Source organism: Notechis scutatus, chromosome 3 (assembly GCF_049901735.1).
Source record: "Notechis scutatus isolate UNSWTSFEM ecotype Mainland chromosome 3, rNotScu1.2, whole genome shotgun sequence".
Taxonomy (NCBI): Eukaryota; Metazoa; Chordata; class Lepidosauria; order Squamata; family Elapidae; genus Notechis; species Notechis scutatus.
The window spans coordinates 195,684,239-195,828,417 of NC_142011.1; the positions used below are offsets into that span (position 1 = coordinate 195,684,239).

Here is a 144,179-nt window from a genome sequence, read left to right on the forward strand (position 1 = left end):
TGAAATTTCTTAAACAGTGGGGTCCACAACATGCTGGCACAGGTGGGGGGGGATGGTTCCTCAGATAGCAAGGATCCTTGCCAGTGGTGGGATTCAAAATTTTTTACTTGGTGGGCGTGGCAGGGGAAGGTTACTGCAAAATCCCCATTCCCTCCCCACCCCACTAACCTGCTTTCCAGCTCTGTGCAGGGCAACAAAAGAAGACCCAGCCAATCAGCTGGGACTTGGGAGGCGGAGAATTAGATGGGGGCGGGGCCAGCCAGAGGCGGTATTTTCTGGTTCTCCGAACTACTCAAAATTTCCGTTACTGGTTCTCCAGAACTGGTGTTGTGGTTTGCCAGCAGCAGGTGTGGATGGCTGAGGTCTCAGAGAGTGAGGACACAGATGTGGGGCCTGCGTGTGATGCAGGGATGGGGCCAGGACCATCAGGGAGTGGAGTGCTGCCTTTGGAGATTGTGGAGGCTGGCAGCAGCGATACAGAGGACCCCGAGGAGCCCATGCCCAGTGTGTGTGTGTGCAGAGCTGCTTGAAGGAAAGAGCAGCTGCAATAGCACAGGTGACTCGGGAGTAAGGTTGCAAGGTAATGGCCCCTCCCTTAAGAGATAAAAGCCAGCTGAGAAACTGGAGTTTTTTGCAGGAAGCAAAGAAATTTTTGCACTCAAGCCTTGTGGATGTTCGGAATATCTTGGTTGGTGTTTGGAGACTCTTTGTGTTTGAAATATTTCTTAGTAACTTTATCTAGTGTTCTTGGCAGCCTTGCACAACCTTGGCAAGGCTCTTTCTTATCAGAGATAATAAATTTGAAACAGCCTTTTAACCGTGAAGGAACGGAATTCATAAAGAATCATTAAAAGGTTTTGCTGTTACCTCTGTTTCGCGTTTGTTTCCTTGGAACAAGGTTTGGGTCAGAACAACTGGTCAGAACCTGCTGAATACCACCTCTGATCCATGCCATGAAGGGCTTTAAAAGTAATTACCAACACATTGAATTGTACCTTGCAGCAAACCAGCAATCAAAGTAGTTTGTGGAACAGCCATGTAACAGGTGCCAACCTAGGGCCCCCAAGAACTATTAGGATCTGAAGAAAAGGCATGTGAAATGTCATGCCTGCACGGCAAAAGGCCTTATATTTCTAGTGGGAAATGTTGGTTGTTCCCTATGTGCTCCTTTTCCTCTTTGTCTAATTGTGCTGATGGTGTTTCAGAAACTCACACTTACTGAGTGCCTTTGGCTAATAGCAAACAAACAGAACTGATAAACTGAATGAAACAAAGGGTGTGACTCGTGTGAGTTATAGCAATAAAATAGACTCGTCTCATCTAAGGCAAGTTATTAACACATTTTCCCTGAGAAGGCTCAACAACAAAAGTGCATGAAATGTTCGCTGGCTTTCTTTGCTCTTCTGAGCCACTTGGGGGTACAAGAGAGTAATTTTGCAAGGGGACAATGAAAAGGCAATAGGGAAATAAATAAAAGCGAATATTTTGTACCTGCTTGCTTAAAGAATGTACTGCTTTCAAGCTCTTGGGTCTTACATTCTCTTGGTATTGCATTCAGTGGTAGGGTTCAGTCAGTTCGCATCAGTTCAGGAGAACTGGTTGTTAACTTTCTGAGCAGTTTGGTGATGAACTGTTTTTTGGAAGAAATCACTAGGACAGAGAACCGGTTGTTAAATTATTTGAATCCCACCACTGATTGCATTAGATTCGAAGATTATAATGGGTGCTGAAATCCACAGTATAAAAATGGCTGGAGAATTCTGGGAGATGAAATCTGCACATCTTAAAGTTGTCAACACTGAGAAACACTGTTCTATGTAGATCATGAAGAACATGATCTACTGTATATAGAGGTTCAGATTTCCCAGGCAGCCTGAGTACCACTTATCAAACATTTAAGTAAATTATTTCTGGGCTTCAATCAAAGGCCAATCTGGATTTACGGTCCTTTATCATCCTGATTTTTTGGTTCTTTCAATTTGCAAGGGGTACCTGATCCGTGTAGAGCAGGCTTGTCCAACCCGCGGCCCACGGGCCGCATGCGGCCAGGTCGCCTCGTAATGCGCCCAACGCCCACCCCAACCTTCATGAAAGATCTAGCGAGGAGGAGGAGGAGAGGCAGGCGCGAGGCGGGCGAGGCGAGCAACAGAAAAGGCGGGCAGCCGCAGCCCAAAAGTCCCGCCCGCCACCTCCTGCTGTTGCCGCCGCCACCGCCACCGCTGCTGCTTCTGCCCCCGCCGCCGCTGCTGCTTCTGCCCCCCCGCCGCCGCCACCTAGCTAAACACTTAGCAAAACAGCTACAGCCCCATACTGAAACAGCAGCTTCACATGTACAAAACTCATACCACTTCTTGGAAATGATCAAATATCTACATGTGGAGCAAGAAGATCTGCTTGTAAGTTTCGATGTGGTTTCACTATTCACTCAAGTCCCGATAAAAGAGACCCTTGAAATCATCAAAAATAAATACCAACCAGCTAAACACCTCATGGAACTAACAGAACACTGCTTAACCAACACATATTTCATATACAAAGGACAAAGATACAAACAAATTGAAGGAGCCCCTATGGGATCACCACTGTCACCCGTCATTGCAAACCTGTCCATGGAAGAATTCGAATCCAGAGCCCTGGCCAATGCCATCCACAAACCCAAACTATGGTTAAGATACATCGATGACACATTTGTGATTTGGCACCATGGAAAAGAAAACCTAAACAATTTCCTAACACACCTAAACAGCACACACCCCAAAATCAAGTTCACCATGGAAATGGAAACAAACAAACAACTACCATTCCTAGATGTACTAATCTACAAAAAAACAGATGGCACACTAGGACACACCGTATACCAGAAGAAAACACACACTAACCGCTACCTCAACGCCCAATCCCACCACCACCCAGCACAGATAAACTCTGTGGCTAAAACACTAATTACCAGAACCAAACGCCTGGCAGACAAGACACACATTAAGACTGAACTATGCACCCTGACTAAAGTACTGACAGCCAACGGCTTCCACAAAAGCAAAATCACCAGCTTGATCCACAAAAACACACTGAAACATAATAGAAACCCAGAAGATGAACAGACCTATGGAACAGCTGTCCTGCCCTACATAAGAGGTACTACAGACAAAATTAGTAAGGTACTACACAGACATCACATCAGGACTGCCTTCAAAACAGACAGAAAAATAGCAGCCATCCTTAGCAACCCCAAAGATAAAATTGACCTGGAAAACCAAGGCATATACGAAGTCCCCTGTGCATCATGCCCAGCCACATACATTGGACAGACCAATAGAAGAATAAGTACCCGCCTGGATGAACACAAAATGCAGTCAAAAAGCTGGAACACACTTCCTCACTAGTCCAACACATGGAAGCCACAGGTCATAGCATCAACTTCAATGGCACCAAAACCCTGGCCACTATGGAAAACCCTAGCCACAGAGTCATCAGAGAAGCCATAGAGATTGAAAAAAGACCAGAAAGCATGAATAGAAGAGATGATTCCACCAGGCTGTCAATCATTTGGAAGCCTGCACTCACAAACAAAAAAATCTCCACACCACAAGCCAGGCAAACACCTGGGCACAAACAGATCCCCTGATACCTCCAGCTCAAACACACCCCAACCAGGCACCCAGATGAAACCCAGCTTCCTAACTAATGATAGCCGTCCATTTACCCGAAGCCAAGCTGCACTAAAGGCCTCCAATAAAGTAACACAATGCTGCCAGCCAATCAAGATACAAAAAGAGCCAAAAACAGACAGAAGATATTAGAGACACCAATCAAGCAGAACACAGCAAACTCCGAGACCAATAAACACAGACCAAGACTCCCAACCAATCAGGATGAAGAAAAACCATTCTGGCACAGCAATAGGCTGCCCCAAATTCAAATCTGAAACCACTGTAAAAGTCTGACCCACAGACGGACACAATACAGAAGCCTGATGATGGCAGATGAGATTCTGCTGAAACGTTGCTACAAAGACTTGTAGAACCACCCATATTGACACAACAGCTCTGTGTGGTGTACAAAAGGAAAAAAATAATAGAAACCCCACAACCATAAAATAAAACCCAATAAAAACTTATGGCATCCCAGGGCAGCAGTGTCCCATACAACCATGCACCACCTTGGTGGGCTCCAGCCTCATCTTACATCAAAGCTTGTGGGAAGAACCACCTTTTCAAGTCCTTCCACAAGATAAAGAGGTTTGGGATCTGCTGGATTCTGTTGAAGAGTCCAGGAAACTGAGGGGAAACAAACCCTTGAGTAAACATGCTATAGATGATAATATTTAAGGAAGCCTGCTTCTCATCTGTTTGATAGGAAGTTTTATGTCCCTTTTGATTTCCTGTTAAATAAGGATGATGAAATCAAAGACATTTAATGGAACAGAATAACAGAATTGAAGGAATCTTGGAAGTCTTCTACTCTAACTCCTTGTTCAACCATTTCAGACAAATGCTTGTCCAATCACTTATTTAAAACTTCCAGTATTGGAGCATTTACAACTTCTGGAGGCAAGTCTATCCACTAATTAGTTGTTCTAACTGTTAGGAAATTTCTCCTTAGTTCTAGGTTGCTTCTCTCCTTGATCGGTTTCCAGCCATTGCTTCTTGTCCTGCCTTCAAGTGCTTTGGAGAATAGCTTGACTACCTCTTCTTATTGACAAACCCTTAGATATTGGAATGCTGCTATCTAGTCCTTCTTTTCATTTTCAAAATATTTGTGCAGTGTGATTTGAAATATCGATAAACCTTTAGCTCTATCTTACCCCCTTGGCTTACTCATCAGTCTATTCACTCAAAAATCAAGAATATTGACATTTCCCCCATTGGATGAGATAAAAACATAGCATTGTCAAGAGATGACTCATTATACAGCACTTGTTTGTTCACAAATTCCTTTTGCCTTCAATTCTTGTCCTTTCACAGCAATGCAGTAGTGCTGATGACAGATGTCCCCTTACAATCAAAAGTGATGACAATGCCAGAGACCAGAAATGCTTCTTTGGTTTAACCTATATTTGATTTAGGGATGGACTGAATTAATCCAGGCTGCGTGGGAACACAAGGCTGTGCCGCTCACATGGCCCACGGGAACACAAGGCTTGCATCACTTGCATTGCGAACACGAGTTAGTGAGGGGAGTGGGGAAGGGACAGAGGGGGAAACTTGCCCCACTCGCCCCATGCACCCAGCCTGGCCACTGGGCTGCTTCTTTCTTCTTCTGCTTTTGGCTGCCCGCAAGGAAAGCAGGAAAAGTTTTTTTTTCTCTTCCCCAAACTCTGCCAGAAATGAGTTGTTGGGACTCTGCAAGGCATCCTGCTCCAAGAGGCTGCACCGACGTGCCAAGCCTCACAAAGACTCATTTCTGGCAGAGTTTGGGGGAGAGAAAGAAAGACTTCTGCTGCTTCTGCTGCTTTCCTTGCATGAAGCCAAAAGTCTCTCTGTGTCTGTCTCTGTCTGTCTCTGTCTCTGTCTCTCTGTCTCTGCCCCTGAGAACAGAGCTGGAGATGGTATCCTGCGATCCCAAATAAAGAATGATCGATCGGTAGGAAAATGGGATGGGGAATTTTCTTGCAGACTTTTTTGGGGATTTTCCCAGGGTCTCTGGTCCGCAAGATTTAAAATTATGAGTTTGGTGATCCCTGAGGTCCAAAAGGTTGGCGACCCCTGCTATAGATCACTAAGGTCCTTAACCCTCTGTGATTCCTTTATATTGCTTCTCTTGAAACTATTTAACACAAACTTTTTTTAAATATAAATTTTATTAATTTTCTATTGTTTACATTTATTAGTGCTTAATAAACATGTTGTCAACATGAACTGACTTGATATGCTTCTATGGATTCACAATAGATGTAGACCTTGTATGGACAAGTATAATGAAATATGGTACTCATTTATAGAAAATACGGCAGGTTAAAGAAGAATGATCGCTCTGTTGAACAAGTAATTCCCACAACATTGTCTATACACTAGGATGTTAAACCACCTTGTAGGGCAATATTACTTAGTAACCTTCTCATCTGTCCTATTACCTATTTCCTTAGATTCTTATGACTGTAACTTGTTGTTGTATCTCATGATTTAGGTTGTTTGCTTTTATTTAGTATCCCATTATGATGGGATTGCTATGACTATTACTGGGTGTTGTATCTATGATTTATGATGGTTATGATTATCACTTGTTGCTTGTATGTACACTGAGAGCTTATGCACTGGAGACAAATTCCTTGTGTGTGTCCAATCACACTTGGCCAATAAAGAATTCTTCTCTTCTCTTCTCTTCTCTTCTCTTCTCTTCTCTTCTCTTCTCTTCTCTTCTCTTCTCTTCTCTTCTCTTCTCTTCTCCTCTCCTCTCCTCTCCTCTCCTCTCCTCTCCTCTCCTCTCCCCTCCCCTCCCCTCCCCTCCCCTCCCCTCTCTCCCCTGCCCTCCCTGCATTCTATTCTATTCTATTCTATTCTATTCTATTCTATTCTATTCTATTCTATTCTATTCTATTCTATATAGAGAGATGCCTGAATAATACTTTTACTTTTTACTTTTTACACATCTCTTCAAGTGAGCAACGTGATTCCAGGTTACAACTTTCATACATAGTCATAATTACATTTCCAACTTTCTTATCTAATTTCATATCAAATCATTATCTCTTCCACTGATCTTTAAATAAGTTCTCACTTCATATTTCAATTCATTAATTCAATATCAAAAACATTTCATGCTCCCATATATTTTCCACTCTTTATCCCCTATTATTTCCATTTTCTATATTAATTTCTTAATCAATAATATCTGCTTTAATAAAAAGTAAAGGGCATTTTTCCAGAAGGCTGTAGTTTAGGCAGACAGGTAAAAGACGTTGCAGAACGATGATGTCAATGCAATCTAGAATTCCTCAGACATTTGTCATTTGAGATTCGTCTTTCGTGGGAGCACCATTTTGTGCGAAAGCTTTTCAATTTCACAGCCCTTGATAAATATCTCATGACTTGTGACTAGGTGGAACCCCCACTTAAATTTATTGTAGCACCTAATGAAACACCTCCTTTGTCAACAAAGAAATTTCTGTTTGACTTCTGTATTCACCTCTCTCGCTCTGCAAAAATGGTGGGGGAGAATATAAAAGAATTGGATGGGATTCACCAGTATTTATTGTGATGAATGGCAGGGATTAATTCATCATTGTACAATTAACTGATTTTTAAAAACATTTGCTAGACCAATACTCGAATACAGCTCATCAATCTGGAACCCACATTATGTATCTGATATTAACACAGTTGAGAAAGTCCAGAAATATTTCACAAGAAGAGTTCTCCACTCCTCTACCCGTTGTAGAATACCTTATGCCACCACACTTGAAATTCTAGACCTAGAAAACCTTGAATTATGCCGTCTTCGGTCTGATCTAAGTATGGTATATAAGATCACATATTGCAATGTCCTACCTGTCAATGAATACTTCAGCTTCAACCATAACAATACAAGAGCACACAATAGATACAAACTCAAGGTAAACTGCACCAAACTTGATTGCAGGAAATACGACTTCAGCAACAGAGTGGTCAATGTCTGGAATACTCTACCTGACTCTGTGGTTTCTTCCAGGGGTGGGATTCCACCAGTTCGCACCTATTCACTAGAACCAGTTGTTAGAAGAAATCACTGGCCTAATCCTGTAAGAAAGGCAGAAAGGAAACATTCTGGTGTTGCTTACAGAAACTGCCTCTCCATTAACCCTTATTACATTCTTGGCAGGACTAGACTTCCTGTCTCAGGAACTTCTCTGGAGTATTTTTGCCCTCCTTTGCTGGTACTTTGCTTGTGTGGAGTGGCCATTCAAAGTTACAATGGCACTGAAAAAAGTAACTTATGACCATTTTCACATTTACGACTGTTGCAGCATCCCCACAGTCATGAGAGGCCAGGCGAGGAGATGTGTGCCTCGATGTGAGTGATATTGAGTTGGCCACACCCAGCCAATAACATGACTACCAAGGCATATCCACCCAGTCACATGACCACCTAAGCCACACCCACCACCTAAACCATGCCCACAGAACCGGCTGTTAAAATTTTTGAATCCCACCCCTGGTTTCTTCCCCAAACCCCAAAAACTTTAACCTTAGACTGTCTACTATTGACCTCACCCCTTTCCTAAGAGGTCTGTAGGGGGTGTGCATAAGTGCACCAACGTGCCTACTGTCCCTGTCCTATTGTTTCCTTTTATTTTCTTATATGTATCCATGTATTCATAACTATGTTTTTACTTATACCTATTATCTTGTAAGCAATTGACAAACCAAATAAAATAAGTAAATAAAAAATGGTTTTTGTCACTGCGTGCCGAAAATTTGTGTGCATGTGCGCACGTGTACCTGCATCCATAATGCAATGCGCACACAACACCCTGCCTCCCTGCTCATGCATGCATGACTCCCCCACACACACTGTGTGCCTCTGTGTATGCGCATGCAATCCCCCATGTGCCACATGCCTCTGCACATGCGCGCAACCCCTGCATGCTGTGCGCCTTTGCACATGCGTGTGCATCTTTCACGCGTGCCCTGCCCCCTATGTATGCGTGGCAGATACCTGACAATCAGCTGGCTGTTGGGAGGTGCGCACGCATGCAAGCACAGTAGCTCTGTTTTGGGCAACGGCTCTGTGTGCCACTTCCGGCATGCATGCCATAGGTTCACCCTCACGGTCCTAAAACATCAAAGATGCAGACAGCCATTGTTTTCTGGATGAAAAGCCTCATTTTGTTAGGAAATTACTCCTTTTCCCCCCAGCCTTCAGATTCCATCTCTCTGCAATTTAAATCCATTATTCTGTGTTTCTCACTGTGGAATGACAGTGAACAGATCTGAATTCATGCCAAGGGTTGTCTGTTCTAATAGACAATGAACAAGGCAAAATAGTCTAGACGCTAACAATCTTTTTTCCAATTTTAAGTCAGTTTTGGACTCCTGGTGACTGCATGGATTAATCCCTGCAGGGTTCTTTTTGCAAGATTTCTGGAGTGGTTTGTCCTTGCCTCCTTCTTAGAGCTGAGAGAGAGTGACTGACTCAAGGTCACCTGGCTGGTTTTGTGCCCAAGGTTGGACTAGAAGTCGCACTCTCTTGGTTTGTAATCTGGCGCCTTAACACCTACAGCAAAGTGGTTCCAGTGGTGGGATTCAATTTTTTTTACTACCGGTTCTGTGGGCGTGGCTTGGTGGACGTGGCAGGGGGGGATACTGTAAAATCTCCAGTCTGAGGTGGCATTTGCTGGTTCTCCAAATCACTCAAAATTTCCGCTTCCGGTTCTCCAGAACTGGTCAGAACCTACTGAATACCACCTCTGAGTGGTTCCCCTTTTGGGATATTGTCTCCCTTGAGTTTCTGGTGATTATAAGGAAAGTAGGTAATTTTCTTGTCATCATGCAAAAGGGTTTTGTCCTTCAACCTTCTTAAGACTGAGAGACAGCAACTGATCCAATGTGATCTTGTCATGCTTCAGGTGGGACAAGAATTCAGCTTCCTGGTTTCTTGTCAATTACATGGGAAAAATCACATTGGGGGAGTAAACCCACATAGGGTTAGGGTTAGGTCCCCTTGATCTCGGCGAGCAAAATGGATGTCGCCATTGAATTCGCAGCACATTCATATGTTTAGGAGGTGGTATAGTTTTTTTTAGCCTACCTTTTCTACCTGTCCATGTCAATTACATGGAAAAATCCCTTTGGGCAGGAAACCCACATAGGGAAACATCCAATGTACTGGGTTTATTCTCCACTGGGATTTTCCCATGTGATTGACATGGACATGTAGAACAGGTGGGCTAAAAACCATGCCCCCTCCTAAACATACCGATGCAATGTGAATTCATTGGCGACATCCATTTTGCTCCATGAGATCAAGGGGACCTAACCCTAACCCTAAGTGGGTTTACCCCCCAATGGGATTTTCCCATATAATGGACATGGACAGGTAGAACAGGTGGGCTAAAAAAAAACCATGCCCCCTCCTAAACATATGAAAGTGCTGCGAATTCAATGTCAACATGCATTTTGCTCTCCGAGTTCAAGGGGACCAAACCCTAACCCTAATCCTAAGTGAATTTAGCGCCTAGAGGGATTTTCCCATGTAATTTACATGGACACGAACCCATGAACCTATTCTACCTGTCTATGTCAATTTCATTGGAAAGATCTCGTGTACTGGGTTTACCCCCCAATGGGATTTTCTCATATAATTGACATGGACATGTAGAACAGATGGGCTAAAAAAACGTGCACCCTTCTGAACATACCAACACGCTGCGAATTCATTGGTGAGATCCATTTTGCTCTCTGAGTTCATGGAGACTTAACCCTAACCCTAAGTGTGTTTACCCTCCACTGGGATTTCCCCATGTAATTGACATGGATATGAACCCATGAACTTGGAGAACAAAATGGACGTTGTCAATGAATTCTCAGTGCGTCGATATGTTTAGGAGGGGGCATGGATTTTTAATTTCATTTTCATCTATAGGGATCTCTTCATTTTTCCATTGTTGTGCAAACATAATTCTAGCTGCTGTTAACACATGTAAAATTAAGTATGTATTGTATTCCCTTTATTTATGTGGGTACCAACACAAATATTTCTGGTTTTAAAATTTAAATCTATATGTTGTTTTACCATTTTTGCTGACCTTGAGACTACATCCTCTTGAATAGCTGTTTGAGTACTAGCAGAGCCCAATACTGAATTCATATATCCCAGTTTTTTAAACTGAGGGATAAATTTCAGAAAAAGAATTCAGTATTGCTCTGTGAATGTGCCTATCAATTCCATTCTTAATCTAACTTCTTAGATTATTTTGTACTATTATCTTTTTTTGTACTATACATATCTTTATAAGGCTGCAAAAAGCTTCAGTACCTTTTTAAGCTGCATTCTAAAAAGATTAGGTGACCAAACATGGCTTCCCCTGGCTTCTCTTTCTCTCTCTCTCTCTGCTATAGAGAGATCAGTCAGTTCAGCAGAGGCAGAAAGGGGCTTCTCGCAGATGAACATAATATGTTCAGAGGGCAGAAGTCACCTTACAGTTTCCAAGATCAGTCTAATTGACTTACCTCTGCAACAATGGGACACTGTTCCTATAGTAAAGAAGTGGTTACGGGCACATCACACAGCTGATGATGCTCGTGTTAAAAAAAAAAATGTAACTCAGGATGCTAATAGAAAAGCAATTTGGCAGTACTTTAAATAAGTTTTATTGTTTTTTGTAAAGTTTTGTTATGTAATAGTTTTTGATTAATATTTTAAAATGTTGTAACGATAGTTTTGTGTACCTTTTTATTATTTAAATATTAAAGACATGACATAATAAACTACCTTTTGTTTTGGTATATCTTTTTTTAATACTTAAAGTCATTAGGGCAAAGAAGTGATGTTGAGTTGGCCATGCCCAGCCGGTCACTTGATCACCAAGCCATGCCCGGCTGGTCACGTGATCACCAAACCACACCCAGCCGGTCACATGATCACCAAACCACACCCAGCCGGTCACATGATCACCAAACCACACCAGCCAGTCACATGGCCACCAAGCCACACCCACAAATTAGGCCACAGAACCAGTTGTTAAGAAATTTGAATCCCACCCCTGCCCCATGAACTCGGAGGGCAAAATGGATGTAGCTAATGAAGTCCAACGGATACCGATCTGCTGCAAGTTCATGGGCAGCTAACCCTAACCCTAAGTGGGTTTACATTCCAATGGATTTTGCCATTCATTTAACATGGACAGGTAGAAAAGTTGGACTAAAAAACTATGCCTCCACGTAAACACACCGATGTGCTATGAATTCATTGGTGGCATCCATTTTGCTCCCCAAATTCATGGGCAGCTAACCCTAACCCTAAGTGGGTTTACACTCCAATGGATTTTGCCATTCATTTAACATGGACAGGTAGAAAAGTTGGACTAAAAAACTATGCCTCCACGTAAACACACCGATGTGCTATGAATTCATTGGTGGCATCCATTTTGCTCCCCAAATTCATGGGCAGCTAACCCTAACCCTAAGTGGGTTTACCCATGGACAGATAGAAAAAAGATGGGCTGAAAATATAATAACGTCCTATCAAATCCAGTACCTGTCAATAGTGGTGTTCCCCAAGGCAGTGTTCTAGGACCAACTCTCTTCATACTCTACATAAACGACCTCTGTGATCATATTAAGAGCAATTGCGTTCTCTTCGCTGATGATGTAAAAGCTGTTCAATACCACAGACAATACTGCTACCCTTCAAAAAGATCTTGACTATGTATCCGAATGGTCAAACAAATGGCAACTTCAAATCTCAACAAATAAATGCTCTGTCTTACATATTGGCAAAAAAATCAGAAAATAAAATACAAGCTGAATAGTCAAGATCTTGTTGATGACCCAAGCTCTGTAAAGGACCTTGGAATACTCACCTCTAATGATCTAAGTGCTAGAGCACACTGCAACTACATAGCCAAAAAGGCATTAAGAGTTGTTAACCTAATCCTACGTAGCTTTTCTCTGGTAATATCACACTACTAACCAGAGCATACAAAACATTTGCTAGACCAATACTCGAATACAGTTCATCAGTCTGGAATCCACACTACGTATCTGATATTAGCACAATTGAGAAAGTCCAGAAATATTTCACAAGAAGAGTTCTCCACTCCTCTACTCGCTGTAGAATACCTTATGCCACCAGACTTGAAATTCTAGAACTAGAAAACCTTGAATTACGCCGTCTTCGGTCTGACTTAAGCATGGTATACAAAATCATACATTGCAATGTCCTACCTGTCAATGAATACTTCAGCTTCAACCATAACAACACAAGAGCACACAATAGATACAAACTCAAAGTAAACCGCACCAAACTTGATTGCAGGAAATACGACTTCAGCAATAGAGTGGTCAATGTCTGGAATACTCTACCCGACTCTGTAGTTTCTTCCCCAAACCCCAAAAACTTTAACCTTAGACTGTCTACTATTGACCTCACCCCTTTCCTAAGAGGTCTGTAGGGGCGTGCATAAGCGCACCAACGTGCCTACCGTCCCTGTCCTATTGTTTCTCCTATTCTTTTATTTTTCTTGTATGTAACCATTTCATGTATTCACAACTATGTATACATTTATACTTATTATCTTGTAAACAATTGGCAAATCAAATAAATAAATAAATAAAAATAAATAAAATAAATAAATAAATAAATAAAATCTCAGCCCCCTCCTATGTGTACTAATGTACACAATGTGCTTCAAATTCTTTTGCGATATCCCTTTTGCTCTCCGAATTTATGAGGCCTCACACTAACCTTTTGTGAGTTTGCCGTCAAATTGGATTTTGCCATGTATTTGACATGGACAGATTGAAAAGTTGGTTTAAAAATCCCAGTCCCCCTCCTAAATATACACATGTGCTACAATTTCATTGGGAACATCCATTTTGCTCTCCAAGTTCCAGGGGACCTATGCTTAAGTCTTAGTGGGTTTACCGTCCAAGGGGATTTTGCCATGTATTTAATACGGAGTGGCAGAAAAGCTGGGCTGAAAATTGTATATTTAATGTTTGAAGAATGAAAACGTCCAGCTGAGCCAACCTGAGGAAGCCTGTTGTTTGCTCAAGAAGCAGGTTAAACTTGTGGGGAGGAGTCCTCGGATCTCAGTAACCTATTACTGAAAGGCAGAACTATCTTCAGATGCAAATATGTATTAATTGTGCCAGATGTAGAAGACAAGGCAAGAAAGACAACCATTCACAAGGAAGATGGAGTCTTCAGGAAACAGCCCCGAACCCCACAGGTAAGTTTGAGAATTATTCAGTGCTTCCTTAGTTATTCTGACTTCTTCATAGCTGTGTGTACCTAATGATGATTACTGGGTAATTATTTAGGACTGAGTAATTATTTAGGACTAAACTTCATCAAATATAGGTAAACTTGTTTCAATTAAGCAGGTGATGAATCTGGATGCTTTTTAATCAAATATTGTCCTTGAGTGGTTTTGGGATGTGGGAATTCAACTGTTGTGGCTTTTAAATTATGATTTATTACTAGCATTTTGGTGAACCGGTAATTGAAATTTACTTAGTAAACTGTGGTTTTAAAAAAGAAGGGTTAACATGTGAGTCCATCCTTACTTACTTTATAAATTTAATAATTCATTTTCTTACTGTATTCCATTCTAGCCATTTTCTTAACTTTTGAGTTGCTCATCAAAATTGGCTTGATTTAATCTACTTATATAGGGATTGGATTTATTTTTATATACAGTATATAGTATATGCAACAAAATATTCTGAATTAGTAAATACAGTAACTGAGCTTTTCAATTTACCTGACCAAGTTACTTGAAAAACATCTTGCTAACATCCCTACATCTTGCTAACATTTATGAAATCTTCAAAATGCATGTTAAGAATGTTAAGGGAGTTATTGACTTTAAATGTTGACTTTAAATGTGTAAATTAGGTATCTAAATATGAACATACATACTCTTAGTCATAAGGAATTTGTTCCTTTTCAAGTGATGATTTAATAATGATTTTTTTTGTATTCAACCTTCAACTTCCTGCAATAAATGGTGGGAATACAAATTAAATAGGGCTGTACGCTACTCAAAGTAAGTTTCAGGATTCTTGATCTGTAGAATTCTGTTTGGAGAAGGAGGACAATGAGAAGAACATCTGGATTGTTTACAAATAAGCTTTGTTCTAATGCAGTGGTTGCCAATTGGTGAGCCATGGACCACTGGTGGTCCATGAGAAAATTTTGGTGGTCCGCAGAGAAATGTCACCCCCTAGGCACCCTCCAAAGCAATTAATCCAGGCTGCGTGGGAACACAAGGCTGCACTGCCCACATGGCCCGTAGGAACACAAGGCTTACGTTGCTTACATTGCGAACAACATGAGGTAGTGAGGGGAGGAGGGGAAGGGTGGAAGTGGGGAACTTGCCCCACTCACCCCATGTGCCTGGCCTGACCACCGGGCTGCTTTTTTCCACTTCTTTCTTCTTCTGCTTTTGGCTGCACACAAGGAAAGCAGCAAAAGTTTTTTTTTTTCTCCCCCAAACTCCACCAGAAATGAGTCTTTGGGACCCTGCAAGGCATCCTGCTCCAAGACACTGTGCTGGTGCAACAAGTCTCACAAAGATTCATTTCTGCCGGAGTGTGGGGGAGAGAAAGAAAGACTTCTGCTGCTTCTGCTGCTTTACTTGCATGAAGCCAAAAGTCTCTCTCTCTCTTTCTCTCCCCCCCTCCCTCCCTCTCTCCCCGAGAACAGAGTTGGAGATGGTATCCTGCAATTCCAAATAAAGAATGATCGATCGGTAGGAAAACAGGGTGGGGAATTTTCCTGTAGACTTTTTGGGGGGATTTTTCCCAGGGTCTCTGCTGCCTCTGCTTTTTCTGCAGAGACCTTGGGAAAATCCAAAAACAGTCTGGCATGACCAAAGGGCCAGTCCTGTGACTACTGCAGCCCTATGGGACTGACTTTCCCACCAACATCAGGAAGCCACCGTCAGTCAAAATTTATATTAGTGGTCCACGGGATTTAAAAGTATGAGTTTGTGGTCCCTGAGGTCCAAAAGGTTGGCAACCCCTGTTCTAATGTAACTAATTTTCCTCACAATGACATGCTTTTGCATTCAACTGTTAATCCTTGGACTACCATTTTGCTTCCTTTTGGAAGCATCCTTAATCCCCGAATGACCACAGGTGGTTCTTGACTTACAACCTTTAATTTAGTGACCGTTCAAAGTTACAACAGCACTGAAAAAAGTGAGATGACCATTTTTTCACACTTATGACCGTTGCAGCATCCCCACAGGTCACATGGCAAAAATTGGAATAGTTGGCAACTGGCATGTACCATATTTGCCGGCGTATAAGACGACTGGGCGTATAAGACGAGCCCCCAACATTTCCACTCAAAATATAGAGTTTGTTATATACTCACCATATAAGACGACCCCCCCACTTGGAGGCATGTTTTTCAGGGCAAAAAAGTCATCTTATACGCCGGCAAATACGGTATTTATGATGGTTGCCGTATCCTGCCATGTGTTCACCTTTTGCGAACTTCTGACAAGCAAAGGTCAGTGGAGAAGTATGATTCATTTAACAACCATGTAACTAATTTAACAATCGCAGTGATTTACGTAACAACTGTGGCAAGAAAGGTCATAAAATGGAGCAAGACTCGCTTAACAATTGTCTCGCTTAGCAATAGAAATTTTGGGATCAACTGTAGTCGTAAGCTGAGGACTACCTGTAATCAATTCACTAGGCCAGGGGTCTTCAACCTTGGCAACTTTAAGACTTGAGGAATTTATTTATTTATTTATTTTATTGATTTGATTTGCCAATTGTTTACAAGATAATAAGTATAAGTGTATACATAGTTGTGAATACATGAAATGGGTACATATAAGAAAAATAAAAGAAGAATAAGAGAAACAATAGGACAGGGACGGTAGGCACGTTGGTGCGCTTATGCACGCCCCCTACAGACCTCTTAGGAAAGGGGTGAGGTCAATAGTAGACAGTCTAAGGTTAAAGTTTTTGGGGTTTGGGGAAGAAACTACAGAGTCGGGTAGAGTATTCCAGACATTGACCACTCTATTGCTGAAGTCGTATTTCCTGCAATCAAGTTTGGTGCGGTTAACTTTGAGTTTGTATCTATTGTGTGCTCTTGTGTTGTTATGGTTGAAGCTGAAGTATTCATTGACAGGTAGGACATTGCAATGTATGATTTTATATACCATGCTTAAATCAGACCGAAGACGGCGTAATTCAAGGTTTTCTAGTTCTAGAATTTCAAGTCTGGTGGCATAAGGTATTCTACAACGAGTAGAGGAGTGGAGAACTCTTCTTGTGAAATATTTCTAGACTTTCTCAATTGTGCTAATATCAGATACGTAATGTGGGTTCCAGACTGATGAACTGTATTCGAGTATTGGTCTAGCAAATGTTTTGTATGCTCTGGTTAGTAGTGTGATATTACCAGAGAAAAAGCTACGTAGGATTAGGTTAACAACTCTTAATGCCTTTTTGGCTATGTAGTTGCAGTGGGCTCTAGCACTTAGATCATTAGAGGTGAGTATTCCAAGGTCCTTTACAGAGCTTGGGTCATCAACAAGATCTTGACTATTCAGCTTGTATTTTATTTTCTGATTTTTTTTGCCAATATGTAAGACAGAGCATTTATTTGTTGAGATTTGAAGTTGCCATTTGTTTGACCATTCTGATACATAGTCAAGATCTTTTTGTAGGGTAGCAGTATTGTCTGTGGTATTGAACAGCTTTACATCATCAGCGAAAAGAACGCAATTGCTCTTAATATGATCACAGAGGTCATTTATGTAGAGTATGAAGAGAGTTGGTCCTAGAACACTGCCTTGGGGGACACCACTATTGACAGGTATTCTGTCAATAAAAATTCTGGGATTTGAACTCTACAAGTCTTAAAGTTGCCAAGGTTGGAGACGGAGACCCCTGCTCTAGTCTAAATTTTTCCAATATACTTTGAATTTGTGAATTCTAGGAACTTTTAAAAAAATAAATGCTACAATTTTCGATGGTCAAAGCAACATTTAACATTACTAAAATTAGGGAAATGCACTTTCCAAGACACAGCAATATATATTTTTCTGCTTGATTTATTTTTCTTTTTATAGTCAGCGAAGCTATGCACTAGTCCTGAAGTATGTAAGTGATGGAATGGATGCAATATTTTTCAGTCACAACAACTTTAAGATATATGGACTTCTTTTATTAATGGCTAGATATGAAAATAGAGAAGTAAATTATGTTATGGAAAGGAATAGTATGATATGTAAGATAATATGATGTAATTATGATATATAATTGAATATAAGGAAATGAATTGTTTGACCCTATTAGAGATTTGCTCAATAAGAAATATATACATTTTTAGTTGGGTCTAACAATGATACAATAATAACACAATATAACATAATATAATAAGTATAGTTGACTTATGTAATATGAATGTATGTTTGGAAGGGAAGACCGTTGATATTGTGACATTGCATGAAAGAAATGTACCAACCGACACACTGTATTTTGGGAGATGGCTTTATGTTGATGTTTTATGTTTGTGTTTGTTAGTGTTTGTTTTTTCAAAAAAATAAAAAACTTTATAAAAAAGATGTATGGACTTCAATTCCATAATTCCCCAGCTAAACATCTTGCTGAGATTGAAAAACACTAGAATAGAGTATTCATCTAAAAGGCACAAGCATTGTCCAGGACTACCAGCAGAAACTCATAATCGGCTGTATTTTCCAGTTGGTGAATCGAATTTTGTTTGTGTTATGTATTAACATACTTACCTGCAATTGGTCAGTCCGTGGCGGTGGGAATTTTGAAGAGCCATCACTGGCCACAGCCACGAGCAGCCCGACTATAACAAGGGCTGCCACGGTTTCTTCGACGCTCAGTCCTATACGGAAGTAAAACAGATTGGAATCATGCTGGTGTCCTGAGTCTCATTCCTGCAACTTTACAGTTTGCAGCATAATAAAACATTTAGAAGAAGTTTTATTCACATTAAAACTTGCTTCCGGTGTACAGTTGGAAGCAATAATGCAAGATATGGCCAGAATAATGAAAACAACTAATATCTGCATGTAGTCATTTAAAGCAGCTTAAAAAAAACAATACCTGGAGATTACAAATTCTCCTTATAGTAGGCTCTTGCAGATATCCCAGCAATATTAATCCATTACTGTTTGCTTGATTTTTTGATTAAATTATGTGACAAATTGAATGAAAACTGGGTTTGAGGTATTTGAGCTTTTTCCTCAGATAAATTAAGAGAAGTGTGAAAAAGTATTTCAAACTCATTCTCCCAAATCCTGGAGTAGGGTGTTGTGAGCTGTATGCTTAAGGTGTATGGTTTTTTTTTCTCCTTCGGTATCTACACAATTGGTTTTTCTATTCTATTATTTCCTCCTTTTTAAAGGCTAAGCTGCCAAGTGTCATCAGTAGTTGGGTGGTGCCTAAATTGTATAAAATAAATGAAAAGAATAAATAGAAACGGAGAGAGAGGGGGATTTTTTGCTTCTGTGCTGCTGCATCTGTTTCAGCTCCTCTATTTTTAATCATCGGGGCGTGTTCTTCATATTTTTACAACATTAGGAAGAACTGCTCAGCCACCGGCTGTTCTAATTCTCGGGAACTGAAATGGTGGGATTGGATGCATATGTTCCAACTGTTTTGCACAAACATGCCATTTGTTCTGCAATTGTGCTTTGAATTGCCCCAAAAGCAAAAGGCTCAGCTGGGTGGGTAGCTCTTACTATAGCTGGGTATCAGCACCTTCTATCAGCAAGATGCTAATTTTTGTCCCCTATGGCTTTTGCTGAGATATTAATGATACAGAAAAGAGCAATAAAGATGATTAGACGACTAGAGGCTAAAACATATAAAGAGCAATTGCTGGAATTTGGTACGTCTAGCCTGATGAAAAGAAGGACTAGGGGAGACCTGATAGCAGTGTTCCAATATCTCGGGGGCTGCCTCAAAGAAGAGGGAGTCAAGCTATTCTTCAAAGCACCAGAAGGCAGGACAAGAAGCACGAATGATACAGAAAAGAGCAACATATATGATTAGATGACTGGAGCCTAATACATATCAAGAGCAATTGCTGGAATTTGGTACGTCTAGTCTGATGAAAAGAAGGACTAGGGGAGACATGATAGCAGTCTTCCAATATCTCAGGGGCTGCCTCAAAGAAGAGCGAGTCAAGCTATTCTTCAAAGCACCTGAGGGCAGGACAAGAAGCAATGGGTGGAAACCAGGGGTGGGATATGACAGGGTTAACTACCGGTTCGGGATTTACGAGCTTCCCTGCACGCTGTGAGCCAGGTGCCTGTAAATCGTCATCAGCATGCTGTGTGCAGAGACGCAGCCTTTGACGCAGTCTTTTCCTGCTTTGGTAATTGCAGCTGTGCCTCCTTTGGCAGCTGAAGTTGAAAAATCAGGAAATAAAGATCAGGTAAGAGCCCAGATGGGCAGGTTGGCAAAAACATCAGCAGACATAGAACCGGTTCTATGTCTGCTGCTCTTCAGAGCTACCAGTTCTACAGAGGTGGACAGAACCGGTAGAAACCCACCCCTGATGGAAACTAATCCAGGAGAGAAGCAACCTAGAACTAAGGAGAAATTTCCCGACAGTTTAGAACAATTAATATGTGGAACAACTTGCCTTCAGAAGTTGTGGGTGCTCCATCATTGGAAGTTTTTAAGAAGAGATTGGACAGCCACTTCTGGAATGGTGTGGTAGGATCTCCTGCTGGAGCAGGGGGTTGGACTAGACGACCTCCAAAGTCCTGTTCAACTCTGTTATTCTTATTTCAATGCTTATTTCCTCCTCCTGCCCCTCCTCCTCATTTATTTATTTATTTGTTTGTTTATTTGCAGAAAAGGATTGTTCGCTGGAATAAAGATGAAAATGAAGAGAAAAGGAGACAAGGGGTTATTTATTGCAAACAAGGGAGCAACAGGTAAGGCTACCTAGTTTGAGAAGATGTCATCCAAATGAAAAGATGATATCTAAATGTTGCAGGGCAGTTGCTTCCTTGAGACATCATATTGTTCTGTGCACAATAAAGAGCATGGTAACATGCTACGTCTGTACTCTGAACTTGGGTCTTTTTTCAAGGGAGGACCTTTCAAGCATCCGTAGAGCAAGATCAACAGACTATTTCTTTTGTGTGTGTTGAGTTACAAAGGTTGTGCCATTTTCCGTGCTGATTCACCATACTCTTGAGCAGGAGATTTGAAAACTCAGAGCCACCATTTATTAATTATTTATATCCAGCTTTTATTACTTTTTTTTATCATTCATTCAAAGTGGCAGACATACAGTATACTGCATTTCTCGCTCCTCCTGTTTTGCCACAACAGCAACCCCGTAAGGTGGGTTGAGCTGAGAGAGCGAGTGACTGGCTCCAAGTCACCCAACCACTTTTCATGGCTAAGGCAGGATTAGAACTCACAACCTTCTGGCTCAGTGGTGGGATTCTGTGGGCATGGCTTGGTGGGCATGGCAGGGAAAGGATACTGCAAAATCCCCATTCTCTCCCCACCCCACTAACCTGCTTTCCAGCTCCGTTCTCCTGTGCAAGGCAACAAAAGAAGACCCAGCCAATCAACTGGGACTCAATGGGAGGCAGAGAATAGATGGGGGCAGGGCCAGTCAGAGGTGGTATTTGCCAGTTCTCCAAACTACTCAAAATTTCCGCTACCGGTTCTCCAGAACTGGTCAGAACCTGCTGAATACCACTTCTGTTCTGGCTTCTAAGTTTGCTGCCTCAGACTAAATTGGTCACTAAACCAGATGGGTACCTAAAACCGGTTCTCAGTTGAGACTCTTCTCAACCATTGAGAAGATCTGCTTAGAGCATTTCTCTAGCGCACAGGTTGGGAACTATGGTCTCTTTGTGAATTGTGGACTTCAACTCCCAGAATACAAAGCATGGCTGGCTCAGGCATCGTGGGAGTTGAAGTCCGCAAGTCATAAAAGGACCATAGTTCTCCACCTCTGCTCTAGTGGCCTAGTGGAGTTTTAGATTAGAGGTGGACAAATATGTGATGGCTTGAGACCAGAGGTGGTATTCAGCAGGTTCTGACCAGTTCTGGAGAACCGGTAGCAGAAATTTTGAGTAGTTCAGAGAACCAGCAAATACCACCTCTGACTGGAGATTTTGCAGTATCCTTCCCCTGCCACGCCCACCAAGCCATTTCCACAAAACCGGTAGTAAAATTTTTTGAATCCCACCACTGCTTGAGACCTCAGTTAACATTCTTGGATGTCCAGGAACCACAATGGTCAATATATGGGTGCAAAACCCAGAAATCTTTAGGCCTTTAAAGGGAAAGAACAAAAGCCTTCGGGTTTTTTGTTAGAATGTTAAACCTATTTTAGGGCCTAAACTATTGAACATTGCTTATCCAAAATGATTAGCTTTGATCAGAGAAGATTCTAATAATTTGAAACAAGGGGTTTCTAGGCAGATATTTACCCTGCTTTAAATTGAATGCTCAAGCTGTCACACACAGATATGCAGTAGTTAGATAATTATTTCTAAAACATCAATAATGGCAGGCAAGCTTCTCTGAAAGTCCTCTTGCTTATCAGAAATGAACTTTCTCAGCCACATACAGCTATAATGGATTATTGCTTTAAAGCTCAAAAGTCCTCCCTGAATTTATCTACATTGGTTTTTTTTTTTCCTTTTGCGATTTGTCTTTTAGGGAGAGGAAGGAGAGAACTGCTGTATAGTTATAAATCTAAACCAAAACTAGCCGTCAAGGGGACTGATTGATTGATTGACTGACTGATTGGCATGTCCACAGAGATGTCACTAAGAAAGTTCCTATTTTCCTTTTAATTATGAGAAGATAAATAACCAAAATGTCATACAGGCTTCATTATTGACATAAGCGTACCAATGTGCCTACCGTTCCTGTCCTATTGTTTCTTTTTATTTTTCTTATATGTATCCATTTCATGTATTCATAACTATGTTTATACTTATACCTATTATCTTGTAAGCAATTGACAAATCAAATAAATAAATAAAATAAATTTAAAACAAAGTAAAATGAGGTAGAATTCATGCCATCCAAGCAACATGATGTCTTTTTCATGTTTTGGACTAGACTTCCAGTCATAACACATATATAGAGGTCACGGTTTGCACACTTTTACCACAAAATCCATGCTTTTAATAATATGTTGACTCAGTGGCTAAGACGTTGAGCTTGTCGATCATAAAGGTTGGCAGCTCAGCAGTTTGAATCCCTAGTGCCGTGTAACGGAGTGAGCTCCCGTTACTTGTCCCAGCTTCTGCCAACCTAGCAGTTCGAATGCATGTAAAAATGCAAGTAGAAAAATAGGGATCATTCTGGTGGGAAGGTAACAGCGCTCCTTCGGGTGTTTAGTTATGCTGGCCACATGACCACAGAGACGTCTTCAGACAGTGCTGGTTCTTCGGCTTTGTAATGGAGATCAACACCACCCCCCAGAGCCGGAAATTACTAGCACGTATATGCGAGAAGAACCTTTACCTTTTTTATAGTAATAATAGTAGCTCGACTCATGACTACAATTGAGAATAAAATTTCTGTTGCTAAGCAACATAGCTGCTAAGTGAGGTTTGTCCCATTTTACAACCTTTCTTGCCACCGTTGTTAAATGAATCACTGCAGTTGTTAAGTTAGTGACATGGTTGTTAAGTGAACCTGGCTTCCCCATTGACTTTGCCTGTCAGAAGCTCGCAAAAGGGGATCACATGACCCCAGAACACTGCAACTATCATAAATACATACCAGTTACCAAGTGTCTGAATTTTGATCATGCAACCATGGGGATGCTGCAACAGTCAGAGTGTGAAAATGGGCCAAAAGTCACTTTTTTCCAGTGCCGTTACATCTTCAAAGAGTTACTATGTCAAGGTTCTGACTAATGAACTCAAGCAAATCAGATAAACCCCATCCCCAAGTATCAAATATCACGTTGGCCAATTAGGTAAATTGGTGGGTTCCCCAGGCACTCCTTCCCTGACCTTAACCGTTGCCAGTAGAGATGACCTTGGTTCTCAAGAGAAAGCTCTCTGTTGTGTCTAGTTCCATTCCAGCCTCCTTCCTCCTTTCCCCCTCTGTGTGGCAACTAAGGAACAAAAAAAAATGGCTGCTGCCAGATTCAATTCGGAGTTGACAGTCGGCTTTCCCTCTAGTGAGTGAGACATATCATTGAGTCGCCTTTGCCCTCATCTTCGTTTGTCATAGGAGTCGGGCTGCCCACTAGTGAGCAAATTTGCTTGGGTTAATTAGTCAGAACCTTGACACACTAAACAACTAAACAAATGTCACTCTAAACAAATAGCACTCTATAAAGCCTTAGTAAGACCACACCTAGAGTACCGCATCCAGTTTTGTTCACCACATTATAAAAAAGATCTAGAAAAAGTACAAAGAAGAGCAACCTGGATGATTAGAGGACCGGAGACTAAAACATATGAAGAATGGTTACAGGAACTGGGCATGGCTAGTCTAGTGAAGAGAAGGACCAGGGGAGACACGATAGCAGTCTTCCAATATTTGAGGGGCTGCCACAGAGAGGAAAGGGTCAAGCTATTTTCTAAAGTGCCTATAGGCCAGAGAAGGAATAATGGATGGAAATTGAACAAGGAGAGATTCAACCTGGAAATAAGGTGAAACTTTCTGACAGTGAGAACAATCAACCAATGGAACAGCTTGCCCTCGGAAGTTGTGGGAGAACCATCACTTGAGACTTTCAAGAAGAGATTGGACTGCCATTTGTCAGAAATGGTGTAGGGTCTCCCTAACTTACAAGGTCCCTTCCAAGTCTGATTATCTGTTATCTGTTAAATGGCTGTAAGTCGAAGACTACCAAATAGATGGCACAATTTGCTCACAACTGCCACAAAATCCTTATGTTTATGAACATATATATACATATATTTCTTCCACAGGGGAGCAGATACCTGAACATTTACAGCATGACGTTGTGAGTCATCAAGATAGCAAATTAGAAGATATGCTGAATGATGAAACTGACCCTATGTGTAGCTCTGGAGTCTCAGCATCTTGGAGTAAAAGGTATATCAATCAAAAAAAATCTCTTCCCTAGCTAAATGCTCCTGTCTCTTGTTGATCTAGCCCAGGGGTGTCAAACTTGATTTCATTGAGGGCCGCATCAGGGTTGGGGGGAGGCTGGAGCGGGGCGTGAGCAGCTCAACATCACTCATCAAGGGTCCATTTTCAGCCACGATGGCCTCCTGCAATCCTCTGCCAGCAAAAATGGAGTTTGAGAAGACTGCGTGCAGCCTGCCCAGGCTCCATTTTCAGCTGCAATGGCTTCCTGCAACACTCTGCCAGTGAAAATAGAGCTCTGGGAGGACAGTAACCCTAACCCTAACCTTAACCTTACTGTCTACTATTGACCTCACCCCTTTCCTAAGAGGTCTGTAGGGGGCGTGCATAAGTGCACCAACGTGCCTACTGTCCCTGTCCTATTGTTTCTTTTTATTTTTCTTATATGTATTCACTTCATGTATTCATAATTATGTTTATTCTTATACCAGTTATCTTATAATCGCTTGACAAATAAATAAATAAATAAATGCACAGCCCTCCTGAGCTCCGTTTTTGCTGGCAGAGGCACTGCGGACCAGTCCTTCGCTGTTTCCAGGGTGGGCCTACGTGCCAGATCTAAGCACACGACAGGCTGGATCTGGCCTGTAGGCCTTGAGTTTGACACCCCTGATCTAGCCAAAGACTGGAAACCAGGAAGTTGTCGCTTTTCTCCATCATCTGGCATTAACTCTTAATAGGTGGAGTGCTTAAGTGTAAAACCAATATGCTCATGGAAGCTCTTAGTGGATGATGGAAGAGGAAAAGGAGGAGGAGGAGGATGTGGAGGAGGAGGAGGCAGAATCTATATGTTGCCATCTGAAGACAAACTTGCCTCAGATGAAAAATTGGAAAGGAACAGATCAACAATTGAGCCTTCGCTGTTGTCTGTAGAAAGAAAGTTGCTGACTTCAGTGCAAATTGAATCCAACCTTCTGTTATAGATCAAGCGACACATACAGCAGTATTTTTCATGTATATATGTGAGATTGATAGCTGTATTATATCATGTAAGAATTCTTGGCAAGCAGGCAACCTCAATGTTCCCGGTTTTGTATCCTGCTCTTTGGGCTGATAACAGTGTGTTTGTGGTTAATATTTAAACACAAAGCAAGTTTGTGAACAGGTGACTATGGCTGTGTCACTGCTACAGACTGAGTTCCAAAAAGGTGCTTTTCGGCATGCATGGGCATGAATGCAGCATCTGCCTGTTTCCCTGGAAAAGATGTGGCTGCTTTAAGGAGCTGGAGTGGCTATGTGTTGTATTCCCATATGCTCTGCCTGAATTACTTCCAACTTATTTCCAAACTATTGCCCAGCTCTGCAGATGTTCTAACAGTAGTCCTTGATGAACAACAGTTTGTTGAGTGACTGTTCAAAGTTACTACGGCACAGAAAAATGTGACTTATATGACTGTTTTTCACACTTAGGACCGTTGCAGCATCCCCATGGTCACATGATCAAAATTCAGATGCTTGGCAACTAGTTCATATTTATGACCATTGCTGTGTCCCAAAGATCCCCTTTTGGGAACTTCTGACAAGTCAAGTCAATGGAAAGCCAGAAACCCTTAACAACCGGGTTACTCATTGATTAATGTGATTCCCTTAACCACTGTGGCAAGGAAGGTCATAAAATGGGGCCAAACTCTCTTAACAAATGTCTCACTTAATAACAGAAATTTTGGGCTCAATTGTGGTCGTAAGGGGAGGACCCACCGTCATTATTGTGACCAATGAATGGGCAAGAATAGGCAGTATTCCCATATCAGCAAAATATTCTCTTCAGAGTAACTGAGCAAACCAGGGATGAATGTTACTTAAAGTTTCTGAGTAAGGCAGATAGTTTATTAATCCATCCATCCATCCATCCATCCATTCATTCATACATTCATTCGACTTAGAACTTAGACTTAGAATAATTTTATTGTTATTGCACGTGCTCATAACCAGCAAACTGGTTGTTAATGTAAGTGCAGCCCACCTCTGTCCAGAAGCCAACACCCAGATAAGCAGGGATCGATACCCAGCAAGCAATCAAGCTGCAAACAATAACCTAATCAAGGAATTACCAAGGAAAAAACCACATCCCCACCAACACTGGGAGGGCAAACTACTCTGTATAAACAGGTTGCAAATCCCATAGTGATGTTACCTAATCGGTTTGGAATTTTTTACTTGGATGGGCTTCATTCAGAATGTCCATAATATTTTCAAAAACTCATCTGTTTTCTATTATTCCATTCACTATTGTGCTGAATGCAAGAATCACTATCCTACTAATTTCTACTTTCATATATATCTACAATTGCACAGATGACACCAATTTATAATTTTTCAATATGCATCTTAGCATTTCTGTTCATAATTAAACCTTTCTGTGTTCCCAGTTGATGAAGGACGGAAGGAAGGAAGGAAGGAAGGAAGGAAGGAAGGAAGGAAGGAAGGAAGGAGGAAGGGAAAGGGAAGGGAAGGGAGAGGAGGAGAGGAGGGGGAAGGAAGGAAGGAAGGAAGGAAGGAAGGAAGGAAGGAAGGAAGGAAGGAGGAAGGGGAAAGGGAAGGGGAAGGGAGAGGAGGAGAGGAGGGGAAGGAAGGAAGGAAGGAAGGAAGGAAGGAAGGAAGGAAGGAAGGAAGGAAGGAAGGAAGGAAGGAAGGAAGGAAGGAAGGAAGGAAGGAAGGAAGGAAGGAAACACTCTTCTAGCTTTCTGTGAAGGTCTGATTTATACAACATTTTAGCCTAGAATAGTATGTTGTGAAAACTCAAGTCATTGCAGACTTCATAGATGAAAATATACTAAACACTCATTCTAAGTAAAATGTTTGGGCTGTCACATTCCAAAAACAGAAATCCTTCCAGCATTTTGCTCCTAGAATGGATGGCTTTATGCTCTTGGGAGAAGATTAACACAGCACTCTCTTGTTTGTCCTCCATATTAAATCATGTTCAGGATGATAGCGCCTTTAATAGAGAAGGTCATCTAGATGCACCATGTATAGTAGTGATTGATCGCATTTTCTCCAATGCTGATTAAAGTTCTCCAACTGACTGAACATAGGACCTTTTGAATGTTGAAACCTGACATTGTTATGAAATGATGGTTTCTCTCCAATGTTGTCTAACATATGAAGCCATCAAACCTCATAATTGCTGGTATTATTTAATGCCCCTTACATCGGGCTCCCAAAGTTTCAGGAAGAGATTGTTTCTAGCTCTTTTGGGAATGAACTTGAAAATATAGTTTTGGCTTTGGCTTGGCGTTTTGAGTGAACAGTTTTGCTATACATGAGCCAGACCAAAGTTGATTCTCCTAAGAGCCATGCTTAGAACAATATATGGGAATCAGGCAGGGCCATAAATGCTTTAATTCTGAAACTTGGATTATTGTCAATGTTGTAAAAGTTCTCTGAATAACTTGCAATTTTAAGTAAGCCCTATGTCTAAGTATGGAAATGGACAAATTATATGATATGAGACTTGTTAACAATGTAAACTGTAGCTTCTGAAGACTGAATGCTGTCTTTATCTTCTGAAATGGAAACAGAGCCAAGCTGCAGTCGAAGATCCATGAAATGGAAATGAGGGCCCAGAATTATCAGGTAAGGTACAAAATGATGGCCGGTGTCTTTGATCAAGGACATGAACATCCCTTTCGATTTTGCAGGAGAAGTAATGGCAGAACCTGGAGGTGGACTGAAACAGAGGGATCAACCTAGAATCTCTATGTAGGCACAAGCAAATTGAGTCTAACCACCTTGAGTGCTGTTGACCTTTAGCTAACTCTTACCAGTTCCTGAGTATTAGTTGAGAAGAGTCCTGTACATAGGCTTGTAGCAATAAAGCAGCTTATTTGAAGCTTCACTGACACCACCATGGTGGTGCAGTGGTTAGAGTGCAGTACTGCGGGCTACTTCTGCTGACTGCCGGCTGATTGCAATTTGGCAGTTCATATCTCACCAAGCTCAAGGTTGACTCAGCCTTCCATCCTTCCGAGGTGGGTAAAATGAGGACAATATAAACCGCTTAGAGAGGGCTGTAAAGCACTGTAAAGTTGTCCAATTCTTTGCACAGCTGACTTCATAGTATAAAATTATAGTGATCTTTCATCCCATAATGATGGAGCAAAGAGTGAGACACCAGCACAGTGCTGGGGTCCAAGCAAGAGTAAAGGAAACTCCCCCAACCCAACCAAGGGTCAGTTCAGTGACCAATCAGGATTACAGATGTGACCACATGACATGAACTACATTTCCCATGATGCATTAACTACATTTACCATGAGGCATTCCCTTAAAGGGACAGCTCCCAATTCTAACTTAACTATCTCAACTCCCAATTACCTATATACTGTCTGGACAGCACACGGTATATAAATCTAAGTGCTATTGCTAAGTGCTATTGCTATTCACACGTGCACCTGGTCTTTCCCGCCTGACAGATTTTGAATCAAATTTGAATTGCGTTCTTGCAGATTGCCATAACCATTATTGAAGCACGGCAGCTGGTTGGTGAGAATATAGATCCGGTGGTGATTATAGAAATTGGGGATGAAAAGAAGCAGACTACAGTCAAAGAAGGAACCAATACACCATTTTATAATGAAGTATGTAAACTGAGCTGAGTGGTTAGAAAACACACAAGGCCAAGCTGGTTTGCTTTTTGCTTTTTTTTTTTTTTTTAGTAAAATTGAATAAAATGGTTTTAAAAGGCCAGCTCTGCCATCTGTTGAAGGGATCTTCTTCCCCATTATATTATATTAGAGTGATCTGGGCGTTAGGGTAGAAAACAGGTAGTCCTCGACTTATGTCTATAATTGAGTCTGGAATTTTGGTTGTAAGTCATGTCAGTCAGTAAACCGGTCACCACGTGACCATCCTTGATTTTATGACTTTTTTTTTTGCAATGGTTGTTATGCAAACACCTTGCTCGTTAAACGAAGGCTGCAGTCCTTAAGTGAATCTATTGTCCGCAATGGGCATTTTTTTTTTTTTGCCAGAAATTAGAATTAAAGACCAGTTTCCAGCAAAAACAGTCAAATCATGTGACCGTGGGGATAGGGAGTAGCGCTCAAAACTTTAAATCTGGGTTTTACAATCTCCTGGGGATTGTAATTTGTAATTTTGAATGACACTAAGCAACCAGTTATAAGTCAAAGACTACCTGCACATTCCAAGATATCTTGCAAATGAACCTGCAGCTTAAACTTGCTAAAAATGTTGCTAGAGTTTCACTAAGCTTCAGTTCCCAGTTTTCTTCCTTTAGGAGAAGGGCTTATCGTTTAATTTAGGGCTCAAGTAAAAAAAATAATCAGAAGTTAGAATCAATTCTGTAATAATTAAGGTGATAACAATAAAGGCTTCCTCTCAGCTGGATGAGGATAAAAGTGATGGAGAAGTTGGATTTATTTTTTCCTTCTGTGTGATTCTCTCATGTTCTCCTATGTGGAAAAATTTAAAGATATGAAATCTAAAGATACTCTTCTGTTATACTTATTTCTTTGGTTTTTTTTTTCCTTCTCAGTATTTTCTATTTGATTTCACTGGGCCCCAAGTTCATCTGTTTGACAAAATTATCAACATCTCTGTAAGTATACACATCTTGGGCAGACGGTTAATTTGTTGTTTGAAAATGGTTGTGTAGGAGAGAGATAGGTTGTACTTATACAAATTAAAAATTGTCTGGACTTTATGTTAATACGCAGCTCAGGTATTTTTAAACATGCCTCTTTAACATTATTTCTGATTGGAACAACCTATTTTCTTCTCCAGTCTATTTTCTGTTGGGTTCCTTTGTTTTGTATTGCACGTTTAAATCAGCATTTAAGTTTGGGCTGTCAAGACCAGGCCTACTTTATAGGAAATAAGACAACATCCAAAATTCATGCCTCTTTTCTGACACTGTTGTAACTTGTTGGAAGAAATGTCCATCTGGGTTCAGTTCCAAGTGGGGAGAAAGACACTGGGGAAAATGGAGGCTGTTTGGAAAAATGGTTTGATGGTGGACAGGACCACATGCCTTGGAGCTCTTGGGTGAAGAAAAAGGGAGGACGATGTTGAGAGTGCCTGGGTTTTATGCCCTATCTGGGCTTTGAACTCCGTGGGGCACGGGAAGAGTATTCTGATTGGTTGCTGTCAGAGGTCATAGCTAGCTTTGTAGGTTGTCTGTGTGCTAAGTATCAGGGCTCCAGTAGCCACCCCCATTTAAATCATGAATCTCTAGCTGGATCTTTCTGAGCTTAAAGAAGATTTATTAGAAGTGAACATGCCAGTGCTACCTGGGTGTAGCCGACTCTGAGACACATCATTCATTTCACCCTTGGTTGAAACTTGGTGGGTGGTGCAATGAAGGGCAATCCAATGGCTCTGCATGAAGGAGGTAGCTCTTTGTTATGTAGAATAGACTGGCCCAGGCCTTAATGGCCCATTACTAAAGGTGGGGGAGGCTGAGTTTCTGCTTCTCTGAGTTTCTACTTCTCTTTTAGGGGAAATGTTCTGCCTTTTTAATATGTCCTAAAATATTTCATTTTTCTAGGAGAGTGGTGTTTGCAAACTCAAAGGGTCTGGAGCTTTTAAAGGATTCACTGATTGATTGATTCTAATGCATTGATAGTAAATATGAACAATCTCATTCCTTTTAGTGGCCCTTGTGACATTACTTATAGAATCAGAGGTAGAATCACTTTTCATGTCTTCCTTCACAGGTTATGCACAACAAACTTCTAAAAAGTTTATTGATTGGCTCCTTCAAAGTAGATTTGGGAACTGTTTACAATGAACCAGGTAAGCAAGATATTTTGAGCAATTTTTTTTTGTTAAATAATTTTTTTCTGCTGAACTTGTTGCACTTCAGGGCTAATTCGCTTAACTTGCAATTAAAACAAAAAGCAAACAAAGCAACTCACTTCTGTATTGTATAGATATTGGTATTCACTGCTCATATTGAATCATCTATGTTAAGGTTGCCCCTGATAGTGGACAGATTTGGATCACAACTTTTGCTATTTTAGAAGTTCGAAAATAGGCACCCAACTTGATGTAAGAAAGGACAATATTCCTAGGCAGAATATTTGAATACATTGCAATTAACTCAAAGGTGATCATAAACCTTCAGAAACAGAATTACAAAGATTGGTTTCTCTGAGCTAAAGTTCACAATGAGATTTAATATCATTTCTTGACTTCTGGGGATTGTCAATTGAAGATGTAAGTGGAGGCGATGACTACAGCAAAGATCAAGCTGTGAATGCTATACACTGGTTCCTTGGAATCTCTCCTGGATAATGGTAAAACAGGAGATCACCCACATGTGGCCCGGTGACTTATCTTGGAGAGAAAACTGCAGGATAGTGGTTTTCCATGGGATTGAGTGCCATGGGGCTGCTTCCTAAACAACCTGAGAACTTATAATTGGACATCGATTAATAACAGGGGAAAAAGAGGAGCTTAATTGCATATTTTTCGCACCACGCTGATAGATAGATAGATAGATAGATAGATAGATAGATAGATAGATAGATAGATAGATAGATAGATAGATAGATAGATAGATAGATAACCTTTATTGTCATATTTTACTGTGGGCACACTGGCACACATTAAAAATGAAATTCTGTTGTCTGCTCTCAAAAATGTACACATACATAACATGCAGGGTACCTGTGCTTCACTACAAAACTATGTGATCAGGCAAATTTTCGGGGAGCATACATTGATATTCATCTGGCTAGCATCCTGTCAGTGTGTGAGAGAGTTCAGGGCTGTTTGGAAACTGAAACAGTATTTGCTGTGTGAGCAAGAAGGAGACAGCAAGGAGCCTGGGCATGGCTTAGCTGAACTGCAGTTGGAAGAGATTTCTTTTCAGGTGGGGAGGGGGAGTAGAATTCCTTAGCATCAGAGCGTTAATAATAATAATAATAATAATATAGGAAATACTAATGCTCTGATGGTCATTTTTGTTAGTGAGCACCTAGAAGCCAAGAGGAACGTACATGCCAAATTTCAAGTGTGTAGACTTTATGGTTCTGGAGATTTTGTAATGATGTGGAGTGGTATTTATAAAACACGTGTGTTATATATGTATATAATATATATGTTATTGTATTGTCGGAAAGAGGAAGCTTGAGAGTTGACAAGGCTGATTATCTAGATCAAAACTGTGACCAAATCTGGATGTTTTGCTTCAGATACTTCCTCCCAGAAGGTAACAAGGTAACAAGGAAAACAGATTCTGCCTTGCTGGAATACTTTTAGCAGGGATCTCAAAACGACTGCTGGGTGCTGTTCTCATGTGTATGTTTTTCCAGGTCATCAGTTCTGTGACAAATGGGCCATTCTCACGAATCCAGCTGACATTAAGACAGGAGTCAAGGGATATCTGAAATGTGACATCAGTGTGGCAGGGAAAGGAGACACGATCCAAGCAGCTCAGAAAGGAAGTAATGCTGAAGAGCAGATAGAAAAGTATGACATCACTTCCCTTCTTCTCTAGCTGACTCTTACCTTCCATATAAAGGAGGCAGCTGCCATGCAAAATAATGGAAATCCTGCAGGAATAACATGGGTCTTAGGTGGTGCTTGACAAAATCTATCTCAGCTATGGTGGCTTGCATTCAATTAAAGAGTACCTTGGAAAACAGCAGTCTTAATTGCTGCAGAATTCTTGGGATTTTATGGAGAGAAACTTTGATGGTTGCATTTGGGTAAAATAAAGATGCATTTCATTTTCAGTCCCATTCTGAGATATTACTGATCATTCCTCACTAGATTGGAGGCATTCAGATTGGCAATTTAAATTTAAATTTAATCAGCAAGCATAAGAGGCAGGATGGATCTGCGCTAAAGGAATTTAAACGCTTTCAAGTCATGGTCATAATTTGAACAGAAGACCCTCTGGATTTCATTAATGCCTGTCCACTGTTACTTATTATATTTTATTTGTTGAATTTATGTTGCTGCCTATTTGCCCATGACAACTTGTGTGAATGGTGACTTTAGCATAGGGTTTCACAACCTTGGCACTTTAAGATGTGTGGACTGCACAGGGCTGACAGGGTAACTCTGGAAGTTGAAGTCTACATATCTTAAATTTGCTATGGTGGCACAGTGGTTAGAATGCAGTATTGCAGGCTAATTCTGCCGATTGCCAGCAGTTCAATTCTCACCGGCTCAATTCTCACTGACTCAGCCTTCCAGTGACAGCAGGAACTTGTACATTCAGATTTGCAAGATTCCATTAATGGAGCCTTACAATAAAGCAGAATTAGCAGACCTTTTGTGTTTCCTAAGCCATAGTGGTACAGTGGTTAGAATGCAGTATTGCAAGCTAATTCTGCTTACTGTCAGGAGCTCAATCCTGACTGGCTCAAGGTTGAATCCGCCTTCCATCCTCCTGAGGTCAGTAAAATGAGGACCCGGTTTGTTGGGAGGAAATATGCTGACTCTGTAAACTGCTTAGAAAGGGCTGTAAAGCACTGTGAAGCGATATATAAATCTAAGTACTATTGCTGTTGCTAAGGTTGAGAAACACTGCTCTGAACAAATAGACACATTTGTTCCAAATTCAACATTCCAACTAGACTTGGCTTTTAAAAATAATAATCAAATTTTGATTTAATGTAGGTTTGAATGTAATAAATGCAATTAAAATTCCATGAAACTACTGAATTAAAGTCACTTGATCGTTCTTTGCCTAGTTAATAATTTTCTCCTATGGATCCATTCATAATTGGCAAATTTGAACAGTTTTGGGCTGCAGCCAAGGGTTCATTAAGCATTGAGTTGCTTGGATATATGCAACCGTTTGTGTGGAATTTCTTTGCTGAGTTTTCTTCACAAGTCAGCTTATCTATTCCTTTTCTTTTCTTCCATTTCCCTCCAGAAACCTCTTGATTCCGAAGGGATTTCCATCAGAAAGACCTTGGGCTAGATTTTATGTGAGAATCTACAAAGCCAAGGAGCTCCCAAAAGTGAACTCCAGCATCATGGCTAATGTCACAAAAGCTTTTGTAGGTGACAGTAAGGATCTGGTGGATCCATTTGTGGTTGTCATGTTTGCAGGTCAAAGGGTAAGTGGGCACGTACAAGGGTTACCTTTCCTGGGTCAGTTGGTCTCTTACAGTCTTTATTTATTTTTTCTTGTTGTCTCCTAACAGCTAAAACTGCATAAAATTTTAATTTAGCTGTCATGAATTTTGAAAGGTTATATTAACAACTTTAGCAATTTATGCCTTTGTTTTACAATGTTTGTTTACTGCCCTAAACCACAAGACTTTGGGTCATACATAGTAAAGGGAAAAAACCACAATGTGGTCAACATTTCCCCAGCGTCGTTCAAATATGTATTTATGTCAGTATTAATCAACATAATAACTAATCTTACTGTAGGCTAAGTGCCCATTCAAATGAGGCTGAATCTCTCAGAAATGTTTTACTAATCTACTTAGATCGGAGGTGGGGAACTATGGCCTCTTTATGACTTGTGGACTTCTACTCCCAGAATTCCTGAGCCAGCTGGGTTGATAAATTGAATCATGATTCCATTCATCGTGAGAATTCATGATTCCATGCTGGCTCAGGAATTCTGGGAGTTGAAGTCCACAAGTCATAAAGGAACCATCGTGCTCCACCAGTGTACTAGATACTGCAGTGAACAAGGGGTTGGATTAGATGAAGTTTTAACACTTCATCTGATTCTATGAAACAAGTGGTTTACAGAATTTCTGGAATTACAGAAGGTTTGGGGCCAAATGAACCTCAACAATGGGGATGGGACCCTCAACAGATCCTACCTAAGTATTCAGACTGGACAGATACAGTCCATGTGACTCCTGATACATCCTGGTGCTCTGCTGTATAGGCTTTATTTGCAATAATAATAATTGGTCCTGGTAGCCTCTTGGCCACAGCTCCAGCAATCTCAGAATGAGTGTCATCTGCTGTATCCTGTTCCAGTTCCAACTTTGACTTGTCTTCAACAGCTGCTCCATCAAGAGCACTTTGCAGTAGTTCAACCATGTGGTGATGAAGGCATTGTCCTGATTGCTTTCCCCTCTTTCTTTTTCACTTTGTTTAATGAAAGTTTAGCAGATAACTCTTGTGAACTTCCTAGAAAACTAAGACATTTGCTTGCACAACAATTATTTCAGGATTCAGTTCTGCAAAAAGAGGGAGAGCATTGCTATAGAATGTAAGGAAGGTTGTACCAAAAATGCCTCTCCTATTTGTACAAAAGCTACAGCTGTCTTCATCTTTCAGGACTTATACCATATTTCCTTCTTCATCACTCTCAGTAGGATCCCGTGTAGATTTCTACCTGTGGGTAGAAGAGCACTGGGGTTTAGTACTATTTCTCATGAATATCAGAAGGAAGGAAGGAAGGAAGGAAGGAAGGAAGGAAGGAAGGAAGGAAGGAAGGAAGGAAGGAAGGAAGGAAGGAAGGAAGGAAGGAAGGAAGGAAGGAAGGAGTTCTATGTTAGAGCAGGGATCCTCAACCCTGGGCTGTGGCCAACTATGGGGCCACGGCTTATTCGGAACCAGGTCACATGAGCAGATGTAATTTGTGAATGGCAGGCCAGTGGGCGTGTACATGCGTGGTGCACAGCTCATCTTACACACATTGATCTGGGCACGTATGAGCCTGCCCACAGCCTGTGTTAGGAATATAAGTCACCTAACAGCTATTTGGGTTAGAAATATATAAACCAGGATAGACATTTTAATACTGCCTCTTTAAGGGAATGCTAAAAACTGCAATTGGGTGTGGTTACTCAAACGGCCATAAGATGGAGCCAGAAACCTGGGTTGTTTTAGTCTTAGTCTCAGAAGAGAGTTTGAGTAAGTCTGTTTCCTTCTGTTGGAGAGTATTGCCGTTCCATTTTTCCTAATTGACTGCTATTTCTGGATTTGATGTAAGTCTGATACTGAACTGATTTTGACACTGGAATTTGTTATTGGATTATCCCTGGACTAAAAACGGACTGCCTTACCTGTGAATGACTTTGGACTGCCTATTTTGAACTTTGCTTAAACCTTTCTGGAAGTAAAAACCTACATTTACTGTACAGTGTATCTGTGTTCTGTGTGTGTATTATTCAAACACTTCTCTCAAATACGTCTCCCTGTATGCGCTCATTCTCCTAACGGGGAATTACTTCAACAGCCTGCCACTTGCCCAAGTTGAGCTGTGTGTACATATGTGCACCGTTCCATTGCTTGCACAGCCTAGTTCCCCTCTACCCCTCGGACAGGCTGCCAAGTCACAAAGATTGGGGACCACTGCATTAGAGAGTATTGTTCCCAGCTAGAGTAGAATGGATGTTTGGTGATGACCTCCTTTAACCTGTCTCTTTTGTTTTAGGGGCGAACCACAGTGCAAAAAAACTGTGCGGATCCTGTGTGGCATGAACAGGTTGTCTTTAAAGAAATGTTTCCCCCATTGTGCCGGAGACTCAAAATCCAAGTATGGGACGAAGGCAGCATGAATGATGTGGCTTTGGCAACTCATATGATAGACCTGAAGAAGATCTCAAATGAGCAGGATGGTGATAAAGGTAAAGGGACAAATACTTCTCTGGTTAAAAAACAAACTCAGGATGTAGAGGTGTGATGAAACTGTGAATAATCTTGGGGAATGAGGGGAAGAGATGCTGCCTAGGAAACAGTCAGAATAAGAGAAACAGGAGCCCCCAGTGGCTTAATGTTTAGAGAAAGAAACTTAAGAGTGGACCTACCATAATAGATCAAGCAGTTAAAAGTGACAGCAGGAAATTTGTACATTCAGATTTTCCAAATTCCATAAATGGAGACTTACAAAAAAAGAGAATTAGCACACCTTAGTTTCAATTGAGAAAATTTCTAGAAGCCTGGGACTCTGACAAATCAGCCATCAAGATCAGCATAGATGAACTCCAAGCTTACATCAGACCAACAATCAAATAAACAATACCCCAATCAAGAAACTGCCAAAGAAACAAACAGCAAACAGAATCCCTAAGATCACCCCACCAACACTGACAGGCAAGCCACTAGAATATAAACTGACAGCAAACTGTCATGCCCCTGTCAGAATCTGATCCAAGGAGGAAGACGAACAGCTGACAGGGAGTGGGAGTGTGGCTCCATTGGCTGGGAAGGAAACTGGGGAAGGGCAAAGTCCGTCTGGGCAGAGCAGGAGAGAAGTAGACCAAGGGAGAGGGAGTTCAGAGGAAGACCCAAGCCCACCCACTCTTCATCCTTGGGCACGCATGGAGGTATGGAGAAGAGAGCAACATGGGTTGCATGGCTTACAGGGGAAGAAAGGACCCTGATTCCCTTCATTAGCCACACCTGGCAATGAGAATTTAAAAGAGATGCAAGCTGAGTGCAGCAGCTGCTGGGAGCAAACTTGAGTTTATCTTGTGTTGACTTTGCTTGTCTGTGTTCTGGCATCCTCCCAACTGTGTTGAGTTATTGTTGTACCTTCACATCTGAAATTCTTGCTCCTGCCCTGTTGGAATAATTACCTCATTCTGCCTTGATTAGACTTATGGTTACAGTTTTTGTTGACCATGTTTTGGACTTGATTCTCTGCAGCCAAAGGCTGTTCCTGAAAGAGTTTTTCTCCAGCCAGAAGGTAACCAGGACATTGGGGGCAAAGTTGTAGCTAATAAAGGGACTCCTATTGATTATCTGTCTGTGTTGCCTTTGTGCCACGCCCTGGGCCACCACAAGCTGCACTCCTTACTAGCACTGATGATGATACCTAGTTTGGGTAATGAAATGTCTGCAAGAAAACAAACAAGTTCAGACAGCACCAAGCACCCCTCCTTTCAACTCTGAGCTACAAAAATTCTCCTTTATTGATAACTTTTGTGTTTCTTGAGCTGTGATGGCGTGGTTGTTAGAATGCAGTATTACAGAATAACTCTGCCCCTGCCAGGAGTTCAAGCCTGACCAGCTCAAGGTTGACTCCGCCTTCCATCCTTCTGAGGTTGGTAAAATGAGGACCCAGATTGTAGTTAAAGAATATATAATTTCTTTTTACAGGATAGATTGGATTGCCCAACACAGTCATACCCTCACTTTTCCACTGGAGGAAAAAAAAGATGGTACCCAAATACAATGCACTTCTTGTCATTTTAGTTCGCTACAGTACCAGAGATGGTATTCAGCAGGTTCTGACCAGTTCTAGAGAACCGGTAGCAGAAATTTTGAGTAGTTTGGAGAACCGGCAAATACCACCTCTGACTGGAGATTTTACAATATCCTTCCCCTGCCATGCCCACCAAGCCATGCCCACAGAACCGGTAGTAAAAAAAATTGAATCCCACCACTGTACAGTACACATATCTAAAATTGTAGAAAAGCTATCCAAGAACTTAGTTTCCAAGCAGACTGCCTTTACTGGAATTTCTTTTCATGGAAATCAAACTGTCTTGTTTTCCTTAATTGGATAAGGCACAAATAAAGCAAGCACGCACCATTCATTTACAATTATATAAAAGTCACCTATAGCTTCTAGTCAAGCCTTTAATTTATTTGTGTAAATTTACTAGCAAATAATGAATTTATGAATTTATAAGACAAGCAGCGAGCCACTGTGCCAACTCAAAAGTTTATTTGGCACGCAACTAAACATGCCTATTTGTGTTGGGAATCTTTGTTTTTCTCATGCTTTATTAGGCTTCATTTTGTGGAACGTCTCTCTCTTTTTTTTTTCAGGTTTTCTGCCTACTTTTGGGCCGGCTTGGATCAATCTTTATGGTGCACCCAGAAACCACAGCTTGATGGATGACTACCAGGAGCTCAACGAAGGTTATGGGGAAGGTGTCTCTTTTAGGGGACGTCTCCTAATTGAGCTTGCAGTGGAAATCCTCTCTGGTGCAGCCCATGAATCAAAGTTCTCAAAGATCATCAAGGATATGAAGCATCCATCAAAGGACAAAGATTCTAAAAGTTCAAAAGGGACTGGAAAAGACAAAGGGGCAGAAGATGGCAAGTCACCTTCCTCTTCAGATAAAACAAATTCAACAGATGCGGAAGTGGAAGCTTTTGATGTGCCCCCTGAGGTAAATAATTAAAATCTGGACCTGCTTTACTAGATGAATCCTGAGAAGTAGGTCTGGCCTTGTTTTAGATAACACAGCTCCTACTGAAAGGTAGTTCTCAGGGACATTTTTTCAGAATTGTCTGTTTCCTCAACACACTACAGTTTCCAGCAGGGTTGGGTAAGAGGTACTTTTGTGTTCAAAAACAATGATCACATAATATGACCTCTTGAGGTTTTATTCTGAGGAAGGATAAGAAAATAGCATAATCATATAGCCCAAATCAGCAATCAAAGACTATTCAAAGTAAAGAATATAATATGACAAAGAAAAACCTTATGACCCTTCTGGCAGGGAATCGCAAGGAGATAATGGCAGGTGAACCCAGGGGTGGGCTTCAAAATTTTTAGCAAAGGGTTGCCCGGTTGCTGGGTAGGCATGGCCGTGGTGGGCATGGCCTAGTCAGCCTCCTGCACCACTGCTTTTTGCCCTCCCCGGGCTCCAGAGGCTTTCCTTGAGCCTCTGGGAGGGCGAAAATTGCCTCCTTGGGCTCCAAAGACTCTCTGGAAACTGGAAATGGGCACATTTCCGGCCTTCCCGAACTTCCAGAAGGCCTGTTTTTCACCCGAGCCTCCATGTGTGCCCTGCACTTACTTGCATCCAAAGCAGGCTGCGTGGGGACGGGTGGGTGGATGGGGCCACCCGGGAGTGGGATTTGGGGGTTCTCCAAACTGCACAGAATCTTAGCTAGGGTCTCTCCCAAACCCCTGTGAACCCCCAGCAGCCCACCCCTGGGTGAACCCCCTCAAAGCTAGCCAACATGGAGCATAGGTTCTGAACCATAATTAAGCACTTATGCTTCTCAATAGTCCCTTTATCAATGACAAGAGAATAAGTATCTATCTTGGAATATGCTGCATTCCTGCCAGGACTAAGACTATCAAATATTGTTGAAGGTGGTGGTGAGACCATATGAAAATTAAGGATTATCTCTTTCTAAGGTTACTGAAGATGAGAAAGATCATCCTACTCTACTAGCCAGAACAAAGGACTAGGTGGAAGAAAGTATAACCCAATGTGACCTTTTAGTGACTAAAACAAATATTTGCTTAATTATGCACCATGTATTCAACCATTGCATGAGAATATCAAGAAAGAGGTCTGTAGCACTATTTAATTCTTCCTCTGTTGGAGCCACCCTCACTACAGAAGGTTCATGTAGAAGTCATATGTTCTTAAATCTCTTTATATTTGTACTGGGCCTGTGTCAACATCTAGGGGCAAGACAAGAAGTCATGGATGGATGATCATTAAAGAGAGATCCAACCTAGTATTAAGGAGAAATTTCTTGACACTGAAAACAATTAATCAGTGGAACATCTTACCTCCAGAAGTTGTGGTGCTCCATCATTGCAAGTTTTCAAGAAGTGACTGGACAGTTGGAATAATATAGAGTCTCCTACTTCAGCAGGGAATTGGGCTAGAAGACCTCCAAGGTCCCTTCCAATTATTCTGTGTTCTGTGTTCTACTTTGAAATAATATGCAGTACCAACCTTGGGATAGTAGGAAGTGTCAGGACCCTGTTATCTCCTTGGTGCTCTTATGTTTATATCTGATCTCTCTGCATATTAAATCAGAGACATTTTTTAAGGAAAAACATCAACAGCCTTTGAGGGCAAATGTTGTGACTAAGGCTCAAGGCAAAAGGATGAGTGAATGGGTAATGAAAAGATGGAACCTGTCTCATGGTTGGTAGACCTGTGTAAAATGCAATGTATTTCATCCACATGATTGGGTTTTCTGTCCTTGCGCCTTGAAGTCTTGTTCTTAAGGATCCTCTGCTTTTTAGAGAAGGTTTTGAAGATGGGAAGGGAGAAGGGCTACAGCGTCAGAGAAAATGACTTCTCCCAGTTCTTACTGATGGACGTAATTTGTTAACTTGTCCAGGGGCTTCTGTACTCTGACCGCTGCACTGTTTATTGTTTAGAGCTGAAGAGTATAATTAAACAGGGTGACATTTTATCCTAACACACACATTAATTAACGTTAATTTCATCCCATATGTGCTTAGGTAGGAATAAAGAAGTCAGTAATTTATGTTGGTAATCAGCCTTGTAGCAGCATTTTTATATATTTCCCATAAAGCCATCTTTTATGGAGTTGCTTGTAAGAAAAAAAATGTTCAGTGCATAATAATCAGGGCAAAGATTGGTGCTTGCTGAGGATTTGTTTTGGTATAAGATGAAATAAGTACTTTTACCATCTGATGCCAGCAGTCATATTCAAATGAAATGCATTTGTAAATTCTGCCTGAATCATTGACAATGATTACTTGAAAATTGAGATTTATGTTCTTATGTAAAGATGGATGAGAACTGAACTGATTTAATTGAGACATGGAAATTTTGAAAACCTATTACAGGCACTTTCATAATGGATTTGGCAAGTAACAAAACATTTGGATTTGCACAGGGCTGTGGTCACCAACTATTTTAATTTCTAAAGAGGCTTTGAAGGGTTAGCGATGGCCAGAGGCATTATTAAAAATAAAGGTTATGCTTGAGGCCAGTAAACTTTTTTTTTTACAAACCTACTAGTTTTCTGCTCCTTTTTCTTTCCGTTAAAGTAAAATAAACAGTGTGGAAATGACTTTCATGTCTGTTTTGCTCAGTTTCATATGTCCCATAGCAAATGTGAAATCAGTAGTGTGCCTAAATTCTCTGTTGAATATCTTGGTGTCTGTTCATGTGTAAGCTATTACAAATTCATTTTAAAGTAAATTTCCTTTGTTATGTTTTTATCAGATTCATGAAGAACAACTTGAGGAATTCATTCTCTTTGGGGCATTTTTTGAAGCAACAATGATTGATAGGAAGGTTGGAGATAAACCAATAAGCTTTGAAGTATCTGTGGGTATGTGTATAAAATTCTATTCCAAATAGAAATTCCCCAGGCTTATGTTGCTGTTAACCATTTGATTTGGCTGTGCTTTGAAATAGCTTTACCTAATTTAGAAAGTGTGTACTAATCCCGCGAAAAAAAACCCACATCTTGCTCTTCCCTCAGGTTGCTTGTTTCAGGGCCAGTATCCAACTTCAGGAGAAAATCCAACATGTCTTTTCATTACAAGAAAAAAAAAAACTTCTTTCATTCAAATTACATCAGTTGTTATCTCAAGATAACAAGCCTATATTATCAGTTTGGGTGTAGAGAAGAAAGCCTTTTAGATAAATAAGTCTAAGTCTAATATTGACCGAAATATGAGGCTTGGGAGAGGCTGAATGTGTCAGAACCTCATGAGTGTATTTGTGTACTGTGGTTAAGAGTTATCCTGTTTCTCCAACTTCTTAAGAAAGATTGAGAGATTTTTCCATTACATGCTAACTAGTACAGATAGTCCTTGACTTATGACCACAACTGAGCCTAGAATTTATATTGCTAAGTGAGAAATTTGTTAAGTGAGATTTACGACTTTTGGGGGGGCAGGGGTGGGATTCAGCTGTTCGGCCCGGTTTGGGCTAACCGGAGGTGAAATTGACATCTGGTTTGCCGAACTGGTAGTTGAATCATCCGGCTGGCCCTGACCGTGCCGCTCCTGCCCTGCCCTCCCAGGAGTCTCCACACAGCCCATTTTGGATGGAAGTAAATGCAGGGTCTGCGTGGAGGCTCTGGGAAGGTGAAAAATGGGCTGAACCGGAAGTTCTGGAAGTCTGGAAACGGGCCTGTTTCTGGCTTCCAGAGGCCCTCCAGAGCCCAGGGAAGGCCATTTTTGCCCTTCCAGAGGCCTGAGGGAAGTGTCGGGCTTCGTTAGGGATGATAGATGATCTGAGCCCATCAACACAATTGCAGGAGCCAGTCGCACCCTGCCGATGATAGATACTCCCGGGTAGTTGCAACAGCTGCAGCATCGGAGAATCATGACGGTGCGAGGGAATCCTCAGTCGTCTGTAACTTGAAAGGAAATCCCTGTCTGTGTTTGGTGGATTGTTGGACTTAATTTAATGATTCTGCCGAAGCTGAAATGAGAGAGATAACAACAGCCTGTGCGGCTGTTGAGTCAACTGTGATGAGGGAACAGGCAATGGGGGAGGGGGAAGTTTAACTATTTAGTTTACTCACAAGGAGATAGGAATCATGAGCGATGGATAGGTGATAGGGAAGGAAATAGTGAACTTATTAGGTAAACCAGATGATGGGAATAAGGGGTGATTAAGGGAATAATTAGGGGCATGGATAGGAGATAGAAGTGTTTAGGTGGGTGTGTTTATACCTTTAAATAACACTGCAAGGCAGAAGCTTCCAGTGCTAACCTAAACCAGTTGGGATATTTTATTTGTTTGTTTGTTTATTTATTTATTTATTTATTTATTTATTTATTTATTTATGTCAATTGCTTGCAAGATAATAGGTATAAGTAAAAACATAGTTATGAATACATGGATACATATAAGAAAAAATTAAAAAGATATAAAAGAAACAATAGGACAGGGACGGCAGGCACGTTGGTGCGCTTATGCACGTCCCCTACAGTCCTCTCAGGAAAGGGGTGAGGTCAATAGTAGACAGTCTAAAGTTAAAGTTTTTGGGGTTTGGCGAAGATACCGTTCTTGTCATATGGAAACCTGCTTCCTGCTCTGCATGGTGGTGTGTGGTTTGTGTGCAAATCTGCAAGTTTTCAAAGACTGGCTGAGAGGAAGCCTCCGGATTCTGGGGAAGGCAAAAAATGGCTGAACTAGAAGTTCCGGAAGTCCGGAAACGGGCCTGTTTCCAGCTTCTGGAGGCCCTCTGGAGCCAGGGGAGGCCATCTGGAGGCCCAAACAAAGCCTCCAGACTCCCAGAGGCCCAAAGGAAGCCTCTGTGGAAGGTGAAAAATGTATTTCCTGGAAATTCCGGTTGGCCATGCCCACCATGGCCATGCCCAACTGGGCAGAGAAACAGTTGCTGGGATTTTTGAATCCTCCTCCTGTTTTGGGGGGCCACATTCATTAAGTGAATCACTGCAGTTGTTATGTTAGTAACAGAGTTGTTAAGTGAATCTGGTTTCCCCATTGACTTTGCTTGTCAGAAGGTCTTAAAAGGTGACCCTGGGACACTTCGACCGTCATAAATATGAGCCAGTTGCCAAGCATCTGAATTTTGATCACAGGATCATGGGGATGCTGCAAAGGTCATAACTATGAAAAATAGTCATGTCACTTTTTTTCAGTGTTGTTGTAGCTTTAAACGGTCACTAAATGAATTCTTGTAAGTCAAGGACTACCTGTACTGCATTTCTCAACTGGGTATTATTTGATAGGATCAAGGAGTTGAAACGATTGTAGTCCAAACTGTCAGGATACCAAGGGGAAAGTTATAGACAGGGATTTTTCCAAGACTGAGGATATAGTGAATCACACAGGTGATTTGTTATAGGGATCCCATATAGCAGGGGTCCCCAACCACCGGTACCGGTCCGTGGAACAAATCCTACCGGGCCGCTGGTTTGCTGGGCGCCGCCATCTTGTTTTGATGAAAAAGTGCTTCCGGTGAGCTTTTCCAGGTAGAAAGCTCACCGGAAGCACTTTTTCACCAAAACAAGATGGCGGCGCCCAGCTGATGCCGGTACCGGGCCGCGGCATAAAAAAGGTTCTGGACCACTGCCATATAGGATCCCTGTCTGAAGCCTGGACTATAGGAGATCTCTCAAGAACTCCCTGAAGGAAGAAGAATTATTGTTGGACCTGCTGCAAAGTTCTCATGTTCCAAGGAATCAAGATTGCTATCTTCATTTATCTTAATAAGATAAAGTAAGACCACACCTAGAGTACTGCCTCCAGTTTTGGTCACCACACTACAAAAAAGATGTTGAGGCTCTAGAAAAAGTGCAGAGAAGAGCAACCAGGATGATGAGGGGACTAGAGACTAAAACATATGAAGAACATTTATAGGAACTGGGCATGGCTAGTCTAGTGAAGAGAAGGACCAGGGGAGACATGATAGCAGCATTCCAATATTTGAGGGGCTGCCACAGAGAGGAAGGGGTCAAGCTACTTTCCAAAGCACCCGAAGGCCAGACAAGGAATAATGGATGGAAAGTGATCAAGGAGAGATTCAACCTAGAAATAAAGAGACATTTTCTGACAGTGAGAACGATCAACCAATGGAACAGAAGTTGCCTTCAGAAGTTGTGGAAGCCTCATCACTGGAAGCTTTCAAGAAGAGATTGTACTGCCAGTTGTCAGAAATGGTGTTTGGTGGAGGGTTGGGCTAGATGACCTACAAGGTCCCTCCCAACTCTGTTAGTCTGTATCATCAAATTCAATAGGTTGTGTTTCGATTGCCACTCTAGCTGTTATAGAGAGACTCCAGAATATCCACTTGAAAACATAGACATGCAAATACAATAAGATTTCTTAAACAACAACAACACTTTTGCTACCTTTTTCTTGAGCTTTTGGGTACCTGAGGGAGTTACACTATTAAGCATTGTCGGAGGGAGATGCTCTGTGAAATCCTGCAGAATTTTAAGAATTTGAAATCTTTAGGATACCTTTTCATTAGCACCAAATGTCTGGTAAGTGAATTTCTGGCTTTTAATTTTAGTCCTAATCCCATTTTAATCTTTCTCGTTTTGCCACCCTGACAAGTAGTTTTGTGTGGGGTTTTTTGTCCCTGTAGGGAACTTTGGAAATGTGATTGATGGAGTGTCATCTGGAGCCAGGGGAAAAAAGAAGACCCATGAAGGAGAAGAGGAAGAAGGTGCCTCTTTGTTGCATGAAGGAGATTCACATGACATTGCAATGCCTCTGATGTCTACCACATCTCCTGAAAAGCCATTAATTACGGAAGGAAACAGGTAGATTCATTCTGCTAAATCTCCATCTCTTACTCTCTTTAACTGGGATTCTTCAAAGAACCAATGGGTTGACATATCATTGAGCCAGTACTAATTAGGTTCTCATATAAACCACTACTAATTAGGTTCTCATATAATATTAACTCCAATGACTTGGATTGGACAAAAAATCAAAACTTGACTGCTCATAAGTCCCCAAATTCCTTAAGGGAGATGTCAACAACTTTTTGGGATGTTCTAAACTTAAACTGTGATGGAATTAGGGGCTAGTGAAATGATTTCCTAGAGGAAAAGTCAAGAATAAAAGTTTAAAAAGTTGGTTGGTCCTGGTCATCCTCTTAACTTTTTTGAACTGTGGACATAACCCATTGCCAAAATGATTTACTGGAACATCTATAAAAAAATTCATGTGCCAGTAATGAAAATGTTGTGGGAACATAGAGTTGGAAAAGCAGAGAAAGTTAGCAAGTTAAGATACTGTAGGATTTCCAAATATGGATTGATAAAAGTCTTGGCTCATAACACATCAGATATAACTGTGATTGAAAAGAAGAAAGTGTGGATAATTGATGTGGTGATACCAGGAAATGGTAGAATAAAAGACAAAAGAATTGGACAAGATCACAAAGTATCAAGTTAAGTTGAAAGGTTTTGGCACAAACCAGCCATGGTAATCCTTGTGGTTATCGACACACTTGGTAGTGATTGACACACTATACCAAAAGGCTTTGGATAGAAAAGCGGCACTTAAAAAAAATAAATAAATGCAGGATTCCTCTAACAAATACCGTATTTGCCGGCGTATAAGACGACTTTTTGCCCTGAAAAACATGCCTCCAAGTGGGGGGTCGCCTTATACGCCGGGAGGACTCCGACTCCCACTTCGAGCTTGAGTTGCAGCCGGGAGGAGGCTGGGGGAGCGGTGTGTGTGTGTGTGTGTGTGTCACTCGCCACGCGCTGCGCAACCTTTCCCCCTCTTCCTTCCTTAGCGTGTGGGGAGGAGAGGATTCGAAGATCCTCACGTGCAGCGTACTTTTCTTTTTCTTTTTTTTTCTTTTTGCACGCAGGTTTTGCATGCAGGCGGCTGTAGGTTAAGGATGGGGAGCCCCGGGTGGGTTATCAGGTTTTACGGTGCTTCCAACATGTGCGAACGGTGGGAGAGCGGAGAAGAGAGCGAGCGAGCGCCCGCTGTGTGAAATCCTGCCGTCAAAGCAACACTGGGGGAGGCAGGGTATAAATTTACCAGGTTAATGTAGCAATGGTGATTAATGCCCAGAACATTGTTTGCGGGTATTGGAGTGTGTGTGTGTGTGTGGTGGTGGTGAGGAGAGGTTGTCCTTTGAATGCGGAAAAGTAGGTGTGACCTTGTGTAGGAAAATAAAGAGATCCTTTTTAGCGTGTTTGGCTTCTTTGCCTCCCCTCCTTCGTTTTGACGTGGAGATAATGGCCTTCGGGCGGAGGGGAAGAAAACGGTAGCTGGATCATTTCAAATTTCACTTACTCTCCTGCCTCACTTCAATATGTCTGAGTGACTCCAGATACTGGAAGACTTTTTTGAATGAAAGTGTTACCTCCATTTTTTTTTTTTAAAGAGGGCCACTTGGGGAAAAAAAAGATTCTAAGGAATTCCTTGTTTCTTGATTAAAGAGAAGGCATTGAATATACTGTTCCTTGGCAGCCTTTTCAGTGTCCGGGTTTTTGTGTGTGTGTGTGTGTGTGTGTGTGTGTGTGTGTGTGAGAGAGAGAGAGAGAGAGAGAGAGAGAGAGAGAGATCAGCTGTATTGAGAAGAGAACGTTTCCTGTGTTCTCATTTTATTTACAACATATTTTACGCTTAATGGTAAGCAATGAAAAATATTTTAAAACTCATTTCTAAACTCCATAGCTACATGCATATTCTTGGTTCAAAATTGGATTAGCTCATTTCAAAATTGTCCAAAGCAGAAAAGTGCGTCAAAAAAAAAAAAGTGCAAAAGTGGAAGGTGTGTGGAAGAGGGGTAGTCTTATACGGCGAGTATATAACAAACTCTATATTTTGAGTGGAAATGTTGGGGGTCGTCTTATACGCCCAGTCGTCTTATACGCCGGCAAATACGGTAACCCCTATCTCCCTGCTTATTATGTAACTGCTCTTTCTGGAAATTTGAGGATTTATCTCTTTGCGCTGTGATGTACCTGATGCATTTTTAATTGGTCAAGGAAGGTCAAGGATTAGCAGCCTAGAAATAGAATTTGAAATAGGGTATTTGAAATAGAAGCATATGCAAGAGAAGCTGTTAGACAGGTGGAAAATGTTACAGCTGAAAAAAAGGCTGCCTTGATAATTTTATTCCCAGAGAATAAGCTGAAAGCACCAGTCTTGGAATGGACTCATCAGTCAGTGTGTCAGAATGATGACAAAGTTCACAGAACTGAACTGCCTACAGTTTATTTTGTGTTTGTAGGGAAGTGCGTTTTTTCTAAGCTCAAATATATTTCTTTTATTCATTCATTTCATTCCATTTAAATGAGCGTCAATTAGACAACAAGGGCTGGATTGATAACATTTGGGGGAACCTGTTGTCAGTCATGGCTGCTTCAATTTCTTTAAAACAACGTATCAAATGACTTGGTACTGGACCATAATGTGTTATGAACATAAGGGCCCAGTCTAATAGTGATATGAGGTTAGCTGATGTGAAAAAACTAAACCAGGGGAGATTTGGCTAAAAATTGGATGTGAGATCCAGATGTAGGCTAGATGAAGAAATAAAAACCAAGCCCATTGTATACAGGTAGTCCTCAACTTAAGACCACAATTGAGCCCAAAATGTATGTTGTTAAGTGAGAAATTTGTTAAGTGAGTTTTGCCCCGTTTTATGGGTATTCTTGCCACATTTCTTAAGTGAATCACTGCAGTTGTTAAATTAGTAACACAATTGTTAAATGCATCTGGTTTCTCCATTGACTTTGCTTGTTAGAAGATTGCAACAGAGCACATGGCCCTGCAATCATCATGAATTTGAGTCAATTGTCAAACATCCGAATGCAAATCATGTGACCACGGGGATGCTATAACTGTCATAAGTGTGAAAAATGGTCATAAGTCACTTGGCCAATAAAGAATTCTATTCTATTCTATTCTATTCTATTCTATTCTATTCTATTCTATTCTATTCTATTCTATTCTTTTTTTTAATAAATTTTTATTGGTTTTTAAAACAAACATACACAAACAAAACATAAAAACATCAGGCCATCTTCTATATATGTACATACAGTGTGCCGGTTGGTTTACAAATTGTTTTGTGCTTCCATTTCGTAGTCTTCAATTACAATTACATTGTATATGATCTCGTATTTTCAATCCAATATTAAATACATTAGTATCATTATTAATCAGTCATTTGACTATACTTTTATTCATTCATGCTTTAGGAAATAATCATATTTTACTTAATTTCATATTATCATCCCAAATCTATCCTAAAATCATTTTGTAGATATAATAAAAAAAGAATACATCTTTATATATTTAGTATTTTCTAAAAGTCTACATATTTAGTTACTATACTTTATTGTCTAACCATTGATAGAAAAGATCCAAAACTTCATAAAATTGTTTATCATCTTGTTCTCTAATTTCAAATGTCAATCTGCTCATTTCAGCACATTCCAATATTTTCTTAATGATTTCCTCCTGTGATGGTATTTTCTCATTTTTCCAGTTTTTAGCAAATACAATCCTAGCCGCTGTTAATACATTTACAATCAAGTATTTCAAATCTATATATTTCAGGTAGAATTCCCAATAAAAGTATCTCTGGTTTCAAATCTATATGTTTTTTTGCCATTTTTTCCAACCACGTGTGGATTTTAGTCCAATATCTTTTAGCATCCGCACAAGTCCACCACATATGGTAATATGAGCCAGGTGTCTGATGACATTTCCAACATTTTTCGGATTTATTCTTGAACATTCTTGCTATTCTTGTCGGGGGGAAATGCCACCTGTAAAACATCTTATACAAATTTTCTTTATATGCTGTTGACATTGTCATTTTATAATTTTGAGACCACAATTTTTGCCATTTCTCTAGATCAATCCCATATCCAAAATTCTTCCCCCAAGCAATCATAGTTTCTTTAACTTGTTCTTCTTCTAGTTTAATTTCTAATAAATATCCATACAATTTTTAATCACCTTTTCATCAGTACCTGTCAAAATCTTATCTAAATCAGTCAATTTATCATAGAAACCTTCTGTTTTAGAATCTTTATCATACCTTGAATGTATTTAGCATATGAAAACCAATTCATCTTTATACCTTGTTCCTCTAGTTTTTGTATAGATTTAAGTTCACCCTTTTCATTCAATATTTCACCATATCTAACTGTTTGTTCCTTTTTGTATATTATAGGATAAGAAAATGCTTCAATAGTCGACAGCCAGACTGGAATTTTCAAATAACATTGTCTTTTAATCTTCTCCCAGTTTAACCACAGAGACTCCCGTATATAATGTCTTCTAAAGTACCCCTGTGTTTTAATTCCTTTATACCATAGAAAAGCATGCCACCCCAACAACAGATCATGTCCTTCTAATATTAACAATCTAGTATTTCTTAATGTTATCCATTCCTTAACCCACATCAAATTTGTAGCTTGGTAATACAACTCCCAATTAGGCAAACCAAATCCTCCTCTTATTCTAGCATCTTGCAAAAGTTTTAAGTTTATTCTCGCTTTCTTACCTTGCCATATATATTTCAACGCAATTTTATTTAAATCTTCAAAATAGTCTCTTCCAAGCCTAATTGGAATTGTTTGAAACAAATATAAAATTCTGGGTAATATATTCATCTTGATTGTTGATATTCTCCCTATTAACGACAGTTGTAAATTTTCCCATTTCGCCAAATCTAGCGCTATCTGCTGTTTAAGTTTGATATAATTATTCTCTTTTAGTGTACTGCATCTTGCTGTCAAGTATATCCCCAAGTACTTGATCTTATTTGTGACCTAGATTTTCAATAAGTCTGCCAGTTCTTCCTTTTGTCTTGATAGCATATTCTTTGTCAAGATCTTTGTCTTATCTTTATTTATTTTCAAACCAGCCACCTTTCCATACGCCTCTATCTTTTCTATCAATTTTGATGCTGTTTCTAGTGGGTCTTCTAAAATAAAAACATTCTATTCTATTCTATTCTATTCTATTCTATTCTATTCTATTCTATTCTATTCTATTCTATTCTATTCTATTCTATTCTAAAAAGATGGAAAGAAAACTTTCCCAAGTTACTCCCTGGTATGATGGATAGATAGATGGGTGGGTGGATGAATGGAAGAAAGGGAGGGAGGGGAGGGGAAGGAAGGAAGGAGAGAAGGAAGGAGGGAAGGGGGAAATGGAAGGGAAGGGAAAGGAGGAAGGGATAGATGGAAGGAAGGAAGGGGGAAGGGGGGGGAGGGAGGGAAGGAAGGAGGGAAGGAAGGAAATAAATAAATAAATTAAGAAATGGGATACCCAGGTATATTTGGGAATCCCAAAAAGTGGTCTGACCAGGTTCTAGCAGCACCAATGATTCAATTAATTCATTATCAATTCATAATTGAATTAGATTTTTTTTAAAAAAAACAGGTAACTTTATAAAAACAATTTTTAATGCTAGACCTATATGACCTTGTATGAGAGGTCCCTTGGGAAGTGGATCTCAACAGACCAACGAGCATTCTTCTCTTTCAACAGAAACTACCTATACTTGCCTTACGGTGAGAAGAAGCCCTGTGTTTACATCAAGAGCTTTTGGGGAAATCAAACCTTTAGGCTGTATTTCTCAAATACCCTGGAAAAAATGGGAAATCTCTTGGTAAGTTTGGAAAAATCCTGATGTTTGAGCCGCAAATAAAGAATGTGTCTTTGTGAAACAATTTTCAATCAATCAATCACCTCAGTTCTACAGGTGAAAAGCTACACATAGCTTTGTAGTTGTTGGATGACTTAACACTGGCATAAGTGAGCATCCTTTTCTGAAAGATTTGAAATGCTGAATACATGTTGAGGGCGCATTATGCTCCTGCACTTTTGCTATTATTTCTGCGGGGTTGCTTCTATTTATTAAGTTTGTAGACTGCCTAAAATCCCTGGTTATCCACTGAGTTGCACTTTCAAAATGGATAGCCATGTAAATTGATTAATTATTTTTATTTTTTATTTTATTTGGTTTGTCAATTGCTTACAAGAGAATAGGTATAAATAAAAACATAGTTATAAATACATGGATACATACAAGAAAAATAAAAGAAACAATAGGACAGGGACGGTAGGCACATTGGTGCGCTTATGCACGCCCCCTACAGACTTCTTAGGAAAGGGGTGAGGTCAATAGTAGAAAGTCTAAGGTTAAAGTTTTTGGGGTTTGGGGAAGAAACCACAGAGTCAGGTAGAGTATTCCAGACATTGACCACTCTGTTGCTGAAGTCGTATTTCCTGCAATCAAGTTTAGTGCGATTAACCTTGAGTTTGTATCTATTGTTTGCTCTTGTATTGTTATGGTATGGGTTTTTGTAATACAGTAGTTTCCCTAGAGTAAACACTCATCTCTTATTGGAAATCTTTCTGTTAATTAAACTGTTTTGAATCCAGTGAGAAGGAGCTGGTATGTTCACTCTCTAGTAAAAATGTGTTAGGTTTGTATTACTAGTATGGTGTATCACACACACTTGTCACACAGTCTTCCTTTTAATAGTGTCAGGAAGATTAGACTTCTTCTTTTTCTCTTTTTCTCAAGTTAGGATTTTAATAAAACACATCAGACAAACGGTGGAGAGTCAAATATTTATTCGGCAAAAGTTGTCAAGTTGCTTTTTGATGGATGGCTGCACCAGGCTTCCTTTCCATCTACTTATAAGACTTTTAAAGATTTAGTCAATCATTATCAACAGAATAAAATATATCGGCTTATTACAAGTGTTTCCCCCCTATCAGCATGAATATTGTGGGCATCAACACCCCAATCAACAACTAAAAAAATTACACACAACCAGGCACCACATAAATATGACACATAGAATAGCTCAAAGTGTATAGTCCAGTAGAAAGAAGTTCCCTGAAGATGGGCTCCAGCAGAAATCCAAAAGCTCAGAAGACTAAACCTCTGGTCCAGGGGTGGACTTCAAAATTTTTAGCAAGGAGTTCTCTGCCCGGTTGCTGGGTGGGCATTAGGGGTGGGATTCTACCAGTTCACACCTATTCGCTAGAACCAGTTGTTTACATTCTAAGCAGTTTGGAGAACTGGTTGTTAGAAGAAATTACTGGCCTAATCCTGTAAGGAAGGCAGGAAAGAAACATTCTGGTGTTGCTTACAGAAACTACCTCTCCGTTAACCCTTATTACATTCTTGGCAGGACTAGACTTCCAGTCTCAGGAACATCTCTGGAGTTTTTCCCCCTCCTTTGCTGGTACTTTGCTTGTGTGGAGTGACCATTCAAAGTTACAATGGCACTGAAAAAAGTGACTTATGACCATTTTTCACACTTACAACTGTTGCAGCATCCCCACAGTCATGAGAGGCCAGGCGAGGAGATGCATGCCTCGATGTGAGTGATATTGAGTTGGCCACACCCAGCCAATAACATGACCACCAAGCCATGTCCACCCAATCACATGACCACCAAGCCATGCCCACCAACTAAGCCACAACCACAGAACTGGTTGTTAAAAAATTTGAATCCCACCCTGGTGGCTGTGGTCATGGTGGGTGTCGTCTAGTCAGCCTCCTGCACCATGGGGGGTGTTTTTGCCCTACCTGGGGTCCGGAGGCTTTCCTCGAACCTCCGGGAGAGCAAAAAGGGCCTCCCCGGGCTCTGGAGGCTCTTTGGAAGCTGGAAATAGGCCCATTTCCAGTCTTCCCAAGCTTCTGGGAGGCCCGTTTTTCACCCTCCCTGAGCCTCCATGTGCACCCTGCACATACCTGCATCCAAAACGGACCATGTGGGGACTCCTGGGAGGGGTGGCATGGGGTGGGGTGGGCGGGGACACCCAGGAGTGGGATTTGGGAGTTCTCCAAACTGCACAGAATCTTAGCTAGCGGTTCTCCTGAACCCCCGTGAACCCCCAGCCCACCCCTGCTTTGACCGACCTAGATTGGATCCTGCAACATTATCCCTGGACATGTATATTTGCCTTCATTCATGAAGATCTTCTTTTTATATTCTGTTAAACACATGTTTCCTTATCTTAAAGTTTCAGCAAAGTTGATTATTTATGGTTTAGCAGATGTTTCTTTATCTACAGCTAAACAATGGGCATTTTTTCTTTCCTATACATATGTTTTTCTAAACAGATGTTTTCTTTGGTTACATGAAAGATTCACTTATTTATACTGACAGAAACCAGCTGCTGTCTTTCCTGATTGTAATCACATAAAAATATTCCAACAATAATATGTATCTAAAGCATCAATTGCTCTCTGGAATGATTTTGATGCCCTTCATGATATTGCTGTTCCCTTTATCTTTCAGGAAGAAGGTTTAGAGCAAGTGAAAGATCTCATTAAAGTTTCTGAGATTGCATCAGAAGAGAAAATAAAGTCGACTCTGGTTGATTTTATCAAGCAAAGTAGGTAAGAAACCTGTGAGAATAATCTTACATGGTTGATAGGAAGTGGTGATATTTGGGGAGGGAGCCAGTTTGGTATACAGCCATGAACCTATGGCACACGTACCACAGATGGCATGAAGAGCCATTTTGCGGGCACACGAGCCCCAGGCAAACTTACTTCACTGCGCATGCGCGTGCCTCCCAGCTGATTTTCGTGCCGTTTGAGGCCTTTTTCGGCCTCCCAGAAGCTTGAGGGAAGCTTCTGCAGCCCTTGTAGGCTGAAAACCAGGCCTGTTTTTGTTCTGTACGGTCATTTACATACTCGTAAACGCCGCGCGACGATTGGTCAAGACGCGCGGCGATCCGATTGGCCGAGCGAGCCGCACTGATTGGCCCGCCGCGAATCTCCCGCGATTGGTGGAAACTAATCGCGGGAGATTCAAAGCGGTGCCATTGGCCGCGGCCGCCGCGGCCAAAGAATAAAAGCCGCCGCTTTTCCCTTTTCGAGCCGAGCCGATCTCGGAGACCTAATAAATGAGCTGAACCAAGTCACTGGCTCCGAGTCTCATTCCTTGCGACGGACACGACAGTTTTGTCACTTCCTGTATTTCCGGAAATACTGGAAGTGATGAAATGGGCCCATTTTTCAGCCTAACCAAAAAGGTTAGCCACCACTGGTATACAGTATTTGTTAAAATCACCAGGCTAAAACTGGGAGACAGTGTAGTTCTAATTCTGCCTTAAGCACAAAGCTAAGTGACCTTGGGCCAGTCACTCTCACTCAGCCCTAGGAAGAAGGCAAACCACTTTTGAAAATCTAGCCAAGAAAAACTCCAGTGATTTTGATTTTCCAGGCAATTGCCAGGAGTCAACTCTCTCTCTCTCTCTCTCTCTCTCTCTCTCTCACACACACACACACACATCATGCAGATTTCTGATACACTGTATGTTTACATTTATTTTGAATCTGTCCCACATCAGTTTGTGACTTATTTTTAAACAAATTACAGTATATACAAAAATAACTTTACTTTTGATTAATTTTCCACAGAATAATCTTCTGTACATCCTTCATTTTGCACTTTGTATTCACCTGAACTTAAAATACCTGTCTTTTGATCAATATTTATACAGTATATTCTACTAAGCACTGTGTTGTAAAAAGGTTGAATCATAACCAGAATCATAATTCTGCATGCAAGCGAGGGAAGTGTAAGTCAGCTTGAAAATGAAAACTGGTTGAAATCTTTGAGCACAGCAGCTAATTCAATCAGAATTGCTTGCTTTTTTTATATCCTGAAAGTGTAAAAGTTATTACTGGCTTTGATTGCAATTTTATGCAAAGACCTATTTTCAATTGTTTTTTCCTTTATAAATTTACATACAATTCATTTCTAGATAATCTAGCAAGCTTTTGAATCTGCCAGAAAAACGCAACATTAATTGGAAGTATTCACTAACAATTCTTGAAAATAGATATTGCCAAAATCTGCAAGATCAACAAAGTTATGCATATTTGTTTAAACTTCAGTTGGGTGTGGGGGTGGGGGTGCAAAAGAACAATATATTCACCCAACAAATTAATTTTCTTTGGAATATTAACATAGAAATTGCATTACTTGAATCTTCATGTTTCACATAAATACAAATACAAAGGATGACTTTATTTTAATATTGCGCTATAAATTAAAGCTCTTAGTATATCCTGCCTTTCCTGCTTTGATAGATCAAAGTATATGCCGGTTAGAAGCACTACGTCTTTTTTTTTTTTTTTTGAAATGTTCTTTTATTGCCTCTAAATCTTGTTTTGTACATCCATAGGACCTTTATCACAAATGCTGAAAAAAAGCCCAAACTGATGAATCGGACTCCTTTGGATAAAAAAAGACTGACACTGTGCCAGCAAGAACTGGTACGTGAACTATTTGATTAGGCCGTTGCAAGAATGAATTAGAAACCCTAAAACACCTTTTAAAAAATCACTGGAGGTTTTTAAGAAGAGCTTGTCTCAAATTATATAGAGTTTCCTGCTTGAATTGGACTAGAAGATCTCCAAGATCCCTTCCAGCTCTATTCTGATTGATTGATTGATTGATTGACATTGATAGAAACCTGTTGCACTAATTGACTGGCATTATATTTGTGCTAAGCCAGGCTTGGTTTTTAACTATAGCTTAATGAATAAACTGAGTAAACTGTTGCAAGATCCAATCTGAGTTGGTTACTGGGACAAGGGCAGAGGTGGTATTCAGCAGGTTCTGACCAGTTCTGGAGAACCGGTAGTGGAAATTTTGAATAATTCGGAGAACCGGCAAATACTATGTGACTGGCCCCACCCCCATCTATTCTCTGCCTCTCGAGTCCCAGCTGATCGGCTGGGCCTTCTTTTGTTGCCCTTCACAGGAGAACAGAGCTGGAAAGCAGGTTAGTTGGGTGGGGAGAAAATGGGGATTTTGCAGTATCCTTCCCCTGCCATTCCCACCAAGACACGCCCACAGAACCGGTAGTAAAAAAAATTGAATCCTACCACTGGATGAGGGGTTTACTCTTCCAAGCTTTCAGACTTGTGCTGGCCATCAATTACTGGCCATCAACACACCAATCAACCAATAGGAAGGCACCCTATAAATATGCCATATACTGTAGAATAGCCCGAAGCCCAAATTCTGCTAGAGAGAATTTCCTTGAGGATGGGCTCCAGCATGAGACTGAAAGCTTGAAATATTAAATCTCTGATCCTGCTGACCGAGCCAGATTGGATCCAGCAACGTTATCCTGGGACACCTATATTTGTCTTCATCCATGCACAAACTGTTCCAGTATAACAAAGAGAAAATATACTTAATTTTACCTCTATTAACGACAGGAAGAATTGTGTATGCACAACAATGGAAAAATGAAGAGATCCCCACAGATGAAAGTGTTATAAAAATATTAGAATGTGCTGAGATGGATAGATTAGCACTTAAAAGAAAAGAAAAGGAAGAAACAGAATACTTTTCGACATGGGACTTGTTTTACCAATGGGTTACTAATAGAAACAGAGATTAGAATCTAAAAAGATCAAAAAGATAATCAAAATTTTTGTACTGAAAATTTTGTAAGATGGATAAACTAATTGTATTACTATTTTGCGATGATTACTGATATGTTTATTATGATTATTATGATTAATGTTGATTAATGTTGCATTTCTACTTAAAATTAATTGTGCCCAGACAACACACAGTTCAGACAGATATGGAACTTTTTAAGTGTATTTTAAAAAACGTATTAATAAAAACACACACACACACACGTATATATATTGTTGTGGTTAGCCCGCAGCAGGTGCAGATGGCTGAGGAGAGTGAGGACTCAGATGAGGGGCCAGGACCATTAGGGAGTGGACTGCTGCCTTCAGAGATTGTGGGGGCTGGCAGCAGCAATGAGGAGGTTCCCGAGGAGCCTGTGCCAAGTGCGTGTGCATGCAGGGCTGCTCGTAGGAAAGATATATACAGTATATATATATACATACACACACACACATACACACACATACATAGATACATACATCGTATGGAGGATGGGAATAGGACAAGCCATAACCAAAATGGCTGGGTTTCCACAATACATAATGGTATGATCAGCACCTACCATGGAATTCAATCACCCATGAAATACTAAGTGTGGCCACCACTAAGCCTATTGTACAGCATTGGTCCAGTTTTGCTCACTTGCACAGATCTGAAGGAGGAATGTGGGAATGTGCTAAAAGACAATGACAAATGGAAAATTACAGGTATTTTTGCTGTAAATAATTCAATCACCACTAGTGACACACTGTCATTTAAAACTGCAACAACAGATGGCATGAAACTTGGGCGGGAAGGAAATTTATTTACACATAGTCCTTACAACCATTCATGTAGCAACCATTTGAAGTTACAAAGACACTGGGAAAAAAAGTGACTTATGGCCATCCCCATGGTCACATGAACAAAATTTGGCAACTGGCATGTATTTGCAACAGTTGCAGGATCCGAGGATCACGTGATCACTATTTGCGACCTCCCAAGATGGCTTCCAACAAGCAAAGTCAGTTGGGGAAGCCAAATTCTCTTAATGACCACATGATTCCATTACGGGGCAGCAAAGATTGTAAAATTGGGTGTTACTCACTTAACAACCGCTTAGCAGTGGAAATTCTGGCCCCAGTTGTGACTGTAATTTGAGGATTACTTGTATAGCAATAAATCCCTATAGGATGTTGCTAATGTGGGCAGAGAACCATGGAAATCCCTCCTTTGTACACCCTAGTACAATGTCTGGCAACTTTCTTGAGGCTGGGAAGCCACCTTTTAAAATCTTTTGGCCTTCAAAAATCTTAGGACACATGGCTGCTGATGTCATGTTGTTACTGGCACCATGAAAGGCAAATATGAGCCAGCTGTGTGCAGCAGCCACCAAAAAAGCTAATGCAATCCTAAGTTGCATTAACAGAGGGATACAATCAAGATCAAGGGAGGTACTAATACCATTCTATAAAGCCTTAGTAAGACCACACCTAGAGTACTGCATCCAGTTTTGGTCACCACATTATAAAAAAGATGTTGAGATTCTAGAAAAAGTACAAAGAAGAGCAACCAGGATGATTAGGGGACTGGAGACTAAAACATATGAAGAAGGGTTGCAGGAACTGGGCTTGGCTAGTCTAGTGAAGAGAAGGACCAGGGGAGATATGATAGCAGTCTTCCAATATCTGAGGGGCTGCCACAGAGAGGAGGGGGTCAAGCTATTTTCCAAGGCACCTGTAGGCCAGACAAGGAATAATGGATGGAAACTGAACAAGGAGAGATTTAACCTGGAAATAAGTAGAAACTTTCTGACAGTGAGAACATGGAACAGCTTGCCCTTGGATGTTGTGGGACCATCATCACTTGAGACTTTCAAGAAGAGATTGGACTGCCATTTGTCAGAAATGGTGTAGAGTCTCCTGCTTGGGCCGACGGTTGGACTAGATGACCTACAAGGTCCCCTCCAACTCTGTTAATCTGTTATCTGTCCATTGGGGAGAATTTAGGAGACAATATTAAGAAAATGCCCACTTAATGCCTCCACCTTCTTATCCTTCTAATCTCTGCAATTAACTTAACTTGGTTGGAATTTTCCAGTTCCCCACAAAGGACTTAGAGTTGCAAGTTGCCTTCATACCACAAAGCAGAGCTTTTGCATCCTCTGGAATTGAGTGAGTCCCAGAACTAATCAGTTGTTTGAGGGTGGAGGTTTGCTCTCCAAGTTTTTGGGTTGGTTTCATTACCGAACATTTCGTTACCAGGCTAGGCAATGTCCTCAGGGGAATTTAGGGAAAGGTTTAGGGAAAGGTTTCCCTAAATTCCCCTGAAGGGGTTACCTAGCCTAGTAATGAAAAACATTCAGAAACCAACCTACAAGCTCAGAGAATGAACTTCCATCCTCATCTTACACCCGAGCTACAGATATTCACCACTACTGCGCATCTGTTGTTTCTCTGTGCTTTTACAGGAAGCCATGTCGAGGGATGCTAAAGGGATTCTCCAGCAGCAAAAAAAGAAGATTTCGCTAGATGAAATGATGCGTGAAACACAAAACTTTATAGAGAGGATTCGGTTCTTAATTGACGAGGTAACTGCTCACGTTTCCTTTCTTGATCCACTTGATCTTCGAAGGCAACCCCCTACTTTTTCCTTAGAAATGACTTGTGATAGCTACTGTTTTTTGATGCCTGGACATTGCTTGCAAATTGCTATGGGCTCCTCCATGGTAAAGAATAAAAGCATGACTGATTAGGCAAGATAGGGACGTGGTGGCTCAGTGGCTAAGATGCCGAGCTTGTCGATTAGAAAGGTTGGCAGTTCGGCAGTTCGAATCCCTAGCGCCGCGTAATGGAGTGAGCTCCCGTTACTTGTCCTAGCTTCTGCCAACCTAGCAGTTTGAAAGCATGTAAAAATGCAAGCAGAAAAATAGGGACCACTTTGGTGGGAAGGTAACAGCGTTCCATGAGCCTTCGGCGTTTAGTCATGCCGGCCATATGACCACAGAGATGTCTTCAGATGGTGTTGGCTCTTCGGTTTTGTAACGGAGATGAGCACCGTCCCCTAGAGCTGGAAATGACTAGCACGTATGTACGAGGGGAACCTTTACTACATGAATTGTGAAAAGTAGGTTTATTTGTCTTTTTCTACAGCCTCCCTCCTTTTTTTAGAAAATTACATGGGCATAAGGTCTTAAAAACCCTCTATTATCACCATGGACTTAAACACACCCAAAACACACCCAAAAATCACATGCTCCCCTGTGTAGAATTGGCAATTTAAAAGAAGGAGCACAGGCCTGTAGTGAAGGATTAATTTTTCTCATTCCAATGTATTTAATGATGTCAAACTGGGTAGGATTAGCAAGTGCTGATATGCTACAAAAAACAAAAGATGAAAGTTAAGAGATCAAAATATTCAGTAAATAAACCCTCAAATCTGAGCTCTGAGTGCCATTAAAAAAGGTATAATATTGTTCCCTAAATAGAGGCTGAAAATACTTTTTGTGAATGTCTGTGTTTTAATTTTGAAATAAGAGCTTGATGTGTTTAACAGAATCTTTGTTCATCGATCTGCATTTTTCAAATTACTGCTGCTTCAAAAACAGATTTTGCAAGCTGGGCACCTGCTTTAAAGCTGTAAATGTTCCTCTTTCCCAGCCTCAACATACAGTGCCCGACATCTTCATCTGGATGCTTAGCAACCACAAAAGAATCGCCTATACAAGAATCCCAGCCAAAGACGTGCTGTATTCCCCTGTGAAGGAGCAGCGGGGCAAACATTGCGGGAAGATTAAAACCCACTTTTTGAAAGTAAGGCTGAAAAGAAGTAAAATAGCCACCCATCAGCTCTCAGATGGAGAGTCAACAGCCCTCAGGTCTGAAGGTGGCTGATGAGGAACAGGAGGAACAGCTGGGTCCAGTGCCTGATGTGTGGATGTGCAGAAGGGAGAGGAGAGGAGAGCAGTGGAAATATATGGGCCAGTTCTTGGAATGGAAGAACCACCACTGCTAGGGAAACCCCACCTTAGCTCTGGAGATAAAAGGCAGTGGACGGAGATGAATAGGTGTGGCAGACAACTATTCATCTCTCTGCCAGACAGACTTGTTAGCCTGCTGTTTGTGTGGGAGAGACATTTTTTGCCAGGGCTGCTGGCGCTCCTAATAAAGGAATCATTTATTTAACTACAGAGGGTTTGTCGTGTTTGGGAGCCGGGTCAGAACAGGTTGCCAGAATTATTTGTGAAACTTCTGAATCTCTCAGACGACTTTCCCAATGAGTGAGAGAGGAAAAAGTATTGTCAACCCTGAGGAGTAGGCCAGGTGATTGTTGCAGGGTCCTTGGTGTTCTCCGAGCTTGGTTGTTTTCTTGCAGCACTGATAATGTTATCTAGTGGGATAATGAAATGTCTGCAAGGAAACAACCAAGCTCAGGGAGCACCAAGGGCCCCATGATCAACGCTGAGCTCCAAATATTCTATTATCTATGGAGGTTCTCAATCATTCAGGTCATGGTTGTCCCAAAGGTGCTTTTTCAAAAGGTCTACTATAGGCATTGTGGCAAGTTAATAGATACAGTATAATACAGTATGTTAGTGACAGATTTTGCATTTTTCCTTTTTTTCTATGGGGTAGTACACTCTCTCCTTTCCTCGCTATCTAAACATCTCTCCTATTATTCAGATTGATATTCTCCACTATTTCTAGACCAATCTATGGAACCAGCTTTCTACAGTACAGATGTATTTTGCCATTGTTTTCTTCTATACTACTTTTTCAACTTCTGGTCTGGTCCTAGGATGTCCTAAGATAGTGGTGGCTAATCTTTTTGGGCTCCTGTGCCAAAAATTGTGCACCCGCTTGCACGCTCGTGCTCACGTGCCAGCACCCAGAAGGCAATGTGTGCCCCTCCATGCCCCCTACGCATGCGTGCGCAATCCCCACACACACTCATGCCCCCTTACCTGCACTTTGCCTCACAGCTGCTTTTCCACCAGTTTGAGGCCTTTTTCGGCCTCCCAGGGGCTTGAGGAAGGTTTCTGCAGGCTTCTGCAGGCTGAAAACTAGGCCTGTTTCATCACTTCCGGTATTTCCGAAAAAAACAGGAAGTGACAAAATGGGCCTATTATTCGTCCTGCAAAGCCTGCAGAAGCCTTCCTCAAGCCTCTGGGAGGCCGAAAAAGGCTTCAAACTGGCCAAAAATTAGCTGTGAGGCGCGTGCATGCACATGAAGTAAGTTTGCCTGCAGCTCACAAGCCGGCACAAATGGCTCTACATGCTATCTGTGTGCCATAGGTTCACCATCATGGTCCTAAGACTTCCTTCCAAGGACAATCCCAGCTGGATCCTGCTTAGCTTCTCATGATCACCAGAAGTCATCTAGATCAGGTGTCGCCAACCTTTTGGACCTCAGGGACCACCAAACTCATAATTTTAAATCCCAGGGACCACTATCCGGTTCTATGAGCGTGGCCTAAATTGTGGGTGTGGCTTGGTGGTCATGTGACTGGCTGGGCATGGCTTGTATGTAAATATTATAAATATTTATATAAATATTGAATTTTTTATAAAAAAATGAGCAACTTTTACCCAAAATCAGGCAAAGATTCATTCAGAGATCTATCCATCTGCCATCAGCTAGCTCAGTCTGTCACATAAAATTTGACGGCAATCAAACTCATAAAATTTTCTAGCAAGCAAACTCACAAAATTAACTCACAACACATGTATGTAAATATTGAATTTTTTTATAAAAAAGAGCAACTTTTACCCAAAATCAGGCAAAGCAGGCAGGCAGATTGAGTTGCTCACAGAATCATTCAGTGATCTATCTGCCATCGGCTAGCTCAGTGTCTCAAATTTGCTTGCCATGAGTCTGCACTGAATAATAGAACCTTCAGTTCTAAGGGAGATTCGGCTGTGCTTAAAAGCAGAGCTGAAGATATAAAGACTAGCTAGAAAGCAAGAAATCCAACCATTTCCTACTTCCTAGCTAATCTAAATCTCCTAGCACAGCAGAACACCTGATGGTCGGAAAAAGGAAAAATAGCAATTTAGCAGGCAAGTTTGTTGGTAAAGAGTGAGTGGGTGGGGAGGGTTCCCGTGGGCCATGTGGGAGGCGCAGCCTTGTGTTTCTGCACAGCCTGGATTAATTGCTTGGGAGTGAGATTTCTCTGTGGCCCACAAAAATTTTCTCATGGCCCACCAGTGGGCCATGGCCACCGGTTGGCAACCGCTGATCTAGATGATGCCACCAGTGGAGTATTATGAAAAAAGATATGGTGAGAAATATCACTGGTGATTTGATATTTTAACTTTTTTCTTTAGTTGCCAGGAAAAAGGCCTCCAGGATGGAACGTCCATGGAAAAGTTGACACTTATCTCTGGCTTGGCTCTAGTAACTACGCCCATGCTATTTTGGACAACTTACCAGTTGGATATGAAACAGAAGCACCTTTGGCAGAAAGTACAGGATCCCATCCTACTCTCTACCCTGCCAGTCTGATCTACAAAAGTGAGAAACACTTTGTATTTGGGTACTAGCAAATTATCTAATATGTGAGGGGTTTACTTGGAGATGTTTCATTACCCAACTAGGTAACATCATCAGTGCTAGTAAGGAGTGGGATTTGCTCTCAGTTTATATTTTAATGCTTAAAATATAAACTGCCACTAGAATATAAACTGAGAGTAAACCCCACTCCTTACTAGCACTGATGATGTTACCTAGTTTGGGTAATGAAACCTCTGCAAGAAAATAACCAAGCTCAGAGAGCACCAAGGACCCCTCATATCAACCCTGAGCTACAAATATTTTCATTTATGAGTATATAATGTATATTCTGCAGTTGTTGCTTATAGCTTTATGCACTTCTTTGAATCCTTAAAGAACAACATAATTAAAATTTAAAAATTATCCCTCTGTTTTTGCATAAAATAAAACCTAGATCATTGGTTTCAAAGAATATTGATTGAATTTTCCTGATTATATGTGCTACTCAACAAGAACATACTATCTTAGATGGTGTCATTTCAATAAAGGAAATTAAACAAAGGCCATACATTGGATTATATGACTATAATAAATCCCTTTTATTAGAAAGTGAGGATTAGTATATAATCCTCACTAACTGCCCCATCCATTTTGTTATAAAATATCTGACATGAATTTACTAATCTAATCAGGGACAAAAAAGGGGTTCGACTTAATTTTCAGCATGATTGAGGAGTTGGGATTTTGGACATTTCATTCTCACAGCAAAAATATCCTGAGAGTTGTGCAACCATATACATTTTCTTAAATATATAAATATATATAAATTAAACCCATCCTGCATTTTAAAGCACATCTTGGAGTGACCATGTAAATGTTCTCATGATCAACCCAAGAAGTACTGAAAAACTAGATGCAGAGAATTGTATACAACTCATATCAGTGATGGGGTTCAATTTTTTTTACTACTGGTTCTGTGGGCATGCCTTGGTGGGCGTGGCAGGGGAAGGATACTGTAAAATCTCCAGTCAGAGGTGGTGTTTGCTGGTTCTCCGAACTACTCAGAATTTCCACTACCGGTTCTTCAGAACTGGTCAGAACCTGCTGAATACCACCTCTGACTCATATGTTGTTGGGGAAGGAGTGAAAGAAAAACTCAAAAGTATAAAATTTCAAACCTGAGCTGGATTTTTTTCGCTGGGGACAAACAAAGAAGAACCAGGCTATTTTCCAGCTGATGTTGATCCCACCATGAATCAGAAGAAAAACGATGCAATCTGTTCTTTTATATTCCCTTTTCTTGACATATTTCTATCTTGTTCCTGGTCATCCCCAAGTGATATGCATAACTCTCTCCATTCCCTGCTTGCAGCCAAGAATATTTTTCAACTGAGAGCCCACATGTACCAAGCAAGAGGACTAATTGCAGCTGACAGCAGTGGCCTCTCGGATCCTTTTGCTAAAGTGACTTTTGTTTCCCACGGCCAGACCACAAAGGTAAGGGGAAATGAGAATAATTAATGTAGTTAGATCAGGGTTTCTCAACCTAGGGCAGGGGTGTCAAACTCAAGGCCCAGGAGCCAGATTCAGCCCGCATGGTGCTTAGATCTGGCCTGCGGGACTGATCAGTTCTGGAGAACCAGTAGTGGAAATTTTGAGTAGTTCAGAGAACCGGCAAATGCCACCTCTGACTGGCCCCGCCCCCATCTATTCTCTACTTCCCGAGTCCCAGCTGATTGGCTGGGTCTTCTTTTGTTGTCCTGCACTGGAGAACGGAGCTGGAAAGCAGGTTAGAATAGAATAGAATAGAATTCTTTATTGGCCAAGTGTGATTGGACACCCAAGGAATTTGTCTTGGTGCAAATGCTCTCGGTGACCTCCGTTTTCGCTGGCAGAGCGCTAGGGCCACCAGAGGCGCCCACGACACGAGTGACATTGAGCTGGCCACACACACCCCGGGCCCCCCACCCCAGCCCCCCCAGCCTGCCCCCCTGAGGTCAAACACAATCCTGATGTGTCCCTCAATGGAATCAAGTTTGACACCCATGACCTAGGGTATTGTAAAATGTGTGGATTTCAACTCCCAGAATTCTCCAGTCAACATGCTGGCTAGGGAATTCTGGGAGTTGAAGTCCACACATCTTAAAATTCCAGAGGTTGGGGAACACTGACATAGAGGAACGAGGTCGTGGTAAGCGTGATGTCATTAGATAACGCAACCCAGAAGAAATCTTTCTGCAGGTGTGAGCAGGTATAGAAAAACCCAGTCCGAAAATTGTTGGTTAAATAATTAAAAATGCCAAGGGTTTAACTTTTTTAATATTTATTTTAGAAATGTGCAAGACTGCCCACCTCTGTGGTGATTGTGGGTAGCATGCAATAAAGATGGTCATACAATATAATTTTTTTTTAAATCCTAAAGGCTGAAGAAAAAAAAATCATTAGACAATCAAAGAATCTGTTTTAACCTTTTTAACCTGCTTTAACCATGGCCATTTGGATATATTATGTTGAAAACTATTGCCAAATTTGTTTGAAAGATATCAGGTTATTGCCAGGATAAACTGTAATATCTTCTTGCAAGCCCTGCTATTATTAATATACTATTTTTCCCCTTCTCCCTTAGATCATTCAGCAAACTTTGTCTCCTACTTGGAATCAGATGTTGCTTTTCAATAATATTCAGCTTCATGGCGAAGCCAAGGAAATCGCTGAATTCCCTCCTGTAATCATTGTGGAACTCTATGATGATGATGCTGTGGTAAAGATAATTTTCCCATACTTACAAACTTTTTTTTAAAAGGCTTGTTGGTCAATGTAATGAATTGCAGAGGCTTTAAAAAAAAATTTTAAGCATCCCAATGTCAGGGACAAAGGTGCAAATGATACATAGAAGCTGAGGCTGTTCTAGAAAAATTTCAACCATCTCTCACTGGGATCTCATAAAAAGACCCCGAAGTCTCAATAAAGGAGAATATTTGTAGCTCAGGATTGAAATAAGAAATCCTTGGCATTCTCTGAGCTGGCTTGTTTTCCTGCAGGTGTTTCATTACTCAAACTAGATAAAATAATCAGTGCATTGATGGTGTTACCAAGTTTGGGTAATGAAATGTTTGAGCAACACGAACACTTCAATCTGAAGTCTCATTGGAATTTCCGCAAGATTCCTGAGTTCTTACCTGAGATCTAATAAGTCAAGGTACCAGGGGGTCCTATGAGTGTTAAACATCATACACAGTTATTTTAATTTGGGTGGTGGTCCCAGGTATTCTTTGGGGGAAATAGATGCTTATTTTGCCAAGTCTTGAGGTGGGCGATGGATAGGATATCAGAATTTAATGGGCTCAGGTGAGCTGATTGCATACTTTACCTTGACTAAGAGAATATTGACATGATGCCCATTCTGAAGTATCACCAAGGGTTTAGTTTATTTCATTAAATGACAGCACATATCATTTAATCTGTGTTAATTGATTATGTGCCATCAAATCAGTGTTGTTTCTTAGCAGCCATATGGATAGGGTTTTTTTTTTCTTCACCAGCTTGGATCTTCAAATCTTCTAACGCTGCTGGAATTCTCTTTTTGTACATCAATCAGTAGACTTCTGGGCCACTTATACTTGATTGATTAAAGCCATATAGAAGTACTAAGCTAGACAAACACAAAAAAATAAATGAAAATGCAGGATCCTTTGTTTCTGTGGAATCCAGATATTTAATATTGCTATGCTGCTTTGCTTATTCCAATGATTGCAACTGTTTTGACCAAGGCTTCCTGAGACACCAACAACACACGTTAAATCCAAAACCCTTTTATTTTAGTTCAACGGCTGTGAATTATAATCATTCATAGCCCGTAGTGAGTCTCAACCAGTTATAAATAGTTCCCTGGAAGTCTGCCAAAGTTCTTCGGGAAAAGTCTGATAAGTATGCACCTTTATCTTTCTTGAAGTGCTGCCAACGACTAAAGTACCAATTAGTCTTTCAAAACCAAATGGAGCACAAATTCACCAGGTTCCGAACCGACCAGAGCGAACAACGTTGCTTCCTGCAAAGGTTCCTGTCCTTTGCACTTCCTTTATATCTTATGGGAGGGGCAATCACCTCCAAGCCTTACTCCCGAGTTCCCCTTTTGTCTTAACTGCTCTTGCCTTCTGGCAGCTCTGCACACACGCGCACTGGGAACAGGCTCCCCTTGTTCCTCTGCCTTGCTGCTGTCAGATTCTGGAGGCTCCAGAGTCAGCACATAACTCCCAGATGGCCCTGGCCCCATCTCTGTATTGGACACAGGATCAATGTCTGAGTCCTCTCCAGACTCCCAACTTGCCCATGTTCTTTCCCACTATCCAATTCTGCTGCCGTCTCCGAGGGCTGCTGGTGGACCACAACAGCAACATGAACTTGGAGGATGAGCAGAAGGTGAACATAAATGGCATTGTGTATTTTTTTTACTTTTTAAACATATAGGGAAAATCAGAATATATCGGTGCAACTGTGGCTGCTCCTGTAACTAGGCTGGTGGGGGACAAATATGAGCCCCCAAAACTTAACTACCACCCTCTCTACTGTGGCAGTCTTTCAGGGGGGGATCTCCTAGCTGCATTTGAGCTGCTTCAGGTGAGTATGGAGCAATATCGTTTTTAATAAATGGATTCAACTTTACTCTGCCTTATTCTTATTAGGAGGTGCCATCTGTGACTCCTAGTGACCACCTAGTTCGGGTGTGTGTGTGTCAAACTGGATTTCTTGGAGGGCCAAATCACCATTGTAGTTGTCTATTGCAGGCTGGCAGGGGTGGTGGTGGAGAAGATGGGATGGATACCCTCCTGCAGCATCCTGCCAGCCAAAACGGGGGCACAGTGAGGCTGTGGGAAGCCTCAAGATGGCCCGTTTTCAGCCTGGACAGTTTCCTGCAGCACCCTGCCAGCCAAAATGTTTTGGCTGGCAGAGTGCTGGAGGAGGTCATCCAGGCCAAAAATGGGCTGCACGGGGGCCACCCACGCCCCTCCCCTCATGGCCTGTTTTTACTAGCAGAGGCAGTGTGGGCCAGTCCTTTGCTATTTCCAGGCCAGCCCCGAGAGCCAGATCCAGGAGCGGGATTCAAATTTTTTAACAACCAGTTCTGTGGGTGTGGGCCAGGTGAGCATGACCATGTGACTGGGTGGGCATGGCTTCTTTTTCTTCTTATCTTTTGGCAGCACACCTTCCCCCCCTCCTGTTTTTTTGCTTCCTGGGCCTCAGGGAAGCCTCCTGGGGGGGGCATTGTTGCTCCCAGGAAGCATCCCTGGAGCCCAGGAAGGCAAAATAATGTAGCTCAGGGGGCAGGCGGGGGAGGGAGTTGTACCCCCCATGCTCCATTTTTTGTCTTTCTGGGCCTCAGGGAAGCCGCCTGGGTGAAGCAATAAGACAGTGAGGGGAATCCCGGCACAGTTGATCATCAGAACAGCTGATTGTCAGGAGAGAGGGGAAAAGAAATACCTTAAGGCAGGGGGCCCCAACCACCGGGCCGCGGACCGGTACCAGTCCGTGGAACATTTCCTACCGGGCCACCGGTTTGTTGGGTGCCGCCATCTTGTTTGACGAGAAAGTGCTTCCGGGTGAGCTTTTCCGGTTGGAAAGCGGCGTTTGGGTCCTGAAGGAATCCTCGCGCCTTAGTTTCATCGAAGGGGGCAGCTTCGAACAAAACTAAGGCGCAAGGATTCTTTCAGCACCCAAGGCAAGGCGAGCCGAGCGACCGTCCTGAAGCCATCCCGAAGCCCATCGACAAAGGTACAAAGGAGGAGTTGAAGGTGGCGTGGAGAAGTGGGGGACGGCTGGCTGGCTGGTCGCTCGGCTCGCCTTGCCTTGTCATGCGTGCTGATGCCGGTACCAGGCCGCGGATCATTTTGTGATGCTGGTACCGGGCCATGGCACAAAAAAGGTTGGGGGCCACTGCCTTAAGGAGTGACTGGGCAGGGGAGAATGCAGTCAGTTATGCCTGGCATGCCCATGATGTTGCGCATGTACGATAAGGACTGACTGCAAGGGGAGGGGAGGGGCGGGCATAGAGGGTCAGGGCCAGCCAGGGGCATGATTTGCCGATTCTCCAAACTGCGCGGAATCATAACAACCAGTTCTATAGAACCAGTCTGAACCAGTAGAATCCCACCCCTGGCTGGATCTAAGTTGGCCTTGAGTTTGACACCCCTGACCTAGATCAATCTATACAGTTTCCAATAAGAATTATCTTTGTGTAGAAATACCTTACAGGAAGATTTTATTTGAATTAAAGTTGGGGAGGGGAGGAAGGACGGTTGATTTGATCATTGATGATTAGGCTAATTCCAGGGAGAATTGCAGGATATATTTTTTTTCAGAGTGCTTTTAATAGCATCACGGCTGATCAATAACATGTGTTTTTGTACTGTAGGTCCCTGATTCTGGCCCAGAAAACCTTCCACCTCTTGATCCTCCAGATGCCAGCCTAATCTATGAAGTCCCAGCCAATATACGACCTGTATTAAGTAAATACAGAGTGGAAGTAAGTTCAGATAAATGATCCTCTGAGCCCTTGTGTAGTACATGTAAATGTGCTGAGGCAAAGTGATTTTGTTCACATCCATTTGAACTTGTAATGCACACCTGTTTGGATGTCATTCTTTCCCTGCCAGATGTTCTGCACTTAAAAGAGGGAGGGAATAGGTCCTCGCAATTCATGGTGTATTAACATTGTACTTTGAGATTCTTAGCCAAGAAAGAGAGATCTAAGTTGTGTGCCTCTTCTTTCTCAATGATTCTTTTGCTTCTCTTTCTGGTTAACTAATGAATTAGTTAATTAACACAATCTAGGGTCAGTTGCTTTATGCTTTATAAGCTGCTCCAAAGAAAAACAGAAGGTTGATCTCATGGCTTCATGGTTAACCCAATCCCCACCTATCTACAACCAATCCTCTTTTTACCAACTTTATCTTCTCTCCTTTCCTCTTCACCTGCAGTGTCAGGATCCAAATTGTCGCCTCCCCTAAAGGGTTGTTGTATTTAATACATTGATCCCTGAAAGTGAGTTCTGTAGAAGTTATATTATTTCTTTCCCTGCCACAGGTTCTATTCTGGGGTCTTCGGGAATTGAAGAAAGTGCAGTTTCTGTCTGTTGATCGTCCCCAAGTCTTCATTGAATGTGCCAGTAAAGGAGTGAAATCCTGTGTGATCCAGAGCTACAAAAAAAATCCTAACTTTAATATCCTGACAGACCAATTTGAAGTGGTACATGCATACAATTTTCTGCTAAATATACTCATCTTTGCAATCTTTGCCTTTTGCTTAAAACAATGCAGTAGAATTAGATAGAATTTCATAAGAATAGTTCAATTGTCTAGCACAAGGCAACCCATGGGAGACATGAGCTTCAGGTTTGATTTAGTTCTGAAGGGCAGTGGGTAACTTTGAACAAATCACTTGGCTTATCACTGCCTTTTTGTAGTGGAATGTCATCTGGATTCCCAGGAGGTAGGGGCTGCATTTCAGAGAGCAAAGAGGCAGGGAAGCTTAGATAGTTTGTTCGGGAGGAAGAGAGTTAAAATGGCTCCTCCTAGCAATTCTCAGAGCGTATCTATGGTGATGCAAATAGTTGCTTTAGTTTAACAAGTTTTCCCTCTATAGGTGAGGAACAATAAGAGAAATGGCTCAGAAGTAATTCCAAATGTATATCTTGGCTTTTGGGGCCTGACACTTACACTGTGGTTGAAATCAGAGATTACAACCCAATTGTGAGTTTCGTTTCATTTTTAAAATGTCAGAATGCCATTAAGCATAACTTTCCTACCTTCTTCAGCTGCCATTTTTGTGGGACAGCTGATAACCAACAGAATTACAGTACTGTTCATATTCATGAAAATGTATTCCTAATGTTGACTGCACAGGAGAGAGGAAATTCTTACCATATTGGTTTAAGAAACTATGCCCAGAAAGAAAATAATGGAAGGCTTAACTTCCCAAACTCCTCTTGCATTGTTTTTCATGAACTTTAACTGCACCCTATGCACTTCACATTTCTAGCAGAATCTGGCATATAAGTTAAAGAAAAATATTACGGGATTGTTGATTACGTCATTAAGATCATAGGCTTGTTGGACTTTAAATTAGGCAGAGGAAGAAAGGAAGAGAAATGCACTTAAACTGATGTTTTAAATGAAAAAAAAATAGCTTGGGTAATGAGAGAAAACTTGCTGAATCTGATTTTGTTTGATTGCTTATTTATCAATCTATTTCATTTCATTTCTTTTCTACATGTTTAAGAATGTTTTCTTTAAGAATACTGAGTTTATGCATATTTTTTGCAAATTTATAATTTATATGTGCCTTTTTGTTTTTCACATTATCAGATAATATGCTAATTTTAGTAAGATCTTTGCATAATGTATATATCGTGCTGTGCACTTTATGAGTGGTGAAGTTCATTAGAACATTTGGACAAGTATGATTTTGATGTTTTAATTATCTTAATTTGTGTGCAGTTTCAGAAGCGTCAGTTCAATATGCTCATATTGTAGTGATAATCAAAGAATTTATGTTTCATGAGAAATTAATCAGGTAGACTTATCAAATAAATTGTATCTTAATATAAAAGTCAAGCCACTGTAGATGTTATTCAAGTTTGGAAAGAACAAATTATGACAAGTCTCTTGTTCCAAGGTTCTTATGAATCAATACATGGATTTAGACTTCAAACGTGACTTTAATTAAAATGAAAATAAAGATGAATCTAATAACTGGAATTTATTAGGTGCAAGATCTGAGGCTTGTTGTTTTTAAATCACAAAATGTCTGAAATTAAATGGGATTTTTACTGAGAAGTTTATGTAAGTTTGGAATATAGCTAAGGTTATTTTTTTAAGACAAACATCTGCAGTTATTTTAAACCCAATAGATTTTAATCTTTGTGACATTTAATTTAAAGGATCAATGACATGTTGGAAATAGATGATGATGTTCTTCTAAAACATCATTGGCCTTTCTACTAAGATATGAAATTTAAAGAAATCCGGCTTCTGTAAAAATTCAGAAGACAAACTGTAAATCATCTGAAGTAAATTACAGAAATCCAATCGCCAGAGGATTTTCTTGTGGGATTTGATAGAAAACTCATTTCCAGTTAGAACTAAATGTGCAGAAAGGAAATTATGAAAAACGCCATTTGAGAAGATAAGGAAAGATCTGACTGGGTCTTTTATGTTTCCCCATTGTTAGGAATTGCCTGAAAATGAACTTCTGCACCCTCCACTAAGCATCTGTGTGGTTGACTGGAGAGCATTTGGCCGTAGCACTCTGGTTGGGACGCACACCATCAACTGCCTTAAACAGTTTCTGTACAAATCCAAGGAACCTCTTGTTTCCTTAGCTAAAGGAGCTGATATTGTGGAAGTGGACAAAGGTAAGTCATGCCAAAAGTCCGGTCAGAATCCACCCTCCTTTCTTCTCATAGAGCTGTGAAGATGCAAAGCCTTAGAGAGCAAGCTGCTGTTGCTATTAAGTGGAGCTGGTTGTTTTTGTAACATCTATTTTAGTAGGATTTATTGGTTAATATCTCATTGTTAAATTTTAATGTTTTATGTTGTTGAGCTGAGCAGCATGGAGGTGTAGTGGTGGTAGTGGCATACAGGTTTGATAAGGGTAATCCTGTAGGTCCTTTCTCTGTAGGCTTATCTTTGTCATCCTCTGGCATCTACCATCTCCCTCAACCTTCTTCTACAACTCTCCTCATTCACCCACTTCTGCCCTTCCTTCAGAGCAACCTTATGCTCAACAGGCATTGAGTCTGCCATCTTGTGTGTAAGCTTACTTACAAGAAGGCTGGTGTTTTACCTTCATCTCATCCATATCTTCCATTACAATTGCAGAAGTGGCTGGCCATTGACTGCTTCCTAGGGCTGAAAGGTGTGACTGGCCCAAGGTCACCCTGGCTGGCTTCTTGTCTAAAGCCAGGCTAGAACTCCCAGTCTCCCAGTTCCTAGCCCAATGCCTTAAAACCATTATCTAAACTGGTCTTCTTTGTATTGAAGCTTTATCCCTTAATTTCACGGTGTTCCTTGACTTTCATCCCTAGAACTTGCAGCTGTGTGCATTTTCATTTATGCAAAAGTGGCAAATATCTGTAGCTGGGGTGTAGGATGAAAGAAGATGGAGGTTTGTTCTCCAACCTTGTGGGTTGCTTTTTGAACATTTCATTGCAAGTCTAGGTAACACCTTCAGTTTTTGGATTACAGTGAGACAGACTGCATATCTTCTCCTCATTGGATAATTAGCTAGGGAAGCTGGATTGGAAGAAGTTGGATTTGTGTTTTTTTTAAATTGGAAGAAGAAATATCAAGAACCTGTACTGTGCCAGAGACGCTACTCTGATAACTGAAAACAAGGGTAGAGGTTCTTTCTCCAAGTTTGTGGGTTGGTTTCCAAACATTTTGTTACCAGGCTAGGTAACATCTTCAAGGGAATTTGGGGAATGTCAGTGTAGTGTTCTTCTGCTTATAAGGGCTTTGAGTGGTCAGTAAGTCTTGTAATGGTGAGGTCACATGGGGTGAGATCCTGATCAATAGACCAGGGTGCAATAGCACTTAGACTTATATACCATTTCACAGCCCTCTCTAAGCGGTTTTACTGAGTCAGCACATTGCCCCCAACAATTTTGGGTCCTCATTTTACCCACCTTGGAAGGATGAAAGGCTGAGTCAACCTTGAGCCTGGTGAGAATTGATCTGCCAAATTGCAGGCAGCCGACAGTCAGCAGAAATAGCCTGTAGTACTGCACTCTAACCACTGCATCACCAAGGCTCATTTATTGTTTAGAACAGAGTGGGGAACTCTGGCCCCTTTACGACTTGTGGACTTCAGCTCCCAGAATTCCTGAGCCAGCCCTGCTTTGTATTCTGGGGATTGAAGTCCACAAGTCATAAAAGGGTCATAATTCCCTATCTCTATGTGATAATGGATTCCAATTTGATTTACCTAGAAGGCCATGGTTTTCCAGGGATGGTGTTGGATTTCTACTAAATAGCTTCATAGTGCAAAAAAAAGGCAACAGGTTTTCATGTCAGAAATGGTGACTGTGGGTTGCGTTCAACACCTGGCTCAGGAATTCTGGGAGTTGAAGTCCACAAATCATAAAGGGGCCATAATTCCCCACCTCTGGCTTAAAGCATTGAACAGATGGTCTTCCTTGTTGAGTTTTATATATTGACTTCTTTCTAGCTTCACCTGTTCCAGCTGCTGCTCCAGCACAACCTCAGACAAGTCAACTTCCATCACCTCCATCAGATCATATTTATGTTGACTTGGAACATGGGGACCTTCATTTACCTGTCCCAAAACCTGAGGCGGCAGAAGTGCACATTTCCCTATCACCTCTTCTGCTACCACCAGCTCCTTCACGGAAAAGTTCATTAGCCTCTTCTTCTAGACTTTCAAAAGATGGGAAACTAAAAGTAAGTAACATCCAATTTTGAAGCTTTTTGCATTTTCCACTAGACTTTCTTATTCAATCTGCCTTTGGATTATGGATTTCCTATCTGGCTGCTTTCAGAGGGTCAGATTAGGTAACCATATCTCTTCAGCCCTTATTCTTAACACTGGTACACCACAGGGTTGTGTGTTGAGTCCCTTACTCTATACTCTTTATGTGCATGACTGCATTCTCACTGATGCCAGTAATACATACAACATACATCCACACAAAAATCACCACAATGATGTAATCCCCTATTGTAACTTCAAAAAGAGGCAACTATGATCTTATAGACAACGATCTCTCATCCCTTGATTGGCAATCTCTATTCACTGGATGCAATACTGTTGAAGACCATTATAACATATTTTTACTTGAAGTCAAAAGAGTCATCAAACTATATGTACCAACAACAACTCCCAAAACAAAACAAAAAAGCAGATTACCCATATCAATAAGGAAACTTCAATCCAAAAAGAGGTCACTCTGGCGGAAAAACAAATCTGGTCACGTTGCCAATTTCAAAACCGATACAAAAATCTATGCCACCAGATAAAGACCGAATGCACCAATTATCACATTAAACAAGAGGAAAACCTTCTAAGCACCAATTCCACCGCGCTTTTTACAATTTTGTAAACAACAAACTAAAAGACTCAAGGTCCATCCCTCCCTTGATAGGACCTGATGGTAAAGACTGCAACGACGACACCATTAAAGCCAATATCTTTAACACATTCTTCGGCTCAGTATTTGTAAACAGCAATGGATCATGCCCAATATTTCCTAGTCGTACCACAGATAACAACAATGATCTAATACATATCGATTTCACAGAAGACAATGTTGAAAAAGCACTACGCAATCTAAAACCATCTCTATCTATTGGACCGGATGGAATATGTGCCTACTTCTTAAGAAAGCTATCCTCTGCCATAGCCAAACCTCTAAGCATAATCTTTGAAAATCTTTCAGAACCAGCTCCTTGCCTAACCTATGGTCACAAGCCACAGTCATCCCCATCTTCAAAAAGGGAGACCCAAGCCTAGTTGAAAACTACAGGCCAATCTCCTTATGCTGCGTCACCTGTAAAGTCATGGAATCAATTATTAACCAATCCATCATCCTTCACTTAGAGACAAATAACCTACTCTCCAATAAACAATTTGGTTTCAGGAAAAACTATCCTGTAATCTGCAACTCTTACACTGCAAAAACATTTGGACGACACAACTCGACCAGGGCAAAACAATAGACGAATCTACATAGACTTCTGTAAAGCCTTTGATTCAGTGGTACACGACAAACTACTCCTAAAAATAAAATCCTATGGTATCTCTGGACAACTGAATAACTGGATAGAAGCATTCCTGTCAAACAGACAACAAATGGTCAAAATCGGGAGCGTCCTATCAAATCCAGTACCTGTCAATAGTGGTGTTCCCCAAGGCAGTGTTCTAGGACCAACTCTCTTCATACTCTACATAAACGACCTCTGTGATCATATTAAGAGCAATTGCGTTCTCTTCGCTGATGACGTAAAGCTGTTCAATACCACAGACAATACTGCTACCCTTCAAAAAGATCTTGACTATGTATCCGAATGGTCAAACAAATGGCAACTTCAAATCTCAACAAATAAATGCTCTGTCTTACATATTGGCAAAAAAAATCAGAAAATAAAATACAAGCTGAATAGTCAAGATCTTGTTGATGACCCAAGCTCTGTAAAGGACCTTGGAATACTCACCTCTAATGATCTAAGTGCTAGAGCACACTGCAACTACATAGCCAAAAAGGCATTAAGAGTTGTTAACCTAATCCTACGTAGCTTTTCTCTGGTAATATCACACTACTAACCAGAGCATACAAAACATTTGCTAGACCAATACTCGAATACAGTTCATCAGTCTGGAATCCACACTACGTATCTGATATTAGCACAGTTGAGAAAGTCCAGAAATATTTCACAAGAAGAGTTCTCCACTCCTCTACTCGCTGTAGAATACCTTATGCCACCAGACTTGAAATTCTAGAACTAGAAAACCTTGAATTACGCCGTCTTCGGTCTGACTTAAGCATGGTATACAAAATCATACATTGCAATGTCCTACCTGTCAATGAATACTTCAGCTTCAACCATAACAACACAAGAGCACACAATAGATACAAACTCAAAGTAAACCGCACCAAACTTGATTGCAGGAAATACGACTTCAGCAATAGAGTGGTCAATGTCTGGAATACTCTACCCGACTCTGTAGTTTCTTCCCCAAACCCCAAAAACTTTAACCTTAGACTGTCTACTATTGACCTCACCCCTTTCCTAAGAGGTCTGTAGGGGGCGTGCATAAGCGCACCAACGTGCCTACCGTCCCTGTCCTATTGTTTCTCCTATTCTTTTATTTTTCTTATATGTAACCATTTCATGTATTCACAACTATGTATACATTTATACTTATTATCTTGTAAACAATTGACAAATCAAATAAATAAATAAAAATAAATAATACTATTATTAAATTTGCAAATGATAAAACAGTGGTGGGATGAGTCTGCTTATCGAGACGAGGTGAACCAGTTGCTTTTGTGGTGTGGAGACAATAACTTGGTCCTCAACACCAATAAGACCAAGGAGCTTATAGTGAATTATAGAAGGAAGAGATCAGACATCCAGCGCTTGTTTATTAAAGGAGACTGAATGGAGCAAGTGCCCAGTTTTAAGTTTCTGGGTATTATCATAAAAGAAAACCTGACCTGGAGCGCTCACATTGCAGAACTTGTCAAAAGGGCCCAGCAGAGATTATACTGCCTGAGATTTCTCAGGAAACAACAACTGAATGAAAAACTGCTGGTGACCTTCTACTGCTGAACCATAGAGAGTATCTTAACATACTGCACCTCTGTATGGTTTGCCAATTGCACAGTGGCAGATAGGAAAGCACTCCAGAGGGTTAACATCATTGCCCAGAGGATCATTGGTTGCCCTCTCCCCTCTTTGGAAGAGCTTTATAACTCCCGCTGCCTTAAGAAAGTTCAAAACATTCTCAAAGATCCATCTCATCCTGGGCACCCTTTTTTAAAAAAAACTATTACCATCTGGCAGACAGTACAGGATAATAACGACAAGGACAAATAGGCTGCAAAACAGCTTCTATCCCAGATCAGTAACTATATTGAATTCCATTGTATAGTGCAATATTAATGCAATATCAGGGGTTTTCAATTCAATTGTATAGAATGCGAAGGATGTGTGTTTATTTTTATTGTTATAATGTACACTGAAGATGGCATTTAATTTCGTCGTACAAGATGCAATGAGAAGAAAGTAAACTGAACTAAACTAAACTCCTCTATGTTATAAAACAAGGTGCAAAAAATATACCAAGCTCAAAGACACATACAGGTAGTACTTGACTTAAGCAAAACAGTTATTAAGTGAATTTTGCCCTATCTGATGACCTGTCTTGCCATAGCTGTTAAGTGAAGCACTGTAGTTGTTAAGTTAATCACACGGTTGTTAATTGTTTGATGAGAACATGACAGAAGTAAATATATATAGACAATCCATGTAATTATAAGTAGTCCTTGACCACAACTGAGCCCAAAATTTTTGTTGTTAAGGGAAACATTTGTTAAGTGAGTTTTGCCCCATTTCATGTCCTTTTTTACCTCAGCTGTTAAGTGAATCACCACAGTTGATACGTTAGTAACCCAGTTGTTATGTAAATCTGGCTTCCCCATTGACTTTGCTCATCAAAAGGTCGCAAAAGGTGATCCCATGACTTTGGGACACAGCAACAGTCATAAATATGAACCAGTTGCCAAGCATCCAAATTTTGATCACGTGATCATGAGGATGCTGCGAAGGTCGTAACTGTGAAAAACGGTCATAATTCACTTTTTTCAGTGCCGCTGTAACTTTGAATGGTCACTAAATCAACTGTTGTAAGTCAAGGACTACCTGAATACAAGACTTCTACGGGGGTAAGGCAGTGGCCTCATAACTGGATGTCCAATTGGCGTTGCTTCGTGCTGATCTTCTATGGAACCAGAGAAGACACATTGTGGGCAATCTTTCACAATATGTGTAATAGTTTGCATATCAGTACCACAATCACCACAAGGGAAATCTTTCCATCCCCACTGATATAGGACAGAGTCACTTCTTCACACCGTATCGCATCCATAGCTTTCCTTAAGCTACACATGCTCTCCGGGTGGTGCTAAACAGGTGACAATTACCAGATGCAGCCATACTGCCCTTTTGAGCCTTGTGGCCATGACAAACAGAAATGCATAAAGTCAAATAGAGTGTAACTATATGACTATGGCATTATAATGTCACATTGTTATACCCTAAAGGCTGTGGATAATGAACGTATTCCTTATAGTTTGTTCCTTTTAGGAGCATAAACTAGGATGAGTAACCATGCTGAAAATTGTTATATAATTTAATGCTATAGCTCAGATAGGCCTGATTTGAAAAAACAAAAAGAGCACAAAAGATACATATCCATACATCCATACCTATACATACACATAATCTTTATTATTTTTATAAATAACTCAAAATATTGAACACAGCTAATATTCATGCTCCTATTTTCCTCACAAAAACAGCCCCATTTTTTACCTGTAACATTTTTTTAAGGACCGCAAAAAATCGATTTATCGCTCTACCAAGAGGAAAAAAAGAACTGTCGCTGATGAATCTGCTGAAAATGTCATTGATTGGTGGTCAAAGTACTATGCTTCAATACAAATAGTACAAAAGGTAGGCAAATTCATAATATACAATTTAATCTATTTCTCTATGTGATATAATTATTTTTAGAATTAAAGCTTTTTTCCTGAGTAGGAATAGTTCCTTTTTCAGACATTTCAAACACATACTCACAGAGGTTCCGACAAAGAAAAGTATTCCTAATTAAATCCCGAACTCATTGGTTGCCTCACACTGCAATAAACAAGGACATACATTCAATTTTGCAGCTACTAAGATTGTTGGTGAAGCAAGCACAAAAACAGCCAGGGAGGTGATTAAAGCCTGGGAAATGGGGCACTAGTCAGTCAACAGGAGTTCTGATTTACCACCAGCTTACCAAGTACTTAGAAGGCAAGGGCTGGGCAACACAAGCCAAACACAGCCAACAACTTAATAGACAGCCATCAGAACCCCAATCAACATCTTAAAAGCCACATGCAACATGCACCATATAAATACCACACACAGAACAGTTCACATTCTGTTAGAAAGAAGTTCCCTGAAGATGGGTTCCACTATGAGTCCAAAAGCTCAGAAGACAAAACATCTGGTCCCTGTGACCGACCCAGATTGTATCCTGCAACATTATCCTGGGACACATATGTTAGCCTTCATTCCTAAGTAAATAATTAAACAACAGAAAGTAAATAAAGCTGGATTGCAGTTAAGTAGCTTATTCTGGTACTTTCATAATTATCTAACCTTTCATTTTATTTCAAAAGGCAAAAGTCCTCGATTTGAGTGATGGAAAACCAGGAACATGTAAGTAAATATTTACCTTTTTATTAACAATATTTTTCATAGTAAATGGTAACAGTTCATTCTGTCATGAAGGGGGGGGGGGGGGGGGGGGGGGGGGGGGGGGGGGGGGGGGGGGGGGGGAGCAAAGATAGTTCATACCATGCTCAACCAATGATGATTTGGTTCTAAGTGAAAACCCTAAATCCAAAATCTCAGTTTGAGGGGGGGGGGGGGGGGGGGGGGGTGAGGGGGGGGGGGGGTGTGTGGGTGTTGGGGGTGTTTTTTTTGGGGGGGGGGGGGGGGGGGTGGTTTGAGATGGTTTAGGGGGGGGGGGGGGGTGGGGTTTTAAGGTTGTTTTTTTTTTTTTGGTTTTGGGGGGTTGAGGAAAGGGAGGAGTGTGGAGGGGGGGTTTTGGAAAAAGGAGGGTATGGGGGAGTTTTTTTTTAATGTTTAAAAAGGGTTGGAGGAAGAGTAATTTTTTTGGGGTGTTTTGGGGGGGGGGGGGGGGGGGGGGAAGTAGGGGGGGTGGGGGTGGGTTAAGGGTGGGGGTTGAAAAATTAGAATATTGTGAAAAGGTTCAATATTCTAGGCTCAAAGTGTCCCACTCTAATCAGCTAATTAAGCCACTAACACCTGCAAAGGGTTCCTGAGCCTTTAAATGGTCTCTCAGTCTGGTTCAGTAGGAAGCACAATCATGGGAAAGACTACTGACCTGACAGTTGTGCAGAAAACCATCATTGACACCCTCCATAAGGAGGGAAAGCCTCAAAAGGTAATTGCAAAAGAAGTTGGATGTTCCCAAAGTGCTGTATCAAAGCACATTAATAGAAAGTTATGTGGAAGGGAAAAGTGTGGGGAAAAAGGTGCACAAGCAGCAGGGATGACCGCAGCTTGGAGAGGATTGTCAGGAAAAGGCCATTCAAAAGTGTTGGGGACTTTCACAAGGAGTGGACTGAGGCTGGAGTCACTGCATCAAGAGCCACCACACACAGACGGATCCTGGACATGGGCTTCAAATGTCGTATTCCTCTTGTCAAGCCACTCCTGAACAACAAACAACATCAGAAGCGTCTTACCTGAGCTAAAGAAAAACAGACCTGGTCTGTTGCTCAGTAGTCCAAAGTCCTCTTTTCTGATGAGAGCAACTTTTGCATCTCATTTGGAAACCAAGGACCCAGAGTCTGGAGGAAGAATGGAGAGGCACACATTGCAAGATGCTTGAAGTCCAGTGTGAAGTTTCCACAGTCTGTGTTGATTTGGGGAGCCATGTCATCTGCTGGTGTTGGTCCACTGTGCTTCATTAAGTCCAGGGTCAACTGCAGCTGTCTACCAGGAGATTTTGGAGCATTTCATGCTTCCTTCTGCAGACGAGCTTTATGGGGATGCTGACTTCATTTTCCAGCAGGACTTGGCACCTGCCCACACTGCCAAAAGCACTAAAACCTGGTTCAATGACCATGGGATTACTGTGCTTGATTGACCAGCAAACTCTCCTGACCTGAACCCCATAGAGAATCTATAGGGCATTGCCAAGAGAAAGATGAGAGACTTGAGACCGAACAATGCAGAAGAGCTGAAGGCCGCTATTGAAGCATCCTGGTCTTCCATAACACCTCAGCAGTGCCACAGGCTGATAGCTTCTATGCCACACCGCATTGAAGCAGTAATTGCTGCAAAAGGGGCCCAAACTGAGTACTGAGTACATATGCATGCTTATACTTTTCAGAGGTCCGATATTGTTCTATGTACAATCCTTGTTTTATTGATTGCATGTAATATTCTAATTTTCTGAGATTGTGGATTTGGGGTTTTCATGAGCTGTAAGCCATAATCATCACAATTATGACAGATCACGGCTTGAACTATCTTGCTTTGCATGTAATGAGTCTATCTCATATATTAGTTTCACCTTTTAAGTTGCATTACTGAAATAAATGAACTTTTGCACAATATTCTAATTTTTGAGTTTCACCTGTATTTTTGCATTCACATGATATGTGAGTCTATTTGGCCATTCCTCTCATAGAACTTTCTAATTGAGATTATATAGGAAGGGTGACGTTTAATTTTCCATCCCTTCTGGTTGTGCTTCTGATATACACCTCTAGTTACTACAGGCAAGGAAAAGATGGAGAAATGCTGGGCATTCATCGTCTGCTTTGGCTCTAAACTTGAGAGTTTAGTCTGAATTTTTAGTGTAAATGAGTAGAGAGATGGACTGCAGGAAAGGAGCAGGTTAATTCAAGCTTAGCATCTTAGAGAAGTTTTGTTCAGAAGGTGGTGGCTCATAATCTCATCTTTTGTATACTTATTATTAGCTGGGAAACTGGTGAAGATGAGTGGAATTTTAATCATTAAACCACTGACACAGCAGAACTTCTGGGAGATTTAATTATGCAAGTTATTTGCATTTGTCCCTGAGTGAAGTGTTTTAATCAGTTAGCCAAATTATACAGAGTTGTTCTTTCTAATTTTGTATTCATGTTCAGTACAATTTTGCCCTCATTTGAAATGCAGTTCTGCTGTTTAGCAGCCTATGTGTAGTAGCATGTGAGAAAGATCTTGGAGAGGAGACAAAGAGATACTGCCTAGGGAATGGTCGGATAGAGGGCATAGCCCACAGCTGTATAATGGATGTAGAAAGATTCAGAAGAGGCCCTTCCCTAGCTTCTCAAGCTGTAAAGGAGACAGCCGGAGAATTGTACCTTCAGATCTGGAAGATTCTGTTAAGGTAGCCATACAATAAAGTACAATTAGCGGGACTTCCGGTTTGTCGGCCCGCGAGCGGCAGGGATTTGCGAAGCTGCGCGATCCCTGCTGCGCTAGCCGCTTTTGGTGCTCGATCCGGACGGGTCCGGAGCTAGGCTGCCCTGCAGGGGCAGCTGAAGATAGGGGGATCCGGAGAGGAGTTTGGGGGTGTTGCAGACCCCCTCCCGGCCGGCAGAACCCCCTTTTCCCAAGACGGTGCAGCGGCGGTCCGCAATGGCCGCCACAAAGAAGCTGGCAGCCGGGTAAGAATGCGCAGGAGGAAGTGGAGAAAGTTTTTGAAAAGAGAAAGTTTTTCTTGGTTCCCAGGACTCTAAGACACATTTAACAAAATTCCTGAAAATTATGACTTTCTGAATGATACCTTCTAAAAAAGAGAAAAAGCGGCAGTTTGGTGGTGCTGAAAGGAAAGTTTACTCTCCTTCCTACGGAATTAATAAACTGATATTAAGAAACCTATTTTTTTAGGTAAAAACTGGATTTAAGTGATGAGTGGGAAGGGAGAGGACTAAAAAAATAATATTCGTATGCTAAGACTTTGTTGGAGGAGATGCCTTAAGGATTTGAAGACTGAAATATATTGCAATAAGACTTTAAGAAACAGATTTGGACTTTCTTTTTTCTGATTGATACTACCCCAGGAGGAGAAAGTGAGAACTCTGCCTTGGTTTGGACTGATTGATAACTTTGGGATTGTTTTATTTTTTTGGAATATTCTGGTTGTTGTAAGAAGAAAGAAGGGGAAAAGAAAAGAAAAGATTTATAATGGCTTTTTCTGTTGAGGAACTGAGAAAAGAATATGAGCAAGCAAAAAAAATGGTAAAGATGGTGTGAAAGAAGCCTTCCTTTTTTTTAGAAATGGCGCTTATTAACTATCAACAAACATTACAACAGATGAAGACAGCAGAAGAAGAAGAAGGAGAGGAAGCCATTTTTAATGAATCTCAGAATTCGACCAAGAAAGAAGGAAGAGGAAAGGAAGAGAAATAAAGGACTTAAGATTTAAAAAAACACTTGAGAAAGGGAAAAATAAGGTGCAAAATCAATATAATGATAGAAAACAAAAGGGAAAAGGAACACGACAGAGAAGGGAAGCCAGTAAGGCAGAGGCTAGAAGAAGGGGGGGGTAGAAAGGTTTGTTGGGAGAAGAAAGGAAGGGAAAAGGTGGAGAAAAGCTACAAAGTTTTGAAACTAGATGGGAAAAAAGGAATCTTTTTTAGGGATAAAGGGTAAAGTATAATTTTTTCAAAAAAGATTTTGCAAGGTACATAAGATGATATTGTAGCATTGTATTAGAAATAGAAAACTTAAATGGTTTAAGAGTTGATAAGAGATTAAAATGTTGAAATGTTTAATAATGATTGGTTTTAAAATTTAATAATATGAGGGTAGGCTTAGAATATTGAGTTTTAATTAAAGAGTTTAATAAGATTATGGTATTGATGTTATTATAAAATTTTTATTATAGTATTTGTTTTTTGGACAAGGCAATGGGAATGTTATAAGATGCAATATTTAGATCTATTGTTTAACTATGTATTTAATTATTTTGGATGTACTATTTAGATAGAATCGGATTGGGTATTGGGTGTTATTTTAAATGTTAATTTGATTAATTTAGGGGGAGATAGAAAGGCATCATACTCTGATTAGTGATTTCAGGAGAAACTCTTTTTTTTTTTTTTATAAGGAACGAGATAAAGGGACAATAAAGAATGGACAAAAGATACAAATATAATGACTCAAATTAAGATGATTAATTAAGATAGAATTAAGAAGAGTGAAATGTGTGGAGAAGTTAATATAGAAGATTCAGAATGGTAAATAAAATAAATAATGACATGTAAGATGAGCATGAATATAACCGAAGTCCATGAAGAGAGAGATACCTGGGGCTAAGTTACTTTCCAAAAGATTTTTTTTATGTTTTGTGTGTTGTGTGTATATGTTTTTTTGGGGGGGAGAATTAATAAAACCTTGCAGAAATATAGAATGAGAATAATGGTAACTAAGTCAGAAAGAAATAGATGAAATAATAATAATGAAATTGAATAAGAGTAAAGAGAAGTAAAGAGAAATTGGATAAGAGGTTTTTGTATGTTTATATGGAAATGGTTTAAAACAGAATTATAGTGTATAAAATAAGGTTTTATCTGACTTGTTAAATTTATAATGGAAAAAGGTTTAAGCATGTAATGGTTAATGATGATTTGTGTGTTTTTTAAAAATCAATAAAACTTGTTTTAAAAAAATAAAAAAAATAAAGTACAATTAGCTTATCTGGTCACATTTCCTGTTTGGTCTAGCCGGAAATACTGACACCATGTACCATTGTTCCCCCTGTTGTCTTGATGAAGACAGAACGGGCCTTCATAGAAAATATGGCCCAATGCATCAAACGTTGGCTTGGAATATCTGAATGCTGGTGTGAAGGAATTTGAAGTGTTTTGCCGGACTTAAAATCGAGGGGTTATTTATGAAGAGCTATTTCAATCAAAAAGAAGTGTGAAAAACGAAGGAGTGTGGTGTGAAGAGTGTGAAGGCTATGCCTGTGGAAAGATGGACATGTACAGCATGGGTGGGCCTGAACAGAAGCAAAACTGAAGCAGTTTTTTTGGTATTAGTAGCAGAGCTTTATAGCAAGGATCTCCAAACGTGGCAACTTTAAGACGTGTGGGTTTCAGTTCCCAGAATTCCTCAGCCAGGATGCTTACAGTTACTTATCTGGTTGGGTTGCCAGCTTCAATTGTACTTTAGGTACAATTCAGTGATGGTAGCCTTTCATTCTTGGTGCAGAAATCTTGAAACTTTTAGTTGCCATCTAACTGGACTTTGGTCTGGATTTGTACAGCCCATACCTAGCACTTCTATTTTTGTCAGAGCCATTACAATTATAATAACTGTATTTTCATTTTTATAGCAAAAGGTACGACAAACTCTGTAAGCGTTAGCGCTGAAGAGGAGCCAGATAAAAAGAAGAAAGAGAAATTGCTGAAAGCCAAAGTGAAAGAGGCGTCTCCCATGCTAGCCACTATGGAGGTAAAGTTAATTATGATTCTTCAGGTCTGAGAATATTTCATATTGCTTTCATTTGGAAAACTGAAATCCCAGTTTGGAAGACTAGTACAAGTGTTTGAGGAATGCAGGACAGTTCGTATTCAGTGTGAAATGAAACCAGCTATAATTCTGTACTCCTGTAGGAGAAGGAGTCGTAGCATCTGGGGGAGGAATTAAAAGAGAGATCACCTAGAATCCCTATGTAGTCACAAGCAGATTAAGCCCAACCTCCCTTGAATTTCCTTCACCCTTATCTAGCTCCAAGTTAGTTGAGAACATTCCTGTGCATAGATGTTTTAGCAATAAATGAGTTTAATTGGACTTTCACATGTGGACCTGATCTTCCATGCCTGACAACTCCTCTGAATAAAATAAGGCACATAAGAGGAGATCTTCTGGATCAAAAAAAGATCTCAATTATGAAAACAAGAGTATACATCTTATCAGTGGTGGGATTAAAATATTTTTACCACCGGTTCGGTGGGTGTGGCTTGGTGGGCATGCTTGGCGCACGTGCACACACTTGGCATATGTGCGTGCACCAAATGTGCACTTTGCGCAGGCACAGAGGCGTTTGCACAGGTGCAGAGGCGTTCTAACTCACCTCCTGCAAGCCTGCACGATCCTGGTTGCTTCAGCAGCTGCCGCGCGGCACTATTCTGTGCCGCACAAAGCAGCTGCGGTTCAAATCCAGAGGATAAAAGTGAGTATGGGAGTATGGGAGCCCGGGTGGGTGGGTGGGCCCAACAACAGAGCGGTGGAGAGAACCAGTTTGGTCTCCACTGCTCATCACTGCTACCGGCTTGGCAGAACCGGGCCAAACTGGTAGAATACCACCACTGCATCTTATTTTGTGTCAGTGATTGTTTCAAATTTCTGGACATAGAAACTTGTTTAATACAACTGACAGGAAACATCATGCAATTTGCTTAATATAGGGCTGTGCTAAACTGAAAGGTGTTGATTTGTTTTATTTGATAAGTTTATGATTTATAGGTAATCCTCGACTTTCAACAGTTCGTTTCGTGACCGTATTAAGTTACAACAGCACTGAAGAAAGTGACTTATTTCACACATTTTTCGCACTTATGACTGTTGCAGCATCTCCCTGATCATGTGATCAAAATTCAAGTGCTTGGCAACTGACTCACATTTATGACGGTTGTAGTGTTTGGGGTCATGTGATTACCTTTTGTGACCATCTGACAAGCAAAGTCAATAGGGAAGCCAGATTCATTTAACAACTGTGTTACTAATCTAACAACTGCAGTGATTCACTTAACAACTGTGGCAAGAAAGGCTGTAAAAAGGGCCAAAACTCATTTAACAAATGTCTCACTTAGCAACAGAAATTTTGGGCTCAATTGTAGTCATAAGTCGAGGATTACCTATATAGCATAGTTTAGACCAGTGGTTCCCAAAGTGGGTGGTACCACCCCATGGAGGGCGGTGGGATGCCTTAGGAGGTGCTAAGAGACAAGGGGGCCGGCAGGGGGGTGCTAAGAGGCAAGGGAGGGTGCTGGGGGTGGGCCCCTCGCAGGGTACAATTCAGGGGTGAGAAAAAATCCTGCCACCGCCGCGTTCGAGGCGAGGCCTCGCAGGATCACCCCATTGACTTGCACGCTCCGGTGCAAGGGGCTCAATGGGGTAAGCCTGCAGGGCCTCTCCCCGAACACGTTGGGAATGGAGAGCAAACCAGAGTGGCTTTGCTCTCCTTTTCAAACATCCCGCCCCAGCCGCATTTGGGGTGAGGCCCTGCAGGTTCACCCCCTTGAGCCCCTTGCACCGGAGGTACCTGCACAAGCAAGTCTGAACGGAGCGGTGCACGAAGTCAATGGGGTGAGCCTAAGAGAGGGAAAGAGAGAGGAAAGAGAGAGAGAGAAAAAAAGAGAGAAGGAAGAAGAGAGAAGGAAAAGGGACAGAAAGAAAATGGGGCAGACAAAGAAAGGTGGGGAATGGAAGGAAGGGACAGAAAGAAAAAGAAATAAAGAGGGGGGGGAGGGAGGAGAAATATAATGAGATATCTATTCTACTCCAATGACCTGCTCCAGCAAGGTTAGAAATGTGTGTGTGTGTGTGTGTGTGTGTGTGTATGTGTGTGTGTGTGTGCATGGCTATCAAAACTCCAAAAACAGGTTGAGTATTTCTGGGGAGGCAAGTCATAAATTAGAACACTTGCTAAGCAACCGGCCATTAAGTGAGGAGTATTTGGTTTTCCACTTGTATTTGGTGACTACCAAACCATGCCCACCCAGTCACATGACCAGCAAGCCATGCCCACCCAGTCCACATGACCAGCAAACCACATCCTCAAATTAGGCCACGCCCACAGAAATTTGAATCCACCCCTAGGTGGGGGCCATTGAGGATACGTTTGTAGCACCAAGGGGACAGTGGGCTGAAAAAGTTTGGGAACCACTGGTTTAGACTCTCTAGGCAAGGCACATAGGAAATATAAAAGAGAGTAGAAAAAGCAATTTATTCCTAAAATATAGTAAGAATATAGCAAAAACATAAATGGAAATAAAGTATAATACATGAGAGTAAGACATAGTAATACAGAAACGAAAAGACTTGTCCTTTTCTTCCTGAATAGCAAATTTTGGTCCTTTTTTTTTTCCTCTTAAGGTCTACGATGGTGATTTGGAGAGTGAGTTCAACAATTTTGAAGACTGGGTAAAAACATTTGAACTCCTTCGAGGCAAAATTACTGAGGAGGATCATACTGATTTTGAAGACAGGATTGTTGGGAAATTTAAGGTATGGTTCAATCAAGATGGTCAAAATATATGTGTGATATGTCAAGGATCGGTGTTGTAGAAAAATTCATGTTATTCATTAGGCTGTGTACTGCTTCAATCTTCTGAGTGTACAAACATAGATGACTTTATCTTCATAACTTGGCAGCCCTGTTTTTCCTCAGAATCAAGTTAGCTCTGTTCCTCAATGATCTTTGCTGGCTGGGGAATTCTGGGAGTTGAAGTCCACACCTCTTGCTGGATTGCGGAGGTTGAGAAACACTGACCAACTTTTACATGTTAAGAATGTTTTACATGTTTTACATTAAGAAGTGGATAGAGGGGCATATTGATCAATCAAACTACTAAAAATGCTGCAGCAAAAACAAGGTCAAATATTTTGTAGCTTTTCACTGATTGACAAATGAAGATAATTTTCAGAACAAAAGTGGGTAAGCTATATATAAGTGATTGAATAATTTGGGGAGTGTTAAGGCTGCCAGAGATTGTTCACAAAGTAGATAAGCTTAAATAAAATATGCTGAAAGTTTTCCAATTTTTGACACAGTTTTGACAGAGTGGTCTTGATTTCCTTCCTTCCTTCCTTCCTTCCTTCCTTCCTTCCTTCCTTCCTTCCTTCCTTCCTTCCTTCCTTCCTTCCTTCCTTCCTTCCTTCCTTCCTTCCTTCCTTCTTTCTCCTATTTGGACTCTAATTTAGTTCAGCTTTACAATACATTAAGGTTTAAGACATACTATTTTATGAAATACACCATTGTTCTGAACAATGGGGGGGGGGATAATTTCCAAAATGATTGGGGGTTTTTTGACTGCATTTCCTAAGTTTATTTGACATGAGTAATTTAGCTGTGTTGTATATATTTACTGAAGGGCTGTTTCTGCATATACAAAGCTCCTGAAGACTGTTCCTCAGGTGATGGAGATTCTCTGAGAATTGTGCAAGGCTTACCCCCAAATCAATCAGTGAATGTTCTAATCAGAATATACATTGTGGCCGTAAGTATCCCTTAAACTCCTGTCAAAAACTTCGTTTAAGTTAAAAAAAGATTCCATGGTTCCAATGCAAGAAAGAGTTCCAAGATTATGTAGATATAAAGACATATAAAGAGCAAATAACTTGCACATCTACTTGTAGGAGGAATGGCAGATCTTGGGGGTGGAATTAAAAGAGGGATCAGCCTAGAATCCGTGTGTAGCCACAAGTGAACTGAGTGCAACTTCCTTTGAATTCCATTGATCTTTATCTAACTCCAAGCAGGTGCTGTTAGTTGAGTAGGTTTCAGTGCCTAGACATGATTAGGAATAAATCAATTTAATTGATCTTCATGTATGGATCTGATCTTCTGCACCTAATACATGCTGGATGAGGAATTCTGGGAGTTGAAGTCTGCCCATCTTAAAGTTGCCAAGGTTGGGAAATAGTGCTTTAGTCTGATGGAGAGATGGTTCAAGAATATCATACACACCTCTTCTGCCAGCTCTTGCTCAGAAAATATTCCACAATAGCACCTTGAAAATAATCCTCAACCCCTTGAGAACCAATAGGAAAACAGAAGCTTCTCTTATAATGGGAAAATATTTGGGAAAGGCAAATTTAATCTCATTTTTATTTTAAATTAGAGCATTTTCCTCTTACTTAATGGGGCAACACTGGAAATCTTGTATAAATGGTAGAGTTGGGAGGAGTTCAAATCTGAAGGATCCATCAGTCACTCTTTAAACTCCACAACTTTTTCTGAGTTTGCACTTCTGCACTTCACAGATGCAGCATAACCTGAAAAAAGAGATGTGGTTTAACAGGTTTGTTTATATATGTATGTATTTATTATTTATTTATTTGTTTGTCAAACATGTAAAAGATAACAAGTATAAGTATGAACATAAACAAGAATGAGGGAAGTAAATACGGATAAATGGGGAGAGTAAGACAGGGACGTTAGGCACGCTGGTGCGCTTATGCACGCCCCTTTTACGGACCTCTTGGGAATGGGGTGAGGTCCACAGTAGACAGTTTGAGGCTGAAGCTGTCAGGGGTTGAGGCTGTAACAACGGAGTCGGGTAGGGCGTTCCAGGCATTGACCACTCTGTTGCTGAAGTTGTATTTTCTGCAATTGAGTTTGGAGCGGTTTACCTTGAGTTTGTATCGGTTGTCTGCCCGTGCATTATTGTGGTTGAAGCTGAAGAAGTCGTTGATAGGCAAGATGTTATAGCAGACAATTTTGTGTACTACACTTAGATCGGACCACAGGCAGTGCAGTTCCAGATTGTCTAGGCCCAGAATTGCGAGCCTGGAGACATAGGGAATTCTATTGTGAGTGGAGGAGTGGAATATTTTTCTTGAGAAATACTTCTGAACCCGCTCAGTTGTGTTAATGTCTGATATACAGTGCAGGTTCCAGGTGGACGAGCTGTATTCGAGAATTGGTCTGGCAAAGGTTTTGTATGCCCTAGTTAACAGTATTTATGTACACAACAATACAGTAGTCTGTTTGTGTGCAGCCAAATCAATAGAGACAGTGTTTGCAGGTGAGGAAGAGTAAAAGGAAGGGCAGGCAGCTGTGTTCCTGTTTTGTTGCCCTTGTATGATTGGTGCCCTCAGAACCCACCTTGGTTCACAGAATCATAGAATCCTAGGGCTAGAAGGGACCTTGGATGTCTTCAACTTCAATCCCCTTCCCAAGGTTTGTCTTTGAAAACCAGCTTTAATGCACAGAAAAGCACTGATTAAATAATATTTTCTTCCAATTTTTTGCAGGCCTTTAATCTTAGTCCTGCTGACCCTGATGGTAAATCTGATCCTTATATTGTGCTGAGATTGGGGGAAACAGAAATTAAGGACCGAGACAAATACATTCCAAAACAACTAAACCCCATCTTTGGTCGGTGAGTTCATGAAATGTGCATAGTGTTTCACAATTAATGAGTTACTCCGACATTTTTCTTCCCTTGAGTTGCCTTTATTAAATATTGAAATGTCACGGTTTGCAAATCTTGGGTCTCAAAACTATGTATACTGTCTAATCCATAGTTATCTGGAGAGAGTCATAGTTAGCAAAATGTTGGATGTGTTACAATACAAGTCCCACCCTTTTGAGTGTATGTGTTAATTGCTGTCTACTTTGGTGATGATTTTGACACAATCGCATAACCACAAATCATTTGACTATCTCTCAAGTCTAAAGTGATATATTCTCATAACAATATCCCTTAAGTTTAAAGTCTCTCTTCTGTAATGAAAATAGTTGTACTGGAGTTTTACCTACACAACTTTCTACATTAGAAAGTACGCCATGCGTACAACACATTTGCAGAATTCATAGTTTGGTCTAGACTAGAGATTACTTTGGCCTTCTAGTAGGTTGTTAGAGCAGCAGCCCCCAACCTTTTGAATGCAAGGGACCAGTTCTGAGGAGGGCAGCTTTTCTGTGGACCAAAGGAGCATGGTTTTGCATGCTGCCTAGTTTCTCTGCATGCATGGATGAGGCTTCACTTGCTTATGCAGTCCAGTTCTTGGCAGGCTGTGGACCAGTGCTGGTCCACAGCCCAGGGACTGGGGATCCCTGAGTTAGAAAAAGAATAAATACTTGTACAACAGCAACAGCAGAACTCGTGGTTGCAGTTGAATAAATGCATTCTGAGACAAGAGATTATCCATCTCTTGTGTGGTTTTAATATGCTCCAATGATAATAGTTACCTGACTTTATTGATACACAAAAGATTTTACACGCATAGAAACACTGTAAAATAGCAATAGCATTTTAGCACATAGACTTATATACCACTTCACAGTGCCTTACAGCCCTTTCTAAGCAGTTTACAGAATCAGCATATTTTCCCCAACAATCTGGATCCTCATTTTACCTACCTTGGAAATTTACTAAAAGTTAAGAGGCATGAGATCAGGAATTTGGAGAGATGGGTTACATCAGTGGTCCCCAACCTTTTTTATGCCGCGGCCCGGTACCGGCATCAGCTGGGCGCCACGGCCCGGTACCGGCATCAGCTGGGCGCCGCCATCTTGTTTTGATGAAAAAGTGCTTCCGGTGAGCTCACCGGAAGCATTTTTTCATCAAAACAAGATGGCGGCGCCCAGCAAACCAGCGGCCCGGTAGGATTTGTTCCATGGACCGGTACCGGTCCGCGGACCGGTGGTTGGGGACCCCTGGGTTACATGATTCAATCACATTTTCAGTAATTTTTGGCAAGGAAATAAGGGTTAGAGTGTTTCCATGTTAAATCTCCTAAAGTAAATGTTGAATGCCTGCTGCCAGGCTTCATAATCTTTTTGCAACTTGATAAGTTCAATTTAGAGGGTGAGAGGTAATAATTCTCCAGGAAGGGTGTGACCCTACCTGAATCAATTCCAAACAACCTTGATTAATAAGAGCCAGGCCTCACAAGAAATGTTTACATTAACAAACACTTTGGAAAAGAGTCCAAAGAAGGAAAATGGATGTTATGAGACCATAGTCTAAGACAGCATTGTAAATATTGTCAATGTTCTTTGGTCTCTGGAGTCTTCTCCAATATGGTAGCCACCAAAGTGGGTGGGGTTGTATTTCCTTGAATTCCATAATCACACATTCTTCCCAAGATGGTTTAACTCTGGGGACAGGATCCAAGCATTTCCATAAACATAATTCCCTTTATTTGCAGAGTTCCATCCATAAGTGCAGGCTTCTGCATGGTATTAAACTATGTATAGTCAAACTAGCAGCTGGTTAAGGTGGCCTACATTTGGTACAGGGATCAGGCCAGCTCTTTGGATGGAAAATCACTGGGGGATCCCAAGACTGAAGCCTAGACTGGGAAGTTTAAAAAAAATGTCAGAAGAAGAAAACTGCATGAATCTCTCCATAAAAATAATTCAGAGATTTTATTTCTGTTTGTGCTGAAAACATATATGTTTATAATTACTTTGCCAACTGATATGACTAAGCTTGAAGATTTCCACCTGTTAATTCTCATCTCATTACTTTGCTTAATTTGTTCCTAAATTTTCTGCAGCCTCATTAAACCTTGGAAGAGAGAACACTGAAAGAGCAAATGGCATAAACCACACTGAAGAGACCTTTGTGAATTAATCCTTCTACCTCTTTCTTATATTTGCCTTGAATGCTACTGTCTTTGTCTCTTTCTGTTGCTGATTAATCATCATTTCATGGTGATACCAGCTGGGATTTTCCAAGAAAAATTGAACTAACATAAATGAAGTCCATTATAAATGGAAACTTTGAATGAACTCCAATACTTTTTTCTCCATCTTGTCTAGAGGCTGATTTCCAGGATATTCTTCCCATCCGAATGTCCATTACCCTCCACTAAACACACTTCTTTTCCTTTCTATAGGATCACTTGGAAAAACCATACCCAATATAGTTCTTCATAAGACCTAACATGGTTAGCTAATATGGTAACTTGATTAGGGCAAAATCCATTGCACTCTACATCACTAACAACCTCTCATGTTTTTAGTGAGCTTTGTTCTTAATTAAGTATGCCTAGGACTGCAGTCTAATCACAGCTGAATTTGAAATTATTCTCCCCCCACCCCCACTTTTTGCTTTAGATCATTTGAAATTCAGGCAACTTTCCCTAAAGAATCCTTGCTTTCGGTCCTGATCTATGACTATGATTTGATTGGTTCAGATGACCTCATCGGAGGAACTAAAATTGATCTAGAAAACCGTTTCTACAGCAGACACAGAGCTACGTGTGGATTACAAAGCCAATATGAAATGTAAGATCCCTCCAGAATATTCAGCCTATAAGAAACTGATGGATAAGGAAATTATGCAGGTTCTAAAACTTCTAGACCGGAGTGTCAAACTCGATTTCATTGAGGGCCACATCAGGGTTGTGTTTGACCTCAGGGGGCACAGGTGGCCGTGGTCAGGTGGCCATGGCCAGCTTGACATCACTCCTGTTGGGAGCGCTGGTGGTGGCCTGAGCTCCGTTTTCACTGGCAGGTGGTTGCAGGAGGCCGTAGCAGCCGAAAACTGAACTTGGGAGCCCATTTTTGCTGGCAGAAGCACCGCAGGCCAATCCTTTGCTGTTTCCAGAGTGGCTCTGTGGGCCAGATCTAAGTAACCTGTGGGCCAGATCTGGCCCCTGGACCTTGAGTTTGACACCCCTGTTCTAGGGAAAATTTGAGTTTGCTGCGGTGTAGATATTTATAAAAGCTTTGTACAGTTTGGCAAAGCCAATTTTGACCCACGGTTTGAAATGAGCTTCCTTCTCTCATTCCTCCCTCTCGAAAATCCTCTCCTCTCCTTGAATTTTTAGTGAAGGATACAATGCTTGGAGAGATGCCCTCAAGCCAACTGAAATCTTGAGCAAGTTATGCAAAGATAACAAACTGGATAAGCCGATCATGCAACCAGGGAAGATACAAATAGGGAACAAGATCTTTACAGGACAGACTGTCTTTCAGGAGGATGAAAATGGTAACTATTTATTTATTTTATTTATTTTTATTTGTCAATTGCTTACAACAGGGGTCCTCATCCACCGGGCCGCGGACCGGTACCGGTCCGTGGAGCACTCTGTACCGGGCCGCAAAGAAATTTTTTTAAAAAATGGCGGCTTTCTTCGCCTTCGGTGAATGCTGCTGGGATCGGGATCAAGGACACAAATGAGAGAAGGGGAGGGAGGAAGCAACCAAAGCCTGTCCTGCTCTCTGGCTCAGCGGCTTCGGTTTCCTCCGCCTCGTTCCTCTCTCAGTCGCTCTCTCGCTCCTCCAGCAGCCCAGGAAGAAACTGCTTCAAAGAAGCCGGGGGTGGCTTTTCCTGTCGCCGCAGCGCCTCCGAAGCGCCGCGTTTTACCCCCACCCCACCGCGCGCCGCAATTCAGTGCTCCGTTCTGCCTGCCTGCCTGCCTGCCTTCGTTTCGGAGCAGTTTCGACTGAGAATAATAACTATTCGCCTCTTTTTATCAGCCGAAGCTGCTCCGAAACGAAGAAGGCAGGCAGGCAGGCAGAATGGAGCACTGTGGATTGAACCGCACGCGGGCGGGCGCGGTGGGGGTGGGGGTAAACGGGCGCTTCGGAGGCGCTGCGACGACAGGAAAAGCCACCCCCGCTCTTTGAAGCAGTTTCTTCCTGGGCTGGTGGAGCAGCGAGAGAGCGACTGAGAGAGGAACGAGGCAGACACCTGAGGGAGGGAGGGAGACACCTGAGGGATGGGGCTGAGGGAGGCAGGGCCGAGGCGCTCCCTGAACTTGGTGGTTTGCTGGCAGATGTTTTATTACCCGACTAGGTAACAACATCAGATGTTACCTAGTCAGGTAATGAAACGTCTGCAAGCAAACCACCAAACTCGGATTCTTCTCCCCCCCCCGCCGGGTCCTTGAAAAAGTGTTTGTGCTTGAAACTGGTCCCTGGTACAAAAAAGGTTGGGGACCACTGGCTTACCAGATAATAGGTATAAGTAAAAACATAGTTCTGAATACATGGATACACATAAGAAAAATAAAAAATATATAAAAGAAACAATAGGACAGGGAAGGTAGGCACGTTGGTGCACTTATGCACGCCCCCTACAGACCTCTTGGGAAAGGGGTGAGTGAGGTCAATGGTAGACAGTCTTAAGGTTAAAGTTTTGGGGGTTTGGGGAAAAAAACACAGAGTCAGATAGAGTGTTCCAGACATTGACCACTCTGTTGCTGAAGTCATATTTCCTGCAATCAAGTTTGGCGCGATTAACCTTGAATTTGTATCTATTGTTTGCTCTTGTGTTGTTATGGTTGAAGCTGAAGTATTCATTGACAGGTAGGACATTGCAATGTATGATTTTATATACTATACTTAGATCGGACCGAAGGCGGTGTAGTTCTAGGTTTTCTAGGTCTAGAATTTCGAGTCTGGTGGCATAAGGTATTCTGCAACGAGTAGATGAGTGGAGAACTCTTCTTGTGAAATATTTCTGGACTTTCTCAACTGTGTTAATATCAGATACGTAATGCGGGTTCCAGACTGATGAGCTGTATTCGAGTATTGGTCTAGCAAATGTTTTGTATGCTCTAGTTAGTAGTGTGATATTACCAGAGAAAAAGCTACATAAGATTAGGTTAACAACTCTTAATGCCTTTTTGGCTATGTAGTTACAGTGGGTTCTAGCACTTAGGTCATTTGAGATGAGTACTCCAAGAACCTTGACAGAGTTTGGATCATCAACAAGGTCTTGACTATTCAGCCTGTATTTTATTTTCTGATTTTTTTTTTGCCAATATGTAGGACAAAGCATTTATTTATTGAGATTTGAAATTGCCATTTGTTTGACCATTCTGATACATAGTCAAGGTCTTTTTGAAGGATAGCAGTATTGTCTGTGGTGTTGAATAGCTTTACATCATCAGCGAAGAGAACACAGTTGCTCTTGATATGATCACAGAGGTCATTTATGTAGAGTATGAAAAGAGTTGGTCCTAGAACACTGCCTTGGGGGACACCACTGTTGACAGGTACAGAATTTGATAAGACACTCCCAATTTTGACCATTTGTTGTCTGTTTGACAGGAATGCTTCTATTCAGTTATTCAGTTTTCCAGAGATACTGTAAGATTTTAGTTTTAGGAGTAGTTTGTCGTGTACCACTGAATCAAAGGCTTTACAGAAGTCTATGTAGATTGCATCTATTGCTTTGCCCTGATCAAGTTGTGTAGTCCATATGTTTTTGCAGTGTAAGAGTTGCAGATTACATGATAGTTTTTTCCTAAAACTAAATTGTTTATTGAGAGTAGGTTGTTTGTTTCTAAGTGGAGGATGATGGTTTGATTAATAATTGATTCCATGACTTTACAGGTGATGCAGCATAAGGAGATTGGTCTGTAATTTTCAACAAGGCTGGGGTCTCCCTTTTTGAAGATGGGGATGACTGTGGCTTGTGACCATAGTTTTGGCAAGGAGCTGGTCCTGAAAGATTTTTCAAAGATTATGCTTGGAGGTTCAGCTATGGCAGTGGGTAGCTTTTTTAAGAAGTAGCACATATTCCGTCCTATCCAATAGATACAGATGGTTTTAGATTGTGTAGTGTTTTTTCAACATTGTCTTCTTTAAAATCAATAAAATCGATCATTGTAGTTGTCTGTGGTTTGACTAGGAAATACTGGGCATGATCCATTGCTGTTTACAAATACTGAGCCAAATAATGTGTTAAAGAGGTTGGCTTTAATAGTGTCGTCGTTGCAGTCTTTACCATTAGGTCCTTTCAGGGGTAGGATGGACCTTGAGTCTTTTAGTTTGTTCTTTACAAAATTGTAGAAAACGCGGGTGGAACTGGTGCGTAGAAGGTTTTCTTCTTGTTTAATGTGATAATTGGTGCATTCAGTTTTTATCTGGTGACATAATTTTTTGTATCGGCTTTTGAAGTTGGCGACGTGACCAGATTTGTTTTTCTGCCAAAGTGATTTCTTTTTGGATTGAAGCTTCCTTATTGTTTTGGGTAATTTGTTTTTTCTGGTTTTGGGAGTTGTTAATGGTACACATAGTTCAATGACTCTTTTGACTTCAAGTAAAAATATGTTGTAATGGTCTTCTACAGTATTGCATCCAGAGAATAGAAATTGCCAATCAAAGGATGAGAGATCGTTGTTTATAAGGTCATAGTTGCCTTTTTTGAAGTTATAATTGGGGATTCTGTCGTTGTGATGATTTTTGTGTGGACGTATGTTGAGACAAAAGTCAATCATGTTGTGGTCACTGTTGGAAAAGGGTTCTTTAATTTGTATTCCATAAATTGAATTCAAACTATTGCAGAAGATGAGATCGAGGCAGTTGTTAAGTCTAGTGTTGTTGGTTACTAGTTGTTCTAGTCCCAGATTTGTTACAGCATTGTAGAAGTTTGCATGTGTGGGTTCAGTTGTACATTCATTAAGGGTCCAGTTAATATGAGGTAGATTGAAGTCACCAAGAAAGATAAAAGCGCGTGGGCAGGATGCTGCCCATGTTAGTAGTGCATTTAGCTTGTTTGCATGTTCAATGTCATAATCAGAGGCTCTGTAACATAGTAAGAACCGAAATGTGATATTTAAGGACAGTTCACAGACGATGGTCTCAGGAAGAGCAAGCTCCTGGGTAACTTGGATGTTTTTTAGATGTAGGGACTTTTTATAGAAGATAGCAACACCACCTCCTCTACGGATTTCACAATCTGATCAGTAAACATGATAGTCTCTTACTGTGGTAATGGAGTCAGGAAGAGATGCGTTGAGCCATGTTTCACAGACAAATATAATGTCGAATTTAGCCGTATTTAGTAAGAGGAGAAATTCAGGTATTTTATTTACAAGGCTTCTTGCATTGAGTAGCTTGCATTTAAGGCCAGTTGTGGTTGGAATAGAGGTAGTTAGGGGCGTGCATGCCTAGTTTTGAGTGATGTTGGATGGGGATTGGATGGGGTGGGGTTGGATGCGGAGTTGTGGGTTGTGTGACTTTCTTTTGATGCAATCAGCTCTGTAGTCAATGTATAGATCCTTTTCTCCATTGTCTAGACGGTTTTTGAGTTCTGCGTGGAGTTCACGGAAGAGGATTCTTTGCAGTATGGATAAGTCTGGTCTTGAGCGAACTTTTTGTGGTTGGGATTGGTTTTTGCAATGGCATTTATTGTATGAATGAATATGCGTTTTCTGGACTCATTTTTGCATACAACTCTACAAAATCTTGGGGTCACAGAGCCATCATTGTATTTGTACCCATGGCCATCTCTGGTTATTTCAATGATATCTTCAGGAGAGATGTTTGTTGTATTTGAGTTGCTCATGATATCACAAACTTGAATGATTACCAATATCAACAATACTCAGAGTATATATACCTCAAGTGGAATAATATCGGGTGTTGCATTATTACTTTCATTAATAACTGTTTATCTATATATATAAAAGTGAAATACCACTCACGCATCATCACAAAATCTCCAGAACCGTAAAGACTACAAACTTGAAATTTGGCATGTATGTTCCTCTTGGCTTCTAGATGCTCACTAAGAAAGGATTTTTCGAAATGACCATCAGAGCATTAGTATTTTGTATATTATTATTAACACGCTCTGATGCTAAGGAGTTCTACTCCCCCTCCCCACCTGAAAAGAAATGTTTCAAATGCAAAACACAAACAGGAGAGGAGTTTCAGTTTCACAGCACCAAGCAGCTTTAGTACAGAACAGTTGAGTTAAGTCACACCCAGGCTCCTTGCTGTCTTCTTGCTCACACAGCAAATACTGCTTCAGTTTCCAAACAGCCCTAAACTTACATCTTCTGAGATGTTCTCTACTTCCTAAAGTCCCGGAGTTCTGCATCTTCAGAAGGTCAAACTCTGCTTAGATTCCAGGCTGCCACCAGTTGAGATTTTCTTCATTGTAAGAGATTGTAATTACCCACTTTGTTAATTGATGCAATTATTTTAATCAGTACATTAGTCTTCTAACTCAGCCCTATCTGTTCATTTTCATGCTGTCCTTCCTTGTTCAGAGGAGCCAGTGGAATCATATGAACACCTTGCTTTGAAAGTTTTGCGTTCTTGGAATGAAATTCCAGAGGTTGGATGTAAGTTGGTGCCTGACCACATCGAGACAAGGCCTCTCTATCACAAAGATAAGCCTGGCATGGAACAGGTAAATTTGGCTGCATCTCAGATAGATGGCAAATAATCTTGTTATATTAATTCTATCCTAACTTTCAATAGTAGAGAGTGTACTGTATGTAACTCAGGGTTGATCTGTTAGGTTCTTGGTGTTTTCTGAGGTTGGTTATTTTCCTGCAGATGTTTTGTTATCAGATGAACAGACGATTTGCAGAACGTATCCATGAATGTTACCTGGCAGTCAGAAGAAATAATGAATAATCCTTAATCTCTCAACACCTAGACAAATTAAATCACCATTACAACTGGGAAATGCTTAACATTTAAGGTCAATCCAAATCCAAAAATGGTAGGCTATTCTCGGGAATTTGGAATTCTGACAAATTAGCCATCAACAGATACACAGAGATACACTCCATCTTCATATCATTTGTAAGATACAACCCAAAACCAAGAAAAGAAAAATGTCTGCAGGAAAGACGTTTTGAGCTCAGAAAACACAAGAATCCAGCACCTCAATTTTCTTTTATGTTAGTTAAAAGTGTTACAGAGTTGGAATCTGAACGGTGCTTCCATGATTTGATGAGAATAATATGTACTAGAGCAGGGATCTTCAACTCCCAGAGGAGTTGAAGTCCACAAGTCTTAAAGTTGCCAAGGTTGGAATCCCCTGCACTAGAGGAAGACTGAGCAAACTTTTCTCAATCAACCCCTTCATTCTTTCAGAGGTAGCTGTCAGAATCATGCATTAATGATGGTAGGCTGAAGCAGGAAGAGAAAGAGACTCTTTATGAAGACTATTAGTCTTCTTTCTGACATCTTTTTTTCTCCTTCCTCTGTCAAGTCTCCCTTTCTTTCTTCTATTCTCTTTCTGGATCCCTCTTCTCGCTGTCTGAAGCAATAGATCACAAGGAAGCAGAAAGCTCTTACCACAGGTTGCACTCAATCACCTGCAAGACTGCTTTTGAAATCAGATCAAGAGACTTGTGAAATAAGGGAAGTGCCATAGATTTAGATAGATGGATAGACTTCTTTATTGGCCAAGTGTGATGGGACACACAAGAAATTTGTCTTGGTGCAAATGCTCTCAGTGGACATAAAAGAAAAGATACATTCAAGAGTCAAGAATCATAAGGTACAACACTTAATAATAGTCATAGGGCACAAATGAGCAATCAAATCATACCAGGAAACAGTCAATATAAATCGTAAGGATACAAGTGACAAAGTTACAGTCATACAGTCACAAATGGGAGGGGATGGGTAAAAGGAAGGATGGGAGGATTAATAGTAATAGTAGTGCAGACTTTGTAAATAGTTGGACAGTGTTGAGGGAATTATTTGTTTAGCAGAGTGATGGAGTTTGGGAAAAAACTGGGCCATAAACCTTGAGATTCCTACAGAGAGGGTGTACAAAGGCATTTCCTTCCCAGGTCCTTGTGGGGAGGTGAAAGAAGATGAAAATAGAATAGAGTAGAGTAGGGTATGTCCCCCCTAGTCCTTCTTTTCATAAGACTAAAAGATGAACTGAATTATTTGAGTGGATGGCCATTTGTCAGAAATGGTGTAGGGTCTCCTGCTTGGGTGGAGGGTTGGACTAGAAGACCTCCAAGGTTCTTTCCAACTCTGTTAATCTGTTAAAAAAAAGAGCAGCTTGCCTTCAGAAGTTGTGAAGGCTTTCAAGAAGAGACTGGACTGCCATCTGTCAGAAATGGTGTAGGGTCTCTTGCTTGGGGGGGGTGGAGGTTGGACTGGATGACCTACAAGGTCCCTTCCAACTCTAATAATCTGTAATAATTTTATCTCTTGACCAGTTTAGAATCTTATTCTCTGTGTTGTGTTTTCTCCTCTCAAGGGTCGTGTGCAGATGTGGGTGGATATATTTCCTAAAGATATGCCTCTTCCTGGCCCTCCTGTTGATATTTCACCCAGAAAGCCCAAAGGGTAATTGATGACATGCATTTCTTCTTTGTCCTCAAATATACATTTGCTGATGTCCTGCATCTTTCATAAGGCAGCATTTCCTATTAGGGAAAAATAAAGACTCCCTCAAGCTGCCCCCCTCCCTGCAATTACAGTAGCACATTCATCTAGTTTTTGTGACACAATATGAAAAGAGTTTGCCATTACTATTTTGGAGGATTTTCCTTTTTGCTTCCAAATCCTGAGATTTGCTCTCCTGTTGAAGGACAAAATTGACCTTTGCAATTTTAAAGAGCAGACAAGATTAGCCCCTTAACCAGCAGGAAATTCCAGGGTTGTTTTTTTTACAGGGATCTGAATGTCCTTTTCGTTTTAAAAATGTCTCCCATTTTCTATCCCTCATTTGCTCTTGCTGTCCTAAACTTACATTGTTTTGTCTGGCAGAATTGCTTGAAGAACTCCTGCATTAAGAGGAGATCCTGCTTTCTTTGTAGTAAAATAATCATTGCAGGTTTTTAACTTGATAAAAATGCTTCCGAGATCAACATTTTTTTTTTCTGCATCATGATCAGTGATTCCTATTTCAAAGTTTGTTTTTACACTAGGAGGAAACTATTTGTTAACCTGTTAATCATCTGTCTTTAGCTGTATTTTTTTTATTGTGTTGTCTCCAGAATTATTGTAACCAATTTGCTACTTCTTAAGTTAGAGTTAAGGCTTTCTGAAAAGAACTTTGCTTATTTGTATATCTGCCCTGTCTTTGCCATTATAAATAGGCAAACATATCTGTTTAGGTCCTGTAACCTGAAGAAATTTGGCAATGCTTATTTAACATAATTTCAAATAACAAGAAGCACCATTATCAAATTGACAAATTGAGGCATGTGATGAATAGGAATCAGACATACATAATATCCAAAGAAAATTCAGACTTCATTTACAAAGTTTTGAGAGGAGCTTGTGAAAATAATTTATTAATTATGAGGTGGGATGATTTTTTTAAGTCAAGTTTTTTTATTTATATATAAGTAAACATTCATGTTTAACTTGAACATAACAATGCTCTGACTTTATCTAATTTCTACCTCTTATCTCTAACTATTGATAAAATCTATTCCACGTTAAGTAATACTCTGTATCTATCTTTTATTTTCAATATCAATCTATCCATCTCTGCACAATCCAATATTTTCCGAATTATATTTTCATCTGAGGGAGGTGTTCTCATTTTTCCAATATTGAGCAAATACAATTTTCACTGCAGTCAATACATATAATATTAAATATATAGTCCCTTTGTCATAGCTTTCTGGTATTATACCTAAACAAATATTTCTGGTTTCAAATCTATATGCTGCTTAGTCGTCTTTTCCAACCATGTGTGTATTTTCGTCCAATATTTTCTTTTTTTCAGACATGTCCACCACATATGATAATAGGTGTTTCTTATGGAACTTTCCAGAACCCCAATGGCCTGTGAAGGCCTGAACTTCATCTCTGTCATTTCAACAGAAGAACCTTTTAACCAATCGTCAGAATTATCAGAATTCTGATCAACCATATGACCAGAGTGAGGGATTATAAATTAACATTCTTCCTGAGTGACTTTGTATTCTATTAACATGTGACTTTTCTCAATTTATTTTCTCTCTTTCCTCCTCAGTTACGAACTAAGAGTAATAATCTGGAATACTGAAGATGTCATTCTGGAGGATGAAAATATCTTCACAGGACAAAAATCAAGTGATATCTATGTAAAAGGGTACGTCTACTTGTACCCTTTTGGTATACATGGCTTGCAGATCACGTCAATTATTTAACACCGGGAAAATTAATTTCTGATCAAAGCCATTCATCAATCTGGAGTCCCTGCCAGGTTTACTGGAAATATGGCATTTTGTTGCATGACAATGAGGTGTTTTATAGCAATGGCTCTTTAGAAATTCAGTTTCCACTTAGAATTCAGAAGGCATAGAACTGATAACAATTAGGACTTAAATTCAAAAATAATAGAGAATTCATATGTAGTCTCAGAATTTAGTTGCAGTTGCAGATAATTTAATCAGCTTGCACTTTTGTATACTTCTATTACCCAACATTTATAAACAAGTTAAAAGACAGCTTCCTTTGAATTTTGCATACCTCTATCCAGACACATTTGTTTTTTTTTTCTTTTGCAAATCTATGGGAGTGTTTTTTCCATTGCTTTCTTTCTGGAGTTTTAAAAATGTTTATTCCTGAAATTACAAAGCTAAGTCAACAAAGCGAACACATGCCCATTAAAAAGCACAATTAAAAGTTGCTTTAAATGATTATAAAATCTGGTAGCCCTTTGAGGATTCCAGGACTTTCTCAATCCCAGTTTATCATCAGTTTATGTTTTTAAAATGGTAAAATGGCCACAGACAATGTTAAGAAATATGGCCATGGGGATAGACAATTGACCTTCCAGAAGAGCTGAAGGTGTCACTGAATCTGGTATTTGTAAGATCTCTTCTGTGTATTGGGCACAAAATGTTTGTAAAGTATTTGGCTGTTTGTTTATTTATTGGAATGTATTGTCTGCTCAATTCCAATAAACTCTTGTTAACAGTCTCCCTAGTAGGAGTTAAGGGAGTTGTGGGAGTTGAAGTTCACATATCTTAAACTTGTCAAAGCCAACATGGAAATCATCAACTGCAGAGGTGGTATTCAGCAGGTTCTGACCAGTTCTAGAGAACTGAGAGCGGAAATTTTGAGTAGTTCGGAGAATGGGCAAATACCACCTCTGACTGGAGATTTTACAGTATCCTTCCCCTGCCACGCCCACAGAACTGGCAGTAAAAATATTTGAATCCCACCACTGATCAACTGGTTGCTGGGAGCATCCCCAAGGTACAAATTTAAGCCTTCAAAGAAGTCTTAACTTGATCAGAATCTGACCAAGTCAAGTAGGACTTCTATGATCAAAAACAGCATTTTGAATTGTCCTTGGAAGCTGATAGAAAACTACGAGACAGCTTAAAAAACAAATGTCATGTGTTCATGTCAGCTTTTATCCTATCAAGCATCCTAAAATACTTTGTGGATCGCAAATTCCCATTTCACTTTTTTTATTCTCCCTATACGCATCACAGATGGTTGAAAGGCCTTGAAGAGGATAGACAGGAGACAGATGTCCATTACAACTCCTTGACAGGAGAAGGGAATTTCAACTGGCGCTTTGTGTTTCCATTCCACTATCTCCCACCCGAAAAACAGATGGTTGTTTGCAAGAGGGAGAACATATTTTCCTTGGAAAAGACAGAACGCAAAATGCCTCCAGTATTGGTCCTCCAAGTGTGGGACTTTGAACGGCTGTCTTCTGATGACTTTCTGGGTAAGAAGGGCTGGGGTACTGAATGGGCACAACAGTTACATGTCTCCTACTCTCCAGATTCCTCAAGGATCTGGGTGATATCCAGGAGTGGGATTTTTCTCATGAAACCCCATATCCTCTTCAAAGCTCCATCACTTTCACCTACCAACCATTTTTCCTTTGCTCAATAACTGGAAGGAACCTTTGCTCTCACTTTCTTTCTGTGTGTTGTCGAAAATGTTCCTGTCTCTAAGCAGTAGCAATTGAAGTTAGACTTATACACAGCTTCACAATGCTTTATAGCCCACTCTAAGCAGTTTACAGAATATTGTGGATTTGGGGGAGCCCATATATGTCCTCCAGGGTGGACATTCTCAGGGTGGTTCCAGGGTGGTTTCATTTGTCAACAAATCTGAATAGGCTTCTCTGGTGAGTAGGCAGAGAGTTGTTAAGAGTCGTTGCTCCTAAATCCTTCTCTTAGGTGGGTCATTAAGTGTGACCTTCCTGGTGGTTTTGATTTTCCTGGGAAACTGATGCATAAAAAAATGAGAGACAGGTTGTGTCTGAATCCTTCACCTTTATTGAGGAATGGATTTTCCATTTTGGCATAAATGGACTCTTATACTCCTCTCTCAAACCATCTAACTTCCCTCTCCAAAATGTGAACATGATTATGCTCAAAGGAAAGTCTTTTTTTTTTAATTTTTGTTTTATTCCTGAGCCAAAGATGCCAAATAATGGTTAATTTTTGTAAACAGTGAAGAAGTTCAGTTTAAAAAAAAAAAAACCAACAATCTAGAAAAGTTCTTCAGTGCATACGATCCAGATTGCTACACAATGGATGGATAGCAAAACATGCAACTTGACTGAACTGCGATGCAAAATAGGCTGCCGCCTTTTAATGGGGTGCTTATCCATCCTTGTTGTGTTCATATCAGGTGGTAGTGGCTTTCCCGGGTTTCCAGTAGAAATCTGAATCTTATCTCAACTTGGGACGTTCTCCATGGATGGCGAAGGTGATGCTAACTTAGTTTGCAGTTGATTTCTCTAAACTCCTCTGGCTTTTCCTTCTCTAATCACTATAACAACGATAGAAAAGTTAAGTAGGTTATACTCACCTGAAATACTTGGAGCTTAGCCAAGAGCTGAGACGGTTGATCTTGGAAAGTTTATATGGCCCATTAAGTGTTTGATTAATGTAGAATTTTATTCTGTGGTCCACAGGCTCTCTTGAAATGAACTTGAATGGCTTTCCTCGAGCAGCCAAATCTGCCAAGCGTTGTGCCTTAAGCACAGAAACGGAAACTGAGGAGAACAAAATTTCCATATTTCAGCAGAAGCGGATCAGAGGCTGGTGGCCTTTCAGCAAAGCTGGAGAACTCACGGTGCGTAAACAAACCGACAACAAAAAACTTCCATCAAGGTTCAAAAGGTGGAAAGCATTTCATGCATGATAAATCCAAGTCCCTTGGACTGTTTTCAAGCTTCAGTCTTTTTTCTCCCCTTAATTTCTTTCTTTCTGCATCATCCCAGGTTCAATGTTACAAAAATTGCGATCCACTAATTTGCTGTGGATTCAGTTCCACATAGGCTAGTTATAGTGATGTCTTGGATTATGTATGTATGTATGTATGTATGTATGTATGTATGTATGTATGTATGTATGTATGTATCAGTGGTGGGATTCAAAAAATTTTCCTACCGGTTCTGTGGACATAGCTTGGTGAGCGTAGTATGGCTTGGTGGGTGTGGCAGGGGAAGGATATTACAAAATCTTCATTCCCTCCCCACTCCAGGGGGAAGGTTACTGCAAAATCCCATTCCCTCCCCACCCCACTAACCTGCTTTCCAGCTTCATCCTCCTATGCAGGGCAACCAAAGAAGACCCAGCTGATCAGCTGGGACTCGGGAGGCAGAGAATAGATGGGGGAGGAAAGGCCAATCAGAGGTGGTATTTGCCAGTTCTCCGAGCTACTGAAAAGTTCCGCTACCAGTTCTCCAGAACTGGTCAGAACCTCCTGAATACCACCTCTGGTATGTGTGTGTGTGTGTGTGTAAAATAAAATAATGAAAAAATGAAATGAAAGAATAAAAAATAAAATAATAAAATAAAATATAAAATAAAATAATAAATAAAATAAAATAAAAAGACTTAGTCTTAACTGAAAGCATAATCTGTCATAAGGCATGTGTCAGGGTTCCAAGTAATATATAAAATCATACATTGCAATGTCCTACCTGTCAATGAATACTTCAGCTTCAACCATAACAACACAAGAGCACACAATAGATACAAACTCAAAGTTAACCGCACCAAACTTGATTGCAGGAAATACAACTTCAGCAATATCTGGAATACTCTACCCGACTCTGTAGTTTCTTCCCCAAACCCCAAAAACTTTAACCTTAGACTGTCTACTATTGACCTCACCCCTTTCCTAAGAGGTCTGTAGGGGGGCGTGCATAAGCGCACCAATGTGCCTACCGTCCCTGTCCTATTGTTTCTCTTATTCTTCTTTTATTTTTCTTATATGTACCCATTTCATGTATTCACAACTATGTATACTTATTATCTTGTAAACAATTGGCAAATCAAATAAATAAATAAAATAAAAAATAAATATGCCCATAGCAAGCAGAACTCCAATGCAAGCAGGTTCCTCAAATAACAGGTTTATTAGGCATATCATATTGGCCCAAACTGGTAAAAACCGACTCTAAATATTCCCATGGTTTCACCTAATTAAAAGTAAAAGTTTTCTCCCTTTCCCAAACAATCAGTCACATGGTCCAATCGAGGTGCTCTCCTGTTGCTAGGAAACTTCACTCCTCCTCTTTTCAGCCACTTGTGGGAATGTCCTTGGTTCTCAAGGGAAACTATTTTGTTTTGGCTACAAGATCCCAGCTATCTCTGTTCCCCCCTCCCTATTCCTCAGCACCATTGTGGCAACACTGAAGCCTCCAAAATGGCCTCAGTCAGGCCAGCTTCAGAGTTCACAGCATGTATAAATCCCAAAGGCTGGATTTAGATTAGAATTCACTCTGTTTTAAAAACTCACTGACTATATTCTCACAACATCCTGGCACAGTTTTGAGTTACTTTGTGGTGAAGCCAACTTATTGGGTAACAATTCACTTGTCTTATGCAACCTTTGAAAAAAAGAGTTAATTCAGAAAAGAGGTTAATGGGGTTAACCTGTATTAATTCAGCCACTGACATTTTATGTTAATGCTGGTTTCAGTGTTTTGATTGAGATTGTTCCTCCTCTACTCAGCACTGACTAAATTTCAATTAGAAGAAAAGATTTATAGCAGATGACACAGCCATAATTAATCCAGGCACATTGTGTCTCTGAGGCATGGTGAGAATCTGAAAGAAATGTCACTGTCTAAGACATCTTTTCTACCTGAATATAATAAGCAGATCTAATATGTCCCATAGATCAGTGGTGGTATTCTACCGGTTTGGCCCAGTTCAAGGGAACTGGTAGTAAAAAAACAGCTACCGGTTCGACTGAATTGGTATTTCTTTTTTTTCTTCCCGATGATCAGCTGTTCCAATGATCAGCTGTGCCAGGATCCCCCTCGCTATCTTACTGCTTTGTCCAGGCGGCTTCCCTGAGGCCCAGGAGGCAAAAAAATGGACTGGGGGATGGGGTGCTGCAAAAAAAACCATGCCCACCCAGTCACATGGCCATGCTCACCTGGCCACATCCACCTAGCCATGCCCACAGAACCGGTAGTAAAAGTATTTGTATCCCACCCCTGCCATAGATGCTTTTTCAAAAGGCAACTTAGTTTTGTTTGTCCTTGAAGATGTTTCGCTTCTCATCCAAGAAGCTTCTTCCATTCTGACTGAATGGTGGAGAATGGGAGAGTTTATATTCCTTGCAGTCATCTGGTCGTTAGCACTCTCTCTGGGAGTCGCTTGGAGGTTTATTTGTGTCCTCAGGGTCACCTGAATAATGCAAATGGGTGTGGAACCTTCTTGGAACTGCTGACTGTGTTTCAAAGAAGAGATTGGTGGTGGTGTATCCCTCCCCCTCTGTTGAGAAAGGGCTGTTCAATTTTAACGTAGATGGCCTCCTTGACCCCATTTTCAAACCAGTGGTCCTCTCTGTCCAGAATATGGATTTTGCTATCTTCAAAAGAGTGGACTTTGTCTTTCAAATCCAGATGGACTGCTGAATCTTGTCCTAATGGGTTTGTTCTCCTATGTTGCGCCACGTGTTTGTGAAGTGGTTGTTTTGTTTCCCCAATGTACAGACCTACACATGGCTCGCTGCATTGTCCTGCATATATCACATTACTCAATTTGTGTCTGGGTGTTTTGTCCTTGGACATGCTTCTGCCTTAGTGTATTTTGAGGTTTAAAATGTGTATGGATATCGTGTTGCTTGAAAATCCTCCTGAGTGTTTCAGATATTCCTGCAACATATGGAATGAATCTCCATAGACCAGGGGTCTTCAAACTTGACAGCTTTAAGACTTGTGGACTTCAACTCCTAGAATTCCTCTTCCAGTCATGTTAGCTCAGAAATTCTGGGAGTTGAAGTCCACAAGTCTTAAACTTGCCAAGTTTGAAGACCCTTGCCATAGACATTCAGATATAATAGGATATTATGGTCAAGAATCTGCAGTTCTGTGCATCACCAGACTGGAAGAGTTTGAACTGCTGGGTACTAAAAATAGAACATTATCCTTTTATGTCGGTGTTTCCCAACCTGGACAACTTTAAGAAGTGTGGACTTCAACTCCCAGAATTCTGGAATTTGAAGCCCACACCTCTTAAAGTTGCTAAATTGGGCTGATGAAATATCAGAAGATGAAATATCAGAAGATATCAGAAATATCAGAAGAACCAGGAATTAGTCAGGTGACGAATCCTCAGATTGCTAGAAAGTGGAAATTCCAACATGTTACATAAAAAGATAAAATTCCAAATAGTAGATCAGCACCATTTTCCAAGAATTGATAATCCTATTTAATCTCCCTTTTAGCTTCTGAAATCTGATCATCGGAGACATAAACCAAAAGCCACAGTCGCTTCCTTTTAATACCACTGAAACCAGATAAGCTATTAACCACATCCTTTTAATACCACACTAAGCAGATAATGCATTTCGAGGAGTTTTGAGTGCTCAGTGCCCTGCAGAGAAGATCAATTTGAAATTTGCATGGGGCAACAAATACAAGTAGTCCCTGACTTACAGCCATTTGAAGTTACAATGGCACTGAAAAAAGTGACTTATGACCGTTTTTCACACCTACGACCCTTGCAACATCCCAGTGGTCACATGATCAAAATTCTGACGCTTGGCAAGTGGTGTGTATTGATGACGGTCGCAGTGTCCCAGAGTCACATGATCCCCTTTTGCGACCTCCCGACAAGCAAAGTAAATGGGGAAGCCAGATTCACTTAACAACCGTGTTACTAGCTTAAAAACTGGGACAAGAAAGGTCGTAAAATGGAGCAACACTCGCTTCACAAAGTCTCACTTGGCAACACAAATGTTCGTCTCAATTGTGGTCGTAGGTTGAGGATTACCTGTATAAGAACTGCGGGGGGTGGGGGGGGGGGGGGGCTTGGAACCTATCTCCAAGTATGCACTAAATCAGAACAGAACAGAGTAACAGAGTTGGAAGCAGTGGTGCAATTCAATCGGTGTAACAATCGGTTTGGTGAGCGCGCGCGCTTCGCCCAAAACCGGTCCGAACCGGTAGAAACCCACCCCTGGTTGGAAGGGAGCCTGGGGGGTCTTCTATCCAACCCCCTGCTCAAGCAGGAGACCCTATATCATTTATGGAGGGCTCAAACTGGCTAGGAAAGAGGGGTCAAAATACATTCCATCTCCTCTTGGCCTCAGCATGTTGCTGGCAGAACTGAAGCAGAATCATGCGGATGTTCTGATGAACATTAAAAATCTCTCTGTAGGATGAGGGAGCCTATAGGATAGGAAAGAATAGGATAGGATAGGGAATAGAATAGAATAGAGTAGAGCAGAGCAGAGCAGAGCAGAGCAGAGCAGAGCAGAACAGAATAGAATAACAGAGTTGGAAGGGACCTTGGAGGTCTTCTAGTCCAACCCCTTGCCTAGGCCGGAAACCCAATACCACTTCAGACAAATGGTTATCCAAGATCTTTTTAAAAACTTCCAGTGTTGGAGCATTTACAACTTCTGGAGGCAAGTTGTTCCACTGATGAATTGTTGTCATTGTCAAGAAATTCTTCCTTAGTTCTAGATTGCTTCTCTCCTGGATTAGTTTCCATCCATTGCTTCTTGTCCTGCCCTCGGGGGCTTTGGAGAATAGCTTGACTCCCTCTTCTTTGGGGCAGCCCCAAAGAAGAGCCCTAATGGTCACCAGAACATCAGCTTTCCTTCGGACTTTCTGGCAACACCCAGAGGTTGGGCATAGGAGGTTGGTACAGATGTGCTTGACTTACAACCTGTCATTTAGTGGCCGTTCAAAGCAGTGGTGGGATTGAAAAATGTTACTACCGGTTCTGTGGGCATGGCTTGGTGGGTGTGGCAGAGGAAGGATGCTGCAAAATCCCCATTCCCTCCCCACCCCACTAACCTGCTTTCCAGCTCCGTTTTCCTGTGCAGGGCAACAAAAGAAGATCATGCCGATCAGCTGAGACTCGGGAGGCAGAGAATAGATGGGGGCGGGCCAGTCAGAGGTGGGATTTGCCGGTTCTCTGAACTGCTTAAAATGGCTGCTACCGGTTCTCCAGAACTGGTCAGAATCTGCTGAATGCCACCTCTGGTTCAAAGTTACTACAGTACTGAAAAAAAGTGACTTATGACCTTTGTTTCCACACAACCATTGCAGCATCCCCATTGTCACGTGATCACAATTCGGATGCTCGGCAACTGGCGTGTATTATCACAGTTGGCAACTGGCATGTATTATCACAGGGTCATGCGATCCCCTTTTGTGACCTCCTGACCTCAAAGTCAATGGGGAAGCAGGACTCGCTTCACAGCTGTGTTGCTAACTTAATAACTGCAGTGATTCACTTAACAACCGGGACAAGGAAAGTTGTAAAATGGGGCAATACTCGCTTAATTACTGTTAAGCTTAACAACAGAATTTTGGGGCTGCATTGTAATTGTGAGTCATAAAAGGTGATCATATGACCCTGGGACACTGCAACTATCAAAAATACATGCCAGTTTGCCAAGGCTCCAAATTTTGATCATGTGATCATGGGGTTGCTGCAGTGAAAATGGCCATAAATCATTTTTATCCATGCCGTTTTAACTTCGGTCACTAAACAAATTGTAACTCAAACAGAGGTGGTATTCAGCAGGTTCTGACCAGTTCTGGAGAACCAGTAGCAGCCATTTTGAGTAGTTCGCAGAACCGACAAATACCACCTTTGACTTGCCCCGCCCCCATCTATTCTCTGCCTCCCAAGTCCCAGCTGATCGGCTGGATCTTCTTTGGTTGCCCTGCACAGGAGAAGGAAGCTGGAAAGCAGGTTAGTGGGGTGGGGAGGGAATGGGAAATTTGCAGTAACCTTCCCCTGCCACGCCCACGAAGCCACACCCTCCAAGCCATGCCCACAGAACCAGTAGTTAAAAAAAATGAACGCCACACTGAAATCAAGGACTACCTGTAGTGATTCAAGTGTTCATTATGAGATCTTTAAATATTTTGAACCAAAAGTACGTCTCCTTTTCAATCCAGGGCAAAGTGGAAGCTGAGTTTCATTTAGTGACGGCCGAGGAGGCTGAAAAAAATCCAGTCGGCAAAGCTCGGAAGGAACCAGAGCCTTTGGAAAAACCCAAGTAAGTGGCACAATTTATCCCAGGTTTATTATACCTGGACAGGTAGATAAGATGAACTTTTAGCTTTAGGTCCCTCCTGAAGCCTCCCATCCTCCAGGTTTCTCCTTGATCGAGTGCCACCTTTTATAATATGTTTATCAGACACAAAATGCTGAATCAGCATAAACGAGAAGCAAAGCCATTACTGTGATTTATTATTTAATCTCCACATCAGGGCATTAGAAAGATGGCTGTTTTCCAAGATTGCCGACCATCTGCCTTATATTTAGATTCAGTTGTGCGACTATGGCTTGGAAAGGCCCTAGGAAGTGGGCAGGTTTGTGGGAACAGCTGGGCAAGCAAGAGAGAGAGAGAGAGAACACGCAATTACCCACAATTATTCATTTCCAATATAAATACCCCTGTTCAGATATGCTGAAGCTCTTTCTTCCCAGCCTGGCTGTAGGAGTCCCAAAATAAGCTGAACCAGTAGAGATGTATTAGGTGTGCCTGGCAACGAGTTTCCTGGAAAGAATCTATATTGTCAGATGGAATTTATCCACTTGTGAATTACATGCAAAAGGTATCATACGCTGTAGGCGGGTTGGGCTTCAAAATTTTTAGCAACGGGTTCTCCGCCTGGTTGCTTGGTGGGCGTGGCCATGGTGGCCATGACCTAGTTGGCCTCCTGTACTGGGGGGGGTGTTGCCCTCCCTGGGCTCCGGAGGCTTTTTTTGAGCCTCTGAGAGGGCGAAAATGGCCTCCCCAGAGCTCCGGAGTCTCTCTGGAAGCTGGAAACGGCCCCATTTCCGGCCTTCCTGAACTCCAGGGAGCCCGTTTTTCACCCTCCATGAGCCTCTGCACACGCCCTGCCTTTACCTGCATCCAAAACGGGCCGCATGGGGACTCCTGAGAGAGGCGGGGCGGGGTGGGCAGGGCGGGGCCAGCCAGGAGTGGGATTTGGGGGGGGGGGTTCTCCGAACCCTGCAGAATCTTAGCTAGGGGCTCTCCCGAACCCCTGTGAACCCCCCAACAGCCCACTTCTGCCTATAGGACTTGTAGAATTTACTTCTATTAATACAGGAAGTGTTTTTAATCTATTCGTTTTATTTATTTATTTGGTTTGTCAATTTCTTACAAGATAATAGGTATAAGTAAAAACACAGTTATGAATACATGGATACATATAAGAAAAATAAAAAGAAACAATAGGACGGGGACGGTAGGCACGTTGGTGCGCTTATGCACGCCCCCTACAGACCTCTTAGGAAAGGGGTGAGGTCAACAGAAGACAGTCTAAGGTTAAAGTTTTTGGGGTTTGGGGAAGAAATCACAAAGTCAGGTAGAGTAGACATTGACCACTCTGGTGCTGAAGTTGTATTTCCTGCAATCAAGTTTGGTGCGGTTAACCTTGAGTTTGTATCTATTGTGTGCTCTTGTGTTGTTATGGTTGAAGCTGAAGTATTCATTGACAGGTAGGACATTGCAATGTATGATTTTATATACTATACTTAGATCGGACCGAAGGCGGTGTAGTTCTAGGTATAGGCATAGGTTTTTATAGTATTGCTACCTGGTTTGGTACTGTAATCTGCACCTGTAATCAACTTGGACACCAGCAACCATCATCTGTGCCTCCCTGTCATGGGGCAGTGTGAGAAATTACTACAGGTAGTCCTTGACTTATGACCACAGTGGAATCAAAATTTCTGTTGTTAAGTGAGACATTTGTTAAGTGAGTTTTGCCCCATTTTACCACCTTTCTTGTCACACTGTCAATCACTGCAGTTGATAAGTTAGTAACCCGGTTGTTAAGTGAATCTGGTTTCTCCATTGGCTTTGCTTGTCAGAAGGTTACAAAAGATGATCACATGACCTTGGGATAGGGCAACCGTCATAAATATGAACCGGTTGCCAGGCATCTGAATTTTGATCACATGATTATGGAGATGCTGCAATGGTCATAAGTGTGAAAAGCAGTCACTTTTAAGTCACTTTTTTTCAATGCCGTTGTAACTTTGAACAATCACTAAATAAACTGTTGTAAGTCAAGGACTACCTGTATACTAAGAGTTTTACTACCATAAAAATAATCAGTGAATTGGTAATTAACTTAACTTCCATTGTTCAGAATAATTATTTCATTGTGTAATTCTCATCCTCAACTAACCTCTAGGTATAATTTTGTTACTAGAAGATTTAATTCATGCAACATTTTACCATAATATTGTAAAACACTCACACACACGCACATACACATACACACATGTATATGTATATGTATGTAAGTATGTATATATACATACACATACACACACACACACAGACTCAGGCCCCTATACCAATCACAATTTTTTAAGTTAATATTTCAGAGAAAATATAGCGTACTTAATAAAAAGCACTCATCAAAACAGCAAGGTAGTGTTTAGAGGAAACTTTCAATCATTTAAGATGATTTTCATAATAAATTGTATATGGGACCTGGCTTTTGGCATACGCTGTGTGTAGGGGTATAGTATAAAGTATACAGTATACAGTATTACTTAGTCTGTTGTGTGGATGCTTGTGTGTTTTTAGGGGGTGGGGAATTTTGGCGGGTGGGGGTTGTTTGGGGATTGTCATGTGTGTGTCTGTGTTGGGTCTGGTCTCTGGGTGTCATATGAATTTCATTGTATGTGTCTACTGTGTGTATACGTACAATGACAATAAAGTGTTATTATTATTATTTGACACAAAAAATGACAGTGTACACAGCAAACAAGATAACTATGCTGGGTTTCGTATCACAAATCACTAGTCCAGGGGTAGGGAAACTTGTCTCTTCTATCACTTATGGACTTCAACTCCCAGAATTCCTGAGTGAGCCATAAAAGATTCCCCATCCCTGGCCTACTGGTTTTTCAGTTGTGGGGGAAATCAATTTTTGACTTGAATGGGATTGTTTAATATACAAATATAGGGCATATGTCCTACATTTGTATATTAAAGAGTCCTATTCAAGTCCTACATCTGTATATTAAACATATGTCCTACATTTGTATATTAAACAGTCCCATTCAAGTCAAAAATTGATTTCCCCCACAACTGAAAAACCAGTAGGCCAGGGATGGGGAACCTTTTATGGCTCACTCAGGAATTCTGGGAGTTGAAGTCCATAAGTGATAAAAGAGCCAAGTTTCCTTACCCCTGCACTAGTCTAACACTTCCCATGCGTTTAGGACTGCATGATGTATCGGCGGATTATGCGAGCAAATCCCAGTAAGGTGGCCTTCTGCAGCTGACCAATGGTGATTTTGTCAGCGCCAAATTTTTTTAAGTGCTTGTCTAGGTCTTTAGGCACAGCACCCAGTGTGCTGAGTACCACTGGAACCACCTGCACTGGTTTATTATTATTATTATTATTATTATTATTATTATTATTATTATTATTATTATTGTTGTTGTTGTTGTTGTTGTTGTTGTCATCATCATCATCATCACACACACATACACACAAGCGAACAACTTTCAGCTAAAGAGTAAGATGATGACTCACTTTTATACATATTCATGTTTCTAGCAATATTACTAAGTTTTCTTTTCATTTCTTTCCCTTTCTAGCCGGCCGGACACATCCTTCTCCTGGTTTGTGAATCCTTTCAAGTGTTTGTATTATCTGATCTGGAGAAATTACAAGAAATACATCATTATTGGCCTAATCCTAATTATCTTAGTTATCTTCTTAGTACTCTTCATCTATACACTGCCTGGAGCCATCAGTCGTAGGATCGTTGTAGGAAGCACTTAGAAAGAATTCCTCAGCCATGCAATTTATTAAAATCAAAGTAAATGAAAACTTGGCTTTTATTCATACTCAGAACAAACTCTAAATCAGTGATGTCCAACTTTAGCAACTTTTAAGACTTGTGGACTTCAACTCCGAGAATTTCCAAGCCGGCAAGGTTGAACACCTGTGCTCTAATTCTTTATTTCAAGATATTTCAGATACATATCTCAGGATGTAAGATGTTAGAGTTAAGGTAAACAACAGAATCGTATGTTTAAATTGAAGTACATTCCAGTTGTGTAGAAAAAAATGTCAACAGCTAAGAGGGCATGTCAGCTTTGCATACTAAAAATTTCTGTCTCAGATTAACAAACTAGATTTTTAAAGATCATAATATTAAATATTATAATTCTTTGGATTGGTGGGTTTCTATATTTTAAAAAACAATCCATTCAAATTGTGCAATTGTTTTGGTTCAAAAATTTCCCTAACTTATAAAGCTTTTATATACAATGACTCTGTCACAACTAGTTGTTAGCATAAATGTTTACTGCAAATGTTAATGCAAATTTCCTTCATGTCATTTTTTTTTATGTATGGATTTTTAAAAATGTGAATGTCTCCAATGTAAAATTAATACAGCTTTATATGAACATAAATATATGTGGCTTTTATGTGCGAATTTGGAGCCTGGAGAAGATGGCGGGATAGCTGCAAAAAGCTTCAAAAAATCAAAATGGAGAAGTGTGGATTCAATTGTTCAGTTGCATCTGCCATCTTGATTTTGACCCAACCTGCAGAGGCCCTTGGAAAAACAATTGCTAACAGTCACCATTCAGAATAAAATACAGAATAACAGAGTTGGAAGGGATCTTGGAGGTCTTCTAGTCCAATCCCCTGCTCAAACAGGAGACCCTATTCCATTCTGGACAAATGGCTGTCCAATCTCTTCTTTAAAACCTCCAGCGATGGAGCACCCACAACTTCTGTAGGCAAGCTGTTCCACTGGTCAATTGTTCTCACTGTCAGGAAATTTCTCCTTTGTTGTAAGTTGCTTCTCTCCTTGATTAGTTTCCATCTATTGCTTCTTGTCCTGCCTTCAGGTGCTTTGGAGAATAGCTTGACTCCCTCTTCATTGTGGCAACCCCTCAAATATTGGAACACTGCTATCATGTCAGCCTGGTCTTTCTTCTCACTAAACTAGACATACTCAGTTCCTGCAACCATTCTTCATAGTCCCCTAATCATCCCTAATCATCTTTGTATCAATAATGGAGAAGAAAATAAGGCTGAAGCCCACCGTTGGTGGGAAGGAAGCACATCTGGATACATATCTCTCCAGGCCACCTTTCCTTTGTACCAGAGCTGGTTGGTATTCAGCAGGTTCTGACCAGTTCTGGAAAACCAGTAGCAGAAATTTTGAGTAGTTCAGAGAATTGGTAGCGGAAATTTTGAGGAGTACAGAATACCACCTCTGACTGGCCCTGCCCCCATCTATTCTCTGCCTCCTGAGCCCCAGCTGATTGGCTGGGTCTTCTTTTGTTGCCCTGAACAGGAGAACGGAGCTGAAAAGCAGGTTAGTAGGGTGGGGAGGGAATAGAGATTTTGCAGTATCCTTCCCATGGAGTGGAGTGGAGTGGGGTGGGAACGGAGATTTTACAATATCCTTCCCCTGCCATGCCCACCAAGCCACGCCCACAGAACCGGTAGTAAAAAAAAACTGAATCCCACCACTGCTTTGTACAACGTATGGAAAAGCCACTGATAACTTCACCATCAGGGAAATTATCTACCTCCCTTGTTCCGGTTTAGCTTAGTTATTCTTCCTCCTACACAACTGGGAAATCCACCCTTGGTGTGTGTTAAAGTAGGACCATTGCTCCTAGCACTGCCTTTTCAGAGATGTGCTCAGGGTGGTTGCAGGAGGGAATAAAGAAAGTCAAAAAGGTGGACATCACTATGAGATCAAAACTCCTGGATATGCTACTCTAGAAGCGGGAAAATCCATGTTGCTATTATCCCTGGCCCTCTTAATTGGAGTAGAGCAGAGGTTCTCAACCACCAGGCCATAACCTGGTTCTGGGGCTGGGGCTGGCTGGGACCAGGCTGCGCAAGCAGCGGGCAAGCACACAAAACTCCATTTGTGTAAGTGTGTTGGAAGAAATGTCCATATGGGTTGAGTTCCAAGCGGGAAGAAAGACATGGAGCAGAGATGGTATTCAGCAGGTTCTGGCCAGTTCTGGAGAACTGGTAGTGGAAATTTTGAATAGTTCAGAGAGAACAGGCAAATCCCACCTCTGACTGGCCCAACCCCCACGTATTCTCTGCCTCTCGAGTCCCAGCAGATTGGCTGGGTCTTCCTTTGTTGCCCTGCACAGGAGAATGGAGCTGGGAAGCAGGTTAATGGGGTGGGGTGGGAATGGGGATTTTGCAGTAACCTTCCCCCAGGAGTGGAAAGGGAATTGAGATTTTACAGTATCCTTCTACCACCACGCCCACCAGGCCACGCTCACAGAACCAGTAGTAAAAAATGTTGAATCTCACCACTGCTTGATTCCCTACAAGAATCTCTCTTCAAGATATAACGAATGTCTTGCAGAAATGGTATAAGAACTTGGGGTGAAGTTTTCATATCTTCTGTGTATGTGGAAAAGTGAAACCCCACTTTTGGGAGGAGATGCAGATATTTATAGAGAGGATGGATTAAACCCATTTAATATTTTTTGCACCTGATTGCAATCCTTTTCCCACAGTTCAGTTCCTATTCCCAAAACTTATGGCATTTACATAGAATAGTAATAGCACTAGCACTTAGACTTATATATCGCTTTACAGTACTTTACATCCGTCTCTAAGCAGTTTACAGAGTCAGCCTATTGCCCCCAACAATCTGGGTCCTCATTTTACCCACCTCGGAAGGATGGAAGGCTGAGTCAACCTTGAGCCTGGTGAGATTCGAACTGCCAAATAGCTGGCAGCCGGCAGTCATCAGAAGTAGCCTGCAGTATTGCATTCTAAGTACTGCATTCTGCATATAAGAGGTCTATGTCAGGTTGAAAGCAACTCTGAACCTCTGTAATCCTACGAGATCACCTGTGTTGGAGAGTTGAATTTATTTCTGGCTCAGCAGATGTTCTTTCAATCTGCAGTAAAGCTGTTCCTTTTTTTTTTTCCCCTTCAAAAATTTCCTGATTTATGGAACTCACAGGAGATCCATTTTCAATTTGCAAGAATCTTACTTTGCTCTGACTTCTCTGCTTCGGCTTAGCAGGTTTCTAAAAGGGGACCTGACATCTTTGCAGCTTCTCCTCATAGGAACAACAAGGATATTTATTTATTTATTGTGCAGGGTTTTGTAACATAAGAGATGCACAAAAACATGAAAGAAGGTTATTAATAGGAAAAAATATGGAATAGAGGGTGAGGGTCTGTGCGTGATGACGTGGGGCATGGCACAAAGGCAACACAGTCACATAAGTAAGAAGAGTCTCTTTAATACCACCAACTTTGTCCCCAATGTCCAGGTTACCTTCAGCTGGAGAAAAAAACTCTCCCAAGAACAGTCTTTAAGTAGAGGAAATTCAGTCCGAAAACAAAATACATACAAACTGTAAATAAAAATCCACACAAACCACACTGCAGTAATTAACTTGACAGGGCAGGAGAAAGAATTACAGACTTGAAAGGCCAGATAAACACACACAGTTGGGAAGACATCAAGAACCCAGATAAGCCTAGACAATAACAGATAATTCACGATTTGCTTCCAACAAGTTGCTGTGCACAATCTCCCTTTTTAAACACTGTGTTCCCAGCTGCAGCTAATGAAGGGAATCAGGGCCCTTTCCTCCCCCATAAGCCATGCTACTTACGTTGCTCCCTTCTCCATTCCTCCCTGCATGCCCTAGGATGAAGAGTGGGTGGGCCTGGATCTTCCTCTGAATTCCCTCTCCCTTGCTCTACCTCTTCCCTGCTCTGCACAGTTGGCCTTTGCCCTTCCCCAGTTTCTTCCACAGCCAACGGAGCCACACTCACACTCTCTGTCAGCTGCTTGGCCTCCCCGCTCCGAATCAGATTCTGACAGGGGCATGACACTGTGCTTCTTTGTTCCTCAGTCTTAACTTTGCACTGTGGGGAGTAGAGAAGACAATTGCAGGTCATCTTCAAATTACTCTTGAGGAACTGAGGAGGTGGAAGTAGTGGAAATGTGGAAATTTCTTTATTTTTGCCTTTGCTTTCTTCCTATTTCTCTCATGTTACATCAAAGCACAGCTCTCTGGTAATACCGCCCTCATTTGTCCTCTGTTGTCCACGCTTTGTTGCACTTGCGTTTTGCATCTCCTTTCTGGGATCATTTTTTAGTTAACTATTTTTTTCCCTTTTGCATGAAATGAGCTCAGCTGCATATTTCACCTTTTGCAGAGAGATTCGACTGATCTCCGATTGCTTCAACAGAAATAGAATGCTTTCTTTAAAAAAACACAAACCAGGTAGGTAGATATTCTCAGACTAAATTCAAGTGAAGTCACCGTACCTGACTTAAGGCTGGATTAATTATTCTAGGAAATTTGGCTAATTAATCCTTTTTGAGGAAGGATTTGGAGTAACCAAGTTTTTAACAGTTGCCTTTAAATCCAATAATGAAGCAGTAAGATTTTGCCCACTTATTTTCTCCAAGCTGAGAACATTTTGCTTTTCCAAGAAAAGATAACCAGAAAACAAGGACTATCTCTGTTACATCAAGGGTAGTAATAGATGTTGATCTATCTCTTGGGAGACAACTCCACCCAATTATTGCTGTGACTTCTCAAAATGTACAAGTACAGGTTAGATGAAATCTGGCTCAATAGCAGTAACTGTGTGAGTGATCTGGGAATCTTAGTGTACAATTGCTTAAATATGAGCCAGCAGTGTGCAGTAGCAGCCAAAAAATTATGCAATCTTTGGTTGCATAAACAGGGGGAGTAGAGTCAAGATCATGGGAAGTATTAGTACCGCTTTATAAAAACCTTGGTAAGACCACACTTAGAATACTGCACCCAGTTTTGGTCATCATATTTTTAAAAAGATGTCGAGATTGGAAAGAGAAGAGCAACAAAGATGATTAAGAGGTTGGAAACTAAAACATATGAAGAATAGCTGCAGGAACCAGGTATGGCTAGTCTAGAGAAAAGGACTAGAGATGACATGATAGCAGTGTTCCATGTATTTGTGGCAGTGAGGGGGCTGCCACAAAGAAGAGGGGGGTCAACCTATTTTCTATATTACCAGAATATAAGACAAGTGTCATGCCCCGGTGGAGACTGACTCTGAGGGAGAGGAGAAACAGCCAACCGGGAGTGGAAGTGTGGCTCCAGAGGTTGTGGAGGAGGCTGGGAAAGGGCAGAGGCTAGCTGAGCAGTCAGAGGAGGACCCAGGCTCATCCCCTATCCATCCTAGGGCACGTAGGGAGGAGAGGATAAGGGAGAGACGTGGTCTACTGGGGAGGAGATGGCCTTGATCCTCTTCATGGGCTGCAGCTGTGACAACTGAATAAGAGTATGGACCTGCATACCGGAGAACGCTGGAAACAAATCATGTAAATATCTCTAGTTTATGGTTCCTCTCTGAGTTTGGCGTCCTTCCCAGTGTGTGTTATCTGTGGACGTCTTCCAGCCCTTACCTTATTTGGTTTGTGTTGCTTTTTTCCTTCTTCTTGTAACTGTTTGTGTGGGAGTTTTTTTGCTTCCGTCAAGAATATTCGGAACTTGGAAGCAAAGTGAAGGAATAAAAGGGGCTTCACTTGTTTTCTGTGACTGTGTTTGTTTTGTATCCCACCCTGGGTCATCACAACAAGGAACAATGGTTGGAAACTAATCTAGGAGGGAAGCAACCTAGAACTAAGGAGAAACTTCCAAACAATGAGAACAATTAACTAGTGGAATGGCTTGCCTTCAGAAATTGTGAGTGTTTCATCACCAGAGGCTTTTAAGAAGAGATTGGATAGCCAGTTATCTGAAATGGTATAGGGCAGTGGTGGTTAACTTTTTGGGGCTCCTATGCCAAAAATTGTGCACGTGCTTGCACACTCGTGCTCATGTGCCAGCACCTAGAAGGCAATGTGCATGCCCCCATACTCCCTACACATGTGCACGCAATCCCCCCACCCACCCTCCCCCACCCGCTTACCTGCACTGCACCTCACAGCTGATTTTTGGCCAGTTTGAGGCCTTTTTCAGCCTCCTAAAGGCTTCAGGAAGGCTTCTTCAGGCTTCTACAAACTTTGTAGGCCAAAATCTAGCCCCGTTTCGTCACTTCGGTTTTTTTTTGGGACTGGAAGTGACAAAACAGGGCTAGATTTCGGCCTACAAAGCTTATAGAAGCCTTTCTCAAGCCTTTGGGAGGCCAAAAAAAGGCCTCAAACAAGCTGAAAAATCAGCAGTGAGGTGCACACATGCTCAGTGAGGTAAGTTTACCTGCAGCTCGCGTGCCAGCACAAATGGCTCTGAGCGCCATCACGGGTATCGGGTCTCCTGCTTGAACAGTGCAGGGGTGTCAAACTTGCATCATCACAGCAGTGTCATGTGATGTATCATGACTTTTCCCCCCTTTGGTAAACCAGGCATCGGCATGGCCAGTGTGTGACGCTTTTGGCCTGCAGGCCACAAGTTTGACAGCCCTGGACTAGAAGACCTCCAAGGTCCCTTCCAACTCTATTATTCTGTATTCTGTGTTCCAAATGCTCCCTAGCATCTCTCAACCATTTTTACAACAGCCCACACTTGTCCTCGTGGCATCTGTCAAGAACTCGTGAGCTAATCAGTGCTCGCTCTCTCTCTCTCTCTCCTGCTTAACACTGGAAGAATGCCAGAACTGGAATGCCAGCTGTTGCACCAATCTCTGTCTTTGGCTTATAACTGCTTATGCAGTGAAGAAAACATACAAGCATCTTGAGTTACTGTTAGAAAACCAGGCTGTGCAAAGACATACGGTTGCTGGTCTTCAGGGCACAGAAAAAGAGGAACCAAGAAATGGGTTGGAGCATGGAGGAAATTATCTCCCCTGGGAACAACAGAATTTGGGAACAGCCCCAGATTCTGTAGAGCTCCAGTGTTGCAGAATGAAAAAGAGGAAAATGATTTGCCTTAAATTTGCCATAAATTGCAACGGAATCAAAAGGAAATTACATCAGCTGCTTTGCAGCAAATAACAGCATTTGGTCACAAGCCTAATTCAGCTGCTGGATTAAAGCCCTGTGTGAAAGCTTGCCAATTGAAGAAATTAAATCTTGGGGCCTAACCACAAAGGATGTAAAATATGAATAAGCTAGTCTGCTACTACTACTATCATCATTTAATATCAGCATTATGAATCACAGTTCTCAATTCTTCTCTGAACAATCTCCCAAGGATTCACATTGGAATTATTGTTAATATGCTTTGTTAATTATATTATTGTTAATATGTCTTTAGCTTGGCACTTTATGTCTGAGAATAAAGTGAACAGATGGTAGATGTGGCCTTGGAGGGCTTGCTGTTACTTGTTTTGATTTTATTTTCTATTTTTGATTCCCTTGATTGTGGCAATTTTGTAGCAATTTGTCTTTTATCTATTTTTATCATACTGTGAAATCTAGTTACTGTTACCTGGTGGAGGGTTAAAATATGCCGGTACTCAGCAATACAGAAGAGGGGGAGGGGAGGAGGAGGAGGAGGAGGAGGAGGGGAGGAGGAGGGGAGGAGGGGAGGAGGAGGAAGAAGAAGAAGAAGAAGAAGAAGAAGAAGAAGAAGAAGAAGAAGAAGAAGAAGAAGAAGAAGAAGAAGAAGAAGAAGAAGAAGAGAGAAGAAGAAAGAAAGAAAGAAGAAAAAGAAAGAAAGAAAGAAAGAAAGAAAGAAAGAAAAAGAAAGAAAGAAAGAAAGAAAGAAAGAAAGAAAATTAAATTCTACTTCTATCTAATTCATATTATTCTATAATTCTGTGATTCTAAATTTCAACACTTACGTATAGACATGGCTGTCAGCCATAATGTCCATGTTTGCACACCATGCTTAAATGCATAGGGAATCTAACCATAGTTTATAAAATGAAGTCAGCTGTGGGCGTTTAGACCTCCAAGGTCCCTTCCAACGGTTATTCTGTTGAATCTGTTGTTTGGATAACATTGAATTATGAACAGACTACATGGGTGGGCTTTACACACTATGCTTAGCTACTTTGGGGCACCATGTTGGGCAAGCTAGCCTCTGGATGCATCCATTCCAGTATGGACAATCTGAGCAGATACACCATTTTTCTTGCACCTCCTACATCATGAATCTTCTGCTCCAACTGCCTCTTCTCCTTCCTATTGCTTTATGAGCTATCTCTCTCACCATGCTATTATTACAAAATATGGGTTGCGCATATCAGTAGGGCAGTAGGGAGAAGTGGGGGGCGAGGGATAACTTGCTGCCCTGAATCAGGATCAGATGCTGTCCTGTAGTCAGACTTTTGGGGTGAAGAACCTATGCCAGTAGATGGTGCTATCTCTTTAGCTTAGACTGGCTTGCAAGAACAGTCAGTCTTCCCAACCTGGTAACCTCTAGGCAGAGGTGGTATTCAGCAGGTTCTGACCAGTTCTGGAGAACCAGTAGCGGCCATTTTGAGTAGTTCGGAGAACTGGCAAATACCACCTCTGACTGGCCCCCACCCCCATCTATTATCTGCCTCCAGAGTCCCAGCTGATCGGCTGGGTCTTCTTTGGTTACCCTGCACAGGAGAATGGAGATGGAAAGCAGGTTAGTGGGTTGGGGAGGGAATGAGATTTTGCAGTAATCTTCCCCTGCGACACCCACCAAGCCACACCCACAGAACTGGTAGTAAAAATGTTTTAATCCCACCACTGTGGCTCTAGGGCAGGGGTCCCCAACCACCGGTCCTACCGGGCCGCTGGTTGCTGGGCGCCGCCATCTTTTTTTGATGAAAAAGTGCTTCCGGTGAGCTTTTCCGGGTAGAAAGCCATTTCTACCCGGAAAAGCTCACCGAGCGCTGCGCCGCCATTTTTTTGATGAAAAAGTGCTTCCGGTGAGGTCACCAGAAGCACTTTTTCATCAAAAAAAGATGGCGGCGCCCAGCTGATGCCGGTACCGGGCCGTGGCATAAAAAAGGTTGGGGATCACTGCTCTAGGGTGTGTTGGAGTACAGGTAATCCTCAACGTACAACCACAATTGGGACCAGAACTTCCATCGCTAAGTGAGGGGATTATTAAGTGAGCCTTATGGGCAGGGCTTGGTGGGTGTGGTGTGAGTCGGGAGGCATGGCTTGGGGGGACGTGGCTTGGGGGAAGGGGTGGGATTCAAATTTTTTAACAACCGGTTCTGTGGGCATGGCTAAGTTGGTGGGCATGGCTTGATGGTCATGTTATTGATTGGGCATGGCCAACTCAATATCACTCACATCGAGACATGCATCTCCTCACCTGGACTCTTGTGACTGTGGGGATGCTGCAACAGTCGTAAGTGTGAAAAAGAGTCATAAGTCACTTTTTTCAGTGCCATTGTAACTTTGAATGGTCACTCCACACAAGCAAAGTACCAGCAAAGGAGGGGAAAAAAACTCCAGAGAAGTTCCTGAGACAGGAAGTCTAGTCCTGCCAAGAATGTAATAAGGGTTAACAGAAAGGCAGTTTCTGTAAGCAACACCAGAATGTTTCCTTCCTGCCTTCCTTACAGGATTAGGCCAGTAATTTCTTCTAACAACCGGTTCTCTGAACTGCTTAGAATGTTAACAACCGGTTCTAGAGAATAGGTGCAAACTGGTAGAATCCCACCCCTGCTTGGGGGCGTGGCAGGGGAAGGATACTGCAAAATCCCCATTCTCTCCCCACCCCACTAACCTGCTTTCCAGCTCCGTTCTCCTGTGCAGGGCAACAAAAGAAGACCCAGCCGATCAGCTGGGACTCGGGAGGCAGAGAATAGATGGGGGCGGGGCCAGTCAGAGGTGGTATTTGCTGGTTCTCTGAACTACTCAAAACTTCCACTACTCAGAAACTGCTGAATACCACCTCTGCTTCCTTCCTTCCTCCCTCTCTATGAAATAATTAATACATCATTTAAATGGCTTTTTTCAATGGCTTTTCAATTCTAGGGACCTTGCAAAAGAATCAAAATACTGCTCTCATTGCCTCTTTTTTAGACACATGTAATGCTGATTGTCCCTTTTCTGAACTCAGCCATCAACCATTTGCCTCCAGTACTAATTCACACAACTTTAGGATCACTATTACATTAACCCAAAGAAAAGCGGGCCCCAAATTTCCAATATGTCTCTTTCCCAAAAGATTAGAAGCAATTTCATCTGCCTCCATTACTGTACTGTCATCTTAGAAGATATTTTCCTTTTAATGTAGGTTATTTTGGGAATGAGGAATATTTATTTCTTCCAGGTCATATATATGTTGAATTCTGTATTCTGAACTTTATGCTATTCTTTTTATCTCCATGGTAGCTGAACTCTTGTAAACATAATGATATTTTAGCCTTTGATTTGCTTTCTACCATTAGAGCTTGGCTGAATGCCTCAGACAGAAAAAAATAATGAGTCCTTTGGCAATAGAAGGAAGTATATATTTTATATTAATGGAGTGCACAGAAGCAATGTCACAAGATAAAAGTAAATTCTTAGCACTGATGTTTTTTTAGAGTGTAGAAAATGAATCTGTTTGTTAACCAGGACATACAGTATAATAACATTTGCTATTTTATTCTGCACTTGTCTTAGCTGCTCTTAACTCTAGGAGAAATTAAGATGATCTAAGAGGTGTTTCTCCCACTTAAATACTGGTAAACTTTTTTTTTGTAAATTTTATTTGAGTTTTTACAAAAAAAATACAAATAAAACATCATTTTTGAAAGTAGCGTAATCCCGGGTTACATTTCTTCGTACAGACACAAATTCAATTTCATGCTCATTTTTATGTTCTATTCCATATCTTATTACTGTTTTACATTTTCTGCATAGCTTCTCCCCTCTTTTAATTTTCTCAATTTTATTTTAATTATCTCGTCTCAATTCAAATCATTATATTTATATTTTTTGTCTGTCCTGTTTCAATTATCTATTATCTTTTCTCATTAAACAAAGTTTCTCCTGTAGTTACTGATTGGAGTATGATGCCTTTATATCTTTTAAGTTTATCTATTTAACTCTTATTTAGGCTTCAATATATACCCTAAAGTTATAACATTCAATATAATACATAACTTCCATTTGGATTCTGCTTGGTACATTCTTAAAATACACACTATATTCTTAAAAAAAGAAAAAATTATAAATATATGTAATTAAAACAACACATTCCATTCCAATTCAATTCTATCATTAATATTAATATTCATTAAAATCTTAACATCTTTAACATTACTTTTCAATTAAATATCATACTTCTATGGGAACAATTATAAGCTTTCCATAATTAATTCCCCCCCTTTACTTATATTTTATAAAACATTGACTAATTAAAATGTTCCCGTCCCTTCCTAATTCAATTTTCTCATTTATTTTATTTCACTTATTTTATTAACAAACATTTCACTAAATTACACTAACTATTTTATCCCTCATTTTAATCATACATTGTTTCCAATTTTCTAAAGTTATTTCTATTACTAATATAACAATACAATCTTATGTACCTTTACAGAATCCCTTTTTCAGTTAGATTTTCACCCATTATCTCTAAATAGGTCCTGTTTCTCTATATCTTGCTCCGGTCCTTTGTAATTTCTTTTCCTTCCCTTCTTCCCTCTCTTCTTCTCTCTCCCCTTTTTACCCCCTTGTCTCTCTACCTCTGTTTCTCTCTTCTGTATTCCCCACTTCTGTTGCTTTCCAGTATTATACTTATTTTTTGAATTATTTTTCTTTTCTTTGGTTGTTTTTTTAAGTCTTAATTTCTCCATTCTCTTTCCCCCCTTTCCTTTTTCTACCCCACATAGAATTACTTGTTCATTAAAGATGGCTTCTTCTTTGTCCCAGTCTTCTTGTTTTGCAGACGTTTCTTGTTGTTTCTCATAGTTCCAAATCTCCATTTCTAAGAATTGAAAAACGAAGCCAAAAGAACCCCTCCCTTCTTGTGCATCTTCTTTATACTTTTTAAGTTCTATTTTCAATTCATCCAGAAGTAGTGCCATTGTATAAATTTTTAAACAACCACCCAATTAATTTTAGTCATTCAAATGCAATAACCAAGAATCCAAAGATCACCAAGTAATCTGAATACACGCAAGCTGTTTCTTTTTGCTCTTTTTTTTCACTTTCTCTTCCTGGGGTTCTACTGTTTAGTTACAAAGTTTCAGTTAAAATGTATCTTTTAGAAGTCTTGTTGAAGTTTTACTGTAGATTCTTTTTAATTCCAGACAGTCTCCTCCCTCTTTCCAGATCCTGCCCTTTTATTCTTTTTCTCTCCCTTCCTGCTTATGAAAAAAAAATTTAGTGTCCAGAAATCTTTATTATCCCTTTGACATTTTGTTTTATTTTCAGCTTAATTGCCTGTTGATGTCAAAGTGGATTTTTCCAATTTCTTATTTAAGTCTCTTAGTTGTCAGTATAGGGAAAGGGAGAAGAAAAAAAAAACCAAACCTTTCCCTTTTCACTTTCCTTCGCTGCTTCCGACTCTTCTTTGGGAACGATGTTATTTTTTTGTAAGTTTAAATCCCAAGGTACCTTAGCTGTTGCTTTTGCAATTTAACCCAGTCAGCCAAAACTTTCACTTCTTATCTTCCTCCTGCACATTCTTTTCCAGTTGAGTTCTTCTTTGAGGTGGCCATTTCTGACCACTGCTGCAACAGCCTTCAGGAAAGGGAGTAATGGCCAGCTGAGGAGGAGAGATGCGGCTCTCCTCAACCCTGCTGGCAGTCTCCCCCCTCTCCACCACCTCTACGGGGTGGCTTAGCCCCAAAACCAGCCAGCTCGGGGCGCTCCAGCGGCGAGCCCAGACCGAAACCGCGCACGATCACGGATTTCTGTCTGTTGCCGAAGGAACTCAAACCGGAAGCCCCAATACTGGTAAACTTTTAAAACTCAGCAGGTACTGAAACATTTTTAAGTTGATAGATCAAGCAGTTTACTTAATACAGCTTCAGAGGCATTGATAAACAAAATTTTGTCTGAAGTTTCAAGCCAATGTGGCATTTCTTTGAAACTCTGTTGGCCTGGCTCTGAAATGGATAGAAAAATAATTTTTTACCAGCAGTCGTTGATGTTTCTTTTCCTGATTGCGGATGTACTGTCAGTTGGCTGGGCATCCTGGGGTGGTAGGGCAGAAAAATTGGTCTGAAGTTGTGGGAGCTTCATCACTGGAAGCTTTCAAGAAGAGATTGGACTGCCATTTGTCAGACATGGTATACGGTCTCTTGCTTGGGTGGGAGGGTTGGACTAGATGACCTACAAGGTCCCTTCCAATTCTGTTAATCTGTTAATCTGCTTTTGGTCAGAGACAAGTCTAATTTTTGAAGTGATTCATTGCTGAAGAGATCAAGTGATCGAGTGATTGCTAGTGGAGAAACGTCAGGCTTTCTGGTATGTCTCTACTGCTCTAATGGGATTCCCAAGGAACAAATCATGGATAATTTTAGTTTGGTAGATTCTTAACATTTCCAGAGCAGATCTTCCTTCCTTCTTTCCTTCTTTCCTTTCCTTCCTTCCTTCCTTCCTTCTTCCCTTCTTTCCTTCTTTCCTTCCTTCCTTCCTTCACTTATTGATTAATTTATGAATTATCATCAGAATGTTCTGTTCATTTTCTTCTATTTTCCTGCTCATCAATGGCTACTAAGGCTACTAACCAGTAAGCATGCAGAAATTCATAATTAAAACATGCTATAAAATATAATGAAAAACACATTATAAAACAACACAAGCATTTTTCCATCTCTCTGGACTCTTACCTTGCCATTGTGACACTCAGTAGCATTACCATAGGAGACTTCATGTGGTGTAGTGGTGACAACACTGCTTCTCAACCGTGGCAATTTGAAGATGCATGGACCAACTCAAATTGAAGTTGTTCCAAAGCTAAGACTTTCTGGTTTTCCTTTGAAGACATTTCGCTTCTCATTCAAGAAGCTTCTTCAACTCTGAGCAGAGGAGTTAGTCAGTCTAAACATAAATTAGAAATAGAGAAAGCTTCATGGATGTTGTGAAATCTTGTGTTGGCATCAGTGGTGGGATTCAAATTGTTTTACTACAGGTCCTGTGGGAATGGCTTGTGGGAATGGCTTGGCTTGGTGGGTTTGGCTTGGTGGGCATGGCAGGGGAAGGATACTGCAAAATCCCCATTCCCTTCTCACCCCACTATCCTGCTTTCCAGCTCCGTTCTCCTGTGCAGGGCAACAAAAGAAGACCCAGCCGATCAGCTGAGACTTGTGAGGCAGAGAATAGATGGGGGCGGGGCCAGTCAGAGGTGGTATTTGCTGGTTCTCCGATCTACTCAAAATTTCCGCTACTGGTTCTCCAGAACCAGTCAGAACCTGCTGAATACCACCTCTGGTTGGCATGTCAGCTGGTAAAATACAAGACTACTAACATCTGAAAAAAGGAATTTTAAAAGACACCTTTGCATTTCAAGGCAATCGCTCTATCTATCTATCTATCTATCTATCTATCTATATCTATCTATATCTAATCTATCAATCTATCTTTTTCTCTCTATCTAATCTATCTATCTATACCTATCTATCTATCTATCTATCTATCTATCTATCTATCTATCTATATCAACAATAACACCCTATCTTTTAATTGATTGCTCAATACAACACTACTCAATAAAAAGCAGTTTGCCCAATTCAGGTACATTCAAAAATTCTCAAATTAGGGAAACGTGCATGACTTGTACGAAAGAGTGAAAAGCATTTTGAAATGAGAAAACCAACAGTGGGCAATTTAATTTACTCTCTTCTGTAGGTCAGCTCTTGCTGGAAGCATCTATCCATAATGAATAAACCGGCAGCAATCAGCCCAGGGTCTGAAGCAGGTGTGTGGCATTTTTCATTTGCAGTTTTGAAAGTTAAAAGTTTTTCTTGCCCATTATCTTCAAAGAGAAAACTGCTGGCAGCAAACTCTCACTATTTTCCATAACTTGAAAACTGTCAATTAAAATGGAATCTCCTGTCAATAAAAATGGCCTTTAAAAATAATAATTAAAACAGTGTTGATACCTAATACATAACTTAAGGGATCAAAGCCATTAAGAAATGTTGGTTTTGATCCAACAAAAGAGGTGTGTGCATACAGCATTTTTTAATGACCTGGGACTTATCAGTACTGCTTGGTTGCTAGTCCTCTCAAAAATAGGCCAGTGGCCATTTTTGGAGAGCAGGAATAATTGACGTGGCTCTATATTTGCCCTGTTTTGATCACAAATGCAATTTCCAGCTCTGTTCTTTGCTATAGTTTGAAAGTAGTTTTGCTCCCTTAATTCTCCTTGTGCATTTGTGTCTGTTTGGTGTGTTTTCCTTCATTGCAGGTCAACTCCTACAGCTCATTAGTTGCTTTGCAGAGGCAGAACATCCCCTACTAATAATTACCATGGTTCCTTCTATATTTCTCATACATTTGTTGGAAGAAATTTCCTGTGTTCGTTTCCCAGCTGGGAAGCAGTCACCGATGCTGAGAAGAAATAGTCGTGGAGGCCACTGCCAGAAAAGGGATCCTGTAATTCAGGAAGGCAAGAAAAATAGTGACCCAGCTCCAGAGTTCCTGGCTTGCAAGCTACTTGGAAGTGTGAATCTGAACCTTTTATGCTTAATTCCTCTTTGAAGCTCCTTCAGCTTGATGGGTTTTGATGGGTTTTTGATTGCCCTGGGTTTTGTTTTTCCCATCCTAAGGGTTAATTCTGTCAGGGAGCAGGAAGAGGGGGTTTCAGTTTACCTTGGAGAGTTATTTTTAGCCTGATTCTCCTTATCTTAATGGCTCTACTTAAGTGTTTCTGTTGTCAGCTCTGTTAGCAGGGCTGCTCTGAGTTTTCCTTTCAGCTGGTGCTTTTTGGTTTTCTTAAAGGGAGAAGGGCTGGCTTGAGTTTCTTGGCACTGTTTTCTGAGGTTTCTGGTGCTGTGAAGTTTTTGGCACTGTCCTTTTAGGGTGTACATACATTGTTATAACACAATGGTTACAACATTTTCCTTATAAGTAGGAGGTTCAAAAACTTGGCACTGTTTTTATTTATTTTTTATTTTTATTTTTTTGGAAAATACCAATGTTGTTTTTCTGAATTAGCCATATTTCCCTGGGCTTCAGGAGTACACTACTTCCTCATTTTCATTCTTGGCTCCCATGTATCCCTCTGAATTAATTAGTAAGTTCATTAGTTTTATATAGAGCATTTTTAAAGTTTGTAAGTTCATCTCTCCATGTAGATTCTAGACAACAAAAGTACAACTGTCACAGATTTGTGCCATGAATCAAAATGTGTCCTTCTTTTCTTTTCCTTTTTATTTCATCCCTCCCAACAGAACTAGTCCTTGTTTAACAACCACAACTGGGACCACCAACAACTCATTCATTAAATGAAGCAGTTGCTAAGTGAAGCTGCAACTGTGCTTATTATGTTACTTCAGCTTTCTTTTTCTTTAAAGCCCTGCAAAGGTTGTAAATGCAAGGATTGCTAGTAAATTACTTTTTCATCATCATTGTAACTGTGAATGGTGGCTTAACAAGAGAGTCGCTAAATGAGGACTATCTGTAGTCCTACAGTTATGATTACTCTGCATTTTCTAGTGTTTTCTGAAAGGAGGGTTCCCTACCCCAATGACAGCTCTGTAAACTTCCTACATTACTTTTCCTTGAAGTTAGGAAGTAAATTTAGGATAAATCTTTTCCTGTGACCTCTTGATGGAGCCGTAATGATGATGTTACCTCGTTGGATAATGAAACGTCTGCAAGGAAACCACCAAGGACAGAGAGTACCAAGGACCCCACAGTTCAACCCTGAGCTACAAATATTATCTTATATCAGTACCTCTTGTATCTCCTTTTCATATGCTTTATATAATATGTAAATAAGTTCTCTATAACAGTCGTCACACCTCCAAAGCACCCCCCCAAAGCAATTAATCCAGGCTGCACAGGAATACAAGACTTGCATTGCTTGCATTGTGAAAAACACGAGGTAGTGAGGGGAGGGGGAAAAGGGGGGAGGGGGAACTTGCCCACTCACTCCACATGCCTGGCCTGGCCACGGGGCTGCTTCTTTCCACTTCTTTCTTCTTCTGCTTTTGGCTGCACACAAGGAAAGCAGTAAAAGTCTTTCTTTCTCTTCCCAAACTCTGCCAGAAATGAGTCTTTAGGACCATGCAAGGCATCCTGTTCCAAGAAGCTGCACCGGCGTGACAAGTCTCACAAAGACTCATTTCTGGCGGAGTTTCGGGGAAGAGAAAGAAAGACTTCTGCTGCTTCTGCTGCTTTCCTTGCATGAAGCCAAAAGTCTCTCTCTCTCTCCCCCCCGAGAACAGAGCTGGAGATGGTATCCTGCGATCTCAAATAAAGAATGACCGATCAGTAGGAAAATGGGGTGGGGAATTTTCCTGCAGACTTTTTGGGGGATTTTCCCAGGGTCTCTGGTCTGCGGGATTTAAAATTATGAGTTTGGTGCTCCCTGAGGTCCAAAAGGTTGGTGACCCCTGCTCTATAAACACAGTTACTGAATAAATAATAGTTAGCTGGATCTGCCAAACACATGTCATACATGCCAAATCTCAATCATGGGTCCAAAGAATGCACTTAAATCAAACAACCCACATCACGGTATGCCCTTCTTCCTAATGTACATTCAAGTCCCAAATATCACCTAGTAAACATACTGTACATCCATAAGGGGACATCAGAGTGTCATAACAGGATACATAATTTTGATTGTGCAGTCTCACTAATATATACTGAAATAGTCTCCAATACACGTGTAGGTTCAAATACCTTTTTATTGCTTGTCCCGTGAAATTCAGAAAAGGTTACAATAACATTGATGATGTTCGTCCATCGTGTTCGAAGAGAACCTTGATATCTAATGGGTTGTGGGCTGTCCACGGTGTGTCCACAGGTAGCTGGTAAGGCCTATACTGGCACAGAATGTTCTGCCACATGTCAGGCAGACATGTGTGGGCACCATTGTTGCAGCATTTGCAGCTCTGGCTTTGCGGATTGCTCGCTTCTTTTGTGCTTGTTAAGCCTGAATTCCCCAACGAGTGTTAAGGAAAACAAACTAAACAGAATGTGTAGCGTAGTCAGATAGGCATACAGGTAAATGTGTGAGATAAGTTTGTACTTTAGTTAACACGCAGTAAAAAACAGATACGCTTGTGCTATCAAAAATATAGTTTATTCCATTAGGAATTATAGCATAGTCAAAATAAACGGTCCATTAGTCATGTATCATTTCAGTCAGTCCAGTCGGGTATACTCAATTTGCAAAGTCCGTGTTGAATAGCCAATGTCAGTTCACTTACAATAAATCAGTCCGTATTATCTCTTCTCTCCGTTGAGAAATCAACACTCCTTTCTCTCCTCCGTTCCAGTAAGGAAAAACGCAGTCATCAATCCATCCAGTAATTAGGGATCATTAAGCCAGAGAGAGAGAGAGCTGCAATTGACTTGCTTCTTTTATGGTGCTTTTACAACCACACCCTTAATTACATTCTTGTAGTTAAAGTTACACACACTTTAACCAACAAACCATAATAACTTATTTATTATTTTTACCCAAACCAGTTAGGGTAAACAATGTTATCCCTAACAGTGCTGTAGTAGTTCTTTTGTCTTCAAATGTCTGGCAGCCTTGGTGGATCGATGTGTGCCATCTTGATCGATCTTGTACCAGAGTTTCCCAGGAAGTGGTGTCGATGTCCAGGGACTTGAAGGAGGCTTTCAACGTGTCTGTCAGGATTCCAGCAGTTACCCACATTTAAATCATGAGTCTCGATCCAAACTTCCAAAATTTAAAAAGGATTTATTGAGAGTTAACATGTCGGCACTGCCTGGGTGTAGCTGACTCTGAGACACATAATTCATTGTCACCTTTGACCCTGGTTTCCCCCCCGCCCCCTGGGTATATCATAATTCATATTCTCCAATGGGACACATCCATAGACAAGAATCATGCTCTCCAGTTAAAATTTTGCACAGCAGAAACTTTGGTCACCTAGTTACTATCTTTGAAAACATTTATGGAATGCAGTTTCACTTTTGCAAGCTGCTACACTGCTCCCCCCCCCCCTTTCTGTTGGCAATTCTAAAAAGACCATAGAAATATTTTATGAGTTGACGGTGTCTTCGTATCACTTCCTTTGTCCCCCTTGCGATTGCTTTCCTTGAGACAGCTCACTTTAGAGGAGCTGTTTAGGGATGCAATGGTCTGGCATCCTTTCAACATGGCCTGCCCAGCGTGTCTGGGCTTTCATCAGAAGGCTGTGGACTGATGGCAGGCCTGCCCTGGAGAGGACTTCTATGTCTGGCACCTTGTCCTGCCACCAGATTGCAATTACAACAAACACACAAGCCAGCAGCAGAATACCAGCTCCATTTTAAAACACAGAAAATAAACTGAAACCGCCATTATCAATTAAAACATGGATGGAAATGCACCAACTTTCTGCATTCCCTTTCTGAGAATCAAAATATAATAAATAAGTAAATGGGATAGCTTAAAATATTCACAACATGTCTAGCTTTGTTTGTTATGCAAGTGATGGGGAAAACTGTCACCTTGTTGTTTTGAAACAATATAATTAATGTTATTAATCCCAAAACTTAGCATTTAAAAGAACAAAGGATATGATTGTACATTCAGTGCAGCTGCAAAGGTTATTGGGGATCCTCTGGTGGCTTTTGTTTATTTGCCTTCTGACAATATGACCTTCTGAGTGGTAGGAGAGAAAGTAAACACAGGCCTGCCATAGCCTTGTTTATATTTTGTGACAATTTTAATAAATGCAAATGCAGTTTATTGAGTCATGCTTATGATTTAACACAGTGTTTCTCAACCTTGGCAGCTTTAAGATGTGTAGACTTCAACTCCCAGAATTCCCCAGCCAGCGTGGGTTTCTTTGCTATAGTTTCCCTAGAGGTATGCAGGCTGCCATGATGAAAATTGAGACCCAAGAAATCTGGAAGGCAAGCGATAGGGAAAGTGGGTTGAATGTTTCCTTCCCCTCCAAAAAAATTGCATTTGAAGTGATGAGATATTCTTGGAATTTGGTTTTGTCAAAGTAAATTCCAGTTATCTTAGGTGTTAATTCAGTGGTGGGATTCAAAATGTTTTACCGCCGGTTCGGTGGGCATGGCTTGGTGGGTGTACTTTGCGCACGTGCACACACTTTGCATGCATGCGTATGCCAAATGCCCACTTTGCACAAGTGCAGAGGCATTTGTGCAGGCGCAGAGGCATTCTAACTCGCCTCCTGCAAGCCTGCACGATCCTGGTTGCTTCAGCAGCTGCCATGCGGCGCTATTCTGTGCCGCGCAAAGCAGCTGTGCTTCAAATTCAGTGGATAAAGGTGAGTATGGGAGCCCAGGTGGGTGGGTGGCCCCAACAGCAGAGCGGCAGAGAGAAACAGTTTGGTCTCCGCTACTCATCACTGCTACCGGCTCGGTCAAACCAGGCTGAACCGATAGAATACCACCACTGTGTTAATTATAATATCCTGTGTAATATAGAACACAGCACCGTGAATTTTTTTATTGCTTTCTACCCACTCTTTTCCTTGTCCCATGACATTCAGGGCCAATTAATATTGATACGATCGTTCTGCAAGTCCTACAAATGATTTTAAATCTACACATGCATACACTGTAATTTATAATGGTTTAATGTTGATACATGCATCCATAAAAATCTGAACAGTCACTGAAAGAACTGTTGTACTTTATACTACCTGTATAAAGTAAAGATGCAAGTTTACCGGATGAGATTAATCAAACAGAACCCCAATTAAGTGACCAGGAACCATTGGTCACCATTCATCTTACAGAGTCACAATCTTCTATTGCCGTGTGATGGTGCTCACTACACTGAAGCCACCTTTTCACACAAAGAAGGGAGTATATTATAAAAAGGGGCAGAGACAAAAGGTGGCACAGCCCAGAATTGGATAGGAGAGGTGTCAGAGGGAGAGTGTAAGGATAGCCACTCCATACAATCTCCCAATATATCTGTTTGACTCAAAACTGGTGATATGATAGCAGTCTTCCAATGTCTCAGGGGCTGCCACAAAGAAGAGGGAGTCAAGCTATGCTCCAAAGCACCTGAGGGCAGGACAAGAAGCAATAGATGGAAACTAATCAAGGAGAGAAGCAACTTAGAACTTAAGAGACATTTCCTGACAGAAAAATTAATCAGTGGAACAACTTCCCTCCAGAGGTTGGGAATGCTCCAACACTGGAACTTTTTAAGAAGAGATTGGATAACCATTTGTCTGAAGTGGTGTAGGAGGGGGGTTGGACTGGAAGACCTCCAACTATTCTATTCTATTCTATTCTATTCTATTCTATTCTATTCTATTCTATTCTATTCTATTCTAAAATAGTAATTCTTTAGGAATAATTTCCTAAAAAGCCACACACCACTATATACATACCACACACAGAATAGCGCAAAGCACACTGCTCGAGAGAATTTTCCTGAGGATGGACTCCAGCATGAATCTAAAAATTCAGAAGACTAAACTTCTGGTCCTGATAATCGACCCAGATTGGATCATGCAGTAATGCTTTAATCTGGCAGTTTATTTCTTTATTACTTGATTTTATGTAAGCAATGAAGAACTGAACTGTGACTGAATTGTTCCCTCTCATAAATTCCAAGAACACATTAAAATGTTTGCAAGGAAACATTTAAATGAAAGAGAGCGGTTTGCAAAAGTCAGAGAGCTTTGAAAGAGCAGCTCTGTTTACTATACTGGTGTAGAAAATGAAATACTATTTGAGAAATTGGAAATGGAATGTCTTTCTCCAAGCGGCTCTTTCATGGATATGAACACAAAATTAGAGAGAAATTTGCAACTGCTTTTCAATGCTGTGAATTTTTTCTCTCTCTCAAGATGAAGAGCCAGTGATAGGAGATGATATTAGTTTAGCCCAGGGGTAGGCAACCCGTGGCTCTGGAGCTGCATGTGGCTCTTTCATCCCTGTTCTGCAGCTCCCTGTTGCTGGTCGGTTCCACAATTGATATGGTTTTCGGTTAGCACACGTAGAGGAAAATAGGATGCCGTGCTAAGAGGAGACTCTATGGTGGAGGAACCAGACTTCTGGTCGGTTCCAGAATTGAACAGGGGGCTTCCAGTTAGAACCTTTGTGTGGCTCTTTGAGTGTTTAAGGTTGCCAACCCCTGGTTTAAACAGAGCCATAAAAAACAAAATGACTTACAACCCGCTGAATGTTCAATCTGGAAGAAACTGAGATATGTCTGGTCTTCCTGTATAAACGATGGTTTCATTTTGTTATGAACTGAAATGTTTTTGTGGGAAATTGACTCATTACTTTCAAGTGGAAGAGAATTTGAGACACAATCTCTGCGACTGAACTGAGGGAAAAAAGTGATATATAGAAACTGGCATCTCTTGATATCAATTTGAAAGCATAGAGCTCAAGATATGCAAATCCTATTACATTATTGTCATACTTTAAATTTAGAAGGGCAGACTCCATTTGAAGAGCAAATGAATGGAACATAAAAAAAGAGAATTTATGCATATTTATTAATACCCTTTAATCATCCTTTACTGATTACTGAAATTTAATGAACTGCTTTGCTAAAAATAGATGTAATGATCTTTGCTTTCTTTTATTCTTTGCTAAACTAGATGTGAATTCCATATTTCTAAGCTACCACTTACAACACCAGTTCTAAAGAAAGACATTTTATTTTTAACACATAAATCCTGAAGGACCAAGTAATAATACCTCCATTTTAGTAGGATGTGGGAGAGGCTATAAAATTCTTATCTCAGAGGAAAAAAATCATTTTCTTCCCAGAGAGAAAATCCTGACATTTAGAGGAAGATCTAATCTTTGATATTTCTATTTCTTTATTATTATGATATAAAAACATGAAATCACAGCTGCCAAGTTATTTAATTGGTGTTGTTCTTCATATGCTTTGGGTTCTTCTCAAGAACCTAGGATGTCATAATGTGTTGGAATAATATATGTACAGATCTAAGCCAAGTGGCCTTTTGTAATCAACAGATGGCAATTTTGTCATTGCACAGACTTTCTAAGTGCCGTCCAAGATTTTTTTGGCATGGTACCCAGTTGCCAACAGCCATTGCGACCATCGTGGGTGGTTTATATGGTGATCTTTCAATTTTGATTTTCAGGTCTTGATACTTGTAGCCTTCTCCAATTTTTTGTCTTCTATTCTAATGTTTTTTTATATAACCATATCTGTTTTCCACACTTCCTTCTTTTCAACCACAGCTAAATCTGGAGTGTGATGAGCCAAGACTGTATCAGTTTATATTAAGAAATCTCAGTATTTTAACCTGCTTATTTTTGACTATTTTTTCAACTCTGCGTTCCCACCACTTTTTCATTACTTAGTTAGCCAGAAATGCAAAGGACAAGCCTTAGCTCTTAACGCTACTGCCATTGCAATGGTACACCTATGTGATTGCCATTTTGTGTTTTCCTTAATATCTCACATACAGTTCTATTCCAAAAATGTGGGGATTAAAAAGGCATTCGGAGTCTTTTAAAAGCATATCCCTACTCACATTTTTAAAATCCATGAATGGTGTAAAGAATTTATTTATTTATTTATTTTTGTCAATTGTTTACAAGATCATAGGTATAAGTAAAAACATCGTTATGAATACATGGATACATATAAGACAAATTAAAAAAATAAAAGAAACAATAGGACAGGGACAGTAGGCACACTGGTGCGCTTATGCACGCCCCCTACAGACCTCTTAGGAAAGGGGTGAGGTCAATAGTAGACAGTCTCAGGTTAAAGTTTTTGGGGTTTGGGGAAGAAACCACAGAGTCAGGTAGAGTATTCCAGACATTGACCACTCTGTTGCTGAAGTCGTATTTCCTGCAATAAAGTTTGGTGCAATTAACCTTGAGTTTGTATCTATTGTTTGCTCTTGTGTTGTCATGGTTGAAGCTGAAGTATTCATTGACAGGTAGGACATTGCAATGTATGTTTTTATATACTATACTTAGATCGGACTGAAGGCGGCATAGTTCTAGGTTTTTTAGGTCTAGAATTTCAAGTCTGGTGGCATAAGGTATTCTGCAATGAGTAGAGGAGTGGAGAACTCTTCTTGTGAAATATTTCTAGACTTTCTGGACTATTAACTTTGTTAATATCAGATACGTAATGTGGGTTCCAGACTGATGAGCTGTATTCGAGTATTGGTCTAGCAAATGTTTTGTATGCTCTAGTTAGTAGTGTGATATTACCAGAGAAAAAGCTACGTAAGATTAGGTTAACAACTCTTAATGCCTTTTTGGCTATGTAGTTACAGTGGGCTCTAGCATTTAGATGATTAGAGATGAGTACTCCAAGATCCTTGACAGAGTTTGGATCATCAACAAGGTCTTGACTATTCAGCCTGTATTTTATTTTCTGATTTCTTTTGCCAATATGTAGGACAGAGCATTTATTTGTTGAGATTTGAAATTGCCATTTGTTTGACCATTCTGATACATAGTCAAGGTCTTTTTGAAGGATAGCAGTATTGTCTGTGGTGTTGAATAGCTTTACATCATCAGCGAAGAGAACGCAGTTGCTCTTGATATGATCACAAAGGTCATTTATGTAGAGTATGAAAAGAGTTGGTCCTAGAACACTGCCTTGGGGGACACCACTGTTGACAGGTACAGAATTTGAATACCGCATTTGTTTGAAGCATTCAGGAACCCAGAGTGGGGTTGTGCAAGATTTTTACACACCTCAGGTTATTGCCCCTAAGGATAACTTCTTGTCTTCGTCTCATTACATTTTTGACAGTTAGAACTTGACTACACCTATTGAGTCACTACTGAGTCACTATTTCTATTGAGATGGACCAGGGGTGGGCTTCAAAAATTTTAGCAACCGGTTTTCTGCCCGGTGGCTGGGTGGGCATGGCCATGGTGGGCGTGGCCTAATCATCCTCCTGCACCACGGTGGACGGGGGCATTTTCGCCCTCCCTGGGCTCCGGAGGCTTTCCTCGAGCCTCCAGGAAGACGAAAATGGCCTCCTCAAGCTCTAGAGGCCTTCTGGAGGCAGGAAACGGGCCCTTTTCTAACCTTCTTGAACTTCACAGAGGCCTATTTTTTTGCCCTCCCTGGGCTCCAGAGGCTTTCCTTAAGCCTCCAGGAGGGTGGAAATGGCCTTCCTGGGCTCTAGAGTCCCTCTGGAGGCCAGAAACAGGCCCTTTCCTGACCTTCTGGAGCCTCCAGGAGGCCCATTCTTCACTCTCCACGAGCTTCTACACGGGCCCTGTACTTACTGGCATCCAAAATGGTCTGCGTGGGGGGGGGACTCCTGGGAGGGGCAGGGTGGGTGGGGC

The 144,179-nt window shown here is 41.0% G+C and overlaps 1 protein-coding gene across 2 annotated transcripts; it reads left to right on the forward strand.

Annotated features, from left to right (window-relative positions):
* The first annotated feature begins 13,745 nt into the window (after positions 1-13,745).
* FER1L6 (fer-1 like family member 6) lies at positions 13,746-119,326 on the forward strand. 2 transcript variants are annotated; one of them, XM_087962165.1, is made up of 41 exons: positions 13,746-13,870; positions 20,514-20,596; positions 24,593-24,719; positions 28,295-28,349; positions 29,222-29,353; positions 30,271-30,333; positions 31,451-31,529; positions 33,053-33,209; positions 34,627-34,813; positions 37,105-37,297; positions 39,447-39,793; positions 42,578-42,686; positions 46,431-46,608; positions 52,334-52,454; positions 55,108-55,208; positions 57,008-57,098; positions 60,710-60,829; positions 61,899-62,051; positions 64,566-64,752; positions 66,104-66,228; positions 67,358-67,492; positions 69,199-69,348; positions 71,141-71,251; positions 71,812-71,973; positions 73,957-74,140; positions 75,955-76,187; positions 80,862-80,984; positions 81,698-81,737; positions 87,403-87,521; positions 90,168-90,299; positions 91,166-91,291; positions 93,051-93,178; positions 95,866-96,036; positions 96,582-96,742; positions 101,763-101,905; positions 103,730-103,818; positions 105,461-105,559; positions 106,914-107,155; positions 108,359-108,519; positions 114,830-114,930; positions 118,510-119,326. In XM_087962165.1, the coding sequence occupies exons 1-41, from the start codon at positions 13,836-13,838 to the stop codon at positions 118,694-118,696; spliced, it is 5,640 nt and encodes a 1,879-aa protein (XP_087818291.1). In that variant the 5' UTR covers positions 13,746-13,835; the 3' UTR covers positions 118,697-119,326. The 2 variants fall into 2 exon arrangements, with proteins under 2 accessions (XP_087818291.1, XP_087818292.1); XM_087962166.1 differs by having other exon boundaries at positions 80,862-80,975.
* The last annotated feature ends 24,853 nt before the right edge of the window (positions 119,327-144,179 follow it).

What these genes read in the sequence shown, in the direction of transcription:
- FER1L6 (XM_087962165.1), top strand. Translation starts at nt 13,836, where the DNA reads ATGGAGTCTTCAGGAAACAGCCCCGAACCCCACAG. An exon ending in TTAATTACGGAAGGAAACAG is followed by an intron (nt 46,609 to 52,333) that starts GTAGATTCATTC and finishes CTCTTTCAACAG; the next exon opens with AAACTACCTATACTTGCCTT. An exon ending in CTTTCAGGAGGATGAAAATG is followed by an intron (nt 96,743 to 101,762) that starts GTAACTATTTAT and finishes TTCCTTGTTCAG; the next exon opens with AGGAGCCAGTGGAATCATAT.